Source organism: Dipodomys spectabilis, unplaced genomic scaffold, assembly GCF_019054845.1.
Source record: "Dipodomys spectabilis isolate Male_0828 unplaced genomic scaffold, ASM1905484v1 ptg000148l, whole genome shotgun sequence".
Classification (NCBI taxonomy): domain Eukaryota; kingdom Metazoa; phylum Chordata; class Mammalia; order Rodentia; family Heteromyidae; genus Dipodomys; species Dipodomys spectabilis.
The window spans coordinates 3420263-3564441 of record NW_024870825.1 but is presented as its reverse complement, the minus strand read 5'-3'; the positions used below and the strand labels follow the sequence as shown (position 1 = coordinate 3564441).

General features: G+C 38.4%; 2 protein-coding genes and 2 pseudogenes across 2 annotated transcripts in view; all 4 read right to left on the bottom strand.

The window, feature by feature from the left end:
• Nucleotides 1-5171, bottom strand: part of LOC122118337 (calcium-activated chloride channel regulator 1-like) — an 8686-nt gene extending 3515 nt beyond the window's left edge. Inside the window, 7 exon segments of the mRNA XM_042692298.1 lie at nucleotides 1380-1619; nucleotides 2435-2517; nucleotides 2519-2594; nucleotides 3109-3133; nucleotides 3136-3381; nucleotides 4058-4282; nucleotides 5079-5171. Of these exon segments, the coding sequence (XP_042548232.1) occupies nucleotides 1380-1619; nucleotides 2435-2517; nucleotides 2519-2594; nucleotides 3109-3133; nucleotides 3136-3381; nucleotides 4058-4282; nucleotides 5079-5171 (988 nt within the window).
• Nucleotides 5172-25056: 19885 nt separating this feature from the next.
• LOC122118336 lies at nucleotides 25057-34416 on the bottom strand (annotated as a pseudogene).
• Nucleotides 34417-57278: 22862 nt separating this feature from the next.
• Nucleotides 57279-82707, bottom strand: LOC122118382 (calcium-activated chloride channel regulator 4-like). The gene is made up of 14 exons (XM_042692356.1): nucleotides 82549-82707; nucleotides 79267-79407; nucleotides 78998-79145; nucleotides 76035-76143; nucleotides 74107-74284; nucleotides 73377-73595; nucleotides 71573-71800; nucleotides 67964-68141; nucleotides 65845-65951; nucleotides 62488-62703; nucleotides 61680-61947; nucleotides 59797-59967; nucleotides 58226-58459; nucleotides 57279-57697 (listed from the first exon to the last, which is right to left on the bottom strand). Exons 1-14 carry the CDS (start codon nucleotides 82705-82707, stop codon nucleotides 57279-57281), a joined length of 2775 nt encoding a protein of 924 aa, XP_042548290.1.
• Nucleotides 82708-113878: 31171 nt separating this feature from the next.
• On the bottom strand, nucleotides 113879-133816 carry LOC122118335 (annotated as a pseudogene).
• Nucleotides 133817-144179: the final 10363 nt, after the last annotated feature.

Below are 144179 nucleotides of genomic sequence, written 5' to 3'. Positions count from 1 at the left end.
TTGGAGATAAAAGCCTCATGGACATTCCTGCATGGGGTAGTTTTGAATGATGATTCTCAGATGTCAGCTTTCTGAGTAGCTAGGCTTGCAGGTGTGAACCACCACTGCCCTTCTCTTAAGGTATTTTATGATGTTTAAGTGAAATGCTTGCCAGCCACAATTATCCTTCCTGCCCTTCAGAAGAAAGTACAGAGTGATAATTCCCCAGTGCCTACTAGTAGCACATCACTTCTTTTAGTTTCTGTAACCAGCACAAAGGACATTTCATAAGAGACAAATCTTCTACTGAAGGCTCCACCTTTACCAAATTAATTTAGAGCTATATATTTGATTATATGATTTCCTTCTTGGTGTTTTTAGTGGCAATACTAATATTTGATTTGATTCTGCTATCTATTGAAAAGTCAGAGGAAAATGATGTATTTTCAAAGTGGTCATAGTGATTGTTTTCAACATTGAAGCAAAAGTATGGGTGATGTTCTATACTTCTTTTGGCTTATAAAAGCTTCTTTTCTATTTTTTAGAAAAGCAAACATGCCAACATTAACAATAAAACAACATGCCCAAACAAATATGGCTGTGTGTGTGTGTGTGTGTGTGTGTGTGTGTGTGTGTGTGTATGTGTGTCTGTCTGTCTGTCTGTCTGTCTGTTTGTGTCAGTCATAGGGCTTGAACGCTAGGCCTGAGCACTGTCCCTCAGCTCTTCAGATCAAGGCTAGTGCTTTACCACTTGATCTACAGTTCCCTTCTGGTCTTCTGGTAGTATATTGGAGATAAGAGTTTCACAGTCTTTCCTCCCTGGGTTGACTTTGAACTGAGATCCTCAGATTTCAGCCTCCTGAGTAGCTCGGAGGACAGGCCTGAGCCACCAGTGCCCAGGTACAAATAGGGCTTTGAAAATTCTATTTAGTAAGTAAGATGCCATTAGCATTCCATGTCTTAGTACTGCGAAATGACTTGTCTGGTCATGTGTCTTTTATGGTCATTGACTTAATAGGGATAGTTTCTAGGAATCTCATGCAGTTTTAAACTTAATGATTAATGAATAAAATTATACAAGTAGAGAATGCTTAGAAAAATGATTTTCCTTGCCAGGGACAGGAAGCAGTTATTCAGGCCTCCCCAATTAAGTTTAGGATGGTTCAAACTCAGAAAAGCAGTTTGGTACAAAAGGACATGGCAAGAACGGGTTAGAATTCTAGGTTATTGATATAACTTGGCCCAATTTCTATCTCTTAGTCTTTCAGGTTTCACATCTGAAATCAAAGGAATAATGGCCTATGTAGACACCCGCAAATACTATTTATAAATGAGACAATAGAAAATGAAAGGTAAGGGATATTCTTTTAGAAAATGTAAAAGCTTAATGTCAAGCCTACCTTTGCCTTTATCAAGGGTACTGCCAGGGTCAGTCCATGAAAGGTGAACAAGACCTCCTTTAACCTCAGTCTCCAAGCCTGTGATTTTACTGAGCGGTAACAAGGGAGTATTGTCACCAGCAGGAGGAGCTCCTGATACAGTGAATGACCCTCCTGAAGTTGGTCTGCTGACATTTTCCAGTTGAGCTTCTGCCAAGTCTTCTTTAACTTCAGGTCTGGGTGGGTTCAGTACAATTGCACCTACCACAAAGAGTAATTTTGTAACTTTTCATATTGTCATGTGGATACTTCATCTTGTAGAGGGGTAAGTTAAAACTTAATGGCAGACACAGAAAAGTGACAATTTTTAGTGAAACAACCCTCTTGTTTTAGTATAACTTTGAAATGAATGAGGAGATATTATGCTATGTTAAAACCATCTTTGATCTTTATTAACTGCTTGACTAGAAATTCTTTGAGGGCAAAGATCCTTTTTAACTCAGGGTCCCATTCTTACTGGCTAGACACTGTATCACTTAAGCTATGCTTCAGAGCTTCTGGGCCTCCTTATGTTCTTTTCTGGATATGTTACCAAGGTTTCTCCCCAGGCAAGCCTGGGCCTGCAAGCTTCCTATTGAGGCTCCCACAGATGCCCATCATGCCCTTCGTTTTGTTGTGATGGAGGTCTCAGGAATTTTTTGCCCCAGCTTGCCCAGAATTGCAATCCTGCCAATCTCTTCTTCCAGAGTAGCTGGTATGACTAGTGTGAGACATGAGCCTGGTACAAGCATTATCTTTCATTCATCTTTGTAGCAAGCATCTTCTATAGTGCTGGCCTCATACCAGATGCTCAGTCCAAAATTTTTCATTGTAATTGAAATCAACCATGGTAGATGTTAACAAAACATGTGACAACCTATTTAATACTCAACCCAATAGTATAAATATAATTTGGAAACAAAGAAGTTGAATACATAATTATATACTTGACTCTTCCATATTACATAAAATTTTCCATGTTTGCTACATGCAATGTACAAAAACATGTGACTCGTTTCAATTTTAATGCTACTTACCATTTACAACATGGCCAGGTATGTACAGAGACTTGTTCTGTCGTCTTAAACTCCGTCTAGCTGTGTGAATACTTGCCTGGACAAGAACTGTATCTACCACTTCCATTGTAGTCCATAAAATATCTGGAGTAGATACCATCATTTTTGACAGTACCAGCACCTTTAGGTTCAAATAAATAGTTATCCAATAAATACAAATGTCTACTGTTTCTCTCCTGGAACAGTAATGATATCAGCAGTTTGGGAGATAGCACAGCACATATGAATACTAGAATTAGACTCCATTCCAACCTTGGCTTAGCCACATGCTAATCTTTTGATATTGAAAACAGTCTAACTGTGATTGTATGTATTCAACTGATATTAGTGGCTATTATTTTATAAAAGAACCTTATCAAAAAGAAAATATATCTAGTTGGGGAAATTATAGTTGAAACACTAACACTAAGAATACTGGAGCAAGATTGTATTCATCTATTCCATGAGAAACATAAAATTTTTCTTGAGGTTGAAAGATAAACGTGTTTTATTTTACTTTGTCAGACTCAGTAAAATGTTTATAAACGTTATAATCTTGAAATATGTAGTATAAGCTTATATATCTCATGACTTCATCATAGAATTCTCTAGGATATGTTTTAAGTCCAATGACATTTGAAGCACATGTTAGTTACCTGCATCATTGTCCAAGAGTTGCTGTCCAAGAGTTGCTGTCCATCTTCCATTTCGATAATGACTATTATATCAATGTCCACTATAAGCATATCCTCTTCCCTGACAACTGCATGAACAATATCTGGGTCTATGTGTTGTGCTGTATTTTGACTCCTGTAAGCAGCTGCCATTACTGGAATTATGGAAGGATTTCTTGCTCCAGTGGTCATTGTGAATGATAGAAATTGAGGTTGGGCTTGATTATTTAAAAGTCTATAAGTCCAAGTACCTGTCTGGACAAAAAAAAACAAAAAACAAAACCTCCTTCAAAGCCTTGTTAATATTACTCTTTCCACCCAGTGGCAGTGGTTCAGACCTGTAATCCTAGCTCCTGGGGAGACTGAGATGTGAGGATTGCAGTTTGAAGCCAGCCAGGGCAGGAAAATCTGTAATAAATTTTAATTTCCGATTAAATCAGAAAGAAAGGGAGGATTGATACCATGGATCAAGTAGAATAGTGCCAGTCTTGAGCAACAAAACAAACTCTTTCCTTGGGATATAAACTGATTTAAAAGTATAAAGAGTTTATGTATTTATACATACACAATACATATATATGCATATATGTGTGAGTATACATATACATTTACATATATGTGTTGTATGCATGTAGCTTATTTGTATGTATATATATATGTATATGTGTGTGTGTGTAATTTTGAGGATGGAAATGGTTTTCATCTATACTAGATAATTGTCTTTTTCCAAACTACACCCCCAGCTCTAATAGTGAATTGAAAGCTGATTTTACAAACTAGTAAATAATATGAATGTGAATTATTACATATTCCATTAATTTTTATGGCAGATGACCTGTTTTAATATTAATATTGAAAATATACAAGACAAAATCATATTTATAAAGCAGTAATTAATAAAAACAAAGTGAAAATGAGAGAATAGAATTACCTCTGCAATGCCCGGTATTCGAAGATGGGAAGTTCGACTATTTTGCTTATGTTCTTTGAAATCTGAGGTATCATATTCTTTTCCTTTGGGATCTTGGAGAATAATTAGTGGTTTTTGCATTGTCCAGGTAACAACAAACAATGTGTCATTTCCAGTGGTGCTGTCCACAGACACTGAGCCATTGGCCCATGTCTTCCCTGTGACATTCAAGGCTTTGCTTTCCAACTGTTACATCAGTAAAAGGAAACACGTAAAACCAATTTGTTATTTATTTTGACAATACCTCAGCTTGAACTCAGGGACACAAACTTGTTAGGCAGGTGCTCTGCCCCTGAACTACACTTCCAGTATTTGTTTGTTTGTTTTTGTTTGTTGGTATTGGGGGGCTTGAACTCCAGGCCTGGGTGCTGTCCCTGAGCTCTTCTCAAGGCTGATGCTCTACCACTTTGAGGCACAGTGCCACTTGTGGTTTTCTGGTGGTTAATTCTCCATAAGAGTCTCATGTAATTTCCTGCCCTGGCTTGATTTGAGTTCTGATCCTTCTACCTCAGCCTCCTGAGGATGACAGGCATAATACATATGTCTAATTGGCTTCAATTCCAAGTTTGGCACTTACTATATGACTGCACAAACCATTTTGTTTCTTTCATTTCTAGGATAAGAGTAAAATTCCTTGCTCTTGAGTATATGCTAAAATTAAAATAGTTTCTATTTTTCTGACAAAGTCTGGGGCTTAAACATAGATTATTATTTAAAGTCCCTGAGAATAGCTTTCTTTCTATTAGCTTAACTACGAGTTTTGTCTTTTAATTATTCAATAAAGGAATGATTACTAATACTAATGCATAATTAAATCATAAAATGAAACAGATTGAATACTGGCAGTTTGGATCCATTTTACACAAATGATGAATACTGTCCAAACGACATGGGGAAATTATAATGGTCTGAGTATTTATATGTACAAAGGTAGAAATAGTTATCAAAATAAAAATATATGAGTAAAAAAGTTTTCTCTTACCTGGATATTCTGAATGAGTTTTTCATCTTCTGTTACATAGGGGTTAATTGAAATGACAATACCTACATATGCATTGGCAGGTAATTTTACCATTGAGCTTTTTACCTCTGACAAGAGATGCAGAGCTAAGCATAGAATGCCCCTCAGACTGAACACCATTTCTGCCCAGGCTACAGTTATATAGAAATGCAAGGGGGGGTATTTATTTATCTGCCTATTAGTTTAGGAATTTGAATCAAGACCAAACTATTTGCATAAATTTGATATGGTAAAATACACTAAAATGTCTAGGTGAACTTCCTTATTCATTCTAAAGATGTAGTTATGAAGTAGCAGCAGGGATTATGCTAAACATCCTTAGCATACTCTGTGTAGATAGTCAAGCTCATAGTAGTGACTGGTTATCCTTGTTACTATTAAATGTGACCTCAGGATCTCCTTACAAAAAAGCTCTTCAGGGAGAGGCAAGATGTGGTAGGGAATTAAGGGCTTAATTTTATTTATTTTAAATTTTATTTTATTGTAAAGGTGATGTGTAGATGGGTTACAGCTGAGATTCATTCAGTAGGAAAAGTTTTAGCTTCTGTGATTAGTACTTGTTTATTTCAGCTTTCAAATAACATTGAATGCTTAAGTTCTTTCATAACTTGGGAACTTAATATGCTTCAGGTAAGTTTTCTTTCATTCTTTTAATTTTTTTTGATTGAACACAAATGGTTCTTAGCTTGAACTTGTTGTACAATGGCATTGTGAGCTGGCTCTAAAGTTAGAAAAATACAAACCCTACTCTTTCTTGCTTTGGTCACTTAAAACTCATGGGATTTTTATTTTTGTAAGAATTATGCAGTTCATTTTTTAGGCTTTTTCTTTTGTTGTGCTAGAATAATATTGTTGTGTAGATTAATTTGTACTTATAGAAGTTCTAAATCTATGGATCAGATCTACAAGGTTTTCAAACAAGCTCTTAATATAATACCTCAGTAGTAAGTACTATATGTATATAATCAATACAACCTTGTTATTCACTTTGATGATTAGCGTTTCCATTTTAATTCTTTTATTTTGTCATCATGTAAATACAAACTCTCAATGTTTTATGGCAAGTCCCCGTGTATGCCTAAGACTAGAGGTAGAACTGTCTGGCACACTGAAACCACAGGCTTTTTGGAATGCTCTTTCATTTTTTCTTGCTGTGCCCTTGCAGCTCCAGCCTAAGACCAACCTCATTTGTAAAAATGTACTAAGCCATCCACATGAAAAGTAATATATATTTCCTTTGAACTTGTTTGTGCCTAACATCTGCATTGCTCTTGTAATTTGCTATTTTATTACTAGGACTTGGGAGCCTTGTGCTGCTTGAGTCATCCTCCCAGTCCTTTGTGCTTTAGCCATCTTTCAGAGAGGGTCTTACAATGTCACTCCAGCCAGGCTTGGATGCAGTCCTCCTACCCACAGCCCCCTGTGTGGCTATCATTATGGGTGTGAGTCCCCACATCTAGTCTTGCTTTTGTTATTATTCATATGCATAGTAGCTTGTCTCCTTTCTTGGAAGGAGAATTTTTTTTTCTGAGATTAATCTTTCTCAATCTTAGTTTCTTTAACTATAAAATGAGGAAATAAAAACTAGAAGAGCTGTTGGTCAGATTAAATACAAGAACAAGGGGAAAATACTTGTAAATGCTGGTGCATATTAGACTCACAATGAATGCTTATTGAGTATGGAGAAAACTCAAACTGTGTAATTCCTTAGAAAGTCTAACTCACAGTTCAGCCAGGAAACCTGTATTTGAAAGGGGTAAGATGGGCTCAATGGAAGGGTGGGTAGATGAATGAAGAGAGGATGGGGGAGAATACAGTCACAAGTGTCAAAACAAATCCTCCAAACTTGTGCAAAGTGAGGGAAGGTGGCCTGTTGAGAGGGAAGGGTGAGAACATTGAAAGGAGGCTGACACTGATCAATATGCATTGTGTCCATAAACTGCTTTGCTGAATGGAAACTCCTTTGTACAATTATTTAAAGATGATAAAAATGCATATTAAAATACATGTTCAGTGTTTTCCCTTGTTTCTTTTATATGGAAAATATATGAATGCATTTAGGTGCCCCATCCAATGCTCTACTCTTGAGCAAGTAAATTATGATTACATATAACATTACTGATGGAGAAATTAAAATCACTTCTGTAGATTAGAATTGTAGAAAAAAAAAAAAGAAGAAAACAACAACAACACAAGATAGGGCAAGAACAATTCGATAGGAAAGTTATAATGTCATCACTAGAGACCCAAAAATTGGGTAATATTTATGGTGAAAGGATTCAGGAAGACTTTGGGAGAAAGCCATTTTTAGGAGATTGAAGAATGGAGAATTTATACTTTCCAAAAAGGAAACCTTTGGTATTGAATCTCAGAACATTCTGACTGGGGTAAGGTAGAATCTCAGTGTGGTTTTGATTTGCATTTCTTTTATGGCCAGGGATGTTGCTTATCTAATTTGTGGAAGGGAAAGGGAATCATAGAAACAGCAGGACAAAGGAAGAACTAAAGTAACAATGTAGTCACTAGACACTATGTTGGAGATGAACTTTACAACTGGGAGGGTGGGATGGGAAGTGAGAAGTTATAAGCAGTGAAAGTAAGAGAGGGGTAACAGTGATTGTAAAATGTACTCATTGCCTTCCTTACGTAACTGTAACCCCCTGTTCATCACCTTTGCAAAAAATCCAAATTTAAATTTAAATTCAGAAAAACCCAGAGAACATTCCGTTTCAGAGCTTACTTTTTTTTTTAAAAGTATACTCTATTTCCACCATTTCCCTTTTTTTCTTCTTAGCAATGCCAGAAATTAATCCCAGAGCCTTATGCATGCTAGATAAGTACTATCCCTGAGCCATACCCCAGCCCTCCGGCTGTTTTCAAACATATACCACAAATAGTACTTTTGAAAACGAGGACCAGAGAGTATAAGCTTGAAAAATACTTGGAAATTAGCTTCTTTGATAAACAGTAGTCGTCATTAGAAGAGTCTAGAGAGAGTGAATTGTTGAGATTTAGGATAGGAACACATGGCCTTGCACTTACTAAACAAGTGATTTAACACTTGTGCTAGGCTTCTAGACTATTACCATTAATTTTGTATTAGTCAAAAAAATCTCTATCTTGTTTCAAGATAAGTCATTTTAAATTGGATCTTAAATTGAGGTAGACAAAACTGTAAAAATCATATTGTCACAACATTCTAGAATGTAGTCTTCAACTAAGTTCTCTTACATGTATGTGTGTCCTTTTCTTTCTGTTCTTTTCTATTCCTTTCTTTTCTTTTTCTTTTCTGTTTTATTTTTTCTTCCTTTATAGCTTCCTTCCTTCCTTCCTTCCTTCCTTTCTTTCGTCATACCTTCCTTCCTTCCTTCCACTTGTGGAGCTTTAACTCAGGGTGTTATACCTGAGCTCTTTTGCTCAAGGCTGGAGCTCCACCACTTTCAGCCACAGCCCTACTTCCAGTTTGTGAGTGGCTAATTGGAGATAAGAATCTCACAGGTAGTTTTCTGCTCAAGCTGCCTTCCAACAGCCACCCAAAGATCTCATCCTCCCAAGTAGCAAGTATTACAGGCACAAGTCACTAGTACTGGGGTTTAAGTGGTTCTTATTGAAATCATTACTTCAGGAGAAGGATGCAAGTATTGGAGCAACAGCCCATTGGTTTATAGAGTCAAATTGTCTTCTGAAAAACAAAATAAAACCATGTGATCTAAACAAGGAAATATTCAGAGCTTACCTGTGGATATTGTTCATTAATTCAGAGATTTATAAGCTAACACACCTACTGATACAATCATCCTTAAATGTGATAGTTAATTCCTGTAGAGATTATACTAGAACTTTCTATTACATAAACTTGCAACTAACAAAAACAGTGGACCTTCATCGCATCTTCATTTCCTTGTTGGCACTCTCTTAGAATTCTCTTTATTACTTCTCTGTTTTCTTTCTTTTGTTTCTTTGTCTTTTCTATTTTGCTAATGGGGATCCAACCTAAGACACTGCACTTGCTAGGCAAGCCATTGCCACTGAGATACATTGCAGCCCTGGTTGGTTTTCTGGTGTCTCTTCATACCATATAAATCTTTCACCTATGATTTCTTTCTTACTGCTGCTTTTTATTTCATAAACATTGGAAGGTCACTCTATTTGCTGCCAGTAAACAAGCCCAAAAATTGATAATATTGTCTTCAGTTTTCTTATTTATTTAGTTACTCATTCACAAAAATACTGTAATAAACATTAGCACTGTGTCAAATGCTCTGATCATGTTACAGTTCTAACTTTCTTCAAGGTACTGATAAATGACCTTGTATGTTACTAATTATCTTAATTGATTTTTCTGTTGCTCTTTGTACATCCTTAAAAATTATTTCAATTCACATAATGCTATACTCAACCTTTTATTCATGATATACTGGGGTTTCAACTAAGGACTTCATGTTGCTAGGCAAGCAGTCCACAACTTGAGTCAGACCTCTAGTCTCCTTTGCTTTTGGGGATTATTTTATTTTGTTTTTATTTTATTGACAAGGTGATGTAGAGAGGGGTTGTAGTTACATATGTAGTGAGTTCATTTCTTGTCTAACTTGTTACCCCCTCACTCATATTTCTCCCTCTTTGCCTCCCTCCAAATCCCCCCATTCGATGCTATTGGTTTTGTAAGGTCCCTTGATTTTGGCCAAGATGGGCCTTGTTTCATGGCTGTTTTTTCACTTCTAATAAATTTACTCTGTTTACACATTTTTCTGCCTTTTAATTCTTTAGTGGGTATAGGAAACAAATTCATCCTTCTAGTTGGTATCAATAAAAAGAATATTTCATCCAGTTTGACAGAATGGGTTTAGTAATGCTAGATCAAGAGAATACCAAAATAAAAACATGAGATTGGGCAATAGCTGGTAGTTCAAGTCATATTTCTCCTAAGGGTAAAAGCAGAGACTTTCCTATAGCCTACCCTTTTTAAAACAATTCTCTTTATTTTTATGACTGAGACTGGGACTCCAACTCAGTACCTGATGCTTTTGCTCTTTGATTAATGCTCTACCAACTAAGTCATGCCTCTAACCCCATGAATACACTCCTGATGAGTTGGGGTTTTTAGGGGAAACTGTTCTGTTGGGAATTTTACTTGCTTTGCTTATCATGTGACTTTTTGTTAGATCTGGTCTACTGGGGCTTAATTCAGGATTCTAGTCCAAAAATCAATGTTTGTTTGTGTTTCTATCACTTTAGCAGCTGTTAATTTGGAGGATTAGTGAAGAGGAGACAGGAGATCATAGTTTGTAATATCAGTGCAAAGTAAGATATGATTCATTTCCTTGTCTTCAGAGTGACTCAGGTGTTTCTGACTAAAGATACCATATTTCCTCCTTGTTCCTTGTGCTTTGACTATCAGGTTGTTACTGGTCCCATTTTGTGGTCATCTGGTCGGTTGTGGGACTGATTCATTACAGCTGATACTTGGGGAAGGCAAATATTTATTGAGCCTGGTGACAGGCATTGGGGCTATCATGATACATAGGAGATTTCTTCTTACTGTTAAGAATCCTACCCTCTAGAGATAACCAAAGACAAATAAATGGCAAGGATGTGAGGAGTTTAGTGTGCACCAGGAGTAAGAAGTAGTTGTTAGATGAGGTTAGAATAATATAACTTAGAGGAGGCAAGAGATGGTAGGAGTGGTGTCGGGACTTCTGTGACCTCAGACTGGGCAGGAGGTGGGGAGGTAGGCATTTTGGGGAGTTAAATCTGAGGCCCAGTTCAAAGTAGGCTTTATAATAAAAGCCCCATGTTGATACAATGCTACAAGTCTACTAAAAATGTCTCTCAATAGTAGAATTTCTGCTTACATGTTAATAGGTCCATAAGACTGCAGAAGTTCAGACAGAAAAGCAAGAAGTAGCACTTTTCCAAAGAGAAAAAAAAAAGTGGGGAAATGATATGGACCTAGTATCATCTATTTTCATTCTGACAATTTTTCTTTCAAAAATATTTTAAGTTTATCTGCACGGATATATTCCCAGTAAATAAATATGAAAATGGAGAGAGGGGGCATGAAGTCTTGGAAATCTTAATTTTTTATGTTTAAGAAAGAAGAAAACTTGCATTATTTTTGTAAAGTATTTATTGAATCGTTGGGTCTCATCCATCAAGCAATGGTGTGTGACCTGGTCGGGTGTCATCTATTCTAAAACGTGAGAATAAGCATGCATTATCCAGACAAGTGTAGGCTGTGGAAATGGAGGCATAATGGAGGAGAGGCCTCATGGAGAATGAGAAGAGCGTCCCAGGCTCAAGCTCCTGTTATATATTCAGAGCATTAGGGGCAGGCAGGAAGGGTGGAGCCACAGATGGCATCAGGAATTAGAGACCTGAAACTGGAGGGCTGAGCTGGATGAAAGACTTTAAGGGGATTATCAGTTACTTAGACATGGTCAGAGTACAAAGGAGAGTCACTGATTTTTAGAGAGGAAAAGGACTGAACTAGATTGAACTTTAGAAAAGACTTGCACTATAAGGTGAATAGTGGTCAAAAGCAGAACTGGATTTCTAGCACTGATTTTTTTTGGCACACACGTTGTGAAATAGTGCCCATCTAGGGTCCTAGGAACTGAGTTAGACTGGATATTAGACTCTACTCCTTGTACTCAGGAGCCTCCAGGCAGGACAGAACTCAAACAGGAGTGCATAGTTGAATTTTTTGGGGAATTGTTTGTGGGGAATCCAGATTAGAAATGATAGGTGTGAACTACAGAGACAGACACACTGTGGGTGTTTTAAGATATTAAGAATCGTCTGGACTTGGTAACTGATGGGGTTAAGAGAATAAAGTGACAAGAATAGGAAAGTCTTTGTCATTTTATGAACGTGTTAGAATATTCAGCATTCAGTGCTTTTGTTTCTCTCCTTATTTTCTCTCCATAAGGTCCAATTCTTTGCTTCAAATAACTTAATTCTTCAGAGCAGCTTGGAGAGGGACTTCTGTTAAATAGCAAACAAGTGCATTTGGGAGTCAGGAGACTATATGAAAAGTAATGCCAAGAGGGACATCCTTTCTGTATGAATGTGGAGGGGGAGCGGAGGTGAGCAGTAGGATTAGGATTTTAAGAGAGCATGTTGTTCTTAGAAGACAGAGGAGGGAAACTGAAGGTTAGAATCTCAGCTGGAAGAAAAGACCATGATGTTCCTAGTAAGAGCATGGACACATAAAACAGTATGTGCTTGGGGGAAATCATGTGTCTCTGATTGATTTCAATTGTGGTATAGAGGGAATGATGCCATAGAAAAGAGGAGGTAGAGGTGAAATCCTGATAATGTGCTAATTTATCTCACAAATATTTGTGTTTACTCTGCTGTGGCACCTGACAAATAAGGGATCAATTAAACTGGCCACATCTCTTCCACTGAGATAAGTTGAGGTAGTTCAATCTAAGTCAAGTTGATTTATATTGTGTAGTTTTTACCAAATTACTTTGAAGTTATTGTGGGACTTGGCTTGGGGAGGATACACTGAAGACAGAAAAATCAACTATGGCTAAATTTTCCAGCAGTATGCATTAGTGACAGACTAAGGCAATATTATTGAAGATAGTAGAGTTGTGTCTCCATACAGGATGCCTTTCTTCCTTAGTAGGATGGCTTACTTTTTTCTAGATTTCCTGCCAGAGGCAATAGAACTAATCTTCCTTTCCCAAATCTAGTATTTTTCAACCTAGTAAATGGACTGGTAGACCCCGGGGCTTAATTGGAATGCTCATGCCCGCACTTCACTTTGGATGTTTTATTGCTAGTATTCATTGTCAGTATTCATTGCTAGTATTCACTACCATCTATGTTGATGTCCAGAGCACTGTGCTTAGAAGAGCTCTGAAGATGGTTTAATTCTTTGTCATTTCTGTCTTCAAACCCTGCTTAATGTTTAAACAAATCCTCTCATTTTCATTGTGCACTAGAAAATATAAATTGGATAGCCTGTCCTGACTACAAGTATAGCAATCATTTAGTTTTCTTATTCTTCCTAATTCATGACCATGTACTTAATGTCTACAGACATTAAAGAATTAAATCAAGGCTGCTCTAGGAGAAAATAGCTGGCTCGTGGTACTGACCTGAACACTGGAGCATCTGGAAGGGATGTAACCAGATAGATAGGCTTTGTCTTACTGGTGTGAGGTGAATAGGTAGGAACCAGCCAGGGAAAACACCTCTGTTGACAACAAAGAACTTCAGGCCTTCATTCTCCTCTCACCAGATAACAGACCAGGTGTTCAAACTTTACCCTTTCCCTAAATTTTCTTTGTATCCACTATTCTAAGCCATTAGAACTGGCTGAACAAGTACGGGTCTGCCAGAAGAACTAGCAATGCCATAGATCTTCTGTTTCAACAGCACAGTCCCAGTACCCTAAGGCATAGATCCTTTTCGTCAGCATGTCATGAGACAGTCATATCTTCTTAGTCACCAGAAAGCTAATACTTGACTTCCTCTTCCCTTCTTACTGATATTCTTTTCAATTTAAACTATAAAAGTCAGGTCAAAGAGTCAAGCCTATGTTGAAAGACTTAAAAAGGATCCACAAGGATCATTTACGTGTCTTTGATTTTGACTTATTTCCAAATCAGCAAATAAGTCCTGTTAAGACTACTTGACATTTGGATGTAACTGATCATATGTGTTGTTTTTCTTCAGTTCTCTGGTTTGTTAAGTTGTGATCCTAACAATCTTTCTGTAAAGTGTAGGGAAACAACTAATATGAAGTAAATGAAAGCCATATACTTGTAAACTTGGACTCACAAGAAGCTGTGAATTTAGCCTCTCAAGTAAATATGCACTTCTCAACCTACTCAACCTCAATCTCCTTGTCAATTGGTCTTATTAATATGGTTGTGTCCCAAGTCTAGAGCTCTGAGTAATTAATTAAAATGTGTAGAGATTTTTTTTCTGTAAAATGCAATAGACAGTACCATCAGTAGTTTTCCTAAGATGAAAGTAAAAGCACATGGGTAGTTATGGCTTCCTAAAGGAAAAGAAATAGATACATATTTCTATTAAACTAAAGTCAGGAGTCCCTAAGGTTTGAATTGGCATTTTATTTTTTAAATTGTTATCTTTCATGTCCACGAATTTCAGTAAATGTGACATTAGTTAATATAATATCTAATTGGAAATATTAGATAGGTATATAAGACTATCAATTTATACTTGTAGCAATGTCATCCCTCAAATATTGTCTGATTTTATACTTTATACTTTATTTTGACTACTTAGACATTTTTAACTTCTTGATGAAGTTTGAAATGGCAAAATGTTTCAAAGTCGTTTTTATTTATACTTTTGCTTTTATTTTTTGGTTAATTGTGAGCTTAAGGACTTGTGCTCCCACCATTTATTTTTTTTCTTTTTTCTTTGTATGTAATCTGAGCTGTGGTGGCTTGTGCATACATAAAATGCCAAGGTAAACTGGACTGGGGGCATGACTCAAGTGGCAGAGTGCCAGCTGTAAACAAGCAAAACGGATCAAGGGCCCAGGGCTCCGAGTTCAAGTCCTTGAACTGGCACCAAAAGAAGAAAATTCCTTTGTGTCTGTCCTGTGAACAGAAAATAATTTGTGTCTGTTCACCTTGCCCAGTGATTGACGCCAACAATGCAACCAGCATGATTGTTGAGGTACCCTTCCTAATTACAATCTGCCTTTGTGTGATTATTATCATGTACATTTTTCCGGTCCCTAATACGGGGAGATGGATTTGCAAAATAATGTTTCCACTGTGTCAAAATAAAATAAAATGTCAAGGTAAGCCTATCTTGATTCTTCCATTGGAATGCCTAATATCACTAACTGTTTACATTTGAGTGTGAAGATATTTACAGTGCTGGGAGCCAGTGGCTCATGCCTATAATCCTAGCTACTAAGGAGACTGAGATCTGAGGATCACGGTTCAAAGCCAGCCCGGGCAGGAAAGTCTGTGAGACTCTTATCTCCAATAAACCACTAGAAAACCAGAAGTGGCACTGGGCTCAAGAGGTAGAGCGCTCACCTTGAGCTGAAGAGTGCAAGGAAAGCACCCAAGCCAAGAGTTCAAGCCCCACAACCAACAAAAAAAGAGAAGATATTTACAGTGTCATTTTTCATGTTGTATACAAATACTGAGATGATAACTCATCCTGGCAAACAGCAGAGATGAAAAAGGTACTGTGAGTTTAGGCATCATGACCAGGTCACAGCATTATAAAGAGGATTAACCCCAGGAACCAGATTAAAAAATATATATTTACAATATTAAGTTTCAAAAGGTAGAACTTTTTATGTCCCAGTTACAAATATCATTATCTCACTTGATCTCTTTAAGCACTAACATATCACCATGCAGATATTCACAGATAACTTGTAATGAGCTTGAAGTGGCAACAAAAGTGTAAGAATACAAGCCTGTCTGACCTTAGACCCTAGAAGTCCATACCGTATAGCAATATCAGAAGAGGATCCATTTCTAAGAATGCTGGAATCAGATGAGAGCCCAGTGACAAGGCAAGATATTCACTCTTATCTTGCCTATTCAACACAAGGAAAGAACTATTAGTTAACAATATCACTATTAGATGCATTTATAAGATTATTATTTGTTGCTTTGTATGTCCCTCCCCCACAGTATAACCCCTGCTTTCACTGTATTTGATGTCGGTATAATTTGTGGAGGGGAAGGGGAAAAACAAGTCGTTTAAATAAGGATACAGGTGGACCAGTTGCAACAAAGAGAAGTACAAGTTGTCATGTTGAAAACGAACTTTACAACTTTGGTGGGCCAGTTGCGGGGGGGAGGGGAGGATTGGGTGAAGGGGCAGGGGGAGGCTGGGAAGGGATGTGAAGGGTAAACAAAGGAGGAGGCTGCAATGCTTGATAAGAAATGTACTCATTATCTTGCCCATGTAATTGTAACCCCTCTGTACAGTATGTTCACAATAAAAAATTAAAAAACAAAGCAAAACAATATCACTATTAGTTAATAATACCTAATATTTATAACCTTTACAGGTGTCAACAAAAAGCTAGTGAGAATGCCAGGCGCTGGTGGCTCACACCTGTAATCCTAGCTACTCAGGAGGCTGAGACCTGAGGATCATGGTTCAAAGCCAGCCTGGGCAGGAAAGTCCATGAGACTCTTACCTCCAATAAACCACTAGAAAAAAAAAAATCAGAAGTGGCGCTGTCGCTAAAGCAGTAGAGCACTCGCCTTCAGCTGAAGAGCACAGGGACAGCGCCCAAGCACAGAGTTCAAGCCCCACAACCAACCAAAAAAAAATTATGAGAATGTGGCAAATTTGAGGATGCAAAATCCACCCATGTACTAAATATATTTCCATTTGATAACAAGGCACTTTGAAAAAATAAGCATTCAATATTAGTTACAAAAATAAAACACTGAAGAATAAATTTAACAGCATTTAATATTTTACATAGCATTTCATGCTTTTGTTCCAGCTGGTCTTGATCATAGGCCTCTTTTTTAAAATTTTATTTTATTGTAAAGAGGCTGTGCAGAGGGGTTACAGTTGCATGAGTAAGGCAATGAGGACATTTCTTGTTGAGCATTGTTCCCCCTTCCCTTGTTGTTCTACCACTATTCCTTCCTTCCCCACCTCTTCCCTCCCACCCCCACCCAAAATTGTAAAGTTCATTTCCAAAATGCTGTCTTGTGGGTATCATCATGCCTTCTTGTAACTGGAATGACCCAGCTTATTATATGTAATGAAGTCTGAGTCACTGTGGAATTAGAGGCTTGAGTCACCATATACAGCTCATTTCAGAATGAAATGTGTATCAAAATGTGTATCAAAAAATAATACACACCTAGGAATCAATATAAACACCTTTATCTCTATGTTAAGAAAATGAATGAATAAAATGGAAAACTGTAATATCCCCAGTTATTCCCATGAACAACTATTTTTATTTAGTTAGAAATCTTTTTAGACCTTTTAAGATTATTTTTATAAGTTCATGATCAGATAGGATGAATAAGAAATAGAGGAATAGTCCTTTCTTGTGTTGTTTCTGCTTTTTAAAAGTGTTGTTGAAGGTCTTCTTGAAGACTTTCTTTTGGGGAGGAAAGCAGTGGCACCTACAATAAGACACACAAGTACCACTGATGCCATCACTGACAGCACCAGAGTGGTAACATTGACTGTAGACTTAGCATTACCAACAGCGGATCTGCATCAGGGACAAACTAAGCTTCTTGTGCAATGTTGGATAATTTTGATGTCAAACTGCTCTTGTCTCTACTTTGAATGGCAATGAATATGTGAGCAGCATTTTCCTCTGAGATATTTCCTGGCTTAAATGCAAAGGTCTCCTCAGAGTTGGCTTCACTTGGAAACAGGTTAGAAGTGTGAACTTGAAGAGCATTGTCAAAATGGTGTCTCAGGTCAAGTATGTTTCTACTTATTCTTATGATCTACTGTTGAACTAAGGAAAAAAGAGTTTTCAATGTTTTAGTAACTAGAATACCATATTCAATTTCCTTCTATATATTCTAAAAATATTTTTTAGGTAAAATATATATTTATATCAGCCTGAAAATTTTTATAAAAGATGAATTTGGACTGCTAAAATCAATGAGTAAATTTGTTATTGTTGTTGTTGTTAGCTCCTTTTTTAATCGTTACCATGTTTTATTATATAAAGATTTCTGACATATCGTACCAACAGCATGATTCTTAAAAGACTGTAGATTAATCATATATTATCAAAATTAAAATTTTTTATTGTTCAAAGTCCTCATAAAGAGAAAATATTATCGCAAACCAGAAAATATATTTACAAATCACACACCTGATGACAGACTTAAATCCACAAAATTTCATAATTTTATGACTCATTAGAAAATAGGAAAAATAATGACCAAAATATTTAAGTAACAATTTCAAGAATACTGCTAAATAAACATATCAATGAATTGAAATTCAAAATGCTACAAGGAGTTATTTTTTTATTAATAAGTTTTTTTATTGTGAAAATACCATACAGAGGGGTTACAATTACATGAGCAAGGTAATGAGTACATTTCTTATCAAGAATTGTTGCCTCCTCCTTTGTTTCCTATTACTATTCCTACCCTCCCATTCCTATCTCCCCCAAGAAGTTCTAAAGTTTGTGTTTCAACATAGCATCTTCTACATTTCATTGTTGTAATGGGTCCACCTGTATCCCTATTTCAACAATTTGTTTATTCCCTTCCCCTCCCCAAATTATACCAACATCAAATACAGTGAAAACAGGGGTTATACTGTGGGGGAGAGACATACGAATCAACAAAAAAATCACCTTCTAAATATGTTAGAAACAATAGGATGAAAGAAAAACCATTTGAGTCCTTATCTTGGGGTTCATTTCACCTGACATAAACTTGTCTGAACTTTTCTGCTTATCTCAGACATATACTAGTTATTGCAGTTTGGGTATTTACCTCAATGATCACAAATAAGGCCATACTGAAGCTACCAGTACATCTATGTTTATTGCAGCATTATTTACCATAGCTAAACTATGGAACCAAAACAGATGCCCCTCAGTAGATGAATGGATCAAGAAAATGTGGTATATACAGACAGTGGAATTCTATGCCTCCATCAGAAAGAATGACATTGTCCATTTGTTAGGAAATGGAAAGACTTGGAAAAAACTAAATATTAAGTGAAGTAAGCCAGGCCCAAAGAAACATAGGTCCATGGTTTCCCTTATGTGTTGCTCTTTATAAACACAGGATATCACTGTGATTCACAGGTGGCCTAGAAATCACTGCGTAACTCAAGCTACCTTGGAATCCATGATTCTTCTTCCTCACCCTCCCAAGTATTAGTATTAAAAGTGGGCCACACTGTGTTCATTGAATTCTGGCTCTTAAACTCTGCCAAATGTACTACTTTATATATGATAAGAAAATGTTAAAATATGCCATATTTGACTTATTAAAAAGTATGACATTATGAAGTTCATCTGTCAGAATTCATTCTTTCCTAACATATCCATATCCTTGCTTTTCCAATGAGTACCTTTGTATGATACTTGGTGTGACACTTTGTTCTTGCCTGTTCCATTAACAAAATCATTTCCTGGTGCTGTCCATGTTAGACTGATTTTATCTTCTTCAAATGTGGCATAAAGGTCTATGATTTGACTTGGAGGAAACATATCAGCCAAGGAACCCTAGCCCTTGTGACATCCCAAATGCACCTCCACATGCTGTTCTGCTGAAATTCTCCAAGACTCTCTGACCATCCTCATCAATGTCAGGTCTGGGTGGATTTGCTTAAACCTTTCTTGCATTGAAAATTCACTAGTTCAAAATGGGAAAAACTGTGCTAATATTTCTAGAACTCAATACATCCTTTCTATGATTTTTCATTATAATAGAGTCACAGTTTCACTGAGCCTTATGACATAATCATAGCTTTCTGTTGGTGGGAGACTGCTTTACCAGAGTGGTGTAGGATAAAACTGAATAACAAATTAATATGGAATACTGTACTGAATGAGAATAATATCATTTTTTTGTTTTTTGGGTTTTTTTTGTCAATCAGGGACCTTAAACGCTGTCCCTAAGAGCTTCAGCTCAAGGAAAGTGCTCTACCCCATGAGCCACAGCGCTACTTCCGGTTTTCTATTGGTTTATTGGAGATAAGAGTCTCACAGACTTTTCTGCCCAGGCTGGTTTTGAACCATGATCCTCAGATCTCATCCTCCTGAGTAGCTAAGATTACAGGCGTGAGCCACCGACACCCAGCTAATGTCACTTAATTTAACATGAGCCTTCTAAAAAAGGAATTGCTTTACTTCTAACATTGTTTCTTAGGGAAGGATATAGTTGGGAAAATTATTGCAGATTCCCTTCCAACCACTTGGAATAGGCCTGTTCCCTCCTGAAATGGTGCTGAAATAAAAGTTTTACAGACTCTTCTGCCAATGCTGACTTTGAACCTGGATCCTCAGATTTCAGAATCCTGAGTAGCTGGGATCACCTCTGGAATACTTCTCATTATTTTCCAATTGCTAATGAAAGTCAAAAGAGAAAAGAACCAAATGAAAGGCAGCAAAGTTTGCATCCTCAATGCTTATTGTCATCATTTTTTTTGTTTTGAGTTAATAAAAACCTTCTACATAAATGTTCAGTCTTATAGCTGTGTAATCTGAATGGTAAATCCTGCCACTGTGTACTTCACCTCATAACATAGTAGATTTTCTTCTTTTGTCCTGCCACAAAACTGGCCGTATTACCACTAATATTGTTAAGTTGTTCCAAACTAACATAATATTAACTGACATGTTTTGCGTTCTTATGAGATGCCAAGTAGTTTTCCAAAGTTGAGTATCACCTAAAGGTAATGATCTGCAAACTTCACTGTAAAAATAGAAGAAGCAATATTTCTTTTTTTGTCGTTAGTCCTGGGGCTTGAATTCTGGGCCTGGGCACTGTCCCTCAGCTCTTCAGCTCAAGACTAGCATTCTAACACCTGAGCCACAGTGCCACTTCTGGTTTTCTGAGTGGTTTATTGGAGATAAGAGTCTCATGGACTTTCCTGTCCAGGCTGGCTTGGAACTATGATCCTCATATCTCCATGTCCTGAATAGCTAGGATTATAGGCATGAGCTATCCATGCCTGGCTACAATATTTTTAAATTGTAAAATATTTGAAGCTTTTGTTATATGAAATTGCAAATACTATTCAAGGTATGACTGGATTCTATATATTATGAATCACCATTCATTACCCAGCAGCTCTGTTTGCTGGATACCAAAAGCTTTGTCTGGCAGAGTGCATTCCTCCATGAGCCCACACTTTTGAGCTATATCTACCATTTCTTGTATAGGCTGTAACATAACTGGAGTAGACACCATCATTCTTGAAAGAATCAATACCTTTTTGTAGAAATAAATGTTATTCTTGTTGTTTTGAGGCATTAAAAGACAAATTCATATTTTTTCTAAGATAAGCATTTGCTCCTATAAGCATGACTCAGTATTTCACATTTACATCTGGAAAATATTTCCCATTATATGCTGCCAGGACAATATGTTATTGAATTGATGTATGTTGTGTTGTCTTGATACCAAAATATCAATTTAACAAATAAGTACATATTGATATTTCTTTTTGCTTAATAAACATTTTAACACCTCACATTTCTATCTTATCATTTTATAAACAGATTTTAATACCCTTTTTTACTATTTTTCTGCCCAATAAATTGCTCTCTACCTACTTTATTTTATATTATGTAATCTCTCTGTTTGGGCCAAAGGGTCCCTACTAAAAACAAATGAAGTTTCTTGGGGTAGCATTTAATTGTCTTTATTGTAAAAAAATAAAATGACAGGTTGTCTCATCTTCAAGAATCTCTTTTCTCCCTTTATCTTGCTCTTGCTTTCATGATCACTTAAATATCTCCTCTGACAGAAAAACCCATCCTATCTACTATTAGAATAGAGATGCTCAGAATAAAATAAACGTGTATTCGAATTAGAGGTTCATGGTGGCTATAATCCTCACGAGACTGAGATCTGGAGGATTGAGCCGGGGCATAAAAGTTCTCAAGATGCCATCTCCAATTAACCAACACGAAGTTGGGCTATATGTAAGCCTGAAGTGATAGGGATCCAGCTGTGCAAGCAAATAAACAAGCAGAATGAGAATGAACCTCAGAGTTCAAGCCCCTGTACTGGCAAAACAACAAAAACAAACAGCATACTTTTCAGCATCACCAACGCTACAATCCATTGTTAAATTACAAAACACATTGCCCTAAAAGGTTAACAGTCTAAATCAGACACTATTAAAACAAGGGCCTATACCAAGAGGTTTGTAACACTATAAATCTGAAGATGTTTAACTGTACAAATTTCCCAGATCACCTAGAGAAAGGACTCAGTGTCTTGTGTTTTTGTATACTAAAGTGGGAGTATGCCTTCTCTAAGTAATTGCTAATACTATCACCTTCTTAGGTAAAGGTATTCCAAAGTAGTTTATTCCATAATTAGCTAAATATTTATTTGGTCAAATGCTAAGAAATGAAACAATTGCAGATAAGTTTATAAAAATAAAAATATTATTAATGATTGATTTTTCTCCCAGTGTACCTCAGACATTAAGGCCACACTTAAAAAACTGGATAAGGGACACTTCACACCCCCCAGTGGAGACTTTAGAGACAGCATTCAAGGTGTACAATGGGAGAGAATGAAAGAGCCCAAAAGGCTAAATAGCAAATACTAGCCAAGGCAAGTTAGAGACTGCATTGGAAGAGATGGTTATAGGCACACGTCTCCCATGTCTGCTTAAAACATTGGAAAAATATTGGGAAAAGATCTAGTTAATGAGGTTGACACTCTGGTAAATTCTTAGGGGGCTACGGCCTAAATCACTGGGTCACCAGCCTGCAAAAGCCAGTCTACTCAGAGAAAGCAGCCAGGAGAATACTGAGAGATTTCAACCGTCTGACCCATCTGTGTAGAAATTGCAGACCTCTCAGCAGGAGGCGATCAATCAGCCCATTCCAGAGCACAGACCACAGAGAACAGCCACAGCCCTCCACTGACCAATGTGCAACTTCACCTCTTTCCCGACAATGTCCCCCCACTTCCGTTGACTGATCTTGTGGACCATGACCTGACAAATCCCTTTCTGGATTGCTTTTAGCTCCTCCTCTATACTTTATGGGGGGAATTACTCTCCTTTCAGGAACCTATTAACCTCACCCACCTGTTAGACCTTGTACCGGATTTACTTTTAAAGGAGACTTTGTGGATTTCATGCCCCCTGAAATTTACCTCTTTACTCACTGTTCACTCCTTTCACATATTTTTTTGGGGGGAAGGGGGGTCCAGTCGTGGGGCCTGAACTCTGGGCTGAGCGCTGTCCCTCAGCTCTTCAGCTCAAGGCTAGCACTCTACCACTTGAGCCACAGCGCCACTTCCAGCTTTTTTTCTTTTTGCTTATGTGGTGCTAAGGAATCCAACCCAGGGCCTCATGCATGCAAGGCAAGTGCTCTACCACTGAGCCACCTACCCACCACATCGTATTTTTTTAACTTGTGCTTTCAATCAACCTTTGCTTCTCTCATTTCACATGGGGACTCTTCTTTGTCTTCCCTGATGATGCCCTGCCTCCCAGGGTACCCCTCTGCTTTCTGAGTCACCCATAAATTCTGGAGAACAGGCAGATATTCCTAAACATTGTCTGCCACAGCAAGATTTCTGGATGTCTGTGCGATTTTCTGGCAGGGAATAACACAGGCAGAAGGGGGCTGATCACTCAGGCAGACTAACAATACTCTTGATCGAAGGATGGTCCATACATAAATGTAGAACTCTATTGTGATAGTCGACTATTTCTACAGACGAGGAGTCTTTCGGTTATAAAACAAATTTGTTTTTCTTACCACATTAGGTCACTTTGTATTGAATATTTCTTTATACCCCTTTTTATTATGCACTTTGTAAACATGAATACTTCATTCATAATTTTATGTGGGATATTATGACCTAATGAGGGATGTTATAGTATTACTTTATAAACATAGATTTTCAAATGCCTTGTATGAATTTTGACTTGGTTCATATATTAAATGAGTCTGTGGAATCTTCTGAAAATGTTTCTTTAAAAGCCCATAAATAGAAACAAACATCTTTTTCTTTTCAATAATATTTTTATTGTAACAATACCATACAGAGGGGTGACAATTATTATTACATTTCTTATCAAGCATTGTTGCTGCCTCCTATGTTTTTCCCCAACCATCCCTGCCCTCCCATTACCACGCCTACAACTACCCTCTGCCCCCACTCCCCCCTCCCACCAAAGTTGTAAAGGTCGTTTTTACCATAGCATTTTGTACATCTCAATGTTGCAATGGGTCAACCTGTATCTCTAATTAAACATTTTGTTTTTTCCCTTCGCCTCCCCAATTATACCCACATCAAATACAGTGAAAACAGGGTTTATACTGTGGGGGAGGGACATACAAAGCAACAAAACCATCACTTTATAGATATATTAGAAACAGTAGCAAGAAAAAATTCCACTTGTGTCCTTCATTCACCTAATATCATCTTCTCTGACCTTTTCTGTTTGTCTCAGGCATATACTAGTTATTGCAAACAAATGAAAGCATGGGACCTATGTGTCTTTAGGCCTGGCTTACATCACTTAATTTAATTTTTCCAAGTCTTTCCGTTTCCTAACAAATGGGGCAATGGCATTCTTTCTGATGGAAGCATTGAATTCCATTGTGGATATATACCACATTTTCTTGATGCATTATCTACTGTGGGGCATCTGGGTTGGTTCCATATCTTAGCTATGGTAAATAATACTGCAATACACATAGCTGTGCTGCTAGTTCTGGTATGGTCTTGTTTGTGATCATTTGAGTAAATGTGAAAAAGTGGGATTGTTGGGTCATAGGGGAGCTCTGTGTGGAGTCTTTTGAAGAACCTCCACACTACTTGCCAAAGTGGTTGAACAACTTTACGCTCCCACCAACAATGCAGTAGGATTCCCTTCTGTCCACATCTTTAATGTTGAATATTGAAGAGTGGTAGAGCTCTTGCCAAGCATGGGTTTAATACTCAGAATAGTAAGAAAAAAAAGCAAACCGAACAATGGCAAAAAGAACACAATCAACCAAGTGAAGGAACAGATTGTGTAAAGACAGAAAATATTTTGATATACATTTAATAAACTAATTGATATTAAGTGAATAGGAAACTGATTTGTTGTACTAAATTAAGTGTGCTTACTAAATATTTATGACACTGAATTTCCATTCTAATACATTCTCTAGTTTAAATTACAGATAAAATCATAATTTCCTTTCTAATACATCCTCTAGTTTACATTACAAATAAAATCATAATTTCTTTCTAATACATTGCCTAGTTTAAATTACAGACAAAATCATGACCAATCCCCAAATAGCCAAACTGGTTGCAGAAATATTGATGCCCAGAGCAGGGATGCTGGAATCTTGTGGACCAGTAAACCTAATTGCTACTTTAACTTCTGAGATGAGATGAGATTCATTGTTGCTTTTGATTGTAATGAAGATCTTGGTGCCATTCTCTACTTTAAAACATTCTGCTTTAAATCCAAATGTTTCTTTAGAGCCAGCCTCCTTAGATGTCAGATCAGCAGCATGGTCAAAATCATGTTGGAGCTCCTGTTAAGACTTAATTATTCTTATGGTGCAGTTGCCAGCTGGAACACAGACAGACAGGATGGCTCACTGCAGGCACGTTGCCTAGGGGGCACCTATCAGATGCTCACTACAGTTTAGAGAACGCCAGATACAGCGTTTGTCTGGTTATGCCATAGTTCTTAGTTTAACAAGTTCATGAGGTCTTTAAAATGTATTATATGATCACAGAAAATTTTCATTCACTGTCATGAAGCACTGAGCCTCCCTCCCTGACAGAATTTAGTTTTTGCAGAGAGATATACAGAGCTGAATGAGCTTTTTGATTTGGAACAGGGAGCACAGCAATGCTCAAGTGTGCTTTCTTATGAAGCTGAAAGAAAGTAATATGAAAGGGGAAGAAGTGAGATGATCAAGGAACAGAGGAGTGGGAGGAGACCCAAAAGCTGGAGTTTGTACTAAGCTCAGGACCTAGGGCAGACCTTGACTGGTGATCTCCATTACTGGTTTTCTAAGTAATAGAACGTTTTACCTCAACTTTCTCATCTGAAGCTTATCAAACCTGGAAAACATAGATTTAGTCATTCAGCTCTATCAAATATTTATTGAGTATCTCCTACTCCACTGGTGAGAATTATAAACAATAGTACATGAAGTGGTTAGCACAATTAAATACATTAAGAATGAATGTTTGAAATGTTAGCTACAACTATGAATAGTTAAGAAAGAAAGAAGGATGTCTACATAAATGCTTCATCCCAACTGCTTTTAAAATTCTACCAGAGATATGGAAATATAAATATGTTCTAGATGATACCAGTGGCTCATGGTTGTTTCCTAGCTACCCATGAGGCTAAGAGCTGAGCATGTTGGTTTGAAGCTCAGGCAAGAAAGTCTATGAGACTTAATCTCTAACTAACCAGCAGAAGCTAGAAGTTGAGCTGTGGCTCTAGGGATAGGGTACAAGCCTTGAACAAAGAATCTCAAACACAGTGCTGAGTCTCTGGAATCAAGGCCCGGGGCTGGCATCCACACGAAAAAAAAATATCTTGTAGCTAGGGATGGTGGCTTCCATCTGTAATCCCAGCTACTTGGGAAGGGAAGATCAGAAGAATCTTTGCTCAAGACCGGCTGGGGCATAAAGACTCACATCTTAACAAACATGGTAGAACATACCTGCAATCTATACTATGCAAAAGGTACAGGTAGCAGAATTGCAGTCTTCTGCCAGTCCGAGAAAGAAGACTGTCTAAAAATTAACCAAATCCAAAAGGGCAGACTCAAGTGGTAGAGTGCTTGCCTCGCATGCTTAAGACAAACCTTATCCCTAATATAACAACAGAAATGAAAACTAAACAAAAAAGCTCTTCATGTTTAGAAATAGGATGTTAGGATATCGAATGCCCTTTTTTGAGATGAAGGCTTTATTTTTTATGTTTTGTGAAAGGATGACACTGTTTTAAGAATGAGGTAAGTAACTTTTGGACTGTTTTTTATATTTTTGATTTTTTTGCCGGTCTTGTGGCTTGAACTCTGGACCTGAGCTTCTTTTTGCTGAAGGCACTGCCACTTGAGCCACAGCCCCACCTCCAGCTTTTATGAGTTTACTGGAGATAATCTTAGGGACTTTCCTGACTGTGCTGGCTTCAGATCAGTCACTATCCTAGATCTCCGACTGTTGAGCATCTAGGATTATAGCAGTCATCCATCAGCACCTGGCCTGGCTAAGTTAAGATTAACATGTAGTTTCTCTATACATAGCCTTGTTGGCATACTCTACCATTCTGTACATAAACCCTGTGTTCCACTGAGTGAAGTCTTCTTCTACCTTTCCCTCCTCCACCCTTTTCCCTCCCCTTCGTTCCTCCGATAATTTAATTCAAATATTAAGAAGGTTTCCTTCTTTAATTGTAGTGTTCGGCAGGCCTTGGGTTTGAGTTCTTGGTCTTGCACGTGCTAGGCAAGCACTCTACCACTTGAGACACACTGCCAGCCTGTGTTTGCTGTTAGTTTCATGTTTAGACAGGACCTCACTTTTGCCTTGCACCAGTCTTGGAGCATCACCACAATCCTCCTGCTTTGCTTCTTGAACAGCTGAGGTTGCAGGCTCACCTCCCCCATGTGTAGCTCCTTTGGTGTGTTATGATGGGGAATTTTAAGTTTTTCTCTGAGCTGTAGTCTTCCTGCAGTCTTCCTACCTCTTCACTGGCTGGAATTATAGGCAAGAGCCACTATGACAAGCTACTTTTCCTTTCTTGACCTTGATGATGTCATTGGATTTGAACTCCTTCAATGGCTTCATTTTCTCTATCTCTATATGGATTTTTTTTTTGTCAGTTGTGGGGACTCAACTCTGCTCCTGGGCGCAGTCCCTGAGCTCCTCAGCTCAAGGCTAGCACTCTGCCACTTGAGCCACAGCACCACTTCCAGTTTTTTCTGCTTATGAAGCACTGAGGAATTGAACCCAGGGCTTCATGCATTCACTCTACACTGAACCACCTTCCCAATCCTCTATATGGAAATCTTATTCTTCAAGGCTCAGACAAGACCTCTTTCTCATGAAGTCTTGCTCAAGTAATTCATTGGCCTTGATATTTTCTTCCATGAACTTCTACTGCATGGAATGGTGTTTTCCAGATTTTTCTGGCTTAACTTTTCATTCTGATGAGATTCTATTGCCCTTGAGAATAGAGTATATTTTTATACTACCATCTAGAGTTCACAATATTGTACTGGGTATATATTTGTTTTCCTTAGTTACTAGTTGGCCAATGATATACTTGTTAAATTGATACCCCAAATGATACAAGTAGAGAAGTATAAAATATTGGAATCTTGTGTAATTATTTTGGTAATTCTAAATCTGTATTTCTCTTCTTGCTATAATAGGGGATTGAACTCAAGGCCTCATGATTTTTTTTTCTGGTTAAGTGGATATGGCTCCTCACGGACTTTTGCCCAAAATGTGATTTTCCACGTCTCAGCTTCCTACGTTGGTCCGGTTACATGGATCAGCCACTGGCGTCTTGGTAAATCAGCAGATTTACCAGGTACGGAAAAGAGGCATGGAAAGTATGACTGGGAAAGTCCTTCACTCAAGATTATGGAAATGCTCATTTCCTCTTTGAGATATCTTTCTTTATCCTTTGCAGGCCTTTGGGCCTTGAATTCAGGGCCTGGACACAGCTTGTTAGCTCAAGGTTAGCACTCTACCACTTGAGGCCACAGCTCTACTTCTTACTTTTGTTCTTTTGGGCGGTCAGTTGGAAATAAAAGCGTCATGAACATTCCTGCATGAGCTAGTTTTGAATGATGATTCTCAGATCTCAGCTTTCTGAGTAGCTAGGCTTGCAGGTGTGAACCACCACTGCCCTGGTCTTAAGGTATTTTATGATGTTTAAGGCTAATGCTTGCCAGCCACAATTATCCTTCCTGCCCTTCAGAAGAAAGTACAGGGTGATAATTCCCCAGTGCCTACAAGTAGCACATCACTCTTTTTAGTTTCTGTAATCAGCAGAAAGGACATTTCATAAGAGACCAGACTTCTAATGAAGACTCCACCTTTACCAAATTAATTTGGACCTAAATATTTGATTATATGAATTCCTTTGTAGTGTTTTTAGTGGCAATACTAATATTTGATTTGATTCTGCTATCTATTGAAAAGTCATGAGAAAATGATATATTTCCAAAGTGGTCATCGTGATTGTTTTCAACATTGAAGCAAAAGTATGGGTGATGCTCTATAATTTTTTGGCTTATAAAAGCCTCTTTTTTTATTTTCAAATAAAACAAACATGCCAAGATAAATAATAAAACAAGCATGCCCAAACTAATATGGCTTTGTGTGTGTGTGTGTGTGTGTGTGTGAGAGAGAGAGAGAGAGAGAGAGAAAGAGAGAGAGAGAGAGAGAGAGAAAGAGAGAGAGAGAGAGTTATGGGGCTTTAACTCTAAGCATGAGCACTGTGCCTCAGCTCTTCAAATGAAGGCTAGTGCTTTACCACTGGTTTATTGGAGATAAGAGTTTCACAGACATGAGCTGGGAAGGTGGCTCAGTGGTAGAGCGCTTGCCTTACATGCATGAGGCCCTGGTTAGATTCCTCAGCACCACATATGCAAAAAGAAAAAAGCCGGAATTGGTGCTATGTCTCAAGTGGTAGAGCGCTAGCCTTGAGCTGAAGAGCTGAGGGACAGCGCCCAGGCCCAGAGTTCGGGCCCCACGACCGGACACCCCCCCCCCAAAAAAGAAGAAGAGTTTCACAGACATTCCTCCCCAGGCTGGCTTTGAACTGTGATCCTCAGGTCTCAGCCTCCTGAGTAGCTAGGATGACAGGCCTGAGCCACCAGTACCCGGCTACAAATAGGGCTTTGAAAATTCTATTTAGTAAGTGACATGCCATTAGTATTCTATGTCTTATTACTGTGAAATGACTTGTCTGGTCATGTGTCTTTTATGCTCATTGACTTAATAGGGAAAGTTTCTTGGAATCTCATGCAGTTTGAAACTCAGTGATTAATGAATAAAGTTATACAAGTACAGAATGCTTAGAAAAATGATTTTCCTTGCCAGGCACAGGAAGCAGTTATTCAGGCCTCCCCAATTAAGTTTAGGATGGTTCAAACTCAGAAAAGCAATTTGGTACAAAAGAACATGACAATAGTGGGTTAGAATTCTAGATTATAGATATAACTTGGCCTAATTTCTATCTCTTCGTCCTTCAGTTTTCACATCTGAAAACAAATAAATAAAGGCTCAGTTAGACACCCACAAATACTATTTATAAATGAGACATAAGAAAATGAAAGCTAATGGACATTCTTTTAGAAAATGTAAAAGCTTAATGCCAAGCCTACCTTTGCCTTTATCAAGGGTACTGCCAGGGGCAGTCCATGAAAGGTGAACAGGACCTCCTTTAACCTCAGCCTCCAAGCCTGTGATTTTACTGGTTGGGAACAAGGGAGTATTGTCACCAGCAGCAGGAGCTCCTGATACAGTGAATGACCCTCCTGAAGTTAGTCTGCTGACATCTTCCAGTTGAGCTTCTGCCAAATCTTTAACTTCAGGTCTGGGTGGGTTCAGTCCAATTACATCTACCCCAAAGAGTAATTTAGTAACTTTTCATATTGTCATGTGGATACTTCATCTTGTAGAAGGGTAAGTTAAAACAATGGCAGACACAGAAGAGTGGCAATTTTTAGTGAAACAACCCTCTTGTTTTAATACAACTTTGAAATGAATGAGGAAATGTTATGGTATGATAAAACCATCTTTGATCTTTATTAACTGCTTGGCTAGAAATTCTTTGAGGGCAAAGATCCTTTTGAACTCAGGGTCCCATTCTTACTGGCTAGACACTGTATCACTTAAGCTATGCTTCAGAGCTTCTGGGCTTCGTTATGTTCTTTTCTGGCTATGTTACCAAGGTTTCTACCCAGGCAAGCCTGGGCTTGCAAGCTTCCTATTGAGGCTCCCACAGATGCCCATCATGCCCTTTGTTTCGTTGTGCCAGAGGTCTCAGGAATTTTTTTCCCCCAGCTTGCCCAGAATTGCAATCCTGCCAATCTTTTCTTCCAGAGTAGCTACTATGACTAGTGTGAGACATGAGCCTGGTACAAGGTTTATGTGTCATTCATCTTTGTAGCAAGCATCTTCTATAGTGCTGGCCTCATACCAGATGCTCAGTCCAAAATTTTTCATTGTAATTGAAATGACCCAAGGTAGATGTTAACTAAACATGTGACAACCTATTTTATACTCAAGCCAATAGTATGAATACAGTTTGGAAACACAGAAGTTGAATATATAATTATATACTTGACTCTTCCATAGTACATGAAATTTTCCATGATTGCCACATGGAATGTACAAAAACATGTGACTCGTTTCAATTTTAATGCTACTTACCATTTACAACATAGCCAGGTATGTACAGAGACTTGTTCTGTCGTCTTAAACTACGTCTAGCAGTGTGATTTCTTGCCTCGACAAGAACTTTTAAACTGTATCTACCTGTTCCATTGCATTTCATAAAATATCTGGAGTAGATACCATCATTTTTGATAGTATCAGCACCTTTAGGTCCAAATGTAATAGTTATCCAATAAATGCAAATAACTACTGTTTCTGTCCTGGAACAGTAATGATATCAGCACTTTGGGAGATAGCACAGAACATATGAACACTAGAATTAGACTCCATTCCAACCTTGGCTTAGCCACACGCTAATCTTTTCATATTGAAGTAAGTCTAACTGTGATTGTATGTATTTAACTGACAATAGCTGCTATTATTTTATAAAAGCAACTTATCAAACTAACACTAACACTAAGAATACTGGAGGAGGATTGTATTCATCTATTCCATGAGAAAAATAAAAATTTTTCTTGAGATTGAAAGATAAACATGTTTTACTTTACTTTGTCAGAATCAGTAAAATGTTTATAAACATTATAACTTTGAAATATGTAGTATAAACATATATATCTTATGACTTCATCATAGAATACTCTAGATGTTTTAAGTCTAATGTAATTTGAAGAGGATGCTAGTTACCTGCACCATTGTCCAAGAGTTCCAATACTACTTGCTATCCACCTTCCTATTCAATAGTGATTTCTATATTGATTTCCACCATAAGTATACACTCTTCCCAGACTTTTGCATGAACAGTTCCTGGGTTTATGTGTTGTGCTGTATTTTGACTCCTGTAAGCAGCTGCCATTGCTGGAAGTATGGAAGGATTTCTTGCTCCAGTGATCATTGTGACTGATAGCAATTGAGGTTGGGCTTGATTATTTAAAAGTCTGTAAGTCCAAGTACCTGTATGGAAAAAAAAAGAAAAGAAAAAACTAAACCTCGTTCAAAGCCTTTTTAATATTACTCTTTCCACCCAGTGGCAGTGGTTCCGACCTGGAATCCTAGCTCCTGCGGAGACTGAGATGTGAAGATTGCAGTTTGAAGCCAGCCAGGGCCGGAAAATCTGTAATAAATTTTAATTTCCAATTAAATCAGAAAGAAAGGAAGGATTGGGGCTGGGAAGGTGGCTCAGTGGTAGAGCGTTTGCCTTGAATGCCAGAGGCCCTGGGTTTGATTCCTCAGCACCACATAAGCAAAAAAAGAAAAAAGCCGGAAGTGGCGATGTGGCTTAAGTGGTAGAGTGCTGAAGAGCTGAAGGACAGTGCCCAGGCTGAGTTCAGGCCCCACGACTGGACCCAAAAAAAAAAAAAGAAAGAAAGAAAGAAAGGAAGGATTGATACCATGGATCAAGTAGAACAGTGCCAGTCTTGGGCAAAAAGGAGCTCAGGGGCAGCACCTCAGGATGAGCAACAAAATAAACTCTCTCCTTGGGATATAAACTGACTTTAAAATATAAAAAGTTTATGTATATATACATATACATGAACATATATATGTATATGCATATATGTGCAAGTATACATATACATGTACATATATGTGTTGTTGTATGCATGTAGTTTATATCTATATCTATATCTATATGAGTGTGTGTAATTTTGAGGATGGAAATGGGTTTCATCTATACTAGATAACTGTCTTTTTCCAAACTACACCCCCAGCTCTAATAGCAATGTGAAAGCTGATTTTACAAACTAGTAAATAACATGAATGTGAATTATTACATATTCCATTCATTTTTATGGCAGATGACCTGTTTTAATTTTAATATTGACAATATACAAGACAAAATCATATTTATAAAGTACAAATTAATAAAAACAAAGTGAAAATGAGAGAATAGAATTACCTCTGCAATGCCCAGTATTCAAAGATGGGAAGTTCGACTATTTTGCTTATGCTCTTTGAAATCTGAGGTATCATATTCTTTTCCTTTGGGATCTTGGAGAATAATTTGTGGTTTTTGCATTGTCCAGGTAACAACAAACAATGTGTCATTTCCAGTGGTGCTGTCCACAGACACTGTGCCATTGGCCCATGTCTTCCCTGTGACATTCAAGGCTTTGCTTTCCAACTGTTACATCAGTAAAAGGAAACACGTAAAACCAATTTGTTATTTATTTTGACAATACGCCGGCTTGAACTCAGGGACACAAACTTGTTAGGCAGGTGCTCTGCCCCTGAACTATACTTTCACTATTAGTTTATTTGTTTTTGTTTCTTGGTATTGAGGGGCTTGATCTCTGGGTCTGGATGCTGTCCCTGAGCTCTTCTCAAGGCTGATGCTCTGCCACTTCTGGTTTTCTGGTGGTTAATTGTCAATAAGAGTCTTATGGAGCTGGGCGCTGGTGGCTCAAGCCTGTAATCCTAGCTACACAGGAAGCTGAGATCTGAGGATAGTGGTTCAAAGACAGCCTAGGCAGGAAAGATCATGGGACTCCTATCTCCAATAAACCACTAGAAAACCAGAAGTGGAGCTGTAACTCAAGTGGTAGAGCACTCGCCTTGAGCTGAAGAGCTGAGGGACAGTGCCCAGGCCCAAAGTTCAAGCCCAACAACCTACAAAAAAAAAGAGTGTCATGTAATTTCCTGGTCTAGCTTGCTTTGAACTGTGATCCTCATATCTCAGCCTCCTGAGGATGACAGGCAAAATACATATGTCTAATTGGCTTCAATTCCAAGTTTGGCACTTACTATATGACTACACAAACCATTTTGTTTCTTTCTATGATAAGAGTAAAATTCCTTGCTCTTGACTATATGCTAAAATTAAAATAGTTTCTATTGTACTGACAAACTCGGGCTTATACGTAGATTATTATTTAAAGTTCCTGACAATAGCTTTCTTTCTATTAGCTTAACTAGTAGAAAAAATATTATGAGTTTGGCCTTTTAATTATTCAATAAAGGAATGATTACTAATACTAATGCATAATTAAATCATAAAACGAAACTGATTGAATACTGGCAGTTTGGATCAGTTTTACACAAATGATGAATACTTTGGGAAGTTGTTATTGTCTGAGAATTTATATTGCAAAGGTGGAAATAGTTATCAAAATAAAAATGCATGAGTAATAAAAGTTTTCTCTTACCTGGATGTTCTGAATGAGTTTTTCATCTTCTGTTACATAGGGGTTAATTTTAATGACAATGCCTTCATATGCATTGTCAGGTAACTTTACCATTGAGCATTTAACCTCTGATAAGAGATGCAGAGCTAGGCATAGAATGCTCCTCAGACTGAACATCATTCATGCCCAAGCTACAATTATATAGAAATGCAAGGAGATTATTTATATATCTGCCTATTAGTTTAGGAATTTCACTCAAGACCAAATATTTGCATAAATTTGATATGGTAAAATACACTAAAATGTCTAGGTGAACTTCCTTATTCATTCTAAAGATGTAGTTATGAAGTAGCAGTAGGGATTAGGCTAAACATCCTTAGCATACTCTGTGTAGATAGTCAAGCTCATAGTAGTGAGTGGTTCTCCTTGTTACTATCAAATGTGACCTCAGGATCTCCTTACAGAAAAGCTCTTCAGGGAGAGGCAAGAAGTGGTAGTGAATTAAGGGGTTAATTTTATTTATATCTTTAATTTTATTTTATTGTTAAGGTGATGTATAGAGGGGTCAAAGCTGAGTTTCAGTGGGAAAAGTTTTAGCTTCTGTGATTACTACTTGTTTATTTCAGCTTTCAAATAACATTGAATGCTTAAGTTCTTTCATAACTTGGGAACTTAATATACTTCAGATAAGTTTTCTTTCATTCTTTTAATTTTTTTTGATTGAATACAAATGGTTCGTAGCTTGATCTTGTTGTACAATGGCATTGTGAAATGGCTCTAAAGTTAGAAAAATACAAACTCTACTCTTTCTTGCTTTGGACACTTAATACTCATGGAAGTTTTTTTTAGTAAGAGTTATGTAGTTAATTTTTAGGCTTTTTCTTTTGTTGTCCTATTAAAATAATTTGTACTTATAGAAGCTCCTAATCTGTTGATCAGATCTACAAGGTTCTCATACAAGCTCGTAATTAATATTATACCTTAGTAGTAAGCATTATATGTATACAATCAATACAAGCTTGTTTTTCACTGTGATAATTAAAGTTTCCATTTTAATTCTTTTGTTTTGTAATCAAGTAAATACAAACTCTCAATGTTTTATGGCAAGTCCCCCTGTATGCCTAAGAGTAGAGGTAGAACTGTCTGGCACACTGAAACCACAGGCTTTTTGGAATGCTCTTTCATTTTTTCTTGCTGTGCCCTTGCAGCTCCAGCCTAAGAACAGCCTCATCTGTAAATATGTACTAAACCATCCACATGAAAAGTAATATATATTTCCTTTGAACTTGTTTGTGCCTAACATCTGCATTGCTCTTGTAATTTACTATTGTATTACTAGGACTTGGGAGCCTTGTGCTGCTAGGTAAACTACTGCTTGAGTCATCCTCCCAGTCCTTTGTGCTTTAGCCATCTTTCAGAGAGGGTCTTACTATGTCACTCCAGCCAGGCTTGGATGCAGTCCTCCTACCCACAGCCCCCTGTGTCGCTATCATTATGGGTGTGAGTCCCCACATCCAGTCTTGCTTTTGTTATTATTGATATGCATATTAACGTGTCTCTTTTCTTGGAGGGAGGATTTTTTTTCTGAGTTTAATCTTTCTCAATCCTAGTTTCCTTAACTATAAAATGAGGAAATAAAAACTAGAAGGACTGTTGGGCAGATTAAATACAAGAACAGGGGAAAATACTTGTAAATGCTGGTGCATATTAGACTCACAATGAATGCTTATTGAGGATGGAGAAAACTCAAACTGTGTAATTCCTTAGAAAGTCTAACTCATAGTTCAACCAGGAAACCTGTATTTGAAAGGGGTAAGATGGGCTCAATGGAAGGGTGGGTAGATGAATGAAGAGAGGATGGGGGAGAATACAGTCACAAGAGTCAAAACAAATTCTCCAAACTTGTGCAAATTGAAGGAAGGTGGCCTGTTGAGAGGGAAGGGTGAGAACATTGAAAGGAGGCTGACACTGATCAATATGCATTGTGTCCATAAACTGCTTTGCTGAATGGAAACTCCTTTGTACAATTATTTAAAGATGATAAAAATGCATATTAAAATAGATGTTCAGTGCTTTTCCTTGTTTCTTTTATATGAAAAAAATATGAATGCATTTAGGTGCCCCATCCAATGCTCTACTCGAGCAAGGACAGGATGATTAAACATAACATTACTGATGGAAAAATTACAATCAGTTCTGTAGATTAGAATGGTAGAAAAAAAGAAAAAAAACAACAACACAAGGTAGGGCTAAAACAATTGGATAGGAAAGTTATAATCTCTTCACTAGAGTGACAAAATTTGGGTACTAGTTTATGGTGTAGGGATTCAGGAAGGCTTTGGGAGAAGGCCATTCTTTAGGAGACTGAGAAATGGAGAACTTATACTTTCCAAAAAGGAAACCTTTGGTATTGAAACTCAGGACATTCTGACTGGGGTAAAGGGAATCTCAGTGTGGTTTTGAGTTGCATTTCTTTTATGGTCAGGGATGTTGCTTATCTAATTTGTGGAAGGGAAAGGGAATCATAGGAACAGCAGGACAAAGGAAGAACTAATGCAACAATGTAGTCACTAGGCACTATGTTGGAGATTAACTTTACAACTGGGAGGGTGAAATGGGAATCAGAAGTTATAGGTGGGGGGGGGGGAGTTAGTAAGGGACGGGTAACAGTGATTTAAAAATGTACTCATTGCCTTCCTTATGTAACTGTAACCCCCTGTTCATCACCTTTACAATAAATTTAAATTTAAATTCAGAAAAACCCAGAGAACTTTCTGCTTCAGAGCTTACATTTTTTTTTAAAGCATACTCTATTTCCACCCTTTCCCTTTTTTTCTTCTTAGCAATGCCAGGAATCAATCCCAGAGCCTTATGCATGCTAGATAAGTACTTTCCCTCAGCCATACCCCAGCCCTCCGGCTGTTTTCAAACATATACCACAAATAATACTTTTGAAAATGATGATCAGAGAGTATAGGCTTGAAAAATACTTGGAAAGTAGCTTCTTTGATAAACAGTAGTCATCAATAGAAGAGTCTAGAGAAAGTGAATTGTTGAGATTTAGGATAGGAACACATGGCCTTGCACTTACTAAACAAGTGATTTAACACTTGAGCCAGGCTTCTAGACTATTACCATTAATTTTGTATTAGTCAAAGGAATTTCTATCTTATTTCAAGATAAGTCATTTTAAATTGGATCTTAAATTGAAGTGGACAAAAACTGTAAAAATCATATTGTCACACATTCTAGAATGTAGTCTTCAACTAAGTTCCCTTACATGTATGTGTGTCCTTTTCTTTTCTTTTTTCTTTTCTATTCCTTTCTTTCCTTTTTCTTTTTCTTTTCTGTTTTCTTTCTTCTTTCATAGCTTCATTCCTTCCTTCCTTCCACTTGTGGAGCTTTAACTCAGGGTGCTATACCTGAGCTCTTTTGCTCAAGGCTGGAGCTCTACCACTTTGAGACACAGCTCTACTTCCAGTTTTTGAGTGGTTAATTGGAGATAAGAATCTCACAGGTTGGGGCTGGGAAGCTGGCTCAGTGATAGAGCTCTTGTCCTGCATGCCTGAGGCCCTGGGTTCGATTCCTCAGCACCACATGAGCAAAAAGAAAAAAAAGCCGGAAGTGGCGCTGTGGCTCAAGTGGTAGAGCGCTAGCCTTGAGCTGAAGAGCTGAGGGACAGCGCCCAGGCCCAGAGTTCAGGCCCCACGACTGGCAAAAAAAAAAAAAAAAAAGAATCTCACAGGAGGTTTTCTGCTCAGGCTGCCTTCCAACAGCCACCCAAAGATCTCAGCCTCCCAAGTAGCACGGATTACAGGCACAAGTCACTAGTACTGGGATTTAAGTGGTTCTTATTGAAATCATCACTTCATTTCTCCCTGGATCATCTTCCCAAAAGATTTTACTAGCTGAAAAGATATAATATTAGAAGCATGCAAGTATTGTAGCCACAGACCATTGGTTTATATAGTTAAATTGTCTTCTGAAAAGCAAAATAAAACCATGTGATCTAAACAAGGAAATATTCAGAGCTTACCTGTGGATATGGTTCACTAATTAGGAGATTTATGAGCTAACACACCCACTGATACAATCACCCTTAAATGTCGTAGTTAATTCCTTAGAGATTATACTGGAACTATCTATTACATAATCTTGCAACTAACAAAAATAGTGAACTGTCATAGCATCTTCATTTCCTTGTTGGCATTCTCTTAGAATTCTCTTTATTACTGCTCTCTTTTCTTTCTTTTGTTTCTTTGTCTTTTCTGTTTTGCTACTGTGGTTCCAACCTAGGACACTGCACTTGCTAGGCAAGCCATTGCCACTGAGATACATTGCAGCCCTGGTTGGTGTTCTGGTGTTTCTTCATACCATATAAATCTTTCACCTATGATTTCTTTCTTACTGCTGCTTTTTATCTCATAACCTTTGGAAGGTCACTCTATTTGCTGCCATTAAACAAGCCCCAAATTTGATAATATTGTCTTCAGTTTTCTTATCTATTTAGTTACTCATTCACAAAAATACTGTAATAAGTATTAGCACTGTATCAAGTGCTCTTTCTTCAAGGTACTGATAAATGACCTTGTATGTTAGTAATTATCTTAATTGATTTTTCTGTTGCTCTTTACACATCCTTAAACATTATTTCAATTCACATAATGCTATCCTCAACCTTTTATTCTTGCTGTACTGGGGTTTCAACTGAGGACTTCATGTTTGCTAGGCAAGCAGTCTACAACTTGAGCCAGACCTCTAGCCTCCTTTGCTTTTAGGTTTATTTTATTTTGTTTTTATTTTATTGTCAAGGTGAGGTAGAGAGGGGTTGTAGTTACATATGTAGTGAGTTTATTTCTTGTCTCACTTGTTACCCCCTCCCTCTTATTTCTCCCTCTTTCCCTCCCTCCCAATCTTCCCACCCCATGCTTTTGATTTTATAAGGTCTCTTGCTTGGGCCTTAATGTCTAAGCTCCTTTCAGAGGACCTAAAAAGTCAAAACCACCTTGAGAATTATTTTATTTGTATCTTTTAGTATTTAACATTTGATGGTGATACCAAAAAATGAAGTGGATTAAATTGTGTCTTTTTCAGCTGATGACAGATCTCCCTCCTTTTCATGTTCATCTAAAAATCAGCCCTTCAGACTCCGAGTCTCTATTATTTTGAATCGTTCCCCTTTCCTTTCTCCTTCCCCTTCCTCTTTTCTTCCCCTTGTCTTTCCATTCCTAAATAATTGCTATGGCAGTAATACTGAATAGACACCTAAATAGTCTAACTCATTTCTAAATACTTGTTGTGGTAATTGCTATTACCCCAAAGGATAATAGATAGTAAAGGATATAATTTTTTCCATAGCCTGTTGCCCTTAGGACCTAGTTTTGAAGAATATCAGGTTTCTTCCTCCACAAACATCTGATAATTAGAATATCTAAGAGGAAGAGAGGAAATTCAGCCATGAAATAGGGCTGATGTGAGGGTAGGAAAAAAAGAATCATGAGCTCAAGTAGGGAACATGTCTGAAATTGGAGAAAATTCTTCTAAGATAGGCAGAGATCAAGAAAGAAAATACACGGAGTTTCTGTTTGTTTCAATAAGGCACCTATGATTGTTACAAGTGAGAGGTGTTGCCAGAGATCTTTATAAAAATGGTAGAAATCTTTTCAAAGTGGCTATGGAAATGAGAAAGGGAGTTGAGAAATATCAAGTACAATTTTTATCAAGATCCTCTAAAGGGTTCACTTACCTTGGAAACTGCATTTGTTGTGATGGGAATTCGTTTTGTAATTTTCTTGGACAATCTAGGAGCCAAAGATACTTGGCTGGATCATTCTGCACAGGAGATTTAGTAACTTAACGATGCTGGGGGAATTCAACTCTTGGGAACTTGTGGTTGAAGTGACTGACTGCTGGCCATTTTTGGTAGAAAGAATGTATAAAGGGAGGGTATAAAAGATTAGAGGGGACAAGAGAACAAACTTTGCTAAGGGAACATATGAAGGACCAGCAAGAATGGGATAGGAGGGGAACTTTAAATAGTAGCATGAGGAAGCAGCCCAGAAAATGACTAGGGCTGGCTGAGTATTATCAAATACAAGACACTTAATGAATACTCACTGAGCAGAGAATAGGAGAGAGACAGACAGACAGACAGACAGACAGAGACAGACAGAGAAAGACAGAGACAGAGAGGGAGAGAGAGAGAGAGAGAGAGAGAGAGAGAGAGAGAGAGAGAGAGAGAGAGAGAGAGAGAGAGAGAGAGAGAGAGAGAGAGAGAATGAGAGGGCATTATGGTACAAATGGAATCATGAAACTTTTCATTAAGTGGGCTATTTTTTGCCAGGGTGTGGGGGTGTGTATGTGTATGTGTGTGTGTGATTGAGTAGCAGGCCTGGCTTTGAAATCAGGGCCTTGCACTTGAGCTTTTTTTTTTTTTTTTTTTCTGTCTGTTATGGGCCTGGATTTCTGGGCCTGGGCAATATCCTTGAGCTCTTCAGCTCAAAGCCAGTGCTCTACCACTTGAGCCACAGTGCTGCTTCCTGTTTCCTGGTGGTTAATTGTAGATAATTGTAAGAGAAGAGTTTCATGGACTTTTCTGCCCCAGCTGGCTTTGAACTGTGATCCTCAGATCTCAGCTTCCTGAGTAGCTAGGATTACAGGTTTGAGCCACTGGTGCTTGGCATCTTGAGCTTTTTCTGATCAAGACTAGTACCCTGCCACTTGAGCCACCACTCTACTTCTGGCTTTGTTTGTAGATAATTAGAGATGAGACTCATGGACTTTCTTGTCTAGGCTAGCTTTGAATCACAATATTTAGAACTCTGCCTTTTGAATAGCTAGGCTTATTGGTATTTGGCACTAACATGGGGCTATTCTGACTTTTTGCTGGTGAATTGGAGATAGGGGTTTCACAGACTTTATTGCATGGACTGAATTAGAGCTGTGATCCTCTGATCTTGGCCTCCTGAATAGCAAGGATTCTATGCATGAGGCATGATCCACTGTTGCCTGGGTAGATATGTGTGTGTGTGTGTGTGTGTGTGTGTGTGTGTGTGTGTGTGTGTGTGTGTGTGTGTGTGTGTGTGTAGTTTCAAATAGGAAGGCAGATGTTGTGGTTACCATTACCTGTTATTAAATGGAAAAAAGTTGTAAGGATTACTGAGATGGGACTCATTGGGCACGGCTTCAGTCCAGGAATTTTCCATTTTCAATTGTTAATATAAAATTAAATTATTGAAAGACTTGGAAAAAATTATATTAAGTGTAGTAAGCCAGGCCTAAAGAAACATAGGTCCCATGGTTTTCCTTATTTGCAATAAGTAGTATATGCCTGAGACAAGCAGAAAAGGTCAGATAAGTTGATGTTAGGTGAAATGAACCCCAAATAAGTACTCAAATGTTTTTTCTTTCATGCGATTGTTTCTAACATTTATAAGATGATTTCTTTGTTCCTTTGTATGTCCCTCTCCCATGGTATAACCCCTGCTTTCACTGTATTTGATGTTGGTATAATTTGTGGAGGGGAAGGGAAAAAACAAATTGTTTAAATAGGGATACAGGTGGACCCATTGCAACAATGAAATGTATAAGATGCTATGTCGAAAACAAACTTTACAACTTTGGCGGGGGTGGGGGAGTGGGGGCATCGATGGTAAGAGATGGGAAAGGGAAACAGAGGAGGAGGCTACAATGCTTGATAAGAAATGTACTCATTATCTTGCCTATGTAATTGTAACCCCTCTGTACAGTATTTTCACAATTTAAAAAAATTAATTTTTAATGAGTAAGTCTCTGCCTGTAATTTCAAGCTGTTTATTAATCTCAAACTGTAGCTTTATCTTGCACATTGAAAGGTTTCTTGGTCCCTTGTAGCAAAGACAAATACATGAGAATTGTTAAGTAAGAGAAAGAATGTTGAATTCATCTATACGTGGTTCTAAACCTGCCTTCATACTGGCTATGAAGCTTGGTTGACTTGTATAACAGCTGGGCAGCTCATTCTCTTGCCTCTTAAATAGATTACTACTACTTATTTAAGATTAGTAGAAACATGGAATGCATTATATTGGCTTGTACATATAGACAGTCAATAAAACAGGTAGATATGCCATTTGTAGATAATCTTTAGGAAAAAATAGCCTTTGTTGCCATAAACAAGTGATATTTTTTCAAGTTCTGGAATAATGTCACAGACCTTTTGTCAGAAAACTGAGTCTCTGCGGTATGCTTCCGTAATGAATAATGGTGTTCCCAAGCTTTCAATACAGAATTTTTACATATTCCTTCTGAATTACTTCTCAGAATTAGAACCAAGAAGAATAACTTACTATGTTTTCTAAAAGTTAGAGTCTCTCAAACTGCTAAGAGACGTGAGCATAAAAAAGAAAATTGAAATGAAACACTGTAAGTGATAAACTTTGAGCCAAAGTGTCGTACATTTCAGGATAAGCAGGTAGAATTCCTGAAAGATGAAAACTTGCCTCACTTACTTCACACTGTAGTTCAGAACATGCATGGCACAGGTGCCTCCTCTACTCAACTTCCTTCCAGGGATTCTCATGTGAAAGTCAGGTTCTTTCCCTTGATCTGGGTCCTGCCACCTGTCCCAGCTTCAATTCATCCCACCCTTTCTTTAAACAGTCACTGTTTTCTTGGTCCAATCAAGCTGCTCACACCTCCAGCCTGTGCCCAGTTCTTGCGGTTTCCATGGGTTCTTTTGTGACTCATGTTGTGTCTGCTCAGATGTCACCTCCGTGAAGTCTTCCCTGACTATTCCACATGAAACAGTAACTCATAGCTCTTTTGCTTAGTCATTCTCCATACCCTACAACCCTTTATTCTAATTGAATGATCTTCTTAGCAACTTTTTTTTCTTAGCAACTCTTTGATATGCTTTACATTTACATTTTTTTTTTATTGTGAAAGTTTACAGGAAGGCAGAACCAAATGGTAAAGTTTTATGCCACAAAACTGAAACCACATTGTTATGCAATCAAGGCCCCAAGAAATCAGGAAAGGTAATAGCAAATCCCCAATACAACCGTGGTATTTGGCACAATATGGAACTTCCTTATGCTGTTAGTTTTACAAGGAAATTAATCTTGAAATGATGAATTGACTTTTTGTTTTCTTCCTGATTTCCTCAGATGTTTGTCTACAACAAAAACCTACTTCCTGCCAGTCTTGGTGGGTTATGCCTGTAATCCTAGGTACTCAGGAAACAGATCTGAGAATTGTGGCTCAAAGCCAGAGTGGGCAGGAAGCTCCGTGAGGCTCTGGCTTCCAATTATACAGTAAATAAGCCACAAATGGAGTTGTGGCTCAAGTATTAGAGTGCTAGGCTTGAGCACAAAAACATTGGCCAGCATTCAGGCCCGGGTTCAAGTCACAGGTACCAGCTCATAAAGAAACCAACAAAATCAAAACAGAACCTACTTGTCCAACTTGTGTGGTGACGCCCACTCTATTTTGTAGAATGTGATGTTTCCTGATTCTAGAACCACAAGCAAATCTTGCTGACAGTATTAGTAAATTTGTCATAATTTTGCCTTTGCAAAGTATCTTGTGACTGACAAAAGTCAGGAGGTCAGTGTTGATCACTCTTGAGATCCCTATATTAATATAGGAGACTTACCACTTCTGACCCCTGCTTAGATCCCATTTCTTTCTCATTGAATCTCAGTGGTTCTAAATAAATTCCCTTTGGCTTTGAGTAAATAAATTTTTGAGTAAGTCAAGTCCTTTTCATTTTGATCCTTTTTTCCTCTACCCATCCTTGGGCCTTCCATTCTAGGATTAGTTGGTATTGTGCAAAAATGCATAATGTGGAAATGGATTCCAAGGCTAGTTGGCGCTGTGAGAGAGAAAATGACACTGGGTCTTGCAGTATTATTCATCACTGATAAGGTCAAAGTGGAGATGGTCACAGCAGTGGCTTTGTAGGGAGGTCCCAGGTGTCTAAGTAAGTAAGACAGAAACAGTAAATGGAGTTAATACAGGCAGAATTAACTACAGCTTGTAGAAATTTGTCGACATTTTGTCCTCTAGTCTGTGTTTCTTTTTCTTTCTTGCTTATGAAACGGAAAGTCATTGGCTAAGTTGGCAGAGTCAAAGCTTTATGTGACTTAGCTTGTGGTGTTTTCCTCTGAGACCTTTCTCGTAATAGTAAGAATAACTATACCGTTGTGGGACCTGCTTTGTACATTGCCCCCTGTAAAGTTATTTTGTTTACCTATATTCTCAGCCTTGTAAGTTGAAAAAAAAACCCCACTAATTCCTGGAGTGAATTATTGCAAGGAAAAGGTGTAGATAAGTGAGAGCAGTACTTAACATCAAAGTGTGCTAATTTTGTTCTTTAATTCAAAGTGGAATAATGTTTAACTTACAGGGAAACAATAATGTTTTTGTCTAAAGAAGCATGTAGCCTTTCTGATTGCTGTTTCTTGCTTCTCCTTCCTCATAAAAGCCACCAGTTTATGGTGGTTCACAGTTGCAATCCTAGCTAGGATACGGAGATCCAGAGGGGTTGGGTAGTGAGTCCATCCTGGTGGAATAGTCCGAAGACTCCAAACAACCAGCAAAAAGCTCAAGTGGCAGAGAGCCAGCTGAGTAAGCAGGCTGAGCAAGCGTGACCCCCCCTCCCCCCTTGAGTTCAAATCCTGATACCAGAAAATAACCAAATCTTTTCCTACACATCTTTTTTTTTTTTTTTTTTTTTTGGTTGGTCGTGGGGCTTGAACTCGAGGCTTGGGCGCTGTCCCTCAGCTCTTCAACTCAAGGCAAACACGCTACCGCTTAAGCCACAGCACCACTTCTGGTTTTCTAGTGGTTTATTGGAGATAAGAGTCTCACTGACTTTCCTTGCCTGGGCTGGCTTTGAACCATGATCCTCAGATCTTAGCCTCCTGAGTAGCTATGATTACAGGTGTGAGCCACCGGCGCCAGGCTTCCTACCATCTTGAGAGTGGACTTCTTCAGTGGCTAGCTTTGTTTAAGGAACAATCAAGCATTATAATTAAGAATGAGCACATTTGGTGAATGTAAATGATGTAGAAGTTTATAAAGAAATGTAAACAGTCTTTTGAGTAGTAAAACCCTGAGCCGTGTTATGCTGAATAATGATGCTCATCAAGTGTCTGAGTCATTTCTAAGTTAAAATTCTGAAATATTAATGTAACAGGAACTCAGAAACTGCTTTTGCTAAAAGCCTAGACTATTCTTTTCTTGCCCCTCAAATGTAACTAAATGGTAAATAAAACCTAAATGGTAACTAAAACCAAAATAAACATTTGGCATCTTTACCTCCATTTTTCATTTGAATCTTTTACTCTGAGTCATTCTACCTATATAAACAGACAGAAATAATCTCTAGTGTTAGAAGCCTGATAATGTTTACTTTGGATGATAATGACCGCAGGAAACAAGAAGTGAGCTTTAGAGATGCTGACAATGCTTTCTTGGTGATATAGGTGCTAGTTAGTTTTTGGCTTATAAAAATTTACCCAATAATTGATAGAAATAAAGTTTTACATGCAACAATCTTTAGAAAATGAGCAAAAAAGGGGCTGGGAAGGTGGCTCACTGGTAGAGTGCTTGCCTTGCATGCATGAGGCCCTGGGTTCAATTCCTCAGCACCACATAAGCAAAAAGAAAAAAAAGCCGGAAGTGGCGCTGTGGCTCAAGTGGTAGAGCACTAGCCTTGAGCTGAAGAGCTGAGGGACAGCGCCCAGGCCCAGAGTTCAGGCCCCACGACTGGCAAAAAAAGAAAAAGAAAAGAAAAGAAAAGAAAATGAGCAAAAAAGATAATATAAACAGAATTTTATTTAGCATAAAATATTTTAAACAGTGCTGTCATGTGACTTTATGCCACTAGTGAGCATTAACAAAATAAACAGACCAATCTTCTTTATTTCAGCATTAAGTCAACACTTTTTATTTATTTATTTATTTAAGAAGTTAATGTGAGAAACCAGTTTTAGAAGATAAAGTGAGCAAAGAAAATAGATCACTTTGCTTGGATTACAAGAGAAAAAATAAATTTCCAAACATTCAGTTTAATTGTTTTATTAACTTGAGTAGGTGGATGGAACAGTATTGTGTTCAGGTATATATGACAAGCACCAAGTGAGAAGAATTTTATTCTCCCTCTCTCTCTCTTTAATATATATATAATATATCATATAGGTATATATCTACATATTATTTATAACATAAGATATATATATACTATCTTATATATAACATAAAATATATAACATAGTTAATAATCTTATATATAAAACATATTATATATACAAATATATATCTTTCTCTCTCTCTCTACACACATATATATATATACATATATACACATTGTGTGTGTGTGTGTGTATGTGTGTGTGTATGTGTGTGTGCTGGTCCTGGGGCTTGAACTCAGGATCAGTGTGCTGTCCGTGAGCTTTTCTGATCAAGGTTAGTGCTTTGCCATTGAGCCCTAGCTCCACTTCTGCCTTTGTATGGTGGTTAATTGGAGGTAAGAGTCTCACAGTCTTTCTCACTTGAGCTCACTTCCAACTGTCATCCTCCTCTCTTAGCCTCCTGAGGAGTTAGGATTAAAGGTGTGAGCTACTAGTGCCAGGCAAAATTTTACTTCTCATATGTAAAATAGGTGTTTCCCTTCCTTTAGATGATTCCCAGAGAACAAAAGAACTGTTAAGCAGGCATCGATGGAAAAGTGGTGATTATCATATATGGCCAATAACATGTGCTCCATCATGACATCTCTTATTCCCATGCAACGTGGGCTCCTGTTCTACTGCTGTTTCTGAAATGCTTCTTCAGGCTCACATGTTTTTCCCCCCCATAATGCCTTAGGTGCCTGCTCAATCAATGAAAAGACACAGAACAGTGCACATTAAGCCCCAGTAGACCAGATCTAAGAACAAAGACAAATCACTTATGATAAGCAAAGCGGGTAAAACTCCCAACAGAACAGCTCTTCCTAAAATTCAATCATAAAGAGAATAATCTTGAGGGGTGAGAAGGTAGAAAGACTTTAAGGGATAATCAGTTACACAGACAGAGTCAGAGTACAAAGGAGAGTCACTGATTTTAGAGAGGAAAAGGACAGAACTAAATTGAATTTTAGAAAAGACTTGGACTATAAGGTGAATGGTGGTCACAAGCAGACCTGGATTTCTAGCACTGATTTTTTTTTGGCACACAAGTTGTTAAACAGTACCCTTCTAGGATGCTAGGAACTGAGTTAGACTGGATGTTAGACTCTACTCCTTGTACTCAGGAGCCTCCAGGCAGGACAGAACTCAAACAGGAGTGCATAGTTGAACTTTTTGGGGAATTGTTTTGTGGAGAATCCAGATTAGAAATGATAGGTGTGAACTAGGGAAACAGACACACTGCGGGCGTTTAAGATATTAAGAATTCAGGGCTGGGAAGGTGGCTCAGTGGTAGAGCACTTGCCTTGCATGCTCGAGGCCCTGGGTTCGATTCCTCAGCACCACATAAGAAAAAAAAAGCCGGAAGTGGCGCTGTGTGGCTCAAGTGGCAGAGCGCTAGCCTTGAGCTAAAGAGCTGAGGGACAGCGCCCAGGCCCAGAGTTCAGGCCCCACGACCGGACCCAAAAAAAAAAAAAAAAGATATTAAGAATTCAGCCACCATTATATTTAATGGTGAAAAGCTAAAGCCATTTTCTCTAAACTCAGGAACGAGACAAGGATGCCCACTTCCTCCACTTCTCTTCAATTTAGTATTCTCTTCAATTTAGTATTAGAATGCTACAGTATTAGTATTAGCTACGGCAATAAGAAAAGATGCAAACATGAAGGGGATCCAAATAGGGAAAGATGAAGTAAAACTCTCCCTCTTGGCAGATGACATGATCTTGTATTTAAAGAATCCCATAGACTTCACTCCCAAATTACTCAAGCTGATTTGAAATTTTGGTAAAGTAGCAGGGTATAAAATGAAACCTCAAAAAATCAATGGTTTTTGTTAAACAGTTGTAAAAAACTAAACCTAGATCTGTATATATCACCTTGCAACAGAATCAACTCCAAATGGATCAAAGACCTCAAAAAAATGCAGACACCCTGAAAACATTACAGGAAGGAATAGGAGAAACTCTAGGGCTCCTTGGTAAACGATTAAAGTTTCTTAATAGAGACCCAGAAACACAACAAATCAAAGAAAGGTTGGACAAATGGGGTTGCATGAAACTGCAGAGCTTCTGCAAAGCAAAGGACATAGAAAGATCAACAGAAAGTCCACAAGCTGGGAGAAGATCTTCATTAACCATTCAAAGGACAAGGGTCTCTACCACTCTACCACGCAGTGGTAGAGTGCTTGCCTTGCATGCCTGAGGCCCTGGGTTTGATTCCTCAGCACCACATAAGCAAAAAGAAAAAAGCCAGAAGTGGTGCTGTGGCTCAAGTGGTAGAGCACTAGCCTTGAGCTGAAGAACTGAAGGACAGCATCCAGGCCCAGAGTTCAGACCCCACGACCAGACCAAAAAATAAAATATACTTAAAACTCAAAAAACTAAATCTCCCAACAACAAATCCTCAAGGAAACAACTGCCTGATTAATAAATGGGCTAAGGACTTAAAGAGAAACTTCTCTAAAGAGGAAATAAGAATGGTCAATACACACATGAAGAAACACTCAACTTCTCTAGCCATAAAAGAAATGCAAATCAAGACAATGTTGAGATTCCACCTCACTCCAGTTAGAATGGCTAGAATCAAGAAATCTTGTAACAACAGATACTGGAAGGGATGTGGCCAAAAGGGAACCCTACTGCATTGTTGGTGGGAATGTAAACTTGTTCAACCACTTTGGAAAGCAATTTGGAGGTTCCTCAAAAGACTCCACATAGAGCTCCCCTATGACCAGCAATCCCACTTTGGGGATCACAAACAAGGTCATAGCAAAGCTACTAGCACACCATGTTTATGGCAGCATTATTTACCATAGCTAAGATATGGAACCAACCCCGATGCCCCTCAGTATATGAATGGATCAAGAACATGTGATATATATATATATAGATATATAGATAGATATATATATAATAGAATTCTATACCTCTGTCAGAAAGAATGACAACTGCCTCATTTGTTAGGAAATGGAAAGACTTGGAAAAAATTATATTGTGAAGTAAACCAGGCCCAAAGAAACATAGGCCCCATGGTTTCCCTTGTTTGCAATGACTAGTACATGTCTAGGACAAGCATAGAAGGTCAAAGGCTATGTACATATGACCACAGGAGATAATGTTAAGCAAAATGTACCCCAAGACAGGAAAACAAGTGGTATTTTTTCTTTCTTGCTAGTGTTTTTAATGTACTTACAATGCATTATGTGTTTCTTTTGTTTCTTTTGTATGTTCTTCCTGCATGGTATAACCCCTGTTTTCACTGGATTTGATGCTGCTGTTCTGCACCTTGAATGTACATTTTTGTAATTTGGGGAGGGGAAGGGATATTGGGGAATGTTTAAATGGGGATGCAGGCTGACCCACTGTGACAATGAGATGTACAGGACACTATGTTGAAAACGAACTTTACAATGTCAGGGTGGGGAAGGGGTAGGAAGAGTTGGGGAGGTGGAGATGAAAGTGATGATAGGGGGCTGGGAAGGTGGCTGTGGTAGAGCGCTTGCCTGGCATGCATGAGACCCTGGGTTCGATTCCTCAGCACCACATAAGCAGAAAAAAAAAGCTGGAAGTGGAGCTGTGGCTCAAGTGGTAGAGTGCTAGCCTTGAGCTGAAGAGCTGAGGGACAGCACCCAGGCCCAGAGTTCAAGCCCCAAGACCAGACCCCCCCACCAAAAAAAGTGATGGTAGGGGGGAAACAAAGGAGGAGGTAACAATGCTTACTGTAAAATGTACTCTTTACCCTACTATGTAACTTAACCCCTGTGTACAACACTTTTACAATATAATAATATATTAAATATCAATAAATATATAGTATATACATATAAATTTATATTACAAATAGAAATATATATTAAAAAATCAAAAACAATGGCTTTTCTGTATGTCAACAATGAGAAAAGCGTGGCTGAAATCAGGAAACCAACTCCTTTTATATTAGCTCCACAAAAAAATAAAATACCTAAGAGTTAACTAACGAAATGAAGGACCTTTATGATGAAAACTTTAAAAACCTAAAAAAGGAGATTAAAGCAGAACTTAGTAAGTGGAAAAACCTCCCATGCTCCTGAATTGGGAGGACTAACATTGTGAAAATGGCAATATGTCCAAAGGCTATCTACAAATTCAAAGCAATACCCATCAATATTCCAACCTCATTCTTCAATAAAATAGAAGAAGCAATCCAAAAATTCATGTGGAATAATAAAAGACCCTGAATAGCAAAAACAATCCTTAGCAGAAAGAACAGTGCTGGAGGAATATCAATCCCAAATTTCAAACTCTACTACAAAGCCATGTAATTAAAACAGCTTGGTACTGGCACATAAACAGACCAGAGGACCAATGGAATAGAACTGAAGACCTAGAAATGCACCCACAGACCTATCTAATCTTTGATAAGGGAGCTAAAAAAATAGAATGGAAGAAAGACAGCCTCTTTAGTAAATGGTGCTGGCAAAACTGGTTAAACACCTGTAGAAAACTAAAGTTAGATCCTTATATATCACCCTGCAACAGAATCAACTCCAAATAGATCAAAGACCTTGAAGTCAAAGCAATCCTTCCTGAAAACATTGCAGGAAGGAATAGGAGAAGCCCTAGGTCTCCTTGGCACAGTCCAGAATGTTCTTAATAGAGACCCAGAAGCACAACAAATCAAAGAAAGGTTGGGCAAATGGATTCCACGAAGCTGCAGAGCTTCTGCATGGCAAAGGACATAGCTAGCAAGATCAACAGAAAGCCCACGGATTGGGAGATCTTCACTAGCCATACAACGGACAAGGGTCTCATATCTAAAATATACTTAGAACTCAAAAAATTAAATCCTCCAACAACAAATCCTCAAAGAAACAACTGCCCAATAAATAAGTGGGCTAAAGACTTAAAGAGAAACTTCTCTGAAGAGGAAAGAAAAATGGCCAATAGACACATGAAGAAATGCTCAACTTCTCTACCCATAAAAGAAATGCAAATCAAAACAACATTGAGATTCCATCCCACCCCAGTTAGAATGGCTATAATCAAGAAATTTGATAACAACAGATGGTGGAGGGGATGTGGCCAAAAGGGAACCCTATAGCATGGTTTGGTGAGAGCATAAACTTGTTCAGCCACTTTGGAAAGCAGTATGGAGGTTCCTCAGAAGACTCCACATAGGGCTTCCCTGTGATGCAGCAATCCTACTTTGGGAATTTATCCAACCAATCACAAACAAGGCTATACTAAAGCTACCAGCACAACTATGTTATTGCAGCTTTATTTACCATAGTTAAGATATGGAACCAACCCAGATGCCCTTCAGTAGATGAATGGATCAAGAAAATGTGGTATAAATATACAATTGAATTCTATGCTTCCATCAGAAAGAATGACACTGCCCCATTTATTAGGAAATGGAAAGACTTGGAAAAATTATGTTAAGTGAAATAAGCCAGGCCTAAAGAAACATAGGTCCCATGCTTTCCCTTATTTCCAATAACTAGTATTTGTCTAGGACAAGCAGAAAAGGTCAAATGCTATGTACATATGACCATCTAAGATGATGTTAAGTGAAATGAACCCCAAGATAGGGACACAACTCTTTTTTTCTTTCTTGCTATTGTTTTTAACTAACTTAAAATGTACTATGTGATTTTCTTTTTGCTTCTTTAGTATGTGTTTCCCCCACAGTATAACTCCTATTTTCACTGTATTTGATGTTGGTGCCCTGCATCTTATATATACATTTTTCTAATTTGGGGAGGGGTAGGGTAACAACAAAATGCTGAAATAAGGATACAGCTTTATCCATTATAACAATGAGATGTACAAGACACCATGTAGAAAATGAACTTTACAACTTGGTGGGGGAGGGGAATGGGGAGGAGAAATTGGGGAGGTGGAGAAGGAAGGGATGGTAGGGGATAAACAAAAGAGGAGGTAACAATGCTCCATAGGAAAAGTACTCATTACCTTACTCACATAACTGTAACCCCTCTGTACACTGTTTTTTACCATAAAAAAATTTAAAAAAAGTTTTTTTACCATAAAAAAAATTTTAAAAACACACAAAAAATCCCAAAGTTTAACACACACACACACACACACACACACACACACACACACACAAAGATATTAAGAATTGTGTGGACTTGGTAACTAATGGGGTTTAGAGAATAAAGTAGCAAGAATAGGAAAATATCTGTCATTTTATGAATGTGTTAGTATGTTCAGCATTCAGTGCTTTTGTTTCTCTCCTTTATTTTCTCTCCTCAAGGTCAGTTCTTTGCTTCAAATACTTATTCTGCAGGGAAGCTTGGAGAGGGACTTCTGGTAAATAGTAAACAAGTGCATTTGGGAGTCAGGAAACTATATGAAAAGTGATGCCAAGAGGGACATCCTTTCTGTCTGAGTGTGGAGGAGGGAGGGAAGTGAGCAGTAGGATTAGGATTTTAACAGAGCATGTTGGGGGCTGGGAAGTTGGCTCAGTGGCCTTGCATGCATGAGGCCCTAGGTTCGATTTCTCAGCACCACAAAAGCAAAAAGATAAAAAGCTGGAAGTGACGCTGTGGCTCAAGTGGTAGAGTGCTAGCCTTGAGCTGAAGAGCTGAGGGACAGCACCCAGGCCCAGAGTTCAGGCCCCACAACTGGACCCCCCCCCCCAAAAAAAAAGAGCATGTTGTACTTAGAAGACAGAGGAGGGAGACTGAAGGTTAGAATGTCAGATGGAAGAAAAGACCATGATGTTCCTAGTAAGAGCATGGACACATAAAACAGTATGTGCTTTGGGGGAAATCATGTGTCTCTGACTGATTTCAATTGTGGAATAGAGGGAATGATGCCATAGAAAAGAGGAGGTAGAGGTGCAATCCTGGTAATGTGCTCATTTATCTGACAAATATTTGTGTGTTTACTCTGCTGTGGTACCTGACAAATAAGGGATCAATTAAACTGGCCACATCTCCTCCACTGAGATATGTTGAGGTAGTTCAATCTTTTTTAAAAAAATAATTTATTATTGAGATTAGGTGATTACATAAATTACATATATTTCACAGTATTGTGAAATAATGATACATAGTTAAAGTCACAAACACATTTTAATCTTCACAAGGCAAATTATCATTATCATGGTCTATAAAGTTTGTGAGTTCTATGAGCTTTGACAATACAGCTATTTCTTCCACATCAGGTGATATGTACATTTCTTTCCTTTTGTTTATTGTAAACTGTTCCCTCTTCCCTTCTCATTCCCTCCCTCTCACTGCTGCCTTTGAGTTGCTTAGTTCATTTTCCTCAACGTCTGGGGCAGCTGATGGGTCTCACTGTTGTATGTTTTCCCATTGCCCTGTGATTCTGTCTTCCTCCTAGCTTCCCTTAAATGTGCACATATGTGTGTATACATATATATATATATATATATATACACATATATATACACATATATATATATGTGTGTGTGTGGTCAAGAACATGGAGTCATTTAGCAATGATACAACAAAATGAGTGGAAGTCCTTTTTTCTCGACTCCTCTTTACTTTGTCATATCTCCTTGCATTTTGGCTTTAGCATCCACATATCAGGGAGACCATGTGCTGTTTGTTTCTTTGCTCTTGGCTTACCTGACTCAATATGATTTGCTCTAGTTCCATCCATTTCCCTGCAAAATATTTTGTCCTTTCTAATGGCTGCATAATATTCCATTGTGTATAGGTACCACAATTCTTGGATCCATGCGTCTGCAGTGGGGCATCTTGGTAGCTTCCATATCTTGGCTATTGTGAACAGTGCTGCAATGAACATGGAGGTGCATGTGTCCTTGTGTCCTGCTTCCTGTTGCTCAGGGTAGATGCCTAGGAGTGGTATAGCTGGGTCGTAGGGGAGGTCTGTATTTAGCTTTCTGAGGTGAGGTAATTCAATCTTATCTAGAAGTCCAGTTGGGATCTATTGTGTAGTTTTTACCTAATTTCTTTGGGGCCATTATGGGACTTGGCTTGGAGAGGACACACTGAAGACAGAAAAACCAGCTATGACTAAATTTTCCAGCAGTATGCATTGGTTATAGTCTGAGGCAATGTTATTGAAGAGAAAGGATCTGTCCTCTTCCACACAGGATGCCTTTCTTCCTTCCTAGGATGGCTTATTTACTTTCTATTTTCTAGATTCCCTTTCAGAGGCAATAGAACTAAGCTTCCTTCCCAGATCTAGTAAATTTTGATGTAGTAGTTCAACTATTACACCATGTGGCTTTAATAGAATGTTCAAGCAAGCACTTCATACTGTGGGCGCTATTGCTAGTTTTTTTCCTTCAGTAGTTACTGACAGGGCTAGCACTACAGGCTTGGGGTGTAAGTGTATGTTCAGACCTCTGTGCTTAGAAGGGCTCTGAAAATGGTTTAATTCTTTGTTTTTTTCTGTCTTGAAACCCCGATTTTTATACAAATGCTTCTCATTTCCACTGTGTACTGGAAAATACATATTGTGTAGCCTGTCCTGACTATGACTATAGCAATCATTTAGTTTGTGTGTGTGTGTTGGTCATGGGGCTTGAACTCTGGGCCTGAATGCTGTCTCTCAGCAATTCAGCTTAAGGCTAGCACTCTACCACTTGAGCCACTTTACCACTTCTGATTTTCTGAGTAGTTCATTGGAGGTAAGAGTCTCATGGTGGGCTGGGAAGGTGGCTCAGTGGTAGAGCGCTTGCCTTGCATGCATGAGGCCCTGGGTTCAATTCCTCAGCACCACATAAGCAAAAAGAAAAAAGCCAGAAGTGGCGCTGTGGCTCAAGTGGTAGAGTGCTAGCCTTGAGTGGAAGAGCGCCCAGGCCCAGAGTTCAGGCCCCACAACCGGACCCAAAAAAAAAAAAGTGTCTCATGGACTTTCCTGTCCTGGCTGGCTTTGAACTATAATCTGATCTCAGCCTCCTGAGTAGCTAGGTGCCTGGCCATTTTGTATTTTAATTCTTCCTAATTCATGACCAATTACTTAATGCCCACAGACATTAAGGATTTAAATCAAGGCCTGATCTAGGAGAAAATAGCCCACTAGTAGTACTGATCTGAACACTGGAGCATCAGAGGGATATAACCAGATTGGTAGGCTTTGCTTGACAGGTGAATAGGTAAGAAGGACGCAGGGAAGACATCTCTGTTGACAACAAAGAATTTCAGGCCTTTATTTCTCTCTCAAGAGATAAAAGTCCAGGTGGTTAGCCCTTTCTCTTTCCGCACATTTTCTTTGTATCTACCATTCTTTGGCATTAGAACTAGCTGAGCAAATGCTGGCCTGCTAGAAGAACTAATAGTGCCAATAGAGCTTCTGTTTCAATAGCACAGTCCCCAAATACCCTAAGGCACAACTTATTTATTTAAGCAGGTTGTTAAAGCAAGTCATATCTTCCTGGTCACCAGGAAACTACCATTTATTTCCTCTTCCTTTGTCTTATATTCCTTTCTATTTAAACCACAAAAGCCATTTGTCAGCTCTATTAATCAGATCAAATTAATTATACCAGGTCAAAGATCTAGTCCACATTTAAAGACTGTTGAAAATTATTCTTGTATTCAATTTACATGACTTTGATATTGGCTTACTTCCAAATTAGCAAATAATTCCTGTTAAGGCTACTTGAAATATGGATGTAAGTGATCATATGTGTTGTTTTTCTCCAGTTCTCTGGGTTGCTACATTATGATAGTAAAAGTCTGTATAAAATGGAGGAAAGCCATATACTTGTAAACTTGGACTCAGAAGAGGCTGTAAATTTAGCCAATCAAGTAAATTTGCTCTTCTCAATTTACATTCCCTTGTCAATTGGTCTTATTAATCAATATGATTGTGACCCCAAGTCTATGACTCTGCGTAATGAATTAAAATGTGTTCTGCTTTCTTTCTGTAAAGAAGTCAATGGACAGTACCTTCAGTAGGTCTGTCCTATGATGAAGGAAAAAGTACATGGGTAGCTATGGCTTTCTAAGGGAAAAGAAATAGACACATATTTATATTAAACTGAAATCCGGAAGCCTTAGGGTTTGAAGGTGGTATTGCTTTTTTTAAAGTAGCATCTTTCATGTCTATGAATGTCAGTAAGTGTGATGTTAGTTATTATGGTATATAATTGGAAATATTAGATAGGTATATAAGACTATCAATTTATGCCTATAGCAATAAGACCATATTCACCTTCTTCAAATATTGATTGATTCACCTTCTTCAAATATTATACTGTATTTTGACTATTTGGATTGTTCACTTCTCCACGAAGTTTGAAATGTTAGGAAGTTTCAGGAAAGTTTTTATTTATTTTTTGCTCAGTATTGAGGTTGAGGTATGAGTGACTTGTGCTAGCACCATTAAGCCATACCATTGAACTTTTATTTTTGACATAGGATCTCATGCTTTTGTCCCAGCTGGTCTTGATCACAGTCCTCTTATTCATGCCTTCTGGAATGACACATGTGTTCCACCATGCCCAGTTTATTAGTTGAGATGAGGACAGACTAATTTTTTGCCTAGACTGCCCTTGAATAATGATCTTTCTGATTTTCACCTCTAGAGTCACTAGGATCACAGGCATGAGTCACCATAGCTCATTTCAGAAAACTTTTTCATCAGAAATAATACACATCTAGGAATCAATATGAAAAAAACTATCTCTATATATGTTAAGTAAAATGAATGAATAAAATGGAAAACTATAATATTGATAGTTGTTCACATAAACAGCCTTTTATTTAATTGGTAACTTTGCTAGACCATTTAAGACTACTTTTAAGAGTTCACAGTCACACAGGAAGAATTTAAAAATTCAGAAATAGTCTTTACTTTGTTTCTGCTTTGTTTATTAAAATGTTGTTGAATGTTTTCTTGAAGACTTTTTTCTAAAAACGTGAACGATGATACCTACAACAAGACTCAGAAGTATCACCGCTGCCAGCGCTGACAGCACCACAGTGAGAATATTAACTCCAGGCTTGGCATTACTGGCACCAGGATCAGGACTGGGATCTGCCTCAGGGATAAACAAAGCTACTTGTGCAATGTTGGATAATTTTGATGTCAAATTGCTTTTGTCTACACTTTGAATGGCAATGAATATGTGCGTGTCATTTTCCTCTGAAATATTTCCTGGCTTAAATGCAAAGGTCTCCTCCGAGTTGGCTTCACTTGGTAACAGATTAGATGTGTCAACTTGAAGAGCATTGTCAAAATCGTCTCTCAGATCAAGCATATTTCCACTTATTCTTATGATATACTGTTGAACTAAGGAAAAAAACAGTTGCAAGTGGTTTAGTAACTAAGATAGCATATTCAGCTTCCTTCTATTTATTCTAAAAAGTGTCACTTCTCTACGTAAAATGTATATTTATATCAGCCTCACATTTTTATGAAAACAGAATTTTGACTACTAAAATAAATGAATAAATCTGTTATGGTTGCTTGTTATTACCAGTTTTTTAAAATATAAGCTATCATTATATCCCAGGCTTGCCTGGAAACCATAGTATAACTCAGGGCAGCCTAGAACTCACAATTCTCCTGCTTCAGCCTCCCAAGTGCTAGTATTAAAAGGGCCACATTGTGCTCCACTAAATTCTGGCTTTTAAACTCTGCCAGATGCATTACTTTAAACATAGTAAGATAAGGTTATGTCATGTTTGACTTATTCAAAAGTATTAGATTGTAAAATTCATCTGTCAAAAAGTATTTTTTCCTAACATATCCATGAAACCTTGCTTTTCCAATGAGTATCTTTCACTTACGTCAAACCAGATGACACTTTGTTCTTACCTGTTCCATTATCAAAATCATCTCCCGGTGCTGTCCATGTTAGATTGATCTTATCCTCATCAAATGTGGCATGAAGATCTATGATTTGACTTGGAGGAAACATATCAGGCAAGGGACCAGATGGCACTTGTGACATTACAAATGCACCTCCAGATGCTGTTCTGCTGAAATTCTCCAAGACTGTCTGACCATCCTCATTGATTTCAGGTCTGGGTGGATTTGCTTGAACATCTCCTGCATTGAAAATTCACTAGTTTGAAATAGGCAAAACTGTGCATCCTTTATATCATTCACCTTTTCACTATTATAGAGTCACATTTTTACTAATGCCTATGACATAATCATAGCATTCCGTTGGTGGGAGACTGCTTTAGCAAGAATGTTCCAGGAAAAAACTGAATAACAAATATCTTTGGAATACTGCACTGAATGAAAATAATGTCACATAATTCAACATGAGCCTTTTAAATAGGCATTTCATTACCTTCAAAATTATTTGTTAGATAAGAACATATTTGGGAAAATGGTTGCAGATTCCCTTCCTACAACTTGGACGAGGTCCTGTTCCCTCCTGGAAGTGGTGTTAAGGAATCTTTTTGCTTCCTTTTCCTCCTCTTACTCACACTCTCACTTTTACATTTTCAGTCAAGGCTGGCAGTCTACCACTTTAGCTATACCTCCACTTCTGGGTTGTGTGTGTGTGTGTGTGTGTGTGTGTGTGTGTGTGTGTGTGTGTGTTTGGTTTATTGGAAATAAGAGTCTGATGGACTCTTCTGCCAAGGCTAACTTTGAACCTGGATCCTCAGACTTCAGCATTTCAAATAGCTAGGATTACTTCTGGAACACTTCTGAATGTATTTCAATGAAAAGCCCTTCAAAGCCACAAGATAAAGGGACCAAAGGAAAGGTAGCAAAGATTGCATCCTTAATGCTTATTATCATCATATTCTATACATTTTTTCTTTTGAGTTAATAAAAAAACCACATGAAGCTTCACTTACATAGTCCATGTATTCTGAAAGGTATATCCTACCTCTGTGAATATAGCCTCATCACATAGTAGACTGCCTTATTTTGTCCTGACCAAAAACTGGCTATATTACTGTTATAAGGTGTTCCAAACTAACTTAATACTAGCTGACAGGCTTTGAGTTCTTACTAGATGCCAAGCAGTTTTCCAAAGCTGAGATTAACCTGAAGGCAATGATCTGCAACTTCACTGTAAAAATGGAAAAACCAATACTTTTTTTTTTTTTTTGGGGGGGGGGTGGTCTGGTCATGGGCCTGAACTCTGGGCATGGGCGCTGTCCCTCAGCTCTTCAGCTCAAGGCTAGCGCTCTACCACTTGAGCCACAGCGCCACTTCCAGCTTTTATTTTTCTGCTTATGTGGTGCTGAGGAATCAAACCCAGGGCCTCATGCATGCAAGGCAAGCGCTCTACCACTGAGCCACCTTCCCAGCCCAGAAAAACCAATACTTTTTAAGTTGTAAAATATTTGAAGCTTTTGTTATATGAAATCACAAATACTATTGAAGCTGTGACTGGATTCTATATATCATGAGTTACTCACCATTCACTACCCAGCCCGGTATGTATACAGCTCTATTTGCTGGATACTGAAAGCTTCTCCTGGCAGAATGCGTTCCTCCATGAGCCCTCACTTTTAAGCTATATCTACCATTTTCTGTATAAGCTGTAAAATATCTGGAGTAGACTCCATCATTCTTGAAAGAATCAGCACCTTTTTATAGAAAAAAAATTATTATTGTTGTTGTTGTTTACTTAATTAATTGTTCATTAATATTGCATGACTTGGTATATTTCACAGTATATGCTGCCAAGACAATATATTGTTGAATTGATGTCTGTTGTGTTCTTTTGAACATGACATATCAATTTAACAAATATCAATTTAACAAATATGTATATATTGATATTTGTTTTTGCTTAATAAACATTGTAACACCTCACATTTCTATCTTATCATTTTATAAATGATTTCAGTGCTCTTCTTACTATTTCTCTGCCCAATGGATTGCTCTCTGCCTACTTTATTTTATATTAATTATGTAATCTCTCTGTATAAGTCAAAGGGTCCCTACTAAAAACAAATGAAGTTTCTTGGGGTAGCATTTAACTGTCTTCTCAAGATGCCATCTCCAATTAACCAAGACAAAGCTGGGCTAAATGCAAGCCTGAAGTGGTAGGGAACCAGCTGAGCAAGCAAATAAACAAGCAGAATGAGAATGAACCTCTGAGTCCAAGCCCCAGTACTGGCAAACAAACAAACAGCATACTTCTCAGCATCACCAGCATTAGAATCAGTTGTAAAATTACAAAACACATTGTCCTAAAGGGTTAACAGTCTAAATCAGACACTATTAAAACAAGGGCCTATACCAAGAAGTTTGTAACACTATAAATCTGAAGATGTTTACATGTACAAATTTCCCCGATTACCTAGAGAAAGGACTCAGTGTCCTGTGTTTTTGTACACTAAAGTGGGAGTATGCCTTCTCTAAGTCATTGCTAATACTATCATCTTCTTAGGTAAAGGCATTACAACGTAGCGTATTCCCTAATTAGCTAAATATTTATTTGGTCAAATGCTAGGAAATGAAACAATTGCAGATAAGCTTTATATAGATAAAAATATATGGGTATAGATGTGGTATATATGTCTTATGGGATAGCTGTAGAAAATATTGTTATACTCAAGGCATTGAGGTATACCAAAGAACAATTGGACCACTCCAGATGGAGATAAGATTATTAAATGACCAAATCCATGCCATCCCAAGATACAGATACAAATCAGAAGCAAATCAGAAGTGTATGGAATTGTTGGTTTCCTTGTGCCCTGAGCTCTTAACAGAAGCTTCATTCAGTTCCCATTCATGCCTACAGACCAAGAAGACAGAGAATGGCCTGCCTGCTCCTTGTTGCTCACCAGAAAGATCTGGAGTCTAATGCCCCAGATGATCTGTGGCAGCTTCAGATACTTCTGATCCTCTGCTCTCAGGATTCTGTCTTCATTGTATCTGTAGAGAATTCCAATTGCTTCTCTCTTTCTCTTTAAGGGGCCAGCCCCTTTATCTCATCTGCCTGCATATGCTTTCACCTTCTCTGCCTAGATTTTAATCATGATGTCTCAACAAAAAAACACTGGCTCAGAATTTTTGACTCAATCCTCAACCTTCTGAATGAGGCCTTCCTAACTGAAGGTAAGCATTGGCTAGGTAGATGACAGACAATAGCAGTGGAAATACATTGTGTTTACAGAGTGCTTGCCATGTGCCCCTTTGCAGGTTTTGCCTGATAGAATCTCTTGCTGGCTCTGCCTTTCCTTTTTCACTTGCCTAAATTCTTCTGTGCCTGTCAATTTTTTAATGCCCCACATTACCACAGACCCATAATATATCCTAAGTTATGCAAATGTAGACTGTGAATTACCTGCGCCATTGTCCAAAAGTTCCAAAACTTCTGTGTGTCCACTCTTTGATTCAATGATTGCAGTCACAGTGGCTCCAAGAATGGGTGTGTACCCTTGTAGAACTTCTGCATAAACGATCATGGGGTTGGGGAAGCTGTCAGCATCTTTATTCATTTTAGCATTCACTGTGATTGGAGGCACAGAAGAATTTGCTGCTCGAGAAGTTACTGTAATTGTTAGTATTTCGTCATTTGCACTGGATTGAAGGCTATAAGCCCAACTGCCCACCTAAAAGGTTCAATGGGAATTTATAGTAAGTATCCAGAATCAAGCTATATCCACTAACCATTATGCAGCAGTACTATAAATGGCACACGTGTGAAATAAGACTAACAGGTTTTAGAAGTTTTAAAAGGATGCAAACTGAGGCACTTCAACAAGGATATTTAAACTAGTGCCATGAATGGCACTTATATTCTGTGATAACTTGGCTGGAAAATTTAAGCTTTGAAGTTTCCCTCCATTTTGCCCTTATTCTTTGACCTCAGACTCACAGATTCTATGATCCTACTAAATCTTTTAATAGACTCTCTAGCTATCTGCACACAAAATTACATAAATTCTCATATTTCCACCTTAAAGTTCTATCTTCTCTCATTTTTTTTCTACTTTGTGCTGTCATCATTTTTAGGATCACAGAGGCAATGAAAAGTACATAACATTTTATTTTAATTTTTAAGATGATTTTGGTACCTTTAGGTCTTTAAACAATTTTTTTCAGGTTTAAGAATGATTTTTAGAAAAATCTCAAATAGGCTGATTGCTTACCTGTGCAGTTCCTGGGATAGTAATATAAGCCATTTTGGAATTACTGTCCGCCGTGAAATTACTGATTGGTGCTCCAATGGGATCCCAGAGAAATATATTGGGTTTCTGTGTCTTCCATGTGACTAGAAAGAATGTGTCTTTTCCCACTGTGCTGTCTATTGCTATGGTGTCATTCATCCAGGCATTATTGGTCAGTGATGATCCCTTACTTTCAAGCTGTTTAAATATATTTAAAACTTAGTAATTGCAGAAGATAATACCTTTTTTCTGCTTTTTCAAATTATCTTTAAGTAATTGCACAAAAGGGTTTAAATTCAGCTCATGAGGACAAAACATCTTGATCAATGTCATCACCCCCATTATTTAGAAGAGAATAATTTTAGTCTTTTTCCTTTTTGGGGGGAGGGGTCCGGTCATGGGGGCTGAACTCTGGGCCTGGGCGCTGTCCCTCAGCTCTTCAGCTCAAGGCTAGCACTCTATCACTTGAGCCACAGCGCCACTTCCGGCTTTTTTTCTTTTTGCTTATTTGGTGCTGAGGAGTCGAACCCAGGGCCTCAGGCATGCAAGGCAAGCGCTCTACCACTGAGCCACCTTCCCAGCCCCAGTCTTTTTCCTTTTGAAGACAATTCTTAAATTTTGGTTCAAAACAAGCTCACATATGTGGACCATTTCATACTTTAAATTTTTTTCTGAATACTTTTTGAAGTGTAACAGTTATCAGTCAGAGTTTAGAAATATAGTTCTGAAGAAAGGAAAAAGTGTAAGAAAAGCCTTGGAGGAGATATATGGGTTTTAAAATTGAGACTGTGATCCTATTGTACTTGTCCAGTTTTGTAGGTACACACCCACTTTAAGATTAAAGAGTAATAAGATTGCAGAGCAGGATTAGTTTCGTGTGTGTGTGTGTGTGTGTGTGTGTGTGTGTGTGTGTGTGTGCATTGATCATACTTAAATCTACTTTCTTGGCTATTTTCAGTGCATATTATTAACTGCAGCCTTTTGTATAATAGATCTTTGAGTTTATTTCTTCTATCTAATTAAAATTTTGTTTCCTTTGCCAACTATCCCTAACCAGCTACAAGTAATTATTCCTTTTCTTCTTTGTGTCTATTACTTCAAAGTTTCTAGATTCCACACGTGAGATTCATGTACATACAGCTTTCTGTGCATGAACTCCTAGGAAATCTAAAGTTTTCTACCTCCTGGGGGCTTACTAAGTGTTCCCTTTTGTAGGCAATTCCATTTCAATTCCAACACAGTCCTCAGCCAAACCCAGCTTCAGTCCTATGTTGCTAACAGCTAGTGAATTCTTCTTTGAAACATCATTATTATGACAAAAGTCTTAACCCAATGTAATGTGGACAGGTCTGCTGATGGGCCTGGGTTAAATTTGAATTTATGTTTTTGTCTTTTATACTCTCCATTAGGAAAATCAAAGAAAATAAGATGTACTAGGGAGAATGTGTGATGTAAGCCTTTCCTCTCTAATCCAGCTGCCATAACTCAAACTCAATGTTCTTATCAATTCATATTGTAGCATGCTGCTAACTGGTCATTATTTCTTCCATTTTTTTCTACCTATCGTCTATATGATTCCAAATTAACATTGCAAAAATTTGCTTGCTTTTTATTGCTTCTTTATTTAACATATTTCAAGTATAGGGAACAAAATTTATTCCTACCCATTTCACACCCTTAAAAAATCCTTTCTCAAAAATTTGACCACCTCTTGCGTATAACTGTCTCCTTTCTAGCTGTTTTCCACATTCTGCTCTTACAATTTTAATGTCTTTGGATGTGTAGAGTTCCCACCATCCATTCAAAAGTACTGAAGATAAAACTGGTATGTAACACTATCTTTGCCATCAATTATCTCTCCTTTCTTGTCAGTTTCAGGTTGTACTATCATCAGATTGAAAACATGACAAGTGACTTTAATTCTCTTTTAATTTTTTCTCCATACACTGCCAGACTAGACAATATTTTAACAGATATTTAGGGGAAATCTGTAGACCAGATCTCTGAACAAATCTGTACTTACCCCAAGCCCACATTCTCTAATGTTTGTTTTTCCTTATTGTTGAAAACAAGAGGATGATAAGGTATGTCTAGGTGATAAGGCAAATTCCAATGTAGGTACTTGAATTGGAAAATTGAAGAAAAAAGTCTTACATAAAGAGTCATGATGTGTGTGAATGGAAAGAAGAGAAACTTTAGCCCAGAAGACTCCTCTCTTACAGCTTAACATGCTCTTTCCCTAGGCCCATGTAGTAAAGGCAGCAAATTAGCCCTTCTCCCTGAGAGATCACCCCTTTGGGATAGCTTTGACCATATAAGGCAGCAAGATCCCCTCACTCCTGGAAGTTATAAAAGGTCATCTGAGACAATAGCGGGCACGTGAGAAGGGGTCTTGCCCATCCCCTTACAGGCAGTCAGCCTTTCCTTTGTTCTTCCTACCTGGGTGTCTGTGTGGTTTTCCTGCAGACTCTAATTTACTCTAACAGAAACAAACTTGAATAATGTATGTTCTGATTTTAACAGTACGTGCTGTCATTGTATATAGGTCGTAAATGAAAGAGCCAAATTTTATTCAATGTTTTTGCATCAAAGTACCAGAATATGATCACTTGAACTACCAGTCGGAAAAGGAATTAAGTTCAGAGCAGATGTGAGTAAAATATAATGCAAGTGAAGTAAAATATATCGAAAAGTTTAGAGAAGTCTTTGGCTTGCAAATATGTCCTCTCAGTCTTAATGTTTATTTCTAAGATACATTCCTTCCATTTCTAAAGTAGGTGGTTGAGTTCATTCATTTGTCTACATCTATTTCATAGCACTGAAGATATAGAAAGCTTGGAAGCATGAACTTTTAGAAATGCACTAATTGGGAAAAAATAAAAAAGGACAGAGTGTATTTTTGGTTTGTTATTATTAGGTTATCCCTTGCCCGAATTTGATAGAAATAACAAAAATTGACATTTTACCATTTGTTTTACTCTTACTTGACTACTTAACTTGGTTATATTTTAAAGAATAATTTGTACTTCAGGTTAAACTTCTTTTGGTGGTACTGGTGTTTAAACTCAGTGATTTGTTTGCTTGTCTGGAGCCTTATCCTTTGAGTCATGCTTCCAGCTCTCCTTTTAATTGATTACTTTGGAGATGGAATTTCAGGGACTTTTCTGCCATGCTAGCTTTAAACTCAGTCCTGTGGATTTTAGCCTCCTGAGTAGTTAGGATTACAAGTGTGAACAATCAGAACCTGGTGCAGGTTACAGTTCTTATTTTAGCTAAAAATTAGCTTCAAGAAAAATATAGAACTCAAAACTTAAAATTCTGTTTTGCAAAAAAACTCACCTGAAGTGATTTCTGGGAAGGGTCAGCATTTTCCGATGTAAGTGCCCCAAAAGCATCAATGAGGCCATTGTTCTCAGCTACATCTGAAGCATAATAATGTTTTCCTCCTAAAATGCAAATTAATTGGTTAGGTAGTTTTGGGGAAAGTACTTATCATATTATCATGATTAATTACATAACAGTTAAAACAAGATCAAAGTCCCAGTATGTGTTATTGAAAAAGATCAATTTCAAGTAGCCATTAGCAGTCAAATGCTAATTTCAAATTATAACTATAAAGCATAAGATAGTACATATGACCATATAAGAAGATGCTAAGTGAAATGAACTCCAAGACATGGACACAAGAGGTTTTGCTTTGTTGTTGTGGTTGTTTTTAATGTTCTATGTGATTTCTTTTTTCTTTTGTGTTTTCCATCCCCCCCCCCGCCCCCCATGGCTTATCCCCTGTTGTCACTGTCTTCTATTTTGGTGCCCTGGGTATTGTATATACATTTATCTAAATTGAGGAAGGAAAGGGGAACAAAAAAATGGTGTGACAAAGGACAAAAGGGGAATTAATGCAACAGTGATACCACAAGCCGTACAATTTTGTGGGGGAGGAAAAGTGAGAGGGAAATGAGCAAAGGAGTGTAAAGGGTTCCACAAGAAATGTACTCACTACCTTACTTATATAAATGTAACCCCTAGGTACCTCACCTTGACAATAAAATTAAAACTTAAATAAAAAACAACCAAGTAAGAAAAAAGACACACTAATACCACTATGAACTAAATGAATACTTCAAATAGCCATAGACTACTTCAGAAGATGTTACAATTCCACATATATGAGGTCACTGCCTTTACAACAGTCTTCTACATTTTTATTTAAGATACAGTTCTAGCAAAGTTGACTTTTAGAGTTTCCAGACAAAGTCCATCAGAAATTTGGAAGGATGATTGGACTGCTATATGGAAGTATCCTGAAAGGAACTGGCCCTGAGAAGATATAAAACAACAGCAAGGAGTGGGAGACAAGTCCAAACAGATACTACTTGGACTAGGAAAAAACTCTTCAGTGGCCATAAGTGCACTTTGAAATGCTAAGAGTTTGTACAACACAACTAATACAAGAAAGAGCAAATACATATGTAGTACCATTAAAGCCGGTAGGACCCTAGTATTTGATATTTATTATATAAAGTGTGTATTTTCTGTTATGTTTAAGAAGGTACTAGAAATACATACTCCATTTTCATCATGTCTATGTCTAAAATGACAGCCACTATAGATAATGGAAACTTTTTGTTTCTTTCCAGCTTGAGCTCTTTTGTCTGAGCTCCCCCCACCTCACAGTGCATGTATCACAGCTGGGATCCCATGCCCTGGTTTCCTAGGAACACTGTTCCCACCGTGTGCTTTCTGTTGCTGCTAAAACATAATTTCTGTTCTTCTTATTCATCCTCTGATCACCTTTTTTTTATATATAATTTTTCTATTGTGAAGATACTGTACGGAGGGGTTACAGTTACATGAGAGTAAGGTAATTAGTACATTTCCTATCGAGCATTGTTACCTCCTCCTTGGTTTTTCCCCTACTATCCTGTCCCTCCCATCTCCACAACTCCTCCCTCCCACCCCTGACATTGTAAAGTTCGTTTTCAACATAGTGTCCTGTGCACCATGGGTCACAATGGGTCACCCTGCATCCCCATTTATGCATTCCACTATATCTCTTCCCTTCCCCAGATTACAAAAATGTATATCCTTTCCTACTTCCTAGAAAATTTCAGCACCTTTTTCAAGGTCCAGCTCAGAAGTCATCTAGTCTCTCATGCTTTGCTTTTTTTTTTCTCTTTCTCTTCCTCTATATATCCTGGGACAATAGATTTCCCCCCTCTATTTATAAATTCCAGACTTGCAGGAATGAATGGTATCTGATTCTGTGATTTGATTAGCAACTTTTTTTTTTTTTTTTTTTTTAATATAACTGGACTCTGAGCATCATCAGAACAGAGATGGAGTCTAAGTGAATTGATTTCTAACTCCTGGCATAACACGTAGAGTTGGTACAGAACTGTCAACCTTTTTTCACACAACTATTAAAGGTGTGGGATCTTTGGATATATAGTTTTACCTGTTACATTACTCATCTCTATTACTGCTTGGTCAGCAGATGGTCCTAATGCAATAAAATGAATGATGGCTCCGCTTTGTGACACAGTATCAATGCAGTTCCTTGCAGTGCTGTCCTCGCCGTCAGTCAGCAGTACTATTTCAGACCCATCTATTTGAGGATTTTGCTTCTCAATCACCTGCAGACATTCCAAACACAATTACCATGTAAGATCTAAAATTATAGGAAATAGAAAATATAGAGGAAATAAAAGGGGTGCAAAATAGTAGAGATAGAGTCTTTAAAAAAAATCATAGAATTTAAAATCAACCATCTTCGGAGAACTTAAACTCTTTTCCTACCTCTTAATTGCAGAGAATATTCAAATGAAAGTAAGTAGCAACAGGACTTTAGAAATAAAATTGCACCTGAACTGAATTCTTTACTAGAATTAGCACAAAACTGGGCATATTAACTGTGCTCAAAGACTACATGAATAATATTTCCTGGGTATTGTTTATGTTTTGAATTATTGTCCTATGAAGTTCAACATCTAGAACTCAGAGTTCCTAATTTAAGTCCCTGCAACAGAGGATAGAGAGAACATAGCTCAGGATAACAATTATATTTAATCTTCTCTGATAGTTTTAACTGGTAGTGTCTTCTTTTAGTAACAGTTTGGGAAACTGATTCCAGGCTGAAAGTAAAGAATACTGAATTATCAGTGGCTCTTTTGGGCACAGAGTGGGTATCTATGTGTAGATAAACAGTGGAGTGTTTGGAATATAGAAATTCTTAATAAAAATTGGTATGTGGTATACATACCATCTATATTATATTTTTATATGTTTCGAGGCAAAACAAGTATTCTATGCATTACAAAATAGGGCAAACACTAACTGAAATGCCAAACAGACAAACCAAACAAAAGTTAACAAAATACTTTTAATTATATATGTCATGTATACAACATCCCCTTTATGCTACTCCTATACAAAATGAAGATCCAAAGTGCAAAATGAAGATCCAAAGAAGGGCTAGAATTTTCTCTCCTTCATATCCCTTTTGTGAATTAGATTATTCACTGATCATTTATAATTGGTCAGTTACTGAGCTATTGATTCAGTAGGAACCACCTTCATGGAAAGAATTGAATATTGTATCAAAGACTGAGGAGACATAGAAATGAGAAACAGAGAATATAATATATAGTTAGAATATTCTAAAGTTGAAAAGAAATGATCAAATAGTATTTATTGATCAAATACCATTTACTGTTCATTTGTTATGCAGTAATATGTTTTATGTATTTTGTAAGTTAATCCAGGTTTAAGATCCCCCTATCTCCCTATTACAACTCTTGCTCAATTTATTTTATAGGAGCAACCAGAGACACCTTCGTAAAATATAAATTGCCTCTCAGACTCTGATCTTCAGATCTTCTAGTAGCTTTCTGTTATGCTTAAAACAAAGTTACCCTCATATACTTTTTACCAATCCCTTGTGCCATTAGCTTTTATTATTTCTTAAAATAACCAGTTTCTTTCCACCTCTGTCTCAAGAAAATTTTGTGTTCTTCTTTCTACATAAACAGTTGGTTCTTTCTCCTCCTTCAAATCTTAGCCTCAGTGAGTCTCTAGTGAAAATTATTGCTCTCCTTTCTCATTACTCCTTATTGTATCACCCAACAAGATGATGGTCTATAATTACTGTCTATCTATGATTACTGGTTTTATTAATTACTCAGTATGTAGATTTATGTAGATTTTTAGTATGTAAAGATGGGAAAAAGAAGGAGGTTACTTTTAGGAAAGGAACAGAAGGGCACAATGTCTATGTGTGTCTGACCATACGAAACAATATTTTCTGAAATGACTCCAGGAAATAGAGACGAGAGATTTTTTTCTTTATAGTGTTTTTCTTGTCTGTTCTTTTATATGTGTTTGGGGGTTCTACCCCAAAGGGGTAGGTACAGAAATGGAGGGACAATAGGTGAACAAATGTAGCAGGATACTATGTTGATACTATTTTGAAAATTAACTTCACAACTTAAGGGTGGGAATGGGAGGGAAAAACTGAGAGAGTGAGGAAAGGGGTGACATTGTCAGAAAAGAAATGTACTCTTTACCTGACTGTAACTATAACATCTCTGCACATTACCTTGATTATAACAATTAATTTTTAAGATGGGAAATAATTTTAGGCAGAGGAATTGCATGTACAAAAGTATGATCATGCTTGCTTGAGAACAATGTGTGCAGTAAATTATTTGATGCATAGAGCATCACGAAGAGAAAACTGAGAGAAGAGGTCTGGAAAGACAGATAAGTGTAATGCCAACCAAGGCTTAGGAAACTTTTGAATAATATCAGACTTAGAAATTCAAGACTTAATTTTGTAGACTATGAGTGGACAAATTGCATTTCTAAGCAGGAAAATAGGATAACTGATATTACTGCTCAAGACGCACATTTGCATAAAATGATTTCATAATATAAGCATAATTGTTCTAAGTATGCAGCTATATGACTTCACTTAGTCTATATAACAATCCTATGAGGAAGGTATTTCAATTTTCTATATTTTATAGATGAAGGTTAAAGAATCAAGATTAAAAAGTTTTCATAAGAGCTAGAAAGTTTACTTAAAGAACTAGAAAGTTGGGCTGGGAAGGTGGCTCAGTGGTAGAGTGCTTGCCTTGCATACATGAGGCTCTGGGTTCAATTCCTCAGCACCACGTAAGCAGAAAAAAGCCAGAGTTGGCGCTGGGGCTCAAGAGCTAGAACGCTAGCCTTAAGCTGCAGGGCTGAGGGACAGCGAGCACCGAGGCTGAGTTCAGGCTCCATGACTGGCCAAAAAAAAAAAACTAGAAAATATCAGAGCTGCTATTCTGATGTCAAACTTCATCCTCTATGTCAGATGATAAACCCTAGAGATTATAGTGTCTGCTGCACAGACTTTAATAAATACATATAAATAATAATAAGTATATATAAACAATAAATAAATATAGCTGGGTATTGGTGGCTCATGCCTGTAAGCCTAGCTACTCAGGAGGCTGAGATCTGAGGATAGTAGTTCAAAGCCAGTTTAGGCAGGAAAGTCAGAGAGATACTTATCTCAAATTAACTACCAAAAAAACCAGAAGTGGAGCTGTGGTTCAAATGTGCCTTAAGCAGAAAAGCTCAGGGACAGCACCCAGGCCCTGAGTTCAAGCCCCAGGCCAGATACCCCAAAAAGTAATTAAATAAAAAGTAAAATAAACAATAAAATATATAAATATACATCTGTGTGTTCTATCTAAATGTCACATATACTAAAAGGAGAACTGACTCAAAATGGAATCACACCTGCTTTATTGCCCAAAATTTGATGGCTTTTCTAACCACACTTAGTATGACTTCATCAGGCTTATGATCTAGCAGTAATTTTATACTCATTTATTCCCTCATGGTTCATTCATTGATTCACTGACCCATTAAGAAGCACTTGAATATTTTTCTTGTGTTTTGTTCTATGTTTTAGGATTAATTATGTTAAAATTTGGTCGCAAGTATGCACAGCAGCACTTCACATTAGTATGTCCTAAAAACAAAAACATAGAAACTATATTTGCAATCTGATTTTCACCTTAAATGCAGAGTCAATTCCAGAGCAGATGGAAGTTCCTCCAACAGCTATGTTAGGTAACTTTTCCACAAGATTGCTTCTTTCAGTGTTACTCTTTATTTGGATTAGCTGGCTTACAATAGTGGCAGTACTATCAAAGTGAACCATCCCTACCCAGGATCCATTTTCAACAGTTTGTAGCAGAAAGTGTTTTGCTGCTTGATTCATTCGATTGAGGCGATCACTGTACTGAATGGAAAAGAAGAAGAAAATAATTGTTTCTCAATGGTAAGATTATACTAGCTCATACAAAATAGATGGATAAATTGTATTGGTAAAATAAAATATGGTTGTATGTAGTATGTGATATATTGAGGTATAGATTATAGGTATTGATCGATCAGTATCCATCTAAGCTCCAGCTTTTTACTTAGAGCAGATTCTTGACTCTAAACACTTTTAAATTATCGGTAAAACCTGGAGTAGAGGTTTAGACAGAATTGAGAGTGATATTTCACATTTTAGAAACTCTCTCAAATCAATCCAGGATATCTTGGACTCCAATCACAAGTGAAATTGCCTGACTTTGGGGGGACTAGTTTACCTCTCAAAAAAGTAAAGCTTACCTTTCTGAAAAGCTCTAATATTCTCATGTTTGAGAACTCTCAACCATTTTGCTTTACCTTTGAGGCTACTTTACTCTTAATTAGGAAAATCTTATAATACTTCCTAGAAACTATACACGCTGATGTTTAGCACTTTGCTATTTTCTGTGAAATCCTGTTGCTGTATAGTTCATGGCACTAATCTGTATGATCATTTGCCTTTTTCTATAAACACCTTCCCCTTATTTGCTGAAGATTTTATTCCCTGTCTTCAGCATGCTCTGTCCTGACTCAAGTGTGCCATCCTTCCAGTTCTTTACTACATTATATTTGCTTATTTGTAGCTCATTCACTTCAAAAACTGGCTATTAATCACCCCGTGATGAACTCTTGGCCATAGAAATACAAAAATGCATCTGATAAGTTTCCAATTTCGTGAGGAACCCTCAATCTAGTTGGTTGAGACATGTAGTCTCGATGAAATATACAATAATAAAGGTATGCAGAGAGAGTGTTGGGAGTGAGGAGAAGGGTCTACAGCATCCTAGAAGCCAAAGCCCATCTCCTGAGTTCAGGTCAATTCTCCTGCCTCAGATTTCTGAGATTATAAGCATGCACTAGGCCTGATCTATGAACTTCTCAGGACATAGATCTCTGTTTTCAGACCCTGGCCCAATGCCTGTCATTCTGTGAATAATAATCAAAGAATGAATGGCTATATTTCACCATAATATTCTTTATGACAATGCTCTTTTTTTTGGGGGGGGGGGGTCTTTGTGCGGGAAGAGGTTACCTGTACAAATAAGCCATGTTAGAGAATTGTGCTGATTGAACTAGAATGGTTTAGCACTGACTAATCTACTCTACCCTCCTGTCTCTCAAGCATTCTTGTTAAAGGTCCATTGTTAAGAGCAATTTCATATTTTAATCACTAGTTCTTATCTTCCAACTAAAGTGTCTGAAGAATCTCAACACTCTTAGCTAAATATCCATTTTCTGGGGACAAATGGGAAATGCTGGAGTTTTCTTAATTCTACTGGTGTCTTTTTTTACTATAATATTTTGTTGTAATATCTCAGGGTTGTTGACCATAGGAAGTGATGGTACTTTATGCTACCTTGCAAGTTAGAACAATCTGGATACATCTGGAGTTTCATGTGTTCTTAGCATTCAGTTGTTCCCATTCCCACATCTAGAAAAAAATGGACCCATAAACTTACACTCATACTTCCAGACTTATCAAGCACTAAACACACAATTCTTTCACTGGACCTCAGCAATGAAAAGACAGGTGAAAGGGGTAATTCCTCCATGGGTGTGGTCATTTGAAAGTCCTCAGAATTGCTGATTACTTCCCACGTACTTCTGTGCTGGCACTTTAAGTTTTGTAGACTTGGTGCTTCCTTATTGTGGTTGTTTTTATTACAAAATTCAACCACCTAAAGAGTTCATAAAATGACAAAATAATTATTACCATGCATGCATTAAGAAATCCTAAGAATAAGACTGAAAAATTAAAATATGCTTTACAAACATGCTTTTTGTGAATGAAATGTATCTAATGGGAATCAATGATATAGTAGATTTATTGTAAAAGTAATAATAATAACAATTAGTAATATTAATTTATCTGCCAATGTTTGAAGAACTCTATATTAATGTATTTAATCCTCATGTCATCTGGACAGATTTTAAGATCAGATGTGTCAATGTTGGGAATGTATCTCAGTGAGTTGAGGGCTTGCTTAGCATATGAAAGACCCTGAGTTCAATCTCAAGCATAATAATAATAATGATAGCAGTTTTAAAATCACCAAAATCGGACATATCTTTTGACTTTTTTTTTACTTTTAAAATGTAATTTTACTGTAATTATTAAAGTATTGTACAGAGAAATTACCATTATATCTTTTGATTTTAAATTCAGGAAGCAACAATTGGCATACTTACAGAATTGATACTTTGCATAAACATTATGGATGCCTTTTCTGTTTGATCTTTATCAGGGAAGAATTGACAGTCTTTTTCATACAACTTTGTGGTAGAATCAGTTCTGCATCTTCTAAGTGCACAGCTGCCTCCTTGACAGTTCTGAACTCTATTTTGCCCAGAGATACCTGCAGAACACCTGAAAAATGTGACAGTCTTTGAGTCCATATAGTCATTAACACTTTAAAAAATCATTAACTGCTTCAATTCATGATGATCGTTGTATCAGGGTTTGTTTTTGTTTTTGTCTTTTCCTGTGTCATGTACTTCCTTATGCTGACAGTAGGTTGAGAGTTCCAATCAAAGATAGAATAATGAAAGAATTGAGCTGGGCCCTCCAGATATACATAATGCCTGAGTTCTCTGCAAGGATTAACAATTCTGGTTTCTTACTTGGAACCCAGAACTTCTTGCTGGCCTTGTGATTGGTAACTGCTAGGATTAATGATTCTGGTTTCTTGCTTAGAAACCAAAACTTCCTGCTGTCCTTGTGGTTGGTAACTGCACTGTGAGGGAATGAGAAAACATGAAAACATGTATTCTAAGTAGCTCAAAATTCATAATACATCTCTTTCATAGAGGCTATCTCCCAAAGACTGGAATAAGTCATAGCTACAACCATTTTGACTATTTAAGGGTATTTAAGTCCAAAGGGAAATGCAGCTGAGAACAAAAAATGAGATGTATCCAGAAGGATAGTAGAATAAAAAAGATGTATGCTTTGTTGCATGGAATTGGACAAAGGTGGCAGTGATTATAGCCAATATGTTAAAATGTGTGTGTCTCATCTTTTTCAGTTTCTGTTCAGGAAATAATGGCTATTTTTTTCTGTACAGAGAAGGGATTACAGATACATGAGCAAGATAATGAGTACATTTCTTATCAAACATTGTTGTCTCCTCCTTTATTTTCCCCCTACCAATCCTCCCCTCCCATCTTCACATCTATACTTTTTGTTGGTCATGGTGCTTGAACTTTGGGCCTGGGTGGTGTCCCTTAGGTCTTCAGCTCAAGGTAAGCACCCTACCACTTTAGCCACAGCACCACTTCTGTTTTTCTGGTGGTTAATTGGAGATAAGAGTCTCATGGACTTTCCTGCCCAGGCATGCTTTGAACTGCAGTCCTCAGATCTCAGCTTCCTGAGTAGCTAGGATTATAGGCGTGAGCCACTGGTGCCTAGCTACATTGGCTATATTTTATTCAGTCACTTAGAAGCATTCTAAAAATGTCTATGCTCCAAGTCTTGGTGAGAATAATGAGGCTATCTATATGAACAACTGTGATGAATATTTTGAAGCAGAAATTGGACATTTAGGGTGAATAGGTGGCATAGAAAGGGCCTTCACTGAAGTCAGGAATCATTCTATCTGCAGCAAGTCTCAACTCTAGCAAGACATGTAACACTAATGAGATTAAGGGCCTCATTTAAAATAAATCTCCCCCAACCATTCTGTTCTCGACACCATAATCAAGAGGATATTCCTTGTTGAGTCTTTAGAGCTGCTTGATTTCCTCCTGAGCTCTCATTTAGCAATGCTCAGCCATTTTTGTTCTTTCTTACTTAATGCAAATAACTTTGATGGTGTCCCACCTATAGACAGTCCATTTACACAGTGTACAACTTCAGTATAAATGAATTTCAGCGCCTATAGCAAGGAGGCATAAAATACCTTGACATTAACTGCCATTGAAGTTACATGTATGTTAAATATATAATCAGCTGCTTTAAAATAATTTTCTTTAAAAATAAAAGCAGCATTTGATATAGCATCTACAATCTGCATGTGGGCAAAAATGAAGAATGGTCATTTGAAAGAAGTCAAATCAAGGAAAATAAGGCCAGTTAAAAGCCCAGGATCATCAAACATAAGTTAGAGGTACTGTCATACCTTGTTGCCTCAATTTTCTTTGATTTAGCACTGTAGAAGCGCTGCTCATCATTGTACTCATCAAAGACTCCCCAGCGGAGATGGGCCCACTCGTGAACAAACACTTTACCTGTGGGGAAACATTTTCAAATACATGTTCATAATCCAAATAGCAAACATTTTGTCTCAAAATTTCAGCGCATACACTTGTAATTCCAGTCCCTGGGAGAATCTCAAGTTCCAGACTAGTCTGGATCATACAGTCAGACTCTATCTCAAAATAATTTTGTATGGCTTTTGTTGTTTATTTGGGAAGATCTTCCTTTAGTTACAAAATATATTTAGAATTGTTTTCCCTAAATCTTAATATTTATAGTTTTGTGTATAAGAAGAGTCTATGTGTTAAATGAAAATATAAAGTATATTTTCTTCTTATTTATCAACATTAAATTAATGAAACATTAATAAAGTATATATGACTATCAAATTAGACTAGGATTTGGGTTTTGGTTCTTGGAGAGCTAAAGGTCTTACATATTACAATGGCTTATGGCTTTCCAAACTTCCATTACCAATGGTAATTTTGTTGTATTAAAATACAAAGGATAGGCAATTAGGAAAAATGTATGCAGAAATGCTCCTGAGGGTGTTGGTAGTAGAAAAATGATTGAGAAATAATATTGTAGATCATTTGGAATTTGGAGGATATCACAAGAAGTGATTCATTTCTGCTCCATTTCATTATTAATTACATGAAACAATTATTTCAATTATATATTAAGCATAATACTAGTTATTAAGAAATATAAATATGTCTTTTCATTTGGAGAGGTTTTGAAAGGAGTCAGATTAAAACCTTATTTTCACAAGTGCTTTAGAATGAATGGAAGGATAAAGGTGAATCCAAAGTCTGAGATACAGAGAGAAGAAACAACGTCTGGCAATGAAATTGGAGAAAACTTCAGAGGAAACAAAAATGGGCAAAAGACTAGCAATATTTTTTTGCTACAATGTGTGTTTCAGTAGCCCATATGACCTCATATGGCCTGAAAACAGAGAATAGTGGGGTGGGGGTGGGGGTAGGAAGGCGTCAGGGAGAAGCAGTTGGGAAGAAGTCATATTTCTGTTTTAAGTCTTTGATACTTAGAATGTGATCTAGATAGTGTCTAGTTATTTCTTTATGCATTAAACTTTAAAATTACCAGTTTGAGGGGTTTTTTTCTAGGTACAACGAATAGAAATAGAATCACAACTTTTGATACTGAAGATACAGGCCTTACCTAGAAGTCCTTCAACTCTATAACAGTTGAAGGTAAAACAGAAGAGGGGATAGAAAGAAGAGCAGGTAGAGGTGACCATAAGTTTGGACCCAGACAGGAAGAGAGGGGTTTTTGTTTGCTCAGTCAAAGCACATGGCAACTGGAGTGAGTAGAAGGGAATAGAATGGCTAGCAATTGAGAAGAATGGTAAATTTAGAAAAGTTCTTTAGGAAAAGAGAAGGAAACTAAGATGAGCCAATGAATTAAGTACTGTGGAACAACACTGAGGGCTTCACTCAGACTGGAAACTATGTTTGTGGTAATCCGAATTGGTTTTTATAATTTTCTTAAAGAATCTGGGAAACATAGTAGGAGCCAAAGATACTGGCTGGATCATACCGTATGAGGGACTTAGCACTGAATGATAGCTAAGGATAAGAGTGGTGGAGAAATTGGGCTACTGGCACTTGTGGTTGAAGTGATTCCTGATCATTCCTGGTAGAGGGTACAAGGATTAGAGGGAATGTGAGAAAAAAATGATAAGGAGAACATATGAAGGACTGGTAAGAATAGGATGGGAGGACATAACAGAACTTTCCAGATTGGAGTGGGGAACTACTCTAGATAATGACTACGCTTGCTGAGTGTTCAGAGACATTTAAATACTCAATGAACAGGCAATAGGAGAGGGAGAAAGAGAAGGTGAGGGTATTCTGGGCCATGAAGAGTCATGAAAGTTTTCACTAAATGGCAACATTAATTGGACCTTTGGGCTGGGAAGGTGGCTCAGTGGTAGAGTGCTTGCCTTGCATGCATGAGGCCCTAGGTTGGATTCCTCAGCACCACATAAGCAGAAAAAAAAAAAGATACAAAGTAACATTAATTGGACCTTTTTTTTTTCCAGTCCTGGGGCTTGAACTCAGGGCCTACTTGCTGTCCCTGAGCTTCTTTTGCACAAAGCTAGCTCTTTACCACTTGAGCAACAGCATCACTTCTGGCTTTTTCCGTTTATGTGGTACTGAGGGATCGAACCCAGGGCTTCATGCATGCTAGGCAAGCATTCTACCACTAAGACACATTCCCAGCCTGTCGACCATTCTTTCAACAGTGATTTATATTTTAAAAATAATGGGCTGATGTTCTTTGGGACAAATAATCTTAACATTTAGATTATACTAGATAAAACTGCCATCTTAGTAGCCCTAAATGATTGGTTGCAGCCAGTTTCGTCTGGTACAGCCTAATAGATGGGATAATAATGTCAATGACTAATAGCCTATGAATATTGCTTTTGACCAGTAACTGGTGTCCTGGCTCCTTCCAGCTTGCAAGGCATCTGATTTTCCTGCTTCTACCATGAGGTTGATTAATATTCAGCTGTGGAGAACCAAAAAATTAAAATCTAAAAGTATGCCTTACAAAACTTTCTGAGGACATTGTAGATACTGCATTAACTAGTTGACAGAAATTCTACAAAAATTTCACAAACCACAAAAATGTACCATTTTGCAGTATAGAAGCACCTTTGAGGTAGATCACTTGAGGTGACAGAAATAGCAAGTAGAGTAGGTGAAATTGGAACCTCACTGTTCTTGCTCTAATTCATGCACACTTACTCTTGCACTAATTCATGCACACTTACTCTTGCTCTAATTCATGCACACTTATGCTGGGAACAGATAATTTGCTTGTTGCAAAATTAGATGTTTTAACCAAATTTCTTACCTGATTCTCCATACTCATTTTGTTTTTTTCCCAGTACAAAGTCAGGGGTGAAATGAATGTATTCTGCTTTCTCTCCACATTCTTTGAACTGTCGGGTGTATGGGTCATCTCTGCCTGGGATGGCAGGCGGTGCAACTATAACATCAGCCTGGGAAAAAATATGAAAACTTTAATATTTTGTTAGAAAGACTCTTACGCAATCATTTATGGCAAAAACTGGAGAACATCAGAATATAATCTTGTTTGTTGGAGAAGATTTTGACACTTACATGTGTGTAGCTTTCATGCTTTGGCTTTCTGTACTGAGGACTTGCCCTCCACTTCTCAGGAATTAATATAGATACGTTTTTGAAAAAAAATCTTTTTTCTGTGGCTTCAAATAGGTAAGTAGATGCTGTTTTCACCATTTCCTGTTATCAAATGGAAAAAAATATGGAGGATGAACAAATGAGAGTAGACTTTCAGATCAGGGGTTTACATACAGAATTTTCCCACTTTTAATTCTTATTACTGAAGCGAAGGTCTCCCTCCACCTGTAAGTCCAATGACACTAGTATCTGTCAATCTCCAAATCTCTCTTCATTCTGCACATTAAAGGCTTCTCAATGTTTTTTCCTCTTACCTCAAAAGGCGCCTAACTGCCTATAGTTGGTGATTTTATATATATATATATATATGTATATATGTATATATATATATATCACTATATATATATATAGTGATATGGTGATATAATTATATATAGTTATGTGTAATATACAATTATTTACTAGTAATACTAGCATTCATACTCCTTTTTTTTGGGGGGGGGTCCAGTCATGGGGCCTGAACTCTGGGCCTGGGCACTGTCCCTCAGCTCTTCAGCTCAAGGTTAGCGCTCTACCACTTGAGCCACAGCGCCACTTCAGGCTTTTTTTCTTTTTGCTTATGTGGTACTGAGGAATCGAACCCAGGGCCTCAGGAATGCAAGGCAAGCACTCTACCACTGAGCCACCTTCCCAGCCCTAGCATTCATACTTCTGGGTGATAGATTCTGGTTGATTTGGAGCTTAGTTTCCTTAACTCATTAAATCATTATAGTTGGCAGAAAGAATGAATTACAAAGGTCTCCTGTGTAAGCAGTTCTAAAACTATTTGATATCCTCACTAGTTAGAAGAAATATGACTCAAAAGCAGATTTAGCTGATCATTTAGTCTGTAGAAATTAGTTTAAGAGCTAGCTGGGTGATAGTAGCTCATGTCTACAATCCTAGCTACTCATAAGGCTGAGATCTGAGAATTATGGTTAAAACCAGCTTGTGGAAAAAATCCTATGAGTTTCTACAAGCTGTGGTTCAAGTGATAGAACACTAGCTTTGAGCACAAAACCTCAGTAATATTTGGAATATATTACTCAAGTCTATTTCATATTGATATGAAGATGAATAATAAAAATAAAACCAAAGTATGCTTTCAGTATTCAGAAAAATAAAAGTAAATAGAGAATGAAGAGAGTTTTCTTTAACAATTTGTAAAAATGCAAAGTATTTTTATGGAAAAATATACCTTACTCCTCCTTCATTTGTTACATAGTAACAAGTCAGATGAATCCCCAAATGCAGTAATTATAAAGTTAAACAAAATATATATTTTTGAAAGTCCTGAGGACATATCTGGATTTTTAGAGAAACTGCCAATGTATGTGTGAAATATGCTAATTATTTTACTAGATATGAGAGAAATACCAAACAAATTTCAATAAAGCTGGGTGTTTGTAGCTCGTGCTTCTAATCCATGCTATATATGAGTCTGAGAATGGGAAGATTAAAGCTCAAGTCCAAGCTGGGTAGAAAAGTCTGTGAGATTCTTTCGAAAAACTATGTAGGGGCACAACCTGTCATCTTTACATATTGCTTTTGAAAAAGAGAGAAGCATCCTTTAGGAAAGAGATATAATTCTTTTATCTGTCTTAGGGTTAGTGAGAAATAATCAGGGCTGGGAAGGTGGCTCAGTGGTAGAGCGCTTGCCTTGCATGCATGAGGCCCTGGGTTCGATTCCTCAGCACCACATAAGCAAAAAGAAAAAAGCCGGAAGTGGCGCTGTGGCTCCAGTGGTAGAGCACTAGCCTTGAGCTGAAGAGCTGAGGGACAGCACCCAGGCCCAGAGTTCAGACCCCACGACAGGACCAAAAAAAAAAAAAAAAGAAATAATCAATCCACCTTAGCATTCTTAATATATACATATGCTTTTTCTAATTCCTGGCAGGTGCTCTAAGGGTTCACTTTCTGAACTCTGGCCTTCTGACTAAACCCATGACTCTGATCTCACAGTCAGTTGATTGTATATCAGCTGTGAGTCAACACACTAGAATCTCTTAAAAGAACTAGGAAGGGAACCCTGGATTCTTGAATACTCTACTGTAGGTTTGTTTTATACCAGGAAACATCACAGAGAAGCCTGACTTGAAAAAAAAAAGAGACTATACTCAGGAGACTGAGATCTCAGAAACATGGTTTGAAGCCAACCCCAAGGAGGAAAGTCCATGAGGCTCTTCTCTTGTCTCCTATTAACTATCAGGAAGCCAGAATGGATCTGCGGCTCAAGTTGTGGGGTGCCAGCCTTATATGAGAAAGTCAAAGAATACTGGCCCAACTCCTGAGTTCTTGGAATTCTGGTATTATAGTTGGGTCAAAGAAGATGAAGATATCAGTGCTTGAAAAAGTATTATTCCCTGTGAGCCATCACTTCTGTGATGCAGTGGAGTTTATAGAAATGGGTGACAAATCTTATCCACAGACCTAAGCACAACTCGAGCATCAGGATCCAGGAGTGGAGAAACTGAAAATAAGGAATTAATACATTTGGGGTATCAGAAACACTGACAAAATAATTTATGTATAATATCAATAATTGCACTGCATAGAATAGTATAGTTGGAAGAAACTTTAGAAAATCAGTCATGGGTTTAGTCCTAGAGTTTCTCTTTGTTTGTACTCACTTAGTGAATTCATATCATCTTTACACTGATACCACTCAATTTTTTGTGCACACATTTCAGCCCAAACTTAAAGATTCCTGTCTTCTCTGCTCAATGTCTAAAGAGTATTGCAATTTCAAAATTCCCAAAATTTCACTCCTAGTCTTCCAACTGCCAAGTTTTTTCCACTTAGTTTGTCTTTCTCAGTTGAAGATTATCTACCCTTACAAGTATTTAGCTTAAAGTTTTCAGTGCTTCCTTAATTCTAAAAAGAATATATATTCCATTCCACTAGAAAATTTTTTTCTCCCTTTGATTTCTCTGATTTTTCTTCCTCTAGTATGTCACAAATTTTCAATAAGTATTTATTTTAAATATAGATGAACCCAAGTACTAATTTACAGATAAAGAAACTGAGGACCAGGAAGGCTCAGTGACTTGTTTTTGGTCTCATGGTGTAATAGAGTAGATCCCCACCTAAAACCTTCATTTTCACTGCCCATGCTAGCATTATTCTCACTGTAGCATGCTATATTCAATTTCCATTACAATTATTCACTTTTCTATAATTAAAAATGAAAAAACTCGCCCTTACCTGTATTCCTTGGATTATTTTTTCATCTTCTGGCACACTAGGGTCTATAGCAATAATAATATCTTCATATCCATTGTCATGCAGCCTAACAAAGGAAGCACTGGACCCCTGCAACAGGTATAGGAGTAAGAAGAAGACAAAACTTTTGAATAACACCATTGTTTGTCCTCAGTTGATCAAAGGATTTTCTCTGACCTATCTGCCGCTCTCCTGGTATATATACTCCTCAAAGTTATTGCAATTGGCTGATTATGAGAGATTGACAGTCTAAAGGTCAGTGTTATGTTGTAGGAAACTATGTAATTTCAGCATGTGCAACAGTTTTACTGTATATTAGCATAAAAGTGGTCAAGAAGAATTATAAAATCTACTGAATATTTTCCTCTTAATAAATGTTATATATTATACAATATATATGATAGATAGATAGATATGTATATTTGGTATTGAGGTTTTAAGCTAGGGCCTTGTATTTGCTAGAAAATATTCTACACTTGAGCTCCTCACCAGCCTCTTCTAGAACATATTTTTATACTTCCAGATTTTGACTCATTTCTTAAATATAGACATAGACTTTATGTATTTTTAAAAAAAATATAATGGAGTGTCAAAATTAATAAAATCATAAAAATGAACAGACAGTAATGTTAGTGTTGTTTTACATTTTATAGAGTAACTTAATTATTATCTACATTGTCATCTAGATATTAATTGTATAAGTAATGAAAGGGAATATAAGATTATCAAGTATACATATTGCCCAATGAGGTAAATTTGAAACCTAAATTAAAGAATGATAAATTTTAGATCTAACAAAGTCAAATTATTAGAATAAACTATAAAAATCCTGTCCAGTAAAGAACGAAATTAATTTGCTTTTACACAAACATATAAGAACACCTGGTTTCTATCTCGTTATTTTTGAGTAACTAATATTAATAGTTGATATTTATTCACTGCACTCCAGGACAAAGATTCTCTCAATCCTCACCAAGACTCTCTATAAGTTAAATACATGTATTATCTTTATAATGGAGAAAGTGAGGCATATACAGTGTAAAACCTGCCATGACCTCACAACTTGTGAATGTCCAGCATTCTTATTCCAGGCCTAAGGATTTAATCAGTCTATTACAAGGTCATGCTATTTTAGAATGCAAATAATGTAGTACATTTTTTTAAGGAGTAAAGGGATCTGTTTAGGAATTTCCACAATAAATCAAGGATATATTAACCTAAAGTAACAGCAGCCAGGGTGCATCAGAGGACACAAAGGAGGATTAAAAGTAGAAAAGAAGAAACTGTTTTTCAAAAATTCAGAATTGAGAATTGATACAATTTTGAATTCTTGGCCACATTCCCAAGATTGATCCTTTATCATCTGCATTCAGGCTGAACATCTTACATCCTCCTTCCATCCAATTAGCAATACTGTAAAGTAATTAACTGTATGCTCACAGAAGTGATTTGTTGTTTAAGATGCTAGATGAACTGTTGTGCTGGAAACCCCAGGTAATCTGGGATGTCTTGGAGTAGGAAAAGGTATTGACAAATGCACCTGTGCAATCCTCTCCTGTTATGACTGCCCACCTCTTACTCAACTCCAGCAAAGTGGTTTCCTGCAAACCAGCGTGCTCCTAACATCCTATTTACTTCATGCTCAAGAAATTGATTTTCACTGGTAGACTAGTGAATGATTATCTTTTTTTAATCCCAAATTATAACATATCACAATGCTGAAAATGAAGCTTGTCCATCTTGAAAATGCTGGAGATACCTGAAAAACTTGTATCCTCTTCACCTTTTGGAGATTTGTCTTGTTTATTTTGAGGTGGTGTTATTACACCCTCAGTGCACTCAGGATATTCTCAGTTACAGGATCAGAAGGGAGAAACTTGGTCTTTGGCAAAGAACTATGGAAAGCTTCTTTAGGCACTGAACATGTGATATCTAGTGAAAATAGGTAAATAGTTATATTAGTCTCCTTTTGTTCATTCTTGAAATCTTAGGAACCTTAGATTAGGAGACAGATGTGTATCCTTTGCTTAATTTTTGGCTGTTTTACTGGTTGTTTTCTTTGCAAGGAGGGCAGTGGGTAGCTGCTTTGTCTATATATACTCATTATAGCATCATTCCTGTCTATATATACTCTTAAAAGTAATTTTTCATTATAATCATAGTGAAGTATAACTAGTTCACTTCGGACATATTCCAGGTGGGTTGGTCCAGCTACAAGTCTACTGTTGTGGTCAATCCCACATCACAAAGACGTTCTGTCAGAGGCTATAATCTCAAGTCAAAAGGACCATGCTAAGTGGGTCCAGAACTTATCCAGACAGTTTCATATCCATCACTTAAGGGGAGTGGGTTTCTTTGCTCTTGAGAACAAAGAAAAAAATAGCTGTTAGGTATTAAATTTAGTGTATAATAGAAAAATGTATCTAATGTGTCAAACTCACATTTTTTTTCTTTGTGATACTGAAGATTGAAACCAGGATGTGGGCTTTTTCTTTCATTTTTTTTTCTTTCAAAGTGAGATGATCTGAAGTACAGTATTAGGAAACAAATAGAAGAAGTATGGGGACAGGGCAACAGTCTTGAGGCTGGCACGTGCATGGATGAGGTTAGCCAATGGAGTCTATGGTAGCATGCGTATAGCATAATCTCTTTTTAAAACATTTAATACAAGTTCATAAAATAGCTTAACTAAAATTTGAACTTTCATTATTGATTCATAATTATGTGTGTTTAGCTTTCCAGTTTGAAGGACTATGCTTTCACTTGAAAATTATTTGGGGGCGTTATTATCGATGGCACTTGTAGTGAATTAATTTGGAGAGTATGGTCTTGCTATGTGGGTCAAGTTGGCCTTAAACTCACAATCCTCCCACCTTAGCCTCCTGAGTACTGGTATTATAGGCAAGCACCACTGAAAGAGTGCCAGAGCCTGCCGGCAACGAAAGGGAATCCTGAATTAGGGGGCGAGGACGGAAAAATAAAGACATAAGACAAAGGATGGGGTCGGGAGGTCTGCAGCTCAAGACTGCAGCACCGTTTATTTTTAACTTTCCCTAATATATACTATTAGAAGACAAGAGGTAACATAAGGTTACAATAGTCCAGAAAAACAAGGAAAATTTCAGTAAAAAGAGTGCAGTAAAAACAAGACAAGGTCAACTGGTAGAAAGTAAAAAAACTCTGCAGACATAGCAAAGCAATCCTGGGCACCTGGTGTTTTTAAGTAAGCCAGTTCCTTGTATGTGCCTTCAAGTGAGCACCAGGGTCAAGATGATCTTTAAACTTTACTGTCAGCTCCCAACAAAAGAGTAGATCAATTTGGACCCAGGACCCCTTGACAGTATCTTGGCCTGGTAAGCAGGAACCAGATGCCTGCTACAGAACCAGCTAAGGCAGCAACCCTAGCAGTTTTTACTGGCTAAAGAGCCAGAAGGCCTCTGCCCACTGAGAATAGCAGAGAGAATCTATATCACTTCCATATCTAGCCATGTTTATTTCTTCTTTCATTGTCATTGCTTTTGTTATTTGGAATTTACTAGGTAATTCTCTTTTTAGTGTCTCATGTTGAGTATTCTAGTGAATTTATTTTTGTGTATTTAATTGTTATTTTAAGATAAATGTGTAAGTTGGGTGCCAATGGCTCATACCTCTAAGTCTAGTGACTTAAAAAGATGAGATCTGAGGATTATGGTTTAAAACCAGCCCAGGAAAAGTCCTTATAATTCTATTTAACCAGCATAAAAGCTGGACTGGAGATATCGCTCAAGTGGTAGAATGACAGCTGTGAGTGAAAAAGTCAAGTGAAAGTACAAGATCCTGAGTTTAAACCCAGGTACAGGAAAAATAGTGTTCAACAATTCCCATTTTACTATAATAGTATATTGTTACTTTTTTTGTTCTATATTCTACATATGAGTGAAAACTTATGTCTCTATAGACAATGATCTCTAATTCTATTTTCCTTTAGCGAGAATAGTAAAGAATGTGTACTATAGAGGAGTGAATTTGATCAAAATACATAATATGTATGAAAATATTACAATGAAATTCCTCTATATAGTTAATTCGTGCTCATAAAACATAATTTTTAAAATTCTTCCCATGGAGGAGAAACATACAAAAGAAACAAAAAAAATCACATGGTACATTATAAATACATTAAAAACAACAGCAAGAAAGATAAAACCACTTGTGTCCCTATCTTGGGGATTCTTATCTCCAATTAAGCAGCCAAAACACTGCAAGTGAAGTCCTGGCTCAAATGGTGGAGTGCTAGACTTAAGCAAGAAAACTCAGGAACAGTGCCCAGGCTCTGAGTTCAAGCTCCAGAACTTTTGTATTTCTGTATTTTTTGTTCTTTCTCTTCATCTACAATGTGTTTTCTGCTCTGAACTCTTTGTTTACAGTACATGGCTCAGTACTGGGTGCCTCTAGATTCAGATCTGCAAACCAGTTTCTCTGTCTCTATTACCACAAGCCCAATTCCTATTATCTTTCATTTCCCTTTCTACCTGGAGAGATAGTAACTGATTTTCCAACAGTTATTCTGGGGTGGCAGGTGAAGTGCCTTTCTGAGTTCTTAGTGGCTTGTGGTAACTATACTAGCTATTTAAACTTCACCACATGCACAGCTAATATTTTGATCATCCACTTGGTTCCTGTGTCTATTTCCAAATAAATTCCAAACTCTAAAAGGGAACTGACTGTACTTTCATCACTTCATAGCTCTGATCCACTAAATAGGAAACAATGTGAAATCACTTGCCTGGGACATTGTCAAGGAGTTTTATTGCCCCTCTCCCCCCAACTTAGTGTGCAGTTTTCCTTTTCTCTTCCCTTTATTCTCTTATTCTTCCTCCTTCCTTCTTGGATTGCTAAATTCCTGGAACCTTAAGTATTTTCTTTGTATTTGCAAAGCAGTATACTTCCATCTCTTTCCTACTTCCTCTCCCAAAGGTGAATATTCAAACCCATCAAACAGAGCTGAGTATATTTAGAAAGAACTATATAGTCTTATATAATCAAAGGGAATATAGGCTTCTCAGGCCCATGTGAGGATACTGCTCACTATTGTAGGACTCTGGTTTGGTCAGCCAGTCTCTTTACAATATCTACTAATCAATACAAACTGCTTTGATTTTAAGGGTTATTTTTATTTATAGCTTGTCATTCTTCTTAAAGATTTCCTAGTTAACAGTTGTTTCTGGCTCATATTTATCTTACGCGCCATTAGTTATTATATGTATATCATCATCTTACCCTTCTCAAATTCAAGAGCTCATCATTACTTTAGTTTGGCACAGCCCTTTTTTATTGTAAAGGTGATATACAGGGGGATTACATTTACATAAGTAAGGTAATGAATACTTTTCTTTCCTTCCTTCTTTCCCTCTTTCCTTCTTTCCCTTCTTCCTTCCTTCCCTCCTTCCCTTCTTCCTTCCTTCCCTCCTTCCTTCCTTCCTTTCTTTCCTTCTTTCCTTCTTTCTTTACTTCCTTCTTTCTTTCTTTCTTCCTTCCTTCCTTTCTTTTTTTTATTGTGAAAATACCATACAGAGGGGTTACAATTACATGGGCAAGGTAATGAATACATTTCTTATCAAGCATTGTTGCCTCCTTCTTTGTTTTCCTTCCTTCCTTCCTTCCTTCCTTCCTTCCTTCTTTCCTTCCTTCCTTCCTTTTTCCTTCCTTCCTTTTTCCTTCCTTCCTTCCTTCCTCCCTTCCTTTCTTTCTCTTTCTTTCTTCCTTCCTTCCTTTCTTTCTTTCTTTCTCTTCCTTCCTTTCTTTCTTTCTTGTCCTGGGGCCTGAACTCAGGGCCTGGGCACTGTCTCTGAGCCTTTTTTGCTAAAGGCTAGCATTCTACCACTTGAGCCACAGCACCACTTCCAGCTTTTTTGTGTATGTAGCATGAGGAATGGAACCCAGCTTTACGGATGTTAGGAAAGCACTCTACCACTTAGCCACATTCCCAGCTCTTAAGTATATTACTTTTTGAATAGTGTTAACCCCTCCATAATTTTCTCATGTTTCACCCCACACTCCTCTCTCCCCCAAGTTGTAAAGTTCATTTCCAACATAGTTTCTAGTGAGTGTCACTGTTGCATTGGTTCACACTTTGTCCCAACTTCTTCCTGGTCAATGCTATGCAACTCCACTCCTCTTGAGCTCAATTTACTACTTCAATTTGTTACACCTGCTATACAATGAACTCACTGCACCAGAAAGTTGTAAGTTAGCTAATTCTTAGAAGTTGTAAGTTAGCTAATTCTACAGAAATATTGGAATACATGACTCAAATATGTTTTCTTCACATAATCAGAAAAAATGAATAAAAGCCATAACTAGAAGTATCTTTAAAACAAAATTTCCTTAAACAGGGTTTATCTACAGAATTTCACATCAGGATAATTAATTTATATAGAATCATCTATTAACTTTGGTGTGTAAAAATCTACTCTTTGTTTATAATACAAATCCTACAAGAGTTAGAGAAAACTAATATGAACGGAGTATATGTGGATATATCCACTTCTCTGAAAGTTGCTTTACACTAACTCATTTAGTTTTTGTAACTACTCTTTGAAATATGTATTATCAATTAACTTCAACAAGTGGTAAGATATAAACTCAGAAATGTTAAGTAAATTAGCTGAGTTTATTTAACCAAAAAAGAGGAAGAGCCAGGATTTGAACCTATATTTATCTGTTTCTATCCCATGTTATTGTGTTTATATTGCGTGTGGTTGGTTATTCCTTGCAATCTGGTATTCTGCCCAAATCCTCTTGTAACACTTTTACTGTTCCTCTATATTCTTACGCCTATACAAGCATGCCTTTGCTTCCAATAGCTCATTCTTTCCATTGTTCTTTGGAAAATGAACCCCAGGCTACTGAATCTGTTCCCTCAGAAAGCAAGAAGACAGTGTGCATCTTCAGCCGATTATTAACAATGCAGGAAAGTGAAATTTCAGTGCCTTTACTTTGGGGTGGATACATTCTGAGGTACAAATTCCTGTCAGTCTGATGGGTGCTATCTTGATGGGACTTTACCTCTGATCATATCCATACTTGGCTGCTTCTTTTTAGTAGTTCTGTTTCCCCTATTCCTGTATCATTTTTTCTCAGAGAATTTTCTTAGTAAATTGCTTACATACAAATTATTGTCTCAGAGTTTGCTTTAGGTGAGTCCAGCCTAAGATATCTTGCCTAAACTTATCAAGTATATTTTATTAAGCACTTATTATATGCCAAATAGTATGAGTAGATGTTATTTCTTCATTTTACAAATGAGTCTTGATAGGTTGCTGTCAATCACATGCCCACTGTCAGAACCAAATAACCCTTATCTGACTCTAAGTCATTTTAATAACCCTTGTGCTTCATTCCTTGAGGTTATGTCATTTCCCTTTTCAAGGGGTTCAATTCATAGTTGGTTAAACTCTGTCTGAGGAAGACTCTAAAAAGAAATAATTAAGGGCTGGGAAGGTGGCTCAGTGGTAGAGCGCTTGCCTTGCATGCTTGAGGCACTGGGTTCGATTCCTTAGCACCACATAAGAAAAAAGAAAAAAGCCAGAAGTGGTGCTGTGGCTCAAGTGGTAGAGCGCTAGCCTTGGGCTGAAGAGCTGAGGGACAGCATCCAGGCCCAGAGTCCAGGCCCACGACTGGAGAAAAAAAAAAGAAAGAAAGAATTAAATTTCCACTGCAAACCTAATATTCATATCATTATACAATTTATTTTTTTCTTACCCAGAGAATGTATTTATCTGTAACCAAGGAAACAATGTTTTCTTGTCTGAGAAAAACCTATGACAGGCCATATAGTTTGTACACTAATCCTTAGAATATTTATGGAGCGTATGATTTAGGATCCCTTAAGGTATGTTCAATTCAGAAGAAGATTGACCTATGAAGACCTAGCATATAGCCTGCTAAGTGTCATATAAAAGTATATGATAGCAAAGAGGATGATACAAGGGAGTGCTCACTGCCTAGTGATTCGTAGGTGAGTCAGGGCTGGTGATAGAGTTAAGGAGCGATGAAGTTTAAGCTTAGTTGTAGAAATAACGTTTGTGTATTTTATTTGATTCTACTATGTTACCAGTCTATTTTATGTTCTGTTCCATTTTTCCCATTCTATTTTATCCCATGAAGGAAAAATGCATATCATAATCATATTGGAAAGAGAGGCTGAAATTACAGAAGTAGAAAATGCCTTCTGTCTCTAATTCTTCCATTTAAAAACTCTAATACAAAGGCCTAACCCCCAAAGAACTTGCTCTGGTAGGTGTAGTAGCAGTGTTTCTCTCTGACTGACAGTGGGTATAGAATCACTGTAGTCTTTAAAGACCCAGAAGATTTTATAGTTATAATGTTTGCTCCCAAGCAGTGAGTATTTATATATCCACAGTTATGTTATATGTATGAGTCTCAAATTAAGCTTTCACATTTTTATGTGTTTCTAAATGGATATGAGAGCTTGGAGATGTCAATGGCAACATTTGACAAAAGGGAATGATTTCCATAGAGTCCTAGGATTTCCAAAGAATCCTTACCTTTAGGACAGACACAAAATAAAGCAAGTGAGAGTACAAGGGTTTGAAGTTGTGCTACATTCAAACCCCAGCTTCATCACTTAGTATTTGGGTAAACTTGGTTAAACTATCACTAGAGAATAGATGGTGTACTCTCAGCTTCCAGTTTTTGCACAAAACCACAGGTCCTTGAGATCCATTCAGGAAAAGAATTTCTGAGTGTCTCACAAAAAGAGATTCCAACAGTGAAATGGAAAAAAAAAAACATTTCCTGTTCCTCAAGCAGGAAATAGGAGTTAAATACTCAAAATGTTATCAGCTGTTTTATTCTGAATGGAACAAATATGCATGGTCATGCAGTCAAGCAGCTCCCAACTATTAGAAAGTGGTTCTGGGTTGCCATGATGGGTGCTTTTGCTTATTGTTTTAAAATATGCCTCTGGTCCTACCCAAAACATGGGTAACAAAAGGTGAGCTCTAGGGCTTTCTTTTTTCTCACCTTATTGTTCCTACCCATTTATAGAGAGTTACCAATTTAGGTTTTTTTAACCATTTTAAAGGAGAGGGCAAATTTAGATGGCCCTTTTTAGGTTTCTAGTTCCTCTACATGGAAGAAAGACTTTTCCAGTTGCTTTTTGGTTTTAACTTGTGATTCTGTCCCTTTTTATATTCATTAAAAATAATATAATTTGTTTCCTCACCTATCTATTTTGAATCAAAGATTCTTGAATTCTTTGTGTCTCAGTTTTCTCATCTCAAGAGAAGGTATAATAAAACATTTTTCAGGGAGTTTTAAGATAAAAGTGAATTTAACATAAGATTCTTAGTATAATGTATAAATATGGAAAATGCTCATCAAATATCAATTATTAGTATGTATTCTGGAAAGTAGAACCTGACATCTTTTTTTTTTTTGTCAGCCAGTCCTGGAGCTTGTTCTTGACCCTGACCACTTTTTTTTTTCATCAAAGCTAGATCTCTACCACTTAGAGCCACAGCTTTACTTCTGGATTTCTGATGGAGCCTGACATCTTTCGTTTATTACTTATACATATTATATATAATATATATTACTTATATATTTCTTACATTACTGAATTATTTCTGAAAAAGCTGACTTTTATTTTGGTCTAGATGTGAGAAGTTCATAAAATGTCATTCTGTGCTAACAAAAGAAGTAGTGAAAAGACTGGACTCTTTTTGGATCTGTTAGGGAGAGAGACCTATAAGAAGCTTCAGTGGGAACCAGTGTCAAAATAGGGAAAATGTGCAGTCCTTGATAAAGTACTCAGTGTGGACAAATTTAAGAGTTTAAAATGTTAAGATGACCCTGTTATGGAGGAGTTCATCATTTTGTGCTCAAGGTGGAGAAAAACCCTTTATGATTACAGCAAAGAGAGGTTAATAGAATCATTTTTGAAATGCGCTAGAGCATTCTGTTCTTAACAAACCTACCTTGGGCGCGGGTGGGATAGTTAACCAAAGTTTAACACTTAAGGATTTTAAAAGTCTAAATGACAGGGAAAAGAAAGTACTCTAGTAAACTCCAGTCTTCTACATGGAGAAGAGAAATACTCAATTGAGATGACTCTAGCCATCCTTTCCCATCTTTAGAGGGAAAAAAAAGCCCAAGACATACTTTTAGCATTCAAAGGACAGAGGCATGGGCTCACTAAAATATTGAGACCTAAGCATAGGATCATAAACCTATTTCTCCCTTAATACATTAGTAAGAGCCTATTTACTGAATCTCTTTTACCCAGTATATCATGTCTATCAAGAAAAATTTACAAGGCATAATAAAAGTCAAACAACAATTTGAAGAGACAACTAGAGCATCAGAGCCAGACATGGCAGGAATATTGGCCTTATCAGTCCAAGAATTTAAAAGTGTCCATTAATATGATCAAGGCTCTAATGAATGAAGCACACAGCATGTGTGAACAGGCAAGTAATACAATTAGAAATTCTTAAAAAGTAAACATAAAGAAATGCTAGAAATAAAAATAATCACTGTAACTAAAATAAAGAATGCCTTTGGTATGCTTATTAGTAGACTGCACAACGGTAAGGTAATAATCTCTGAGTTTAAGGCCATGTCAATACAAACCTCAGAAACTGAAAATCAAAGAGCAAAAATGGAAAGAAAGAAAGAAGGAAAGAAAGAAAGAAAGGAAGGAAGGAAGGAAGGAAGGAAGGAAGAAAGAAAGAAGAAAGAAAGAAAGGAAGGAAGGAAGGAAGAGAGAGAGAGAGAGAAAGAAAGAAAGAAAGAAAGAAGGGAGGGAGGGAGGGAGGGAAGGCAGGAAGACAGGAAGACAAGAAGGAAGGAAGGAAGGAAGGCAGGAAGGCAGGCAGGAAGGAAGGAAGGAAGGAAGAGAGAGAGAGAACAGAAGCTGGGCACTGGTGGCTCACATCTCTCATCTTAGCTGCTCAGAAGGCTGAGATCTGAGAATTGCAGTTCCAAGCCAGCCAAGGCAGGAAAGTCTGTGAGACCTTGGTTGTTTTTGTTGTTGTTTTGTGGTTTGTGTGTGTGTGTGTGTATGTGATTCTTATCTTCAATGAACCACAGAAAACCAGAAATGGTATTGTGGCTCAAAGTGGTAGAGCACTATCCTTGAGCTGAAAAGATCAGGGACAGCACCTAGGCCTTGAGTTCAAGCCCCATGACCAACAAAAAAAAGAACAAAACCCAAAACAAAAAAATAGAACAGAATGTCCAAGGACATTAAGACAACTATGACTGTGTACAAAACTCTATTACAAAGTATGCATACTATATAATTCCAACAAGTTGACATTCTGGAGAAGGCGAAATCTGGGGGTCAGTAAAAGATTTATGGTACCAGGGTTTAGGTAAGGAATTCATGAGGATTTTTAAGGTAATTTGTATCTACATGATACTTCATTATACATTCACTAAAACCTATAGAATGTGCAACCATAAGAGTTAGCTATGGGCTTTGGGGGATAATGATACTCCTATGGAAGATCATCACTTGCAGCAAATATACCACTCTGAAGTGGGGATGCTGGGTCTAACCAGTGGTTGGCCAAGTGGTGGACAGGGAATTGGGTTTAACTGGTACCATCTTCTCTTCACAGAGGAGAAAGGGGAATCCCACCTACCAGCTGATGGGCGTGTCTGAATTCCTAGAGGCAGAGGTGTGGATTTAGATGATAGCTTACTGGACCTGTCAATCCTATGCCTTGAACTTGGAGACTGGAGTTTCATGTGACCCTGCTCTCTGACCTGACCCGATTTTAGGGTCATTTGAGCTCAGCAGCCATTAGGCCAGGCCTCCTGTGCTGCCATTCCTGTCTCCTGTCTCCCCTCCAGTCAACAAGGCATCCTCTTCAGCTCTCCATTGGAGTTGATCTGGGTGATTGGTATTGGTTTTCTGCTCTTCCTTTCCTCTCCTGCTCTCATGGTTCAGTTTTCTAACAGTGTTAAGTGTATTTACAGGGTTGCAGTTCTTTGTGACAGAGTCCTCCTGCAGATGCTAGTTTTCTTAATAGATTCCCAATTTGACCTCTCAAAATGTGGCTTCTCGGTATCGCACCAACTGGATTTATTTTACAACATGTTAACATATGTCAATAACTGAGGCAAGCTGTACATCTGTGGCAGCAGAGGTTAGATATATAGATGTCCCATATTAGTTCTCCAAGTTAGCTATGAACCTAAACCTTCCTTAAAACAGTAAAACCTTTTTTTTTAAGCTAGGGATCATTGTTATGTAGCAGACCCTTGCTTATTTGAAGAAGCACACCTCAGTTTGGATAATTCAGAGTCTTTGCTCTTCTGCCTTCTCCCTATCTTGATAGCTTTGTTTTGTCTGTATTTCACACTTGAATAATATATTTAGCCTATATTCATTTGTTTTTTAAAATTTTTTTAGCATTTTAAAATTATTTTTAAGTAGTTGTACAAAGAAGTCATTTGTGTGTGTGTGTGTGTGCGCGCGCGCGCGCGCGTGCACACGCACACAAGCAAGTGTGCACGTGCATGTGCATGCTGGCAATCATAAGGTTTGAACTCAGGGTCTGGGCATTGTCCCTTAGCTTTTTTTTTCCCCTCAAGGCTAATGTTCTACCATGAGCAACAGTTCCATTTCCTGCTTTTTTTTGGGGGGGGGGGGGTGGTTAACTGGAGATAGGAGTCTCAGAGACTTTCCTGACTGGACTGGCTTTGTACCTCAGATCTTAGCCTCTTGGGTGTCTAGGATTACAGATATGAGCCACTAGCACCCAGCTTAAAAATCACCCCTTAACAAAGCTGTTTGTGAATACAGTATATTGAAGGATATTAGCAAACCTGTTTAGCCAGCTTTTCCCCTCCTCTATTGGTGGCCACCATCCAGGGGAGGGTTTTGGGTCTTTCCCAGGCCAGGCCTCCTACAAGCCACCATGCAGAGGATGGTCTTGGGTCTTTCTTCTTTGTCTCAGGCCAAATCCACCAATCTCTGATCACCATCCTCAAGCCACTTCCCTGGAGAAGATCGCCTGATTCAAACACATCAGTCATACTATGAGGTTGCCTGAAAGGAGAGAAAGGGGAAGAATAGAGGCAACATAAAGCAACAGCCCAGGACCACTGGCCTCTTGGTCCTCCTACTAATTGAGTGACCTTAAATTTCTCTTTACTAAAGAAATTCCTTAAAAGTGTGCTCATCATTCCTGGTATTATTTCAATACTACCAGAGAACAAGAACCAACCACACTGGTGTCTTGTGCATCAATATCTTGATCCATGCCATCCTTTCGACATTCTCATTCATCTCTCCCCTCCTCACCTCTTCCCTGACTCTTCTCATAGGCATTTTTAGGAGCCTTTTTAAAAGATTTAAAGAAGATTTAAAATATTTTTTAAAAAATCTGATTAACAGTTGCCTAATCCAATACAGATTTACTTTCATTATGAGACTAAGGCTGGATTAGAAGCTTAATGATTATATGCCTTTGCCTATTTGTTTCTTTCTGACTAGAATTTTCTTCTTTTTATTCCTACATTTATCCTGAAAGTATTAGATGAGGTGTCATCCCTTCCATAACGCTGTCTCCTTTGTGCTCCTGTGATACATTCCATAATTTTAAATTATTTTGCTTGTCTCCCCAACTAAATTAAAATCAACTGGAAGGAACCAGCCTTCAATATGGTACTTGCCATATGATACACATGATGTTCAATGAGTCAATAAATTCACCAACAAATATTTTGTCCCAAGTGCTAGACAGTGTCATGCTCAGACCATTATGGTTTGAATATGAAATACAATCATGTGCTGAATCCTTGGTCCCCAAGCAGTGGCAGTATTTCTGAGGCTCATCTCTGGTACCTTTAAGGTTGCAGTTGGACGGGCCTCATTGGAGAAAGTAGATAACTGGGGACATGTCTAGGAAGGCTGTTCCTAACCTCTGTCCCTTCTTTGCTCTCTCCTTCCTGTCTATCATGAGAAAAAACCATCTCTACCACGTTTTAGCCAATACCATGCTCACAAGACCAAGCAATCACAGATATAACCTCTGAAACCATGAGCCAAAATAAAATGGTCCTTCCCTTAAGTTGTTCTCTCAGGCATTCTGACCACAGCCATGGAAAAGTAACTAATATACAGACAAAAAAAGTAAGCAAAAAAAATTAGCAAGTAGGTTCTGTGTTGCAAAGAATTTTTATTTAGTTCAAAAGAGAAGAAAAAAAGTTATATCTTGAAATATCAATTGCATTGTAATTTTTGGTTTCAGGTGACTGAAAATAAACTGAAATAAGTATTGAGAAATGTAAAGGACAGTGTTTCACATGATATTGCAGAGGCAAGGCTGCCACTAGAGCTCCAATTTAGGGGAATCTGGGGAACCAGGGACATAAATATAGTCTGGTTTCTGCAAAGCTCTGGGCCTCACCTTTTATATCACTTTTTCTCTTTCGCAGGAATATGTAGAGAATAACCCTGAACCTCAGAACACATGGCATTGTCCCAGAGAGAATGTTCTTCCCTAGTTCTGCCTCTAAAAATCCTGAAAAACAGCACTGATGAGCCTTTTGTGAGTCAAGTACTCACCCTGGATGAATAATCATCTATAACCAGGGGAAGACACTGATCTTCCCGGGTCAGGTACCCACCCTGAATGAATGAATCACCTGAAGCCAGAAGACATTGATCTGACTGAGTCAGGTGTCCACCCTGATAACTGAATCACCTGTAGTTGGGAGATGATACTGAACTAATAGTCGGGCATATTCTGAGTCAACTATAAAGGAGGGAAGATCAGATAATCAAAGACATGAGAAATAGGGCTGATCTCAGTCCTTGCTTTTTCAAACTTGGTTCATAGCTTTATCTGCGGTTCATTTAAAATGAATCTACCGAACTTGAATATTTATTTAACTAACTCCAAGTGATTTGGTTAATGTACAAATTTTAAGACACAGGGCTACACTAGCCAAAATAGTTGTTCTTTCTTTGGAGGCCGAGAAAATTAGCACTAGTCTGTAACAGGAGATGTTTAAGATCATATTTGCAAGATCATCTTGATTCCTTAAAAGTTAAAATATCCCAAGTGATCACAAACAAGACCATACTAAAGCTACCAGCACAACTATGTTTATTGCAGCATTATTTACCATAGTTAAGATATGGAACCAACCCTGATGCCCCTCAGTAGATGAATGGATCAAGAAAATGTGGTATATATCCACAATGGACTTCTATGTCTCCATCAGAAAGAATGACATTGCCCGTTTGTTAGGAAATGGAAAAACTTGGAAAAATTATATTAAGTGAAGTAAGCCAGGCCCAAAGAAACATAGGTCCCATGGTTTCCCTTATTTGCAATAACTAGTATATGTCTGAGACAAGCAGAAATGGTCAAATAAGTTGATGTTAGGTGAAATGAACCCCAAGATAAGTATTCAAATGCTTTTGTCTTTCATGTGATTGTTTCTAGCATATTTATAAGATGATTTCTTTGTTGCTTTGTATTTCCCTCCCCCACGGTATAACCCTTGCTTTCACTGTATTTGATGTTGGTATAATTTGGGTAGAGGAAGGAAAAAAACAAATTGTTTAAATAGGGATACAAGTGGACCCATTGCAACAATGAGATGTACAAATCGTTATGTCGAAAAACGAACTTTACAACTTTGGGGGCGGGGAGTGGAGGGACGGGGTGGGGGGGTCTGGGAAGGGATGGGAAGGGGAAACAAAGGAGGAGGCAACAATGCTTGATAAAAAATGTACTCATTATCTTGCCCATGTAATTGTAACCCCTCTGTATGGTATTTTCACAATATAAAAAAAAAGTTAAAATATCATGAAAAGCTTTGGATTTTTTTAAATTTTACAAATGCTATTTTTTTCTGAGATAGTATGCAAAGAAATAGCATTTCAACATCCTTTATAACATTTACCTGTCATCTCACATACCAGCGACTTAATATTGATGCCTATAAAGCCTCATTTCCATATCAGTGTTTGGCTTTCCCTCTCTTTGTCCTTCTCTCTCCTTCCTCCCCAACATCCCTAGTGCTATCCTGAGCTTTTTTTTTTTTTTCTCCTTAAGGCTAGCACTTAAGCACAGCTCCATTCCTGGTTTGTTTTTTTTTTTTTTTTGAGGATTTAATGGAGATAGGATTCTTGTGGACCTTCCCCACCCAGGTGGACTTCAAACTGCAATCCTCATATGTCAGCCTTCTGAGTAGCTAGGATTACAGGTGAGTCATTGGTGCATAGGTCCTGACTTTTTCTGGAGCTCCACTCTCACTAAGTTTTCCCAAGATGATTCTTTTACTCTCAGAGTGGTCCTACCATGGTGTCATTAGTACATCTTCTGGGCTTGTATGTGTCAGTTGGTCAAAAAGCGTGAGTTTCTAGATCCTGTGTACTGAGGACTGTACCTCAAGACCTCACAACTGCTCAGTTTCCTTGATTATGGCTGGTGCCCTACAACTTGAACCATGCCTCCAGCCTAGATTTTTTGCCAGCTATTTGGAGGTAGGGTCTGCTTGAATTTTCTTCAAATATCAATCCTCTGGACTTAGCCTCCTAAGTAGCAAGGATTACAAGCATGAGCTACAAGCTTCTGTCCGTAACACAATTCTTATGTTTATCAATCTTCTTATGCATAACAGGGGAGGTATAGAAGATGCTTAGTGATAGCAAATAATTTTTATTTTGGCTACAGGGAACAAGAAATATTTCCAAGAATCAATTATCTTTCTCTTCTCTGAAAATCAGGACTTAAAAAAAATAATCTTTGCTACTAGTTAAAACAGGGTTGAGTATAGACTCCCAAAGGGTTAAAGCGTAGTTCCAAAGGAACATTGAATTTTTAAACAATTGTTTCTGGTTTCTTATAGTGGTACTTTTTTGATTAATAGTTTAAATCATTTTAGATTTTTTTCTTCTTAAGACTGAGAATTTACTCATTTTCATAATAAAAATTCAAGCCATATTAGGTTTTCATATCATATTTTATACAGAGGCAGAGTTTGAGAATCCTCCCTCTTTCCCTCCCTCCCTCCTTCCCTTCCTTCCTTCCTTCTTTCCTATCTTCCTTCCTTCCTTCCTTCCAGCTTGAAATCACATTCTTTACCTTGCTTGCTTTCCACTGTGCTCTGCTTCTTGAGACACATCACTAGCCCAGCTTTTTGCTATTTAATTGGAAATAGGGATCACACAGGTCTTTGTGTCCAGGTTGGTTTCCAACTTCTCTCTTCAAATTTCAGTCTACTGAGGATTACAGGCATGAGTCTTTGGCATCCAACTTGAAAGATTCTTATTTATGCAAAGGAAATTAGAAACAAGAGTTTTTCTGGTTTACAAAATAGACTTACGCGCTGTGCAAAAGTGCTGGTGTTAGAATCAACTCCAAATGGATCAAAGACCTTGGATTCAAAGCAGACACCCTGAAAACATTACAGAATGGAATAGGAGAAACCCTAGGTCTCCTTGGCACAGGACGAAATTTTCTTAATAGAGAACCAGAAGCACAACAAATCAAAGAAAGGTTGGACAAATGGGATTGCATGAAGTTTCAGAGCTTCTGCATGGCAAAGGACATAACTAGCAAGATCAATAGAAAGCCCATGGACTGGGAGAAGATCTTCACTAGCCATACAACCGACAAGGGTCTCATATCTAAAATATACCTGGAACTCAAAAAATTAAATCCCCCAACAACAAATCTTCAAAGAAACAACTGTCCAATAAATAAGTGGGCTACAGACTTAAAGAGAAACTTCTCTGAAGAGGAAAGAAGGATGGCCAATAGATACATAGCCATAGAAGAAATGCAAATCAAAACAACATTTAGATACCACCTCACCCAAGTTAGAATGGCTATAATCAAGAACTCTAATAGCAACAGATGCTGGAGGGGATGTGGCCAGAAAGGAAGCCTACTGCATTATTGGTAGAAGTGTAAACTTGTTCGACCACTTCGGAAAGTAGTATGGAAGTTCCTCAAAAGACTCCACATAGAGCTCTCCTATGACCCCACAACCCATTTTTGGGCATTTACCCAATTGATCACAAACAAGACCATACTAAAGCTACTAGCACAACTATGTGTATTGCAGCATTATTTACCATAGCTAAGATATGGAACCAATCCAGATGTCTCTCAGTAGATGAATGGATCAAGAAAATGTGGTATATATACACAGTGGAAGTCTATGCCTCCATCAGAAAGAATAACATTGCCCCATTTGTTAAGAAATGGAAAGACTTGGAAAAATTATATTAAGCCAGGCCCAAAGAAACATAGGTCCCATGGTTTCCATAGTATTTGCAATAGCTAGTATATGTCTGAGACAAGCAGAAAAGGTCAGATAAGATGATAAGTGAAAGAACCCCAAGATAAGGACACAAGTGGTTTTCTCTTTCTTGCTATTGTTTCTAATGTATTTATAAGGTGATTTTTTTGTTGCTTTGTATGTCCCTCCCCCACGGTATAACCCCTATTTTCACTGTATTTGATGTTGGTATAATTTAGGGAGGGGAAGGGAAAAAACAAATTGTTTAAATAGGGATACAGGTTGACCCATGGCAACAATGAGATGTACAAGACCACTATGTGGAAAAACGAACTTTACAATTTAGGTGGATGGGGAAGAGGGGGAAGAGTGTAGTTGTGGAGATGGGAGGGAAGCGATGGTAGGGGAAAAACAAAGGAGGCAACAATACTTGATAAGAAATGTACGCATTACCTTGCTCATGTAACTGTAACCCCTCTGGTACAGTATTTTTACACACACACACAAAAAAAACTTACTAAAAAAAAAGTGCTGGTGTTGCAAGCCTGTAATCTCAGCTACTGGAGAGGCAGAGAAAAGGTGGATATTGGTTCAAGGTCAGCATAGGCAAAAGTTATTGAAACCCATATCTTAACCAACTAGGTGTTATGGTATTTGTGCATTTGCATTCTTAGCTATGTAGGTGGTACACCTGAGGTCTGAAGCTGGCTCCAGGTTAAAGCCTAACACTCTATTTAAAAAATAAAACAAAAATAAAAATCTTGGAGACATTGATCAAGAGTTAGAGGGCCTGTCTTGGAAATGCAAGGCTCAGAGTTCAAATTCTAAGGCTGAAGAGAAAGAGGAGAGAGGGGGAAAGTGAGGGGGAGAGGGGGGGCAGGCCTATACAACTAAGGAACACTTGTTAACATGTACTGGATGAATCTCAAGTGACTCTCCTCTTATTGTGTGCCATTGACTTTACAACTTTGTAGGACACTTCATCAAAAAAATAAGGGAAAGAACAAAGAACCATGTTGCAACAGACAGGCTAGGTACCATTGTGTTTGGATGAAATATTTATAACATCATACAATAAAGGAATTGACCATATGTTGAATCATGTCCCTTTTATTTTCAGAGCACATAAGATTAGACTGTTTCTAAGACAGAAACCCTTCATTTGAGTTGTAATGAAATTAGTAGCCAAGAACCATGATCTTCATTTGGTCTAGAGACTTATTACACGATAGGTAAATTGTTTCTCCTTAAGGAAGGAAGCCCTTAAGACAACTCTGAACCAGTCTAGGTGCAGATTATCCAGGAGCCAATACAGAATCAGTTTTGCTGGAAACTTCAATCTAGACCAAATTCTGAAACTATCTAGGTCATAAAAGCCTGAGATGGAACACTTATGAGCTACAGAAAGTGAGACAATCCATCGAGGCCCAGACTGTGAAAGGTGGACGGACAAACCAAGTTTATTTACACTATTTATACCAGAAAGAGAGAGACTACTTTGTCCTGGGCTAGAAACCCAGAACCAAGAGCAGCCTCAACCACCAAACCTCCAAGCCTCCAATGGGCAACCCCGACCCCTTTATTAGTCGGTCTACAAACCTCCAAACCTCAGACCTCCAAAGCTCCAGAGCTCGGAACCTGCAAAAGGCAAGGCTTTCCCTTTCTAACCTTCCTCCTTCACCGCAGGCCTCTCCACTCTGCACAGGCCTGCCTGCTCTGCTCCGGAGGCCTCTCCACAGGCCTCTCCAGAGGAGGCCTGAATGACCCCCAGGGGAGGCCCGAATGACCTCCCGAGGAGGCCCGAATGACCCCCAGGGGAGGACCGAATGACCCCCAGGGGAGGCCCCGAATGACCCCTAGGGGAGGCCTGAATGATCTCCCAAGGGGGCCCCGAATGGCCTCCAAAGAAGGCCCCAAGTGGCCTCTCATGGCCTGCCCGGCAAGCTTTCCCCTCCTGCCGACTCCCTCTATTCCTACTGCTGTCCTCCCTCCAGTTTCTCCCTTACTTTCCTGGCCTCAGGACCCCGGTCTTTCCCTTACTCGTACCCTGACTCCCCCTAATCGCTCCTCCGGCCTCCAGTTTTTCCCCTACTCCCAGGCCTCTGCGCACGCAGCCTGTATATACCCAGATAGGCTTTGTCCCTCCCCCACTAACGGTTTTTAACCACCATTCATGCTCCTCCCCCAAGCGGCCCCCTCTCCAATCCCAATCGGCAGCTCACCATGTGGGGCTCAATGCCCCACCCCCTCCAATAGCACACCACGCCCCCTTTCGGCAGCGTGTCCCGCCCCTTTCCACGGCATGGCACGCCCCTCCGGCGGCGCCCCGTGGCGCGGTGACGTCAGCCTCTCCAAGCCCTGCTTTGTTCCGTGGCCGGGTCTGTGGTGAGGCTCGCCTCTTGACGCCCCGCCCCCTCCAGCAGGCCAATTGGCGCTGATTATCAGGGCCCCACGGGTTATTCCTGGACCCGTTGAAGACAACCTGATGGTTAGGCATCACCACGGCCTGTAGGATGCTCTAGGAGAATCAACTTCGAGATTCATCACTTAAGCGAGATAAGTGAACAGACTATCTCCATGACAAGAGGCCTCCCGGCCCCAGGCAGCAGCCATGTCACCCGGGATTTCTGCATCACGGCCCACTGGGGAGCTGGGAAGGGCTGGGCTGCGAGTGGAGACAGTTATGGTGACGTAACGGCCTGACCTCCGCGTGTCGACCCTGGGCCGGGACTGGAGATCAGGTGACGCTCCACGTCACCAGCGGGAGCATGCGCAGTAAGAGCAGCTGGGGATGGGGTGTGGGGGCGAACAGGGCGGGCGCTGGCGACACGGTGGTGGAGGCCTCAGTGATGGCGGCCATAGCAGTGGGCCGTGAAGACTCATGGCAGCCATGGTGGACGCGGCAGCCAGCACAGCCTCTATGGCAGCACCGGTGGCCCTAGCGGCAGTGCCGACAGCGACCATATTGGCAGCTATGGTGGCAGCCTCAGAGAACGTGGCGGCCATATTGGAAGTGCCGGTGTTCCCGGCACCACGTTGGAGGTGGTGTCCGTAGCAATGGCGGCGGCCAGTTTAAAGGCAGCCATATTGGCACGAGTGGTCTGGGCAAAAACAGCTGCCCTGTTGGCGAGGGTGGCCACGTTGGTGGCGGCCATGTAGATGGTTGTGGCCTGCGCAACTTCTATGGCCATGTTGGCCGAGGCCGTAGCAACACTGGCGGCCATAATGGTGGTGGTGATGGCGGACTGGACGTTAGGGACTCCCCCATGGCCCCTAGCACCAGCCGCTGGGAGTGGCCTGGCCAGAGGTCTGGCAGGCTTCAGCCTGGAGGAGTGCGTGGAGAGAGAAAGGCGCCCCAACGCTTCCATCAGGTTCCCTGGCTCGGCGTCATCACAATGGTTGCTTTGGTGACAACTGTGTCATAAGCACCCAACAGACCCCTGGCTCTGTGACTGCTGCTTTTGGATCCAGGTGCTGAAGAGGCGGTGCTGCTGTGGCCTCCCCGGGCCTCCCTGGGGAGCGGGGAGCCCAGGTTCAGACCGCACCGTCCTGAGGTGGCTCTTGCTACACAGCCGTCCCCAGATGCAAGGAAGGCTGGCGGTCACCGTTCTCGGCACACGGTGCTGTTGAGGTCGCAGGCCATGTCTTCTTGCCTCACAGGAGCATGAGGAACAAATCAAGGCTTCAGACCGAGATGCCTGGGACAAGCTCTCTGGCAGTGGAGGCCTCAAGTCCCTTGCTGTGGTGACTACGGAGATGCAATCAGCCCCGCAGCCCAAGAGATCTCCTTGTTGGCAGTATAGACCTCAGCCCTGGGCACCTGCACGGACCCAGGGGACATCCACACCCAGGCTGGAAGAAGTAAGAGGGAAGAGCAGAGCACCTGAAGTTTTCGAAATGGCTGCTGCCATGCTGATGTTTGGGTAGCAGCCGCCAATAGAGATAGCTATGGCGAATACGGTGATGTACGGAACCAACCCTCAGCCCCACGGTACCGCCACATGGGCACACCAGGCCTGGGCCACATGTTGTGGTGAGGTCTCAAGCCATGGCTACACAACGGTGTTGGGTGGTAAGTGAGGCCCCAGGGTCATGTTGGCCCTGGGCAGTGCCTAGGTAGCAGCGATGTCATCTTGGCAGCTGGCAACGAGGGCCAGGCCAGCAGCCTTCAGGCCCAACACCCCACAGCTCCCTCCACAATGCCTTTAGTTCCAGATGCTGTAGCCTCATTGGAGATGTTGCCCTGAGTCTCACAGAGCTCAGGGCAGGAGATCAAAGAGCTCAATGTAAGTCTTGAGTCTCAAAACTTCTAGAACTTCCTGAGTAGAATTGTTGGGTCCATCCTGGGGAAGACAGACAGGGTCGGAGGAAAGGTAAGTGTGCCCCGATCCCTAGCCTCAGGGACAGTCAGACGCAGGGGAGTCAAGTCAAGCAGGAACTCGTTTATTACCACACAGCAAACACTTTTTAAAGCAAAAAATCTCATGGAATGGAAGGGGAGGAAAAGGAACCAACCAATCACTGTAGAGGTCACCCTATCATGAGCCTAAGCTTTCTATACTTTCCCTGATGTCCTCGAGCTGTTCATGTACTGATGTCACTTGCCTGGTTGTGGTACCCAGTCAGATTTTAACATAAACAACTCGGGCTCTGCCCACTCAACTCCCTTTCAGCACCATCTTTGCTGCCCATCTGCCCTACATAGAATTTCAGCAGCTCAGCAAATAGGAGAACCAGTTGTCAAATGGGATGATATAAAGAAAAAAATCCTTCTGCACAGCAAAGGATATAGTTAAAATGAGAGGATATAGCTAAAACAAAATCCTACAGATTTTACAGGAGATCTTTGCCAGCTATGCATCTGACAAGAATCTAATAACCAGGAAATACAAGAAGCTAAAAGAATCTAAATCCCCAAAGAATTATTAACCCATTTAACAAATGGGCAAAGGAGCTGAACAGACATGAAAATATTCTCATACATGAAAATAGTCAGGGAAGTGGCGCTGTAGCTTAAGTGGTAGAGCGCTAGCCTTGAGGGACAGGACTCAGGCCCAGAGTTCAAGCCCCACGACTGACAAAAAGAAAATATAGTCAGCATTCCCCACACCTCCCTACCATGAAAAGAAATGCAAATCGAACAAATTGAAGCTGTGAACCTGTGGCTCATGCCTGTAATCCTAGCTACTCAGAAACCTGAGCTTTGAGGACATAGGTTCAAAACCAGCATGAGAAAGGAAAGTCTGTAAAACTCTATTTCCCATTTATCACCAAAAGCCTGGAAATGGAGCTGAGGCTCCAGTGATAGAATACTAGTCTTGAATAGAAAAGCTCAAGGCCAGCACTTAGGTCCTGAGGCTTGAACTCAGGTCAGACAACAACAACAGAAGAAAAGAAAAAAAAAAAGGAAAGAATGGCCATTGTTAGGATGGCCATCAGGAATACAAACAACAAATATAGGAAGGATGAGAGGAAGAAGGGACCCAATACACTGTTGGTAGGATGTAAAGTAGAGCAACCACTATAGAAATCAGTATAAAAATTCCTCAAAAAACTAAACACAAAACTACCCTATGATCCATTAATACTATTCCTGGGCATTTATTGGAAAAATTATATGACAGGACATCAGCATACCCATGTTCATTGCAACACAGTTCATAGTAGCCAAGAAATTGTAACAATTGGGTGGGTCAAAAAAATGTTATCTGTCTCTGTCAATGTATTGCATTTCTACCACACATAATCACATATACTATACACTCATAGAGATAAAGATAGGTAGATAGGTAAGTTGATCAGCATTTTGTGTAGCAGGAAGAATGAAATATCATTTGAAGGAAAATGGATCTGAAAAATATGAGGGAAGTAAGCCAGGTCCAGTAAGAGAAAAGGTGCCTGTTTTGTCTCATATATGGATCTTAGACCCAAAATACGACCTCCCATGTGAATATTCACAGGGGCATTTGGACATGTAAATGATGAAACTCACTAAAGCATAGCATATGCAGAAAAGTCTTGAAATATTAAACTCCATAGATTAACCTTTTTGAATAATAGTTTAGCAGTTTATCAGCTGAAAGAAATTGGAATGGAATAGTGAGAGGGGAAATTGGTGAATGAGAAAACATGGGACAGTACAGTCAGAATGCTAAAGAAGTGGAAGGCATGAAATAACCCTTGGAGGAAGAGGCAAGAATGGGAGAAAAATGATGTGAGAGAGATGACTAAGAAGCTCTGGACACATGTTAAATTGTAACTACTTATATGACCATTTGAAGTTTAGAAAAAAATTTCCACTATGTCTCATTCATAAAAAATGCAACCTTTATTCTTTTTTCCCCCTTCCCATCCTTTCCCATGCTCCCCCAGCCCTCCCACCCAATCCTCCCCACCCTACACACACACCAAAGTTGTAAAGTTCGTTTTTCCACATAACTACATGTACATCTCATTGTTGCAATGGGTCCACCTGTATCCCTATTTAAACAATTTGTTTTTTTTCCTTCCCCTCCACAAATTATACCAACCTCAAATACAGTGAAAGCAGGGGTTATACCATGGGGAGGGACATAGCAACCTTTATTCTTGCAATAAGTATCACATAAAAATATTGGAAAACCTAAGGTTTAAAGAAAGGGATTTTAATTATTCACACCACACACACACTTTCCCCCTTAAACCATTATGACAAAACTGTGTATTCAACCACTTATAACTTAAACATTATACATAATCCACTGAAAGGTTATTTTGGAGTAAAAAAGTCAATACTAGTAGTGAGATGTTTAGTATTTCTTCTGTGCTGAAAATAGATGTTAGAGAAGTACATTAATGTTACATAATATTTATACATATATGTATATATTTGAAGTGGGTTATTTTTGAACATTAAAAGGTATAAACTCAGGACCTTGCCTTTTACTAGAAAAACACTCCACCAATTAAGTAAAGTTTCCAGTCATATTATTGTTGTTAAACATTGTTTTAAATTTGCGATCTTATAAATTTTATGATACATGTCTGGACATAAACTGATGTGTCACAGGGTTAGGAATGATACTTAAGATTATCTACTGCTTTCTAAAAGTATGGCTGATTTATAGTCTTTGACGAAGTATATGGACCATACACCTCACTAGATTAAAACTTGAAAATAACTTTGTTGGTTTGGAATATAAAAATTGTTGGGCTGGGAAGGTGGCTCAGTGGTAGAGTGCTTGTCTCGCATGCATGAGGCCCTGGGTTCGATTCCTCAGCACCACATAAACAGAAAAAGCTGGAAGTGGCACTGTGGCTCAAGTGGTAAAGGGTTATCTTTGAGCTGAAGAACTGAGGGACAGTGCCCAGGCCCAGAGTCCAAGCCCCACGACCAACAACAACAACAAAATAATAAGTCTGGCACCAGTGACTCATGCCTCTGATCCTGGCTACTTAGGAGGCTGAGATCTGAATATCTCAGTTTGAAGCCAGACTGGGCAGGAAAAGTCAATGAGACTCTTATTTCCAATGAGCTACAAAAATAAAACAAAACCCAGAAAGACAAAAAAGCTAAGTGGAACTGTGGCTCACGTGGCTGTGAGGAAAAAGTTTTTTAATTGATACTAATTTTTAAAACTGCTTATAGCACTCAAAAATTTAGGATGAGATTGAACAGATAAAGAGACTGAAAGATCAATCCTGTTTGCTGTTCTTAGTTACCTTTCCACTATTTGCTATTCAGGGTCACTGATTCAATACCAGGTATACATATTTACGATTTGAGTTTCCACAAAGCAGTCCAACCGTCTCACAGAGCAATAAAATGAAAAGTACATAGGCAATAGTGTTATAATAAATTACCAACTCCATCCCTACCTTATACAACATAAAAACATAATCTAGGCAATTAACCATAAACATTAAATTACTAAATTTGATTGGCACACAATGTTAAAGTCAGTAGCTATGTTGAGAACAGTCCTATGAAGTCAGTTGGGGTTTTCCCTTACTTCCTGGTTCCTGGCTGTATCCTAAATTCCGATAAATATGTAAAATGTTTATGTGGAGCCCTGAAAAATGTTTTCTGCATAAAAAACATTAAGTATAAAATATTTCCTGCATTTGAAAGACTTCTATGAAACATGGTATAAATAAGATATTTTTATAATGAGAATATTTTAAAATTCTGAAAAGCAAATGTAAAAAATGCTGGTCTATATGAGCTTTTAGTAATACCAGATAAGATAAAATGTTATTCAAGTCTCTCATACTATTATAAAAAAAGAGCCAAGATTATCTCATTTGGGTCAGTCACTTTACTGCTACCTGTCTGAAGTACATAGAGACAGTTCAAAGCAACTAACTGCCTGAGTTCAGCGTGCTGACCTTATCACTAAGTAGCTGTATGATCTTACTGCCTTGGCCTTCTCATTTATTAAATATGATTGATAGTATTGCTGACTTCATAGAGCTTCTGTGAAGAAAAGTGGGATATTTTAACAAACGCTGTTAGAATGGTGCCTGGAATGTAATAGGTCAGTATATACTAGTTATTTTTACTGAAAAATAAATATTTTTATTGTTCTGTTTTCTACCTATTTTCTACTAAGGAGTAACTGACCTCCTTTCTGTTAATCATGCTGATGTCTTGGGAATAGATTAGTTGTCTTTCATGCTAATGCCTTGGGAATAGATGAATACAGTTATTTCTAGATCTAGCCTGTAAACAAATTAACCATTTAGCCTGGAAATGCTGCTTGGCTATGAAGAACAAAACAAACTAACTAAAAATCTGAGTCATGTATAACACTGGTCTAGGTTCTGCAAATGAATTTCTGTTTCTAGAGAAGTAGAATAAATAAGCTGATTAGAGAGCTTGGTCTCTGGAGTCAGACTCTGAGTTAATACTGTATCAATATCTTATCAGATGAGACAGCAGTAGAGGATTCCACCAACATTTTAGTTACCCAGATGTGCAGCTTTTATTGTGTGTGTATGCTAGTTCTGGGGTTTGAACTCAGGGCCTGAGCACTGTGCCTGAGGTTTTTGCTCAAGGTTAGTGCTCTATTTGAGTCACAGCTCTACTTCTGGGTTTTTGCTATGTAATAGGAGATGGACTTTCCTTCCCAGGCTTCCTCAGATCTCAGCCTCATGAGTAGGATTATAGGCCAGAGCCACTGGCACCTTGCTGTGCAGCTTTTTGATAGGACATTCCATCCATTACCAGGCTCTGGCTGTGCCTCTTGAAGGGCTGTCTTGATGGGCATCAGACCTGTGCAATTACATATAACCCTGCACTCAGAAGGGTGCTATACTGTCTTAAAATTTATCTTCGAATTTGTGTGTTTTAAGGGAAAGTCTGATGGGACTTCCATCAAAAAAATGTGTAAAAGTAGAAGAGATAAAGTATGTGGACATGTGTGTGCACAGTTTTTTCCTGTGCTATTTGCATATAGGTTCATGATGCCTCTCATATATAGAATTTAGTTAGACTAACATATCCTAGAGTTCAGAGACTCAAAGACAAGTGTATCATGTTTAAGAACGGGCAAGAACAGACAGCTAGAGAAGCCACACTTCCAGTTTAGTTTAGACACAGAAAGAGCACAACAGCAGGTTAAGAAAAATGAATGACAAAGAAATTCCATCTTATTTGTGATATTACTCTGGGTATTTAATGAAAATGAAGACACAGAAGAAAATGTGAAACAACTCATAGCTTACCTTTCCTGTCAGTTCTTTATTAAGAAGCCACTGATAGAGAACAAGGTTAGAATGTGAGCATATCACGTAAAATGAAAATATTTGAGTCAGTTTTATGCAATATATATGCATATACGACCTAGAAAATGCACACTATATATTCAGCGTGCCAGTTAAATGCTCTTTTTTAAAACAATTTCCAAGTGTTACTAAACAATATAAAGATGAATGGTAAAATTCATTTGAGCTCTTCGAAATTGTAATTTTCTTTACTTCAAGCAGTATTAAATAATGGGAAAAAATCATGACAAGCTAAGAAACTGTAAAATGAAGGGTAATGTATCATATTTTAGTATATTTTCCTCTTGCTGTTTGAAAGAGAGGTCCTACATTTTCATTTTGCATTGGATTTCCTAAATTATGTAGTGGGTTAAGTCTTCTGAGGGGGTGAAAAGTCCATAGGGCCAAGAAGTTTTTTCCATCCAGTGAATGTCACCTCACAATATATGTCACATACCAGAAATTCCCTTACCAGTAACTGATCTTCCTGTAGTCTCCATTACCAGAACGGACTTTAGGACTGGGCCAGTTCTTCCAAGGGCAGATGGTATAAAAGATGTGTTCACCTCCAGGCTGGTATCATGTCCAAAGGACAGCTGTTCATGTGATGTGTGAATGGAAAATGCCACTACCAGATACTGGAAACTCTTTGGATTTGGATTGGGCAATAAAGATTAGGAAGAAAAGAAGGCCCAGTAAGGCCCGTCTTTTTCTGAGATGCTATGTTTCAGCATAATTCTGAATGATTCTCAAGAATTTTAAATCTGAACCTGGCCTTCCAGGTCATTATAAAGGTGTATTTATCAATATAGAGCATAAACATTTTAGAAGCTTGTGTTGTTGCAAATTTAGACATATGGGATCTGGATCTTCATTTTTAATCTTGCCCCAGTACCTTCCAAGTTCTAGATGTGAGTATAGGAAACAGTGTCTGGCACTCAGAAAAAAGCCAAGAATTGTGGCTATTATCACTGTCAGATAAATAATTCCAATGATGTTATATATTTCTCTTCTTGGCCCCTCACTCTTCCCATACCTAGTTAGTTGGCTTATGGTGGTAGTTACGTTCTTCTTTCCAACCTTTAGACCTAAGTTTTTGCTCTAAATGGCCTACTTGCTTTCATCCTACTGCTAGGTTCTACTACTCCATGGCATCCCACTATAATTGGTTGCATTCTGTGCCTGAATCCTGAAAAAGTTAGTGTGCCATCTGGAGTTTGAATTATGCTGTCCATCTATAGGTCATCATTATTTCCTCCTCTTAGATTCAAAATTGCTCTTAAAAATTAGAAGATGTTTATGCTTAGTAACAGTCAAAATAGGATGAACCATTTAACGTTTTCCCTTTTGTTAATGAGCTGAATGGACTTTACTCAGTTGTAATAACGTTGTGTAGGCTTTCCAATGCAAAATTTTTTCTATCCTCATATTAGGACAAGCAGAATTCACTGAGATCATGTGTCATGCAGTTATTTAAAGTATAATTGAAAAAAAGCGACTACATGTTCTCTCTCTTTCTCTAACTTATTTATCCATGTCTCTTTAGCATCTGTATCGTAGCCTAAGCTACAATCAGATGCTAACAGATACATGTTGAATGGATAAATGCCTCAAGTACTCTGCAAAGTACTTAATGCAAAGTAAATGTTTTCAGGACAAATGTGACAGAAGGTGACAAGAGGATAAATAGAGACAGAGTTGTCAATATGAGGGAGTTGTCAAGGAGAAACCTGAAATGATGTACATGAAAGTCATGTACAGAGTGTAGAGAGGTGATGATGATGTACCTGGTTAAAAATAGAGACTGTTTATGAGTGATGAGCACTACTGTGAGATTACAAAGCCAGTTCAATGTGGAAGTGAGCAACTCAGAGAGTTTGCAAGCTGTGGCCAGTATAGGATATTAGAATGTAAGATATGGATTTGAAGTTTAGCGGATTTAGGGTAAAGAGAACTCTGGTGTTAAGGTATTTATTGATTCATTCATAGAGGTTCTAATACCACTGAGAATGGTGTTAGGAGGTGAGGGGGGAAAATGTGAACTGAGGGACCTGAAAACTCTCTTCACAGGAATACCAACCCTTGGGAACTGAGGAATAGCATGTTCTTAGGTCTACATTTGCATACTTTTCTCCTTTTGTTTTCTACTTTTGTCTGTCCTGCTTTAGCTTATCCTTTTTAGCCCATTATACTGTCCTTAGAACTCCTTTTTAGCTGGGCGCTGGGGCTCACACCTGTAATCCTAGGAGGCTGAGATCTGAAGATCATGTTTCAAAGCCAGCCCAGCAGGAAAGTCCATAAGACTCTTATCTCTAATAAACCACCAGAAAACTGGAAGTGGCACTGGGGCTCAAGTGGTAGAACACTTGCCTTGAGCTGAAGAGTTGAGGGATAGTGCCCAGGCCCAGAGTTCAAACCCCACAGTCGACAAAACAAAAATCAACAACAACAAAAAAACACACTTTTATGCAAAGCTGTTTCCTGATTTCAGAAACAAATCCTCAAAAGATCTTTACTATTCTCAAGAGAAAAAAAAATTTACTTATTTTTGTGTCCTCAGGGTCTAGCATAGAACTGAAATGTAGTTAATAGCAGATGAGCATAGATTTGTTGAATGAATTGAATTACATAAGCTAATATATATAGATCATTAGTGGAGCACTTGGCACAAAACACAAAATATATATGTGTATTTTCCAGTTATTGTCTCTCCACACTTGGCCTACAGCTCTCTCTCCTACCTCATTTTCACCACTGTTGTTCTAAGGGGTATTGACACACGTAGCACGTGTTGCTGTGCTTACAGACTCATCAGTCATTTCTTTATACATTATAGTCCCTTCTTTCAATACATCTTGTTGGTAGATCTACGCAAAATGAGACAGATTCCTGGTGATGTTTGTCCAAAGCTCCTAAGTAACAAAGTCAGGCCTTTTACCTTGAAATAATTTGGCTTAGGTATTTTCTGACATCCTTCAAAAGAGAACAACTCTTAGCAAACTCTTTTAGGTGGAAGTGCATGTGCTTTATAGCTGGAAAAGCTCTTTAAGATGAGTTAAAACATTCCCACTATTCCCACTGATTGATGAAAGTACCACTTATATCTAGTAGTCAGTCATTAAAATACAGTACTGATTACATACATTTTAAATGATTTTAGTATCCATGTACCAGTTGCTTCACTTTCATTTTATTACACTGCCCTCTAAAGGAAGTCTAAAGAACATTTTAGAAACCTGAATAACCAAAAAGAATGGAGGATTTATTGGATATATTTCATAAAAACTCAGTGCAAACCTAGTGACACTTGCATTTCTCTAATCCATTTCCACATAGTTTTTAAAAATTGAAGTCTAGAAATGGTACTATTGACTTTAAGACAGTAGAAATTTTAGTGGAACTAGGTGACTCTAGAGGAGGAAAACAAAGATACCCAGGCAATGACATTTCTGATTTCGGATTGGCCTTATCAACAGTCTGAATAGCGATGAAGAGATTGGTGCCATTTGTAAAAGCAACGTTTTCTGGTTGAGAAACAAAGACTGCCTCAGAGTTGGCCTCCTTTGGGATGAGATCAGTAGTATGCACTTGAACAGATTCATTTAACGTGTCTGTCAGATCAAGAATATGTGCACTCATTTGAATGATACACTTGTAAGCTAAAAGGAAAAATGATATAAATCATTAGCTCGCAAATTTGAAGCTCTAAAAGTCTATTCAAAATTATATTACCATCCCATAAAGTTCCAGTAATAAATTGATTTAGTGTTTCATATTGCAAGGGTTAATATCTTTTTTTTTTCTCAGTCCTGGGGCTTGAACTCTGGGCTTGGGCACTGTCCCTCAGTTCTTTAGCTCAAGGTGAGCTACCACTTGAGCCACAGCGCCACTTCCTGTTTTCTGGAGGTTAATTGGAAATAAGAGTCTCATGAACTTTCCTGTCCAGACTGGCTTTGAAACCATGATCCTCAGATCTCAGCCTACTGAACAGCTAGGATTATAGGTGTGAGCCCCAGCGCCCCAGTGTTAATATCTCCTGACAAAGCAATAAAGATAAAATTGGATGTGACTTAAAGCCTTGGTTAGCATTTCTGGACACAGAATGGGTGGACAGAAGAGGTTTAATTATAATAATTTCATTATTTAAAAAGAGTTATTTTATGCCAATGCTTCTTAAACATTAATTTGCATAGAAATCAGCTAGGCGATCTCAACAGATAGATTCTGGTTCATTAGTTCTGGGGCAGGACTGGGAGTCTCCATGAACACTGAGACGTGTTCATATGATGTGTAGCTGCCTAATTCACAGACCACAGGGTGAGAGCTGAAGTCTGTCAGGAGTTCTCATGTATTTTCTCTGTCTCTCCAGAATCACTCATGAAAATCAGATTTCCTCTGAGACTTACTATTTGAAAAAAGGGGGAAAACACCCTGAAAATTTGTCATTCCCACCTATAGCCGCCTACTCCTCAAGCAGGGCCGTTTTCATGTTTTAAGCTTCTCATGTCTAGAAATCTTGACTTTTCATTTAAGAGGCCATTCAAGATCTCCCTGTTAGCTGCCTCCTCCTGCCTCTCAACATTCCCTTCTGTTTTATCTCCTCCTCCATCTGTCCTTGGCTGGAAACTCCTTCATGTTCCACTTACCTGGCCCATGATCATAGTCATCCCAAGGAGCTGTCCAAGTCAGATTAATGAGATTGTCCCATTGGATTTTTCCCTTCAGGTCAGAGATTTGGCAAGGTGGAAAGAAGTCAGGGATGGGAGCTTTTGGAACATTGGAGGCCACAAATGAACCTCCTGAAGATGTTCTGCTGAAGCACACTTGATTCACTTGAAGTTTGTTACTGGTTTCAGGAGGTGGGGGATTCCATTTGATTTCACCTGTATTAAAAAGTACTCAAAATGTCATAAGCAGCAACATAAAATGGCTATACATCTTTTTTTACTTTTACTGAATCAGCCTTTTCCTATTCTTCTTTTCTTCTTACCAACAAATTATAGCTGAAATAGATAATAAGCCCTGAATTGTGATATCTTTTTGCTTTGTGGAAGTGTCGATATCAGTGGAAGGAGTTTCATATAAAATCATTTGTTTATTGAAAATGATAAATCCTTTATTGAGCACTTATTTGCCAGTGGCAGTGTATTTATACATATGACTATTTCTCAACACAAATCCTATGTTAAAATGGAAGAAAAAGGACAAAGATAATATATATATTTTTTTATTTGATAAAAGAGTAGGATTTCCCCAACAACAAATCTTCAGAGAAACAACTGGCTAATAAATAAGTGGACTAAAGACTTAAAGAGAAACTTCTCTGAAGAGGAAAGAAGGATGGTCAATAGACACATGAAGAAATGCTCAACCTCCCTAGCCATAAAAGAAATGCAAATCAAAACGACATTGAGATACCACCTCACTCCAGTTAGAATGGCTAAAATCAAGAATTCTAAAAACAACAGATGCTGGAGGGGATGGGGACAGAAAAACCTAACTGCATTATTGGTGGGAGTGTAAACTTGTTCAACCACTTTGGAAAGCAGTATGGAGGTTCCTCAAAAGACTCCACATAGACCCCCCCTATGACCCAGCAATCCCACTTTTGGGCATTTACCCAAATGTTTACAAACAAGACCACACTAAAGCTACCAGCACGACTATGTTTATTGCAGCACTATTTACTATAGCTAAGATATGGAACCAACCCAGATGCCCCTCAGTAGATGAATGGATCAAGAAAATGTGGTATATATACACAATGGAATTCTATGCCTCCATCAGAAAGAATGACATTGCTCCATTTGTTAGGAACTGGAAAGGCTTGGAAAAAATTATATTAAGTAAGCCAGGCCCAAAGAAACATAGGTCCCATGGTTTCCCTTATTTGCAATATCTAGTATATGTCTGAGTCAAGCAGAAAAGGTCAGATAAGGTGATGTTAGGGAAATGAACCCTAAGATATGTATTCAAATGTTTTTTTTTCTCTTTCATGCGATTGTTTCTAACACATTTATAAGATTATTTCTTTGTTGCTTTGTATGTCCCTCCCCCACAGTATAACCCCTGCTTTCACTGTATTTGATGTTGGTATAATTTGTGGAGGGGAAGGGGAAAAATAAATCGTTTAAATAGGGATACAGGTGGACCCATTGCAACAATGAGATGTACGTCATTATGTCGAAAAATGAACTTTACAACTTTGGTGCAGGGAGAGGGGGGAGGGGGCAGCGGGGAGGATAGGGTGGGGGGGCGGGGGGAGGATGGGAAGGGGAAACAAAGGAGGAGGCTACAATGCTTGATAAGAAATGTACTCATTATCTTGCCCATGTAATTGTAACCCCTCTGTACAGTATTTTCACAACAAAAAAAAAGAAAAAGAAAAAAAAGTAGGATTTCAACAATGGCAATCAAAAGCTATGTTCTATTTAGTGATTTTTCAATTGGGGGATATTTTCCCCCTTTACAGGATAATGGGACATGGCTGGGATATTTCTGATTGTCATGGGCAGGGAGAGCTGCTACTGACATCTAGGCCAAGGATGTTATAATACATAAATCCATGGCCAACACAGAGGATTACCTGGCCCAAAATGCCAATAGAGCTGATGTTGAGTGATCAGGAGTTGATTTTGCATTATCCCATTTCACAGGCTTAATGCTTTCCTCTTGATCCCAAATCCTTTTACTCAACCAGTCATACTACCTAGATTAGTTGCCATTCTCAATCCAGGCAGGGATAGACATGACTCCATTCTATTGAGGCATTGTTCTCTGTGTGGCTGCATTTTTTCCTCCCAGATCCCTTATTTTCAACTGTATCTACCATTTGCATTGTAAGCTGTAAAATACCTTGAGTAGACATCATCTTTGATAGCATCAACACCTTGACAGTGAGATGAAAGAATTAAGGTAACTGGGTATTTGTAGGCTTCCAATCCATATGTGAATTAATTTTCTTAAAAAACAGAGAAATTCAGAATTGAAGCCAACCAGGACACAACAGTCTCCAATTGATCAGCAAAATGAGTATAGGTATAGCTCAGGTGGGAGTAGGAGAGTGCCAGCTATACACACACACACACACACACACACACAGCCAACAGAGCAATGAAGGAATTTTTCAGAGGTAAGGGAATAGTTTCCCTTTATTACCTACATAAAATATTACTAGTTTCCTTTTCTTTTGACTTGCTGGCAAATTGATTTTTTCAATGGAAAAATTTTCATTTCTTAGTTTTCAGTGTATGTCTGCCTGTACCTAAGGCTTCAACTCAGGGCCTGGGTGCTATCTCTGAGCATGTTTTGCTCGAAGCTAGTGCTTCTCCACAATTCTACTTCTGGCTTTATTTGTGGTTAATTGAAGATAAGAGTCTCATAGACTTGCCTGCTTAGGCTGTCTTTGAATCACAATCCTCAGATCTCAGACTCCTGAGTGGATAGGATTACAGGCATGAGACAACTGGCTTATTTTTCTCTTAAGGCAATACTGACTCTTCTCATAGCAAACACTGCCATTTAAAAACCCATCATTGTCCTATAAAACAATTTGTTTTATTTTGTCAAATTGTAAGCAAGAAATAAGAATCTCCATACCGTGGCAGTACCTGGGATTTGAAGATAAGCCATTTTGGTGTTTTTGTGTACTACCAAGCCATCTTGTTTCTTTCCCCTGGGATCCCAGAGAAAGATTTGGGGGAGGGGAGACCAAGATGGCAACGGGGCAGTAGGGAAACGCCACAGCTCTCCCCAACCAAAAAGAGAGTTCCCGTTCCAACGCTTAATCTCCCCAAGAGACCGACAACAACAAAAAGACGAACACTCAGAGAAAACCAGGAGGTGGAAAATAACAAAAAAGAAAGGAAAAGAAGAATTTCAGAACAGAGAAGAGTGAAGACCCCTCCCCCAACCTTTACTGGCCACGTGGCAGCATGCCAAGCCGCAGCCAGCCGGCCCAGTGGAGGCTGCCGGAGCCCCAGAGACACAGGGGGCCGCCTGCAGCTCACTCGCTCAGAAGCCACCTGAGGTACCGGTTTGCAGACCAGCTGATCTCCACGAACAGAGAAACCTACCAGCCGGGAGTCTCCACGAAGATCCCACCCCCACCCCTCACTCTCCACCCGAGCAGAGAGGCTCCATCCTGCCAAAGCCGCCCGGCACCGGCAGCGCGACAAAGGGAGCTGTCTGCAGACCACCTGCGCAGAAGCCGCCTGAGGCACCAGTATCAGACCCACCCATTGTGACAACCTGGCAGGGGCCGCCCGGGTCCCAGAGGCACAAGGGGCTGCCTGCAGATCACCCGCACAGAAGCCGCCTGAGTGTAGACACTGTGGACCCGACAGCTTCAATAGAGGCAGAGACAGAAAAGAATCACACAGAGCCACCACCGCCCAGCCCAGCCCAGCCCGCAATCACCCCAACTGAACTCGGATTGCAACAGGAACTGACAACCTACACCACACAGAATCAACTAGCTCCAGGGTGAGTACCCCACAAGGGACAGTGTATCCCTCAAGGGAGACCAGAGCTGGAGGGAATCCCCAGACCCTGACCCAGTCTCCCTACCCCAACACCCGGACCACAGGACCCACTAAAACTGGGAACTGTTTGAGAGCTCCACCAGCTCATGGAGCACACTCTGCTGGCCAGGCTAGAGCAAGAGTGCCCCTGGAAGGGAGCTTAAGTGCCCAAGCCAGGAACAGCGCCCCTGGGTCAAGACAACCAACAGTAGAAGAAATTTGAACTGTGTACCCCAGGCTACATAACTTAGGTGGTATACACAGCAGCACAGGCCCAACGAGCACGCTCCAGGCAGGGGCCGGAACCAGGCCTGCGGATCCGGCGCCTGAACATCACAACCAACTCCTCCCAACTGAAGTCAAAAGCTGAGCATATGCCTCAGCAGAAGAGAGAAAAACAGGGAACAGCACCCCCTGGGAAGCACACCTGTGACAACAGAAGACCTGGAGGCTCAGGACAAGAGAAGCCCAAACCCCACCAAAACCCCACCCATATACTCTAGGCTGGGAATTGGGCAACACAGGCCGCCAGCACCTGATAGTAAGCAGGAGCTCAGGCTGATAAGGCGGCTCAGCAGTAGAGTGATAGTCTTGGATGTATGAGGCCCTGGATCTGACCCCTCAGCATCACAAAAGCAAAAAGAGTCAGAAGTGGCACTGTGGCTCAAATGGTAGGGTGCCAGCCTTGAGCTGAAGAGCTGAGGGACAGCACCCAAACCTAGAGTTCAAGCCCACAACCAGCCCCACCCCAAACAAACAAACAAAAATACATCAGGAGCCCATAGCAGACTCCAGCATCTGGGAGAGTGCATCCAGAGCATGTGATCTTCCCAAGAGCACCCGTAGGAGCAAACACAAGCAGTCTAGGCTGCTCAACCCTTCCAAAGGCGGGAATTGCCAGCGATCTACAGCAGAGAGCCGAGAATCCTAAGAAGGTCAGACCAGCAGCTGGAAATAGGCTCCCAACAGAACCCAGATCAGGCACAGACTCTCTCTACCAATACAGAATCAGCAACCAAGCAAAGACAGACACACCAAAACAAAATTGCAGATTACTCTCCTGAAACCCCATGCGAAAATCACAGAGAAAAATTACAAGGTTTACCACCACCCAGGACAGCAAGCTATCCTCAATAGCCAGCAGCCACGCAGGAGAGAGCCCCAGTGGGAGCAAAGCAGGAATGGAAGACAAAAGCTACATCCAAAAGATGCTGGAGGCAATGACTCAAGAAATAAAGTGAGAAATAGACCAGAAATTGAAAGAGCACAAGGAGGAACTATCAAAAGAGATACAGGATATCAAACAAGAGATGCATGCAAAAATAGAAGCTGCACAAACCTCAGTAAGAAGTGAGATAAATGCCAAATTAGAGGTAATGCATACTGATCTCACCTCATTGAGATCAGTGCTATGAGAAACAACATCGAATACATAAAGGGATCCATTTCCTCCATGCAAACCACAATAGAAGCCACGGTCAACAGAGTGAATGAAATGGAAGGTAGAGTGTCAGATACAGAAGACAAAATACAACAACTGGACCAAAAAGTGACAGATATGGAAAAATCACTCAAACCAAAAGGAAATTCAAGAGCAAGCAGATAATGCCAAGAAATTTAACCTTCGTATAATTGGAGTGGACGAAGGTGAGGAATATCAGAGCAATGGAATGCAACACCTATTCAACAAGATGATCGGTGAAAATTTTCCCCACCTCAAAAAAGAACATCTTACCTACATAACAGAAGCGTATAGAACACCCAACAAGCAAGAGCCCAGGAGAAACACTTTTAGACACATTATAGTAAAAATGATAGATCTGAATAAGGAAACAATCTTGCATGCAGCAAAAATGAAGAAGGAGCTATACTACAATGGGAAAAAAATTAGAATCACTGCAGATCTCTCCACACAAACAATGAATGCAAGAAAGGCCTGGGAAAGCACCATACAAGCCAATAACTGCCAACCCAGACTGATATACCCGGCAAAGCTAGCATTCACATTCAATGGAGAACTGAACATTTTTAATAGCAAAGAAAAAAACTAAATGAATACATAAACATTAAGCCAGCATTACAAAGAATTCTAAGAGGGGGGGACACAACCTGAAGAAAGCAACCAGGAACTGGGACCTGCCCCAGACAGGCATTACTTACTCAAAGTCTAACTGAGCAAGCACAGGAGGAAAGGAAAGAAGAAAAACTTAGGACAACGGAATGACAGGGACAATAATGCATCTCTCTATACTTTCTCTTAATATTAACGGGCTTAATTCACCAATTAAAAGAAAACGAACTGAGGACTGGATCAGAAAACAAGACCCATCCATCGGTTGCCTTCAGGAGACCCACCTCTCAGCCAAACATACAAACAAACTCAGAGTGAAGGGGTGGAAAAGGATCTACCAATCAAATGCCCCCAGCAAGAAAGCAGGTGTATCCTGATATCTGACAAAATAAACTTTTCATTAAAATCAGTACAGAAAGACAAGGACGGACACTACATATTAATACAGGGAACAATCCAAGAGGAGGATATTACCATCATCAACTTATATGCCCCAAATATTGGTGCACCCAGATATGTTAAACAAATGCTCTCAAACTTACAGAATAAAATAGATCCCAATATGATAATACTAGGAGACTTTAACACACCACTCTCACCAAAGGACAGGTCTACCAACCAGAGGATTGGCAAAGAAGCTACCAAATTAAGTGAGGCCATACTTCAAGCGGAATTAACTGACATCTACCGAGTATTTCACCCTAAAACAACACAGTACATTCTTCTCAGCAGCTCATGGAACTTTCTCCAAAATAGACCATATCATAGTTCATGCAAGGAACTTAAGCAAATACAAAGGGATCGACATAATCCCCTGTATCCTATCTGACCACAGTGGAATCAAGCTAGTTCTCAATAACAAAGCATACCACAGAAATTTCTCTAATACATGGAAATTGAACAGCACACTCCTTAGCAATGCCTGGGTAACGGAAGAGATCAGAGAAGAAATAAAACATTTCCTACAACTCAATGAAAATGAAAACACCTCACAAAGAAACTTGTGGGACACAGCAAAAGCAGTCCTGAGGGGCAAATTTATTGCCCTCAGTGCCCACATCAAGAGAATGGAGACAGACCAAATAAATAATCTCATGTTGCAATTAAAACAGCTAGAAAAACGAAAAAATGGAACCTAAAGTTACCAGACGAAGCCAGATAACCAAATTAAGAGCAGAGATTAACCAATTAGAAAATCAGAAAATTATAACCAAAATAACCCAAACAAAAAGCTGGTTCTTTGAAAAAATAAACAAAATTGCCAACGGGTGTTGGCAAGATTAATTAAAAACAGAAGAGAGGAAACCCATATTAACAGGATTAGGGATGCCACGGGAAAAATCACAACACATACCCAAGATATCCAAACAATTCTAACGGACTACTTTCAAAAGTTATACTCTCTAAAGGAAGAAAATCTGGCAGAAATGGATGCATTTTTAGAGAAATACAAGTTGCCCAAACTGAGCAAAGAAGAAGTAAACCAATTAAATAAGCCAATATCCTATAATGAGATACAGGAAGCTATCAGAAGTCTTCCAACAAAAAAAGCCCAGGACCACATGGATTCACAACAGAATTTTATAAGACCTTTAAAGAAGAACTAATATCCATACTCCTCAAGCTCTTCAGAGAAACAGAGAAGGAGGGAGCTATCCCAAACTCATTCTACGAAGCCAATATCACACTCATCCCCAAACCAGGCAAAGACCCAACCAAAAAGAATTACAGGCCAATTTCCTTGATGAATACAGATGCAAAGATCCTTAACAAGATTCTAGCTAACAGAATCCAGAAACACATAAAAAAATTATACACTATGACCAGGCAGGCTTCATCCCAGAGACGCAGGGATGGTTTAACATACGTAAGTCAATAAATGTAATCCAACACATCAACAGAGCCAAGGTCAAGAATCACATGATTATCGCCACAGATGCAGAAAAGGCCTTTGATAAAATTCAACATTCATTCTAAAAGCTCTGGAGAAAATAGGAGTAGAAGGAACATTTCTAAAAACAATAAAAGCCATTTATGACAGACCAATAGCCAATATTATACTTAATGGGGAAAAGCTACAACCAATTCTCCTAAAATCAGGAACAAGGCAAGGATGCCCACTGTCTCCACTCCTCTTCAATATAGTCCTGGAACCCTTAGCCAGGGCAATAAGGCAAGAAAAAGACATTAAAGGGATCCGCATAGGGAAAGAAGAAGTTAAACTATCCCTTTTTGCAGACGGCATGATACTATACCTCCACGATCCCAAAAATTCCATCCCCAAACTCTTAGAAATCATAAATCACTTCGGCAAGATAGCAGGATACAAAATAAACCCACAAAAATCAGTTGCCTTCCTGTACACTGACAATGCACAAGAAGAGAGGGAAATAAAGGGAGCAACCCCATTCACAATAACATCCCAAAAAATAAAATAGGAATTAACCTAACCAAAGATGTAAAAGAACTATTTAATGAAAACTATAAAAAGTTAAAGAAAGAAATTGCAGAAGACACTAGGAAATGGAAAGACCTCCCATGCTCTTGGATAGGCCGACTTAATAAAGTAAAGATGGTAATACTTCCAAAACTAATATACAAATTCAATGCAATTCCTATTAAAATCCCAATGACGTACATCACTGAAATACAGAAAACAGTCCAAAAATTCATATGGAACAACAAAAGACCTAGAATAGCCAAAACAATTCTAGGGGATAAAGACAATATGGAAGGGCTATCCATGCCGAACTTCAAACTCTACTACAGAGCTATAATAACAAAGACAGCATGGTACTGGCACAAAAACAGACCCGAAGACCAATGGAACAGAATAGAAGATCCAGAAATAAATCCACAGGCCTACAGCTAGCTGATATTCGACAAAGGAGCCAGACATACAATGGAAGAAACACAGCCTCTTCAACCGCTGGTGCTGGGAAAACTGGGCGGCCACATGCAGAAAACTAAAAGTGGACCCCAGCCTATCACCATGCACCAACATCAACTCAAAATGGATTAAAGACCTTAACATTAAACCTGAATCTCTGAAACTACTGCAGGACAGAGTAGGAGAGACACTTGAACTAATAGGCACAGGAAGGAACTTCCTGAACAGAGTCCCAGGGTCACAACAAATTGGAGACTCGACAAATGGGACTACCTTAAAAAGCTTCTGCACAGCTAAATCTATCGCAACTAAGCTAGAAAGACAACCAACTAATTGGGAAAAAATATTTACCAGCAATATATCAGACAAGGGGTTAACATCTTGTATATATAGATATATAGGGAACTCAAGAAACTAATCCCTCCCAAACCTAACAAACCAATTACTAAATGGGCAAGGGAACTAAAGAGGGACTTCTCAAATGAAGAAATAAAAATGGCAAAGAAACACATGAGGAAATGTTTATTATCCCTGGTGGTGAAGGAAATGCAAATAAAGACAACCCTGAGATACCACCTTACCCCAGTCAGAATGTCCCACATCCACAAATCAGCCAACGACAAATGCTGGAGGGGATGTGGAGAAAGAGGAACCCTATTACACTGCTTGTGGGAATGTACACTTATACAACCACTTTGGAAAGCAGTCTGGAGGGTCCTTAGAAAGTTAAAGATTGACCTCCCTTACGACCCAGTCATACCACTTCTAGGCATCTACCCTGAACAACAGGAACCAATATACAAGGACACGTGCACCTCCATGTTTATTGCAGCACTGTTCACAATAGCTAGGATATGGAAACAACCCAGATGCCCTACCACAGATGAATGGATCCAGAAATTGTGGTATCTATACACAATGGAATATTATGCAGCCATTAGAAATGACAAAATAATGGCATTTTCAGGGAAATGGATGGAGCTAGAAGGAATCATGTTGAGCAAGGTAAGCCAAGAGCAAAGAGACAAACATACATGGTCTCCCTGATAAGTGGATGCTAAATCCAAAATGTTAGGTGATACGACAAAACTAACAGGACTTAAGAAACAAAGAACTCCCACTCATCTGGTCGAACCACTACTAAATATCCCCATGCTGCTGATCACATGTATGGTGTATAACATGTGAACACCATAATATGTTATAGACTGTGATAGACAATTTGCTCCAGGAAAGTTAGAATGAACTTGTGACTTTAAATGAGCATCATTATTCCACAATACTGTGAAATTCGGGAAATTATGTAATCACTTAATCACAATCAAAAAAAAAAGAACCTCGGGGGGAAGGTAGGGAGGGAAGGGATGGTAGGGGGAAAACAATGGAGGGGGTAACAATGCTCAATAGGAAGTGTACTCATTACCTCACTCATGTAACTGTAACCTTCTGTATAGTATCTTTACAATTAAAAAAAAAAAAGGAAAAAAAAAAAAGAAAGATTTGGGGAGGGTGTGTTTTCTAGGTGATAAGAAACAAAGGTCCTTCCCACAGTGCTGTCCAAGATCACTGTGCCATTCATCCACTGAGAGTTCTGGAAGGAGAATCCGTTACTTTCCAGCTGTTAAGAAAAGCACCTCTTTGCTTTCTAGAGAAAGTTCTCAAGGTCTTTTCAACTCCACCCCAACTCCCACATGCCCATCAGGAAGCCATCAGCAATTCTCTATTTCTTGGTTTGTCCTTTAGGACTACTCTGGTCTACTTCTGAATTATATTTTAAGCCCTTGTTTCCATAGTATTTCTTCCTTCACCAAAACAAGATGACTTCTCAAAGGATTCCTAGGAATCCTTGACTTTATCACACTGTTTTTCCTAGATGTCTTCACTTCCTCTGCACTTACCTAAGGCTTCCTAACCCTTCAGAATTCCTTTTCTTCATGAAGCTCTCTCTGACGTTCATCCCACTTTTTAGATGTAAATCATCTCGCCTGCCTGTGAACTCCTAGAAGACTTTATTTCTATCAGTCCTTTGATGTTCATCACACTATGCTCTTTTCACACTAACTAGTGTGCCCAGCTCATTTCTTTTACTGGATTGTGAACCCTGAAGATGACAGACTCATATCTTACCCTCATAGAGACTGTTTAAATTACAGTTAGCACATTAGTAGGCAAAGTATCATGGTTGTCCCCAGGAAGATAAGTGGATTTGTAGAATCAAGTCCAAAAGAGGAACTAGAGAGTAGGGATTGAACTGGGGAAATTAACAAGATTTGTGTAAGATACGTGATTTGAAGATTGTCTTCTAGTTATCAATTATTCCTTACTTTATGCCTATTAGAAGCTAGATAGTTATCAGTTACACTTAAGTTGGTATCTATTAAAAGCCATTTATACTACTAGGTTTCTAGTTTGGTAGGCAGATTAATAATGATTCTAGATGTAAAGGGCTCTTACATCTGTTGTTTTGTGACAAGTTGCTAAATAAGTCCTGCCCAGTTCTCATTTTTTCCACTTCTCCTTCTCTCTTAGGTTCCTTAAATACAAAAATAATTTGTAGATGTTCTCAGCTTTGTCCTTTTCAACTACTTTTCTAGAATATGCTCCTTTTCAAAACTAGGCCCTTTGTTTGATTCCAAAATCTAACCCAGTATAACAGAGATAGGCATAATTGCTATTTCTGAGACTGACTAAATGCTACTTTTGTTGGCCTACAAGCCTATTTTTTTTAAATCTGTCATTACAGGATTACTTTACCTCTACACAAACTTTCTTAATAAAAATAATTCACACTAGTGTGGGTACTGTTTACTTTTTCTAGTTTAAAATATCACAGGGGAGTAATTTCTTTAGGTACTATAAAAGAATTTAAAATACATATATCCTTTTTAAAAAGTTGTCCCAAGAATTTGAAAGATAATTTGGCTTCCTTAAAATTTTTGAACCACATGTATCCATGAGAGGTATTTTTATGGTTTGGCTGACCCGAGACTGCAACTAGGTGTTTGAGTAGTTCCATAGGCTTTGCATAGTGCAAAGTGCTTTCTCTCAATTATGTGAAAATCCTGGGCAACTATTAGGGATTTGAAGTAATGGGAAAACTGAGTAAAATAATATCAGAATACTCCTCTCAGAAAAGTTATAACTGAGATATACTATTCCGAAGAAAGTTCTAAGCCACTTATGGGTTCAGGTTAGCAGGTGTTAAAAAAGAATTATTGGAAAAATTATTTTATACTGTGCTATGAGAGATAAACTTTGTTTCTACACAAGTAAACATAAGTTGTTTTATGCAGATAGTGTTGCTTTGTAAGAATATTGTCTAACAGCTGGCTGAATTTCTAATTGGCCAGAGGAATGTAGAAATTACAGTACTTAACCATTATTTTTCCATTTTGGTAAAATATATGAATAAACACAAGAAACCCAGTAAAGATTGCCAGTCTGGATGGAGTGCTGGGAGAGAGCTCCATTTCCTGATGAAAGGGCTACAAAGGCATCAATGAGGCCATTGATCTGAGCCTGATGGGAAGCAGATGTTTGTGAACTTCCTAAAACACAATGACATTATCAGAAGTTACTTTCCAGTATTTGCTTCCTGGAAACACTGTTACTAAGATAACAGAATGCACAATATAAGTATTCCTTGTATTATTAGAGCAAAAATAAATCAACAGCTCTATTTCACAGTAATTCAGAAGTTCATACTAAGTTTTAGTTCTAGTAAATAATTTTGCCAGTCACATCTCTGTCATCTAGCTATTTTAACTATCTGCAAACTAGCCATGAATCTCTCAGAGGCCAGCATTAATGTAATAAAATCTACATTGTAAATATTATGTACTTTCAAAAAATGAATTCATTAAGTATTACTCTAAGCTTACTGTTATTTATTTGGCTTTTGAGTTATCTTCTTAATTAGGAAGTGTGTGTGTGTGTGTGTGTGTGTGTGTGTGTGTGTGTGTGTGTGTGTGTATAACAGCAAGAAATAAGAGGACAAAGGGATGGTGACAGAAAAGGAGCATACATAGTAAAAATGAGATAATACACAAGCCCTGGCAATGGTGGGCTATTTAGAATTAGTATTACTAGGATAGTATTGTAAAATCACTCCAAATTGTTAACATACCAATGAAAATTAAGAAAAGAATTCTTATAGCACTGCTGATATCCCTTCCATTATCCCTTGTACCAGTGTGTATGTTATCTCTTCTTCCTGCTCTACGTGTTGGCTACTAATGGCTTATAGCTGCCTCCTTTAGCAGATAATCAGTAGTAAAAAAAGGATTTCCTTATCTAGAAAAATGACATATCCTTCACACCTCACCTGTATGCTGCCCTGACAGTTCATGGCCATTAACTGTCCCTTTGGCCTCAAATTGTGATCAACTCTGTGATGTACTTCCTGGGCCTTCTTTATGGTCAGCCTTTTAGCTAAGCTCCAAAACTGCATCCATGTTTGGCCATTTCCCCAGCTCTGTTCTTCCTTCCCTCCTTTTTTCCTGAGAGCCTTTTACAAATCACACATATCCAGATCCCTGTCTCAGACTCTGCTCCTAGGAAATGCAGTCTAGGAAAAGTAGTATTGGGCTCAAACAGTCCTATCATTTAGCTGCCCCAGAAAACTGATCAGTGTCTTAATTTATATCCGTAAGTTAGAAAAGAAGAAAAAATATGTTCATCTGCTTTGCAAAAGAAGCCAGAGAAGTGTAGGATCTACTTGAGCCCTCTGTCTGTGTGTCTGTATATGGGTCTTAGATGCAGATTACCTTAATATAAAGAAATTGCCTTGTGTGCACTATTTCCTGACTCAGCTGTACTGGCCATTTGGAGGAAGGGGAGATAGTTGGTGTTTACCATGTGTCTTTGCATTCCACCTTCCTCCTGCCCCCCTTCCCCAATTTACTGGAGTTCAGAGTACCATGGTAAGACTTACTAGTCATTTTGGACAGCTGCTCTAATTTCTTTAGCTGCAGAAGACCCCAGATTGATTGTGTGGGTGATGACTCTACTTTGCTTCACCTCATTAAAGCACCCACTTATATGCTGTCCTTCCCCTCTGTCAGCAGCACCATTTCAGAGCCATGGGTTGGATATTTCTTTCTAATTACCTGAAGATAAGAGTCAAAACTTGAGGTAGCAGTCTTGGAGTAGCCAAAGTGTTTGTGAAAGCTGCGCTTACATGGGACAAGACAAGATATTCCAGAGGGAAACAAATACCTGGGAGTGTTCAGCTATCCATCAGTTTTGCAGCAATGAAAGTTGCAGCAACTTATGGAACATCACTCTGGTCTTTTCTCTCTTCTAGTCTCTGAGTAGCTGTGGAGCAGGGCAGTTCTAAAGATGGGCGGTGCTAGAGTGGTAGCAAACATTTTTCTAGTTTTTATTACCTGATATGTCTTTGACAGATGCCCAGAAATTCAAAGATGCCTTCAGAGAACATCCCTATAATGGGGGTTATTTGAAAGATATACTACCCAGAAGAAATTGTGGCTTGTATGACATTCACCAGTCTGATTATGAATTTGTGACTGGTATTGGTTCTGACTGCCCATTAACCAGATCAAAATGGCAGTTAAAACTTTTAATATCCCTTCTGCTGAAAGCAAAACACTTTTGTTTTATGAATGCATCTATCTATCTATCTATCTATCTATCTATCTATCTATCTATCTATCTATCTATCTATCTAAACACTTGTTTTATAAATGCATCTATCTATCTACCTATCTACCTACCTATCTATCTACCTACCTACCTACCTATTGTCTATCTATCTATATTGAGTTTGAGCTCCAACACTGGCATGTGTGCAAGTGCACACACAGACACACACACACTAGGTGAGAATAAATACATAAAGATGAAACTCTTGGGTCTTTGTGGATCTTTCTTCACAGCACTTACTATACATTTGTACACACATGTGGTGTGTGTTTTTATGTGATAAATGCATCCCCCAGTAAAACTGTAAGCTCTGTGGCAAAAGGGGTGGCACCCATTTGGCTTTTGTAGTAGTTTTAGTGCCTAGTACAGCAAAAATATTTGATTGCAAACATACATACAGAAAAGCATGAAAGTAGTGATACAGAAAACCAGGAAGGCAGCCTGGCACCTGTGGCTCATGCCTGTAATCCTAGCTACTCAGAAGACTGAGATCTGAGGATCACAGTTCAAAGCCAGCCCGGACAAGAAAGTCTTTGAGACTCTTATCTCCAATAAACCACTTGAAGAGCGCAGGGACAGCGCCCAAGCCCAGAGTTCAAGCCCCACGACTGACCAAAAAGAAAAAAGAAAAGACAAGAAAAAAGAAAACCAGGAAGGCTTGAATGAATGAGTTAATAAAATTTCTGGATGGCTTTGTCTTTGCATCATTTGATTTATCCTTGGTTGTCTAATTCAGTTAGCGTCTAGTCATGTACTGAAAATGGAAATTTTATGGAACAAAAGTCACAAATACTGAGAACACTGAAACATGTCTTTAAGTAAATGCTGACCGAAGTCTAGAGCAGACAAATGTCCCTCCTGCAGCTATGGTGGGGTGGGTATACTACTGGTGAGTGCATCCTTGTCTCTCCCATTGTTTATCTGTCTTAGTTTACTTTGTATGTAGGCAGTTCCATCAAACATCACCATCCCCACCTAGACCCCAGCTCCACAGTCTAAAGCAGGAATAGCTTGCCTGCTTGACTCATTCTGTTAAGGCGACTGCCAATCTGATTGGACAAATAGAAGAAAAGCAGTCAGATTGGTGTACGTGGATAGACAAAGAACAGGTTAGATGGTATTTGGGAATGGCTGTCTCAATGCAGAGTAAATGACAAGCAGTTGTGACACATTTCTGTGGGGAAATTTTCCATTTCTATTTGCAGCATCTTCGGGTAGAATCCTAGAACCTTTGCATGAATAGCAAAAGGTGGAGCCACATGACACCATCATGGAAATTCACGCTTGTTCTAATAGTCCTAGGTAAGTCCTCTATATAATCGTACAACTACAGATCATTAGTGAAACTTAGCTAGCCAGGCACCAGTGGCTCACAAGTATAATCAGCTGCACAGGAGACTGAGATCTGAGGATCACGGTTCAAAGCCAGTCCAGGCAGGAAACTCTGTGAGACTCTTATCTCTAATTAACCACCAAAAAGTCAGTGGTAAAGTGCTAGTGTTGGTCACAAAAGGTCAAGGACAGTGCCCAGTCCCTAAGTTTGAGCTCCAAGACTGGCACACAAAAAAATAAATATGAAACTTGTGTACTTCACCAGATCTTTGCTCGTAAACTGACAGCAATTTAATATGGCAAATGTTGATGCTGAATGTATGGAATGAAGGACTGAGCTTCTCTGATGGCACTGATGCTGTGATGACTTTGACAATCTTGTTATATTGAAGCCACACCAGTTCCAATTGTGATCCAGATTGTGATTTACACCTATCTGAGATTGGCATCTGAGTGAACCTACTGACATGCTTCCAGACTTATCGAGGACTAAACACACAGTTCTTTTTCCAATCTGCAGTAATGATAAGGTGGGCTTGGGTGGCTGAGTGTCATAGGAGTGGTTTTCTTACTCTTCAAAAGCACAAATGACTTCCCAAGAGCTTCAGAGGTTGCGTCTTTGGTTTTGCAGGTTTAGGGCTTCAGCACTGTGGTTCTTTTCCATATAGAATTCCACAGCCTGAAATTGTCAATCAAACAACATAGATTAAAGTAAGCTGCTGGTTTAAATGGCTAATCATTTCGATCACTTGTCCTCCCTATTCTTTGTTGCTTACCAATCATGGTACCTCAGTCCCACAGTTACTACATAGACTGCTAGGGAAAACTCACAGCCAGGATACCGAATCCTATCTCAAATCATGTCTTTTACTTCCCCGAACCTTCACTTATCCACAATCCATTTACCTGGTCTATGTGGCTTCTTTCCTACTCCTCAGATTCACTTGTTTCAAGCCATCTACTCTTCTGCATCCCTGTATCATAGAATCCCACTACTTTCCTTTCTACTTACTGACCACCATCCCACACTCCAACCTTCAACACCCAACATGCCACCTCTCCCTAAAGTCCATTCAGGTATCCCAGATGCTTCCGACTCCATCAACAACCTTATCACATTTTTCCAACACTACTGCTCATCTTCCTCATGTATTTCCTAACTTGGAATCACCAGTATGCACCCGGTCACCAGATATGGGAAATGAGATTTCCTCTCTTCTTCCTCCTACAAAACAATCAAGATCAATATACTTCACATTATTTCCAGTTCTTCACCTTACTCTCTCTCTGCAATGGACTGACTCTCCTTCACCAAGCCCTCAAAGGCCCTCCCTCAGGCTCCTGCAATTTCCTATCTCACTTTCTATCTGCCTTTTCTCTGATCCACCTCCAACTGTCTGGGGAATCTTCCTTCTTCCACCTGTAAATAGGACACTTTTTGTGCTGTCCAACTGCCCACAGGCTACAAGATGGATTTCTCATAGCAAACAGCCATCCCCAAGGCTTGGATTTTGTTTCATGTTCAATCCTTATGCTAGCTTTGCACTCCAGTGCTCTATTTTTTTCTCACACTATGGCCTTTCCACACTTGCCAGACTTCTATACTTCTCTGCCATTGTTCATGGTAGTTCATCAAGTGTTTCTCTTTCATTTTCCTCATTGTAAACTCTACTTTGCTGTTTCAGCCAAAAAGTCACTTTCCCAAATGTTCTCTTATTTTCTATCCTTCCCAGAGAGATTTTCCACTTCATCCTCTTTAGACTAACAATACAGGGTAGAAACTTTAGTAAGTTCCCTTTATTATTGTAATTACCAACTCATGTCCTCAAACTCTTGCTCAGTGTCTTACACATAGGGAAAACTCAATGTAAGTTTGTTGTTTTTTAAGTAACTTTAACATCTTTGTACCTCATTTTATTTTTTATGCCAATATGGGGCCTTGAGCTCTGGGCCTGGGCATTAGCTTTTTCCCCTCAAAGCTAGCATTCTACCACTTGAGTTAAATCTCTACTTCTGGGTTTCAGATGGCTAATTGGATTTCCTGCCCAGGTTGGCTTCTCAGTCCTAAGAGCTCAGCATCCTTAGGATTCAGGCATGAGTCACTGGCATCCTGTTGAACTTCAGTATTTTTATTTGCAAAATAGTGACAGTTATTATGCAAAAATTACACCAAAACATATGCAATGGTACTGATACTAAAACAATCATAAATTATCTTTTTTCTTCTTTGTTCATACCTTTAGTATGAAAGGAACAACTTATTTCCTACTCTTGAAGACTTTATACTTTTATCATTTAACTAAAAACCAAAATAACTAGGAGTTTAGTAACTTAAAAAGAAGTTACTAGTTACAAAATTAATGTTTTCTTTATTTGCATTTTTCAGGTCATTTGCTTTGGTAGTTTTCCCTGTTATCAGTATGGCTACCTGTAAAATTTCTGTGTTAAATACTAGACAGATGTTTTCAAATCTGGATGTGTATCTAATTTAACTCTAGCTAATTTAAAATATAGTTAGGTTCCAACTTACAATTCTTCCACTTGGTGGTGATGTGAAGAAATATATACTAAGTAGTAAGTTCGATCTTTTCTGGAGTTATTTACAATACTAGGATAATGACAGTGAGCCACAGTTCCAATATCAACACAGGACAGCCAAGAAAACAACAAATACTCAAGGGTATTAGATGAATTTCAACTTACGGTATTTTTAACTTGAGATGGAATTGTTGGGATGTACTCCATGGTAAGTCAAAACACATCTGCATATTATTGACAACCACTCCTTGAAGTCTACATAGGCCTTCAAATGGACTGCAATGTCAGATTGAAGGACAGACCTTGTGCACAATGATACATAAAATTTTAATGACTGATGCCACATTATAATTGATAGACCCTTGCAAATTATTTCACCTTCCTTTCCCAGAGGGAATACATAACTTTATCTAGGATGAAGTTGGAGACTGGAAGATGAGAAATGATTCTCCCTAAAATCAATTAACTGATATGTTTAATCTTAATTTACATAAATCTACTGAGCTGTGTATTTAGCATTAACATAGGTAATTAGTCATGTTCAATTTATGACCATTTGGTCTTTAGAAAACAACAGAAGCATTTTAAAACTATTTAAAAATATTAAAACTGTGGGAAAATTTCTAAGGGTATTAATAGTCTTAATAGAAAATGTCAGTTCACAAAAAATTAAATCTCCCAAGAACAAATCCTCAAAGAAACAACTGCCCAATAAATAAGTGGGCTAATGACTTAAAGAGAAACTTCTCTGAAGAGGAAAGAAGGATGGCCAATAGACACATGAAGAAATGCTCAACCTCCCTAGCCATAAAAGAAATGCAAATCAAAACAACATTGAGATACCACCTCACTCCAGTTAGAATGGCTAAAATCAAGAACTCTAAAAACAACAGATGCTGGAGGGGATGTGGACAGAAGGGAACCTTAGTGCATTGTTGGTGGGAGTGTAAACTTGTTCAACCACTTTGGAAAGCAGTATGGAGGTTCCTCAAAAGACTCCACATAGAGCTCCCCTATGACCCAGCAGTCCCACTTTTGGGCGTTTACCCAAATGTTCACAAACAAGACCACACTAAAGCTACCAGCACGACTATGTTTATTGCAGCACTATTTACTATAGCTAAGATATGGAACCAACCCAGATGCCCCTCAGTAGATGAATGGATCAAGAAAATGTGGTATATATACACAATGGAATTCTATGCCTCCATCAGAAAGAATGACATTGCCCCATTTGTTAGGAACTGGAAAGGCTTGGAAAAAATTATATTAAGTGAAGTAAGCCAGGTCCAAAGAAACATAGGTCCCATGGTTTCCCTTATTTGCATTATCTAGTATATGTCTGAGTCAAGCAGAAAAGGTCAGATAAGCTGATGTTAGGGAAATGAACCCTAAGATATGTATTCAAATGTTTTTTTTTCTTTCATGTGATTGTTTCTAACACATTTATAAGGTTATTTCTTTGTTGCTTTGTATGTCCCTCCCCCACAGTATAACCCCTGCTGTCACTGCATTTGATGTCGGTATAATTTGTGGAGGGGAAGGGGAAAAACAAATCGTTTAAATAGGGATACAGGTGAACCCATTGCAACAATGAGATGTACAAGTCGTTATGTCAAAAACGAACTTTACAACTTTGGTGGGGGGGGGGGAGGATTTGGTGGGGGAGAGGGGGAAAGGAGGATGGGAAGGAATGGGAAGGGGAAACAAAGGAGGAGGCTACAATGCTTGATAAGAAATGTACTCACTATCTTGCCCATGTAATTGTAACCCCTCTGTACAGTATTTTCACAATAAAATATATAAATAAATAAATAAATAGAAAATGTCAGTTCATAACCAAAGGCAAATACATAGCCTGGAACGAGTTCTCTCCAAGTTAAAGGACTACTGCTCAAGTTTTTGATAATAAGAAGACCTGATTAGTGTCCCCAGGTAAATGTCTTATCTAACAATTGTGCTTATATGTCTTTAAGGGCATTTAAAGTGATTCTAAGCAGTTAAAGTTAGTAGAATGTAGACAGTGGAATAGAAAGAATGAACATAGAAAAGGGTAAGCAAGAGGTCTTGACTTTATTCTAGAGACATCACACTGATGATTTCTCCCAAAAGCTGATGGTTTCTGTTAGGTTTTCAAAAGAGATTGTTGAGTAAGAAGAGCACCACGCAAGTGGTATTCAGGTAAGTGGTAGGTTTATTCATCGTTCTGGCTGGCACCAGACCATGTTGGCACTCCACGCAGCTGGGAAAGGCCTGGGAAAAACCTAAGGAAAAGGGCGTCTGGGCCTGGGCTAGGCCTTATCTAGGGTATGGGTGGAGAAAGGTGTGGCCACATCCAATTCAGATGTGACCTCAGCAGGTGCAGATGTGACCTCTTCCAGGTGTGCCAATTGCCTGGGTAATGCAGGTACTGGGCGGAGACTTTACTGAGAGGATAGAGTCTGCTCACCATCCAGGAGCGGACCTTACAGTCTCCATAACATTTTCTCCAAACTTTGATCTTTCCTTAAAGTATCAGGATGAGAGATTTCACTGAGTTCTTAAGAGATTGGGGAAAATGGAATAAGGAACTTACACTTGTCAATACTTTGCACAAGCATTATGGAAGCCTTCTCTGTCTGTGGCTCTTCAGGAATGAACTCACATCTTTTTTTCATACAGTCCTGTTAATTTGCCAAATTGCATGCTTTGTTTTTGACACAACTGCCTCCCTGTATTCTATTTTTACCAGTAATTGATTTTAACATCTGAATATATATATATATATATATGTATATGTATATATATTAAGGTTAGATGTTTAAGCAACACAATCATTTCAAATGGAGTGGCAGATGGTTTTGTTTGTGATTTCCACTCATAAACTAAGGAACAAATCCATAACTAAATTATTAAATTTCTATCAGTCATTTCTGCTGCTAGAAACTATCTGAGGGCTACTAAAATAGTACCAGAATTTCTATACAATGAAAAAGCTGAGTCTGTTAACATTAGTGAGGACTGAGATCCTGAAGCTCTTCCTAATCTCTCCTTTTCACACTTGGAAGTCAGGAGCCTTCTTTGTTTCCCACTAAAAATTTGTTGATATTTCCCAACTGTTTTTAATTGGCTTATTCCAAATAGGTTTTTCGTAGCTCTTGGTTATTTAAAAATATTATGTTATATGCTTATAAGTTGAGTTTGTTATAAGTGGAATGGTTTTCTGGTCATATTTATTTTTTATTTTACTTTTGAGTATGTAAATTTGTATGATAGAGTTCTTATAAATTCACACACAATATATAAAGAAAAGGAAAACTAACCATTTTACCATTAGAATTAAATTATTGTTAACATGTTGAAATGTTTACTATATTGCTATAACATTTGTTTAAAAAACTTGGAATGTCAGTATGTTTAAATTGTTAATATATAATTTCATATTATTGAAATATATTTTAATAATTTCATCTTTTGTTATTATTATATGAATTCAGCTTACCTTGTTTAGCTTAATTTCTCCTCTACTTTTTCAGTACTAGAAATAAAGCATAAACAAATAAAAAACTTTTACATGGAGTTTTGACTCTACTTCCAAGTTTTTCATGTGGTTGATATCCAGAGTTGTCAATATAGCTCATTCTATTATTTCCTTAAGAGGGATTTTTTTTCCAGAAAACACTAAATTTTAATTGTAAGTAATTTCCCAGTGCCATGGCTGGCAGAGGTCTCTGTTGTACTTGTATTCAATTACTTCTTTGATTTTCCTTCACCTTCAGACTTTTCAGGAGTCATTTTCTCCTTCTGATCCAACCAGGTCAAAGAGGGATTTTAAAGCATGAAATTTACTGAGCCAAGAAAGAGGAAAACATTTCAAAATTTTGTGTGTCACACAAATCACTTTCCAGAAAAGTTGTTACAATTTATACCTCTAATGAAGATCCCTGGAGCTTTTAACCAGAGGCAGTAACCTTCTAGGAAGCAGATGAATCTCTCTTCATCCAATTTGTACCTTTTTGATTATTAGGAAATATCAGCACTTAATATATTTAGTGGTTTTGATTTGCATTTCTTCTATGGCTAGAGAGGTTGAGCATTTCTTCATGTGTCTATTGGCCATTCTTATTTCCTCTTTGGAGAAGTTTCTCTTTAAGTCGTTAGCCCACTTATTTATTGGGAAGTTGTTTCTTTGAGGATTTGTTGTTGGGGATTTAATTTTTTGAGTTCCAGGTATATTTTAGATATGAGACCTTTGTCCATTGTATGGCTAGTGAAGCTCTTCTCCCAATCTGTGGGCTTTCTATTGATCTTGCTAGTTATGTCCTTTGCCTTGCAGAAACTTGGCAACTTCATGCAATCCCATTTGTCCAACTTTTGTTTGATTTGTTGTGTTTCGGGTCTCTATTAAGAAAATTGAGATTCCATCTCACCCTAGTTAGAATGGCTATAATCAAGAACTCTAAAACAGATGCTGGAGGGGATGTGGCCAGAAGGGAACCCTACTGCATTGTTGGTGGGAGTGTAAACTTGTTCAGCCGCTTTGGAAAGTAGTATGGAGGTGTTCCTCAAAAGACTCCACATAGATCTCCCCTATAACCCAGTAATCCCACTTTTGGGCATTTAGCCAAATGTTCACAAACAAGACCATACTAAAGCTGCCAGCACAACTATGTGTATTGCAGCATTATTTACCATAGCTAAGATATGGAACCAACCCAGATGCCCCTCAGTAGATGAATGAATCAAGAAAATGTGGTATATATACACAATGGAATTCTATGCCTCCATCAGAAAGAATGACATTGCATCATTTATTAGGAAATGGAAAGACTTGGAAAAAATTATATTAAGTGAAGTAAGCCAGACCCAAAGAAACATAGGTCCCATGGTTTCTCTTATTTGCAATAACTAGCATATGTCTAAGACAAGCAGAAAAGGTCAGATAAGATGATGTTACGGAAATGAATCCTAAGATATGTATTCAAATGTTTTTTTTTTCTTTCATGGGATTGTTTCTAACACATTTATAGGATTATTTCTTTGTTGCTTTGTATGTCCCTCCCCCACAGTATAACCCCTGCTTTCACTGTATTTGATGTCGGTATAATTTGTGGAGGGGAAGGGGAAAAACAAATCATTTAAATAGGGATACAGGTGGACCCATTGCAACAATGAGATGTACAAGTCGTTATGTCAAAAACGAACTTTACAACTTTGGTGTGGGGGGGGAGGATTGGGTGGGGGGCTAGGGGGGAGGGTGGGAAGGGATGGGAAGGGGAAACAAAGGAGGAGGCTACAATGCTTGGTAAGAAATGTACTCGTTATCTTGCCCATGTGATTGTAACCCCTCTGTACAGTATTTTCACAATAAAAAAAGATGATGTTAAGCGAAGTGAACCCCAAGATAGGGACACAAGTGGTTTTTAATTCCTTGCTGTTGTTTCTAACTTATTTATAATGTACCATGTGATTTTTTTTTTGTTTTATATGTCCCTTCTCCATGGTATAACCCCTGTTTTTACGGTATTTGATGTTGGCATAGTTTGGGGAGGGGAAGGGAAAAAGCAAAATGTTTAAATAGGGATACAGATTGACCCATCACAACAATGAGATGTACAAGATGCTATGTGGAAAAAACGAACTTTACAATTTAAGCAGGAGTGGGGGTGGGGGCTGTAGTTGAGGAGGTGGAAGGGCAGGGATGGTAGGGGAAAAACAAAGGAGGAGATAACAATGCTGGATAAGAAATGTACTCATTACCTTGCTCATATAACTGTAATCCCATGTACGGTATTTTCACAATAAAAAACTTATTTAAAAAAAGAAACTTAGAAGTGAAAGAACAACATTGAAAAAAATATATTTAGTGGTCATTTTATTTCTTCTTTTGTGAATTATATATTCTCTTTTGCCTATTTTTCTACTAGGATTTCATGGAGCTCTAACAATGAGCAAAGATATAATGGGAGCAGAGCCTGCTGACAGAGCCTGAATGTCAAAATCACTGGGGCGTGTAGGGAATGATGAAGCTCATGTGTGAGAAATAAGAGATCAAAGCTGAGTTCTGAGTTCAGTGCAGCTCTTCCTGGAAAGGAACCTACGGAAATAAGACTATGAATGAGCCACAAATTGGGGCATCTAGAGCTATCAACTGAGCAAGACTAGAAGAATGTGTTGATTCAGCTTTTACTTTTCAAAATAGATATTGCTGCACTCAAGAGACTGAGGCAGGGGAATCACATGTTTGAGGCCAGTCTGGAATACATATATACATACATACATACATACATATATACACACATACACACATACATACATACATACATAAATTGTTTTTTAACACCAGAAATAAATGTGCAAGTTGACCAAGTTGCTTTTGAGACTCTGTTGGAATAATTTCTCATTTTCCTGCCTTATTTGATGAAGTGTGTCAGTTCTTCACCTGGCATGGCAACGTATTTGGATGGCTAGGAGCATCCTATCTGGCCTCGGTATCTTTATTATTCTCTTATTCCATCTACTGTTATCTATTATCCTTTTATTTAAATTCTTTGCCTCTATCGTTTTTAGAGAATAATAACTACATTTTTACCCCATCAGACAGGTACCTGAATTATGCTAGCTTTTTAAAATAAATCAGCAAATCTCCTATTTGTTAGGTTTGTGTCAAACCAGGTTAGATGCACAAGAAACTACTGGTTTTACAGGTGGACCTGTTGCAACAATGAGATGTACAAGTTGTCATGTCCAAAACGAGCTTTACAACGTTGGTGCGGGGGGGGGGGGGGGAGGGGGAAGGGGGGCGGGGGGGGGGGGGGAAGGAGAAGGATTGGGATTAGGGGGGGAGGGGGGAGGCTGGGAAGGGATGTGAAGGGTAAACAAAGGAGGAGGCTGCAATGCTTGGTAAGAAATGTACGCATTATCCTGCCCATGTAACTGTAACTCCTCTGTACAATATGTTCACAAATAAAATTAAATTAAATTAAAAAAAAAAAGAAAAAAAAAAAAAGAAACTACTGGTTTCAAAAACGTGCCCATTAAAATCATGACATCCAATAGTACTTTATAAATATGATACAATTTTCTTTTCTATAGACACCATACTGGATTCAGTTCAAACTATGGTGTGCTTCGGTTTTGCTGTTTTAGCATTTGGAGCACCTTTGTGCAAATTCCACAGGCCCTCACAGGCCTGTTCATCCAAACACTGTCCATGAAGGTATCATTCTGCCTTAGAGACCCCCAGGAGTTCTGTGGCTGTACATTTATTTTTAAATAGTTGGCCCACTTACAACAAAAGCAGATGAGTTAAAAACTGCGAAACAGAGATTTCTATCAACAGAAATGTGATAGCTCTAAAATGGAAAAAGAATACGCTATGACTAAGACTTAGATAGGAAAACCAAAAACTGTTATTTTAATGCAATCAATTCAAGAGAAAAAATGTGGTTTCACTTTAGAATCATGTGGGAAAAGTGAAATCTGAATATATATACCTTACAGGTGTGGGGTTTTCTTTGGATAACTAGAACTTCTGGTCACTATTGTATTCATCAATGCATTACTGTATTCCCCATCCTAGATGAGCCCACTCATGGACAAATTCCCTACCTATGAGAAAATATTTTAAACACTGGAATACAATAAATAGGATAAAAAATCACCTGTTCACACTAGAGAAAATGTTTATAATGCTTTGCTGGCTCTTTGAAAATTAGAGACATGAATTCTTTTTGTTGGTGGTGGTGGTGGTTGTAGGGCTTGAACTTATGGTCTGGGCGCTGTCCTGAGCTTTTTCACTCAAGGCTAGTACTCTACCACATTGAGCCACACCACCACTTCTGGTTTTCTGGTGGTTTATTGGAGATGAGAGTTTCATGGACTTTCCTGCCCAGGCTGGCTTTGAATCATGATCCTCAGATCTCAGCCTCCTGAGTAGGATTACAGGTGAGAGCCATTCGTGCCCAGCGACATGAATTCTTTAGAATAATCAAAGGCATACTATACTCATTACATGTTGATCAGTCACCTACTGACAAACAGTAATTAATACAAAGATGAGACAGCTTCAACTATCCATGTCCAGTGCTTGGTCCAGTGGAGGACACACAGGTTCAGACACAAAATGCTTCATGGTGGAGGGTTAAGTCCAACTCCTAGTATAACATGCTGGAGGCCTGATTATTTGGGCCTTGCCTCTCCAGGCTTGATTCACTGTTGTTTCCTACCCTCTTTCAACACTCTTAATTCCAATCAATTCCTTAACTTGTACATTGCAGGTCGAATAATACTCTTTCTCATCTCTGGATCTTTTGATATGTATATCCTTTAGGAATCTCTTCTTCCTCTCTCTGCCACTGTAATTCCTACTCTTCCTTATGACTGTCTGCCCTGGCAAGCTCAGATTAGCCCAGGAATTCCTTGGGTGCACATCTTTTTATTCCATTATGGTACATATCAACACTCTGCTGTCATAGCTGCTTCATGGCTAGTCTCCCACTAGGCACTTTTCTCTGTGAAGACAGATATTATGACTTCTTCACAGTGTTATCTGGGCACATGGTGTCTACAGATTAATAGGTATGGAGTCAGATATTTATTATATCTGGATGCATTTTTTTGTCAGTCATGGGGCTTGAACTCTGGGCCTGAACACTTTCCCTCAGCTCTTCAGCTCAAGGTTAGTGCTCTACCACTTGAGCCACTGCGCCAGTTCAGGTTTTCTGAGTGGTTTATTGGAGATAAGCATCTTATGGTCTTTCCTGCTAGGGCTGGCTTTGAAATGCAATCCCCAGATCTCAGCCTCTTGAGTAGTTAGGATTACAGGCATGAGCTGTCTGCACCCAGCTTCTGGATGCTTTTTAATGACTTACATACAGCTTTGTTTTTCTGAATTGTGAATTTCAACATAGGCTGTATATGAATGGTCAGGTGCAAACAGAAGGAGCCCTAAAAATCCCACAGTTAAGAATTTATACACTGGCTTCTGAGGAGCCATGTATGATTTACAGGTAGAAGACTATGTAGGAGCCCAAATGGCTGGAGTAGGCTTAGGACTATGACAGAACAAATAGGTAAAAAATGTATTTTTGAGCCACAGGCTGGGAATTTTCTGTTCCTACTATAGAGTTGAAATGAAGGACTGTAGAACAACCGAGAAGTAAGTTTGGCAACTCTGGATAAGTGCTCTAATGTATTTAGGGGTGGAACATGGAGGCACCAGAATTCTTTGCTTGCTTGTTTCTCTGTCTTACAAAAGAAAGAAAGAAAGAAAGAAAGGAAGGAAGGAAGGAAGGAAGAAAGGAAGAAAGAAAGGAAGGGAAAAAGACAGAGAAAGAAACAAAAGAAAAAAGAAAGAAAGAAAAGAAGGAAGGAAGTGAAAAAGAAAGAGAAAGAAAGAAAAGGAAAAAGAAAGAAAGAAAGAGAAAGAAGGAAAAGCTGATTCTGGAGGAATCTAATCTTTTTAAGACAGTAAAGGTGTCTACAACTATTTGTTTACTAACAAATCACACTTGATTATATGTAGAAAGCATGTGGTTTATGTGCATTGTTGCTGTGTATTTCAATGCTTCCTCTAGTTTAGTTCTATCAGCATATATAGAAATGAGAAAGGGTTTTTCTTTTTCAAAAGAAAATTTGAATTTTTTCTTTAGTTAGTGTTTCCTCTATTTTTTGTTTACATCTGTGTTTGGGGAAGGACTTGTTTTGTTGTTTTTATAGCTCAGGCTGACCTTGAACTAGCGATCTTCTTGCCTCAGCCCCCTGTGCTACCTCACCCTGTTTGATGGTTACCAGTATCTGAGAGCTGAATAGCACAGATATTCTTGTTTGTTACTCAAAATGTGCCACATAGCCCTGAAGTGGCAGCATCACCTGGAAGGTTGGTTAAAATTCAGACGCATCCCTTCCCCATAGCTACTGTGTCTGCATTTTAACAAGATGAGTTCAGGTTGAATGGCCACAGATGTCCAATAATGCTGTGCATATCTGCCATCTGGTGGCTGTCATGTGAATTGTTTTCACTCAGTTTGAGTCTCATAGATCTATAGAAACAATACTATTAGTTAATGTCAGGTAACTTCACAATATAGTAAAACAGTTTAAACAATTATTCAATTATATAAGGTCAAAAATGACAAGACTACATTTATGAACACATGCAAACCAGTAAATTAAATGATAGTTGAGAAATGCACTAATCATAATCCTTATTTGAAGTGAAAAAACTTTGTCAGTTTATTTATGCTAGTTTACTTGGTCTTTGTGGTTTTACTCACAAAGGCAATTGTAAGTTTATCTGTTTTGACAAAAATATTAGCTTATGAATGACACAGTAGAGTATTTCAAACTAAATTGAATGTCTGACTTAGTTATCAAGAAATAGTATCATTACATACGTTCAAGTTACACGTAACTTTCTCTCTCCAAAAATGAAAAAGCATCACTACTAAATGTCTCATCCAAGCTGGGCACTGGTGGCTCATGCCTGTAATCCTAGCTACTCAGCAGGCTGAGATCTGAAAATTGCGGGTTGAAGCCAGTCTGGGCAGAAATATCTGTGAGACTTATCTCCAATAAACTACTCAGAAAA

Bases quoted from the DNA above. Each gene is read 5' to 3' on its own strand.
- LOC122118382 (XM_042692356.1), bottom strand. From the start codon at position 82,707: ATGGTGTTATTCAAAAGTTTTGTCTTCTTCTTACTCCTATACCTGTTG. The intron at 79,146-79,266 runs GTAAGTGTCAAA...ATTTTTTCCCAG, and splicing joins AGCATGAAAGCTACACACAT to GCTGATGTTATAGTTGCACC. The intron at 57,698-58,225 runs GTAAGAACAAAG...TTTTTTCCTTAG, and splicing joins TGATTTTGATAATGGAACAG to TTCAACAGTATATCATAAGA.